The sequence below is a fragment of the Martes martes genome (genome assembly GCF_963455335.1).
Source record: "Martes martes genome assembly, chromosome: 2".
Lineage (NCBI taxonomy): Eukaryota > Metazoa > Chordata > Mammalia > Carnivora > Mustelidae > Martes > Martes martes.
Window position 1 is genome coordinate 192,865,981 of NC_137889.1, and position 144,179 is coordinate 193,010,159.

Genomic DNA, 144,179 nt, shown 5'->3' on the forward strand with positions numbered 1-144,179 from the left:
AATGAAAGAGGAGAGATCACAACCAACACCAAAGAAATACAAACAATTATAAGAACATATTATGAGCACCTCTACACCAACAAATTTGACAATCTGGAAGAAATGGATGCATTCCTAGAGACATATAAACTACCACAACTGAACCAGGAAGAAACAGAAAACCTGAACAGACCCATAACCAGTAAGGAGATTGAAACAGTCATCAAAAATCTCCCAACAAACAAAAGCCTAGGGCCAGACGGCTTCCCAGGGGAATTCTACCAAACATTTAAAGAAGAACTAATTCCTATTCTCCTGAAACTGTTCCAAAAAATAGAAATGGAAGGAAACCTTCCAAACTCATTTTCTGAGGCCAGCATCACCTTGATCCCAAAACCAGATAAGGATCCCACCAAAAAAGAGAATTACAGACCAATATCCTTGATGAACACAGATGTGAAAATTCTCACCAAAATACTAGCCAATAGGATCCAACAGTACATTAAAAGGATTATTCACCACGACCAAGTGGGATTTATTCCTGGGCTGCAAGGTTGGTTCAACATCCGCAAATCCATCAATGTGATACAACACATTAATAAAAGAAAGAACAAGAACCATATGATACTTCCAATAGATGCTGAAAAAGCATTTGGTAAAGTACAGCATCCCTTCCTGATCAAAACTCTTCAAAGTGTAGGGATAGAGAGCACATACCTTAACATTATCAAAGCCATCTATGAAAAACCCACCGCAAATATCATTCTCAATGGAGAAAAACTGAAAGCTTTTCCACTAAGGTCAGGAACACGGCAGGGATGTCCATTATCACCACTGCTGTTCAACATAGTACTAGAAGTCCTAGCCTCAGCAATCAGACAACAAAAAGAAATTAAAGGCATCCAAATCGGCAAAGAAGAAGTCAAACTATCACTCTTTGCAGATGATATGATACTTTATGTGGAAAAGCCAAAAGACTCCACTCCAAAACTGCTAGAACTTGTACAGGAATTTAGTAAAGTGGCAGGATATAAAATCAATGCACAGAAATCAGTTGCATTTCTCTACACCAACAACAAAACAGAAGAAAGAGAAATTAAGGAGTCAATCCCATTTACAATTGCACCCAAAACTATAAGATACCTAGGAATAAACCTAACCAAAGAGGCAAAGAATCTATACTCAGAACACTATAAAGTATAAAGTACTCATGAAAGAAATTGAGGAAGACACAAAGAAATGGAAAAATGTTCCATGCTCCCGGATTGAAAGAACAAATATTGTGAAAATGTCTATGCTACCTAAAGCAATCTACACATTTAATGCAATCCCTATCAAAATCACACCCGTTTTTCTCAAAAAAAATGGAAAAAATAATCAAATAATGGTCAACTAATTTTTGACAAAGCAGGAAAGAATGTCCAATGGAAAAATGACAGAATCTTCAGCAAATGGTATTGGGAAAATTGGACAGCCACATGCAGAAAAATGGACCATTTCCTTATACCACACACAAAAATAGACTCAAAATGGATGAAGGACCTCAATGTGAGAAAGGAATCCATCAACATCCTTGAGGAGAACATAGGCAGCAGCCTCTTTGACCTCAGCCGCAGCAACTTCTTCCTTGGAACATCGCCAAAGGCAATGGAAGCAAGGGCAAAAAATGAACTATTGGGATTTCATCAAGATCAAAAGCTTTTGCACAGCAAAGGAAACAGTGAACAAAACCAAAAGACAACTGACAGAATGGGAGAAGATATTTGCAAATGACATATCAGATAAAGGGCTAGTATCCAAAATCTATAAAGACCTTATCAAACTCAACACCCAAAGAACAAATAATTCAATCAAGAAATGGCCAGAAGACATGATTAGACATTTCTGCAAAGAAGACATCCAGATGGACAACAGACACATGAAAAAGTGCTCCACATCACTCAGCGTCAGGGAAATACAAATCAAAACCACAATGAGATATCACCTCACACCAGTCAGAATGGCTAAAATTAACAAGCCAGGAAATGACAGATGCTGGCGAGGATGCGGAGAAAGGGGAACCCTCCTACACTGTTGGTGGGAATGCAAGCTGGTGCAACCTCTCTGGAAAACAGCATGGAGGTTCCTCAAAAAGTTGAAAATAGAGCTACCCTATGACCCAGCAATTGCACTACTGGGTATTTACCCTAAAGATACAAATGTAGTGATCCGAAGGGGCACGTGCACCTGAATGTTTATATCAGCAATGTCCACAATAGCCAGACTATGGAAAGAACCTAGATGTCCATCACCAGATGAATGGATAAAGAAGAAGTGGTATATATACACAATGGAATTCTATGCAGCCATCAAAAGAAATGAAATCTTGCCATTTGCGACAACGTGGATGGAACTAGAGGGTATCATGCTTAGTGAAATAAGTCAATCGGAGAAAGACAACTACCATATGATCTCCCTGATATGAGGAAGTGGAGATGCAACATGGGGGGATAGGGGGGTAGAAGAAGAATAAATAAAACAAGATGGGATCGGGAGGGAGACAAACCATAAGTGACTCTTAATCTCACAAAACAAACTGAGGGTTGCTGGGGGGAGAGGGGTCAGGAGAGGAGGGTGGGGTTATGGACATTGGGGAGGGTATGTGCTATGGTGAGTGCTGTGAAGTGTGTAAACCTGGCGATTCACAGACCTGTACCCCTGGGGATAAAAATACATTATATGTTTATAAAAAATATAATAATAAATTAAAAAATTTAAAAAAAAAATCCTAGTAGTGAAATTGCTGGGTTGTAAGGTAACTCTATTTTTAACTTTTTGAGGAACTTCCATACTGTTTTCCAGAGTGGATGTACCAGCTTACATTCCCACCAAGAGAGGGTTCCCCTTTCTCTGTATCCTCACGAACATGTCATTTTCTGACTTGTTAATTTTAGCCATTCTGACTGGTGTGAGGTGGTATTTCATTGTGGTTTTGATTTGTATTTCCCTAAGGTTGCATGGTATTGAGCATTTTTTCATGTGTCTCTTGGCCATCTGGATGTCTTCTTTGGAAAAATGTCTGTTCATGTATTCTATCCATTTCTTGACTGGATTTTTTTTTTTTTTTGGATGTTGAGTTTGATGAATTTTTATAGATTTTGGATACTAGCCCTTTATCTGATAAGACATTTGCAAATGTCTTCTCCCATTCTTTCAGTTGTCTTTTGGTCTTATCAACTGTTTCCTTTCCTGTGCAGAAGATTTTTACCTTTATGAAGTCCCAATAGTTCATTTTTGCTTTTGTTTCTCTTGCCTTTCAAGATGTGTCTGGCAAGAAGTTGCTGCAGCTGAGGTTGAAGAGGTTGCTGCCTGTGTTCTCCACTAGGATTTTGATGGATCTCTGTCTCACATTGAGGTGTTTCATCCATTTTGAGTTTATTTTCATGCATGGTGTAAAAAAGTAGTCCAATTTCATTCCTCTGCATGTGGCTGTCCAATTTTCCTCACACCTTTTGTTGAAGAGACTGTCTTTTTCCCATTGAATATTCTTTCCTGCTTTGTCGAAGATTAGTTGATCATTCAGTTAAGGGTCCGTTTCTGGGTTCTCTGCTCTGTTCCATTGATCTATGTGACCGTTTTTGTGCCAGTACCGTACTGTCTTGATGATTACAGCTTTGTAATATACCGTGAAGTCCAGAATTCTGATGTCACAGCTTTGGTTTTCTTTTTCAATATTCCTTTGGTTATTGGGAGTCTTTTTCTGGTTCCATATAAATTTTACAATTACTTGTTCCAGCTCTGTGGAAAATGTTCACGGTATTTTGGTAGGGATTGCAATAAATGTGTAGATTGCTTTGGGTAGCATAGACATTTAACAATACTTTTTCTTCTAATCCATGAGCATGGAATGTTTTTCCCATTTCTTTGTGTCTTCCTCGATTTTTTTCATAAGTGTTCTAGAGTTTTCAGAGTACAGTTCCTCTACCTTTTTGGTGAGGTTTATTCCTAGATATCTTATGGTTTGGGGTGCAGTTGTAAATGGGATCGATTCCTTGATCTGTCTTTCTTCTGCTTCATTGTTAGTATATAGAAATCCAACTGACTTCTGTGCATTGACTTTATATCCTGCAACTTAATGCATACATTTTCTTAATTTCACCAAGGACTGGAACTCTGCTTCCAGGAAAAAAGAAATGAACCATTTATATTCTCAAACACAGCATAAAAATAATAGACTTCCACATCCTCTCCAACCTTGGTAGAATGCTTCTTTCTAATTGCAACTAAACTGATAATATGTAAAATTGTATCTCAGTGTGTTAATTTCCATTTGTTGGATTACTACTGTATATACTCATTGGCAAATCAGGCTTTCCCGTATCTATATTGCCAATTCCTATCTTTTGCCTATTTTTCCATTTAATTCCCTGCCTTTTTCTCATTGCTTTTTAAAGAATTTCATTTTACATTCTAGAAATTGAACCCTTCCTGATCTTACAAAATTCAAATGTTGTCTCTTGAGGAGTCATTCATCACTTTACTTAGTCAATGACATCCTTTATTGAGCAAAAATCTTTCATTGCAATGTAACTATATCTGACCATTTCCCATCTTAGAATTTATGCTTTGAGAGTCTCATTTAAAAGTCTTTCTCCTCCCCTAAATTACAAAATAGCCACTACGTTTTCTCCTATGAGTGATATTTATGCTTTTATAATAGTCTTTCACCCATCTAATCTATTGTTCAATTAGTAAAATGGGGATCAGCTTTATTTTTTTCCACTTGGGAAATCAGAGTTATCTAATACCACATACAAACTGTCCCTTCTCCTTGCTTTCTGATCATTTTTATTTTTCATCATGTTCCCAAGATATAAACAGGTTTCACAGCAGAGGGGAGAGGTAGCAGCTCATGCTGGTAGAAGGTTTTCACCAAGACACTAGCCATGGTTATTGAATCATATATAAAGGAAATTCATTATCCAATGTTTTGCTCTCATTGTTTGGGACCCAACCTTCATTTAAATCAAGAACTACATTTTATTCTGTGGTGTTCGTTTCATAGCTACCTGCTCCATTTCTCAAATTCACTCATCTTTTCAAATATCCTAATGTCTTCTTTGTAACTTTAGAAAACACTGGTCTGCCCAGCCTCTACTTCAGGGCTTCCTAAAACCCTACAGATTTCTTAGCCAGAGCTTACTACTGACGTGCTCTGCCTGTGCAAAATATTGGTCTTCCTCGGCTAAATTGTGAGACTCTTTTTTTTTTTAAGAAGAGCTGCATGAAGTGACAGTCGAAAACATTACACAGCATGCATAATAATAATATGTGGGTAATCAAATCTCATGCTTCAAGAAATAAAGTAATTACTGCAGGATTTAGGAACCAGAGCCTACCTCTTCCATAAATAGCACTGTGCAAATCACTGGCAGCTTTGTGTAAAAATGTGTGTGTGTGTGTGTGTGTGTGTGTGTTTAAATATGAGTGTTAATGTGTGTTTATGTGAAGAAGACAGACAAGTCGTGTATATTAAAGAGGCCTCAGAGTGAGACTTTCCCCCTTCTTCCTCCTAAACTTCTGGTATTAGCCAGTAGAAGAAATCAGAGTCTAGAACACATAGGGTTATATTCCACATGACTGTAATAAACCTCAGATTTTCACTGTTCATCCCTGCTGCATTGCTCACTAGAGAATAATCTCTCCTGAGGCAGTGCCCAGGTATGAAATGCCAACCAGCATTGCTTCTAGAATTCCTCTTGCAAAACAGTTATTTCTCCCTCTTGTGGTTTGGGTACATTTGACAGGTTGGGAGCAAAGCTAACCTTTTCAACTGTATCACCACTGCATAAAATATTGTAAAAAGCAAACAAAAGCCCCTTTGCCAGTATTTTTCCCATAATGCAAACCTACTTCATTTAAGGCTAATTCAGCTATATACAAGAACCACTTCAATGACAAAAGCCCTTTCTGGTAGAGTTATTATTCTGAATTCTAATCCTAACACTGTCAACCTCTTTCATCAACATAGCTTGGCTAGGTATAACCTATCCAAAAACAGATATGAAAAGCTTTGACCTAATTTCAAAGAATTTAATGAAAATCAAATTTATCTAATAAAAGGTTATAGAACAGCTTAAAACAAATTAGTTTGCTTTGGGATTATATGAACTCAGTGTCCATTGATATAAATGTTTCCCACTAGTTTATAAACTCCTTGAAGGAAGGAATATGCTTTTTTCACCTCCATATATTCAGTGCCTGACATGTTACAGAAAAATAATAAACTTTTATTCAATCTGGCTATTAATACTGGTAAGAAGCTCTGATTGGCAGTTTGCTATTTTATTAATGATAAAAATATGGGACTACAAGTTAACCACTATTTTATAAAGACAGTCTATCTGAGAAATAGAGACCACATAAGGGGAGGTTTTTCTTTTTTTTAATTGGAAATTGTGCAATTATACTAATCATCGCACCACCCCAACTTTGGATTTCTCCAATGTGAGAGTGAATGTTGAATAGCACCAGAACATCAAATGGATTTAAGAATAAGGCTATCATAAACATGGCTTAGAATATAGTCCAATATATAGGTGGGCTTATATTCTTGGTAATTCATCTTTAATATAGTTATCAGGATGTGGATAGAAATTGTCAGGTTACAATACAATAAGAAAATAATATGCGATCCTGTGCAGAACTAATTGCACCCAGAAATACTTCACCAGGAATTAAGTCTCTTTTCTACCATCACCAATTATGCTGCTAGACTTTTTAATTGCTATCAAAGAGCCAGAAATACTCAGGGAAATGTGAATGCACATGGCAACCCAGGTGAGACAGAAATTACATGAGAATATGCTAGGATCAATTTCATAAATAATTCAGGAAGGAGGGGCACCTGGGTGGCTCAGTTGTTAAGCGTCTGCCTTCAGCTCAGGTCATGATCCCAGGGCCCTGGGATCAAGCCCCACATCAGGCTCTCTGCTTAGTGGGAAGCCTGCTTCTCCCTCTTCTACTCCCCCTGCTTGTGTTTCCTCTCATGCTGTGTCTCTCTCTGTCAAATAATAAATTAAAAAAAAAAAAAAACTTAAAAAAAAGAAGAAAGAATTCAGGAAGGAATGTGGCATAATATATAGAAAATTCACTCCATTTCATGGAAGACAATCTCATAGATATGAATCCAGGCTAACTTAATTAGCTAGCATTCTCAGATGATGATAGGTGATAGATAGATGATTGATAGATAGATAGACAGAGAGATATAGATAGATAGATAATCATGTTCTTGAAGATATTATATTCTTGAATCTTTTTCCTTATTCCTGTTCTAAAGTTCCAGTTCAGTGAAGATAAGGAGAATAGTATCCATGTGGGAAAAAAAACAATATTAATTTACCAATCTATTTCCAGGCACTAAAAAAGGTCAAAAGCAGTAACCAAATGGCGAGAACATGATTATTTTGGAAGATTTCTTCACAAATTCTCCAAAAAAGGAACACAATAATTGGCATATGGAAGCAGGTCAACAAACATTTATTAAAACATAAGATCGGGGCCTGCTTGGGTGGCTCAGATGGTGGGGCGTCTGCTTTTGGCTTGGGTCATGGCCCCAGGGTCTTGGGATCAAGCCCTACATGGGGCCCCCTGCTTGGCAGGGAAGCAGGCTTCTCCCTCTCCCTCTGCTGTTCCTCCTGCTTGTGCTCTCTCACCCTCTCTGTCAAATAAATAAATAAAATTTTTTAAAAAATAAGCTCAAAGTTGGTGAAAGCTCTTATGTGTTATCGGTGTGTCCTCCCTTTACTTGGGCTTCTAAAACTTACATCTTGTTTGCCAAATAGAAAACAAAGTCAGGCGGGGACATACGTAAGAGGATGGGGATCCCTGTCCCCAAACCATCACTACTTTCTACCCTTTCTACCTTCTCTCAGCAAATTCCATCTTGAAAGAGTTTCCTCCAGGCTCAGACTTTTTGATATTTAGACTTCATCAGGTACATGATGGCATTTACTCTCCTTCAAGTTTTTCTTACCAGTATTTTTAGGGGAAAAGAGTCATCTTTGAGATGACTATTTTAAGACATAGACCATTCAGCCCACATCTTTTTCTCTTTATTCTAGGAACTCAGAACTGAATCTGTAGCCAAGAAAGGAAAGAGAACCTGCCCTGAAGGCCTAACTGAAGACAGGGCTATACAAACATATTCTTATGTTGGTGAATAAGTAAAGCATTCACAACCATTGAGTGGGTGGATCCACTTAAGTTTTCAAACTCGTGCCCTACAAGGGGACAGAGACTGTATTTTCCTCATAAGTGGAACCAGAACACTCCTGACTCAGGAATTTTGTACGGCTTCCTGATGGGACAGGCAGTAGAGCCAACCTTCTTTGGATGCTCAAGACAGTGCAGTGATTTGTGAAACTGCAGGGAGAAATTGGGACAGTTTTTGAAAGTCTGGGATATATGATCTTTATAACTACGGAAAACTGCAAAGTTAGAGTCCATGGCAGGGAGAAGCAAAAGGAAAAAGGAAATTCAAGAGTCAGACTGACTGGGAAAATAATATTATTTAAATTCAAAAGTTTTGGAATATCGGTATTTAGATACAGAAAGTCTTCTAAGGTACTGAAAACGTGTTCCCTTGGGAAACCTGCAATTAACCAAATCAATTACTGAAATATCTCATGTGCCACGAATGGGCAGAGGGATTTTTACCTAGGCACACGAACATAATTTTATGGACGAAGCATTTGTCTAACTAATCCACTAAAGCAAGGCTGTATCACCTAGAGAAGAAAAAAAGAATGGCTAATGACAGAAAATGTAAACTAGCTAAGACAAGGCTTAAAATGGAGTTTGCACATTCTCAAACCAAATACGCCTTTTCTCCCTGCCCTCTTGCCCTTGCAAAAAAATGAACGAATAGAAAAAATAGATTCTTTAAGAAGGCACCCTAGCAGACTTGCTTGTGTGTGCGCAGCCAGAGAGCTACTGGTCGTCAATGTCATTTCAGTCATTCCACCACTACGGGCTTCCTCTACCTCGCACTGATTGGAAGGGTTTTCTAATTTCAGTCACCACTTAGTCTGCTCATTCAAGCATCCTCCTTCCATACGCGAATTCTTCCTTATTACAAGGTCACTTTCACCTTACATTTCTGCCTTCTCTTTGGATGTGAAATATCCAGGTGTTCTGGATTATTAAAACATACACACTGCTTACCCTGCTTGGGAAAGATTATATTCATTTTTCACGGAGTTTTACATCTCATAATAAGCTACTTGTGTGATGATCCATTTTCGTTTTTAATTAGGATGTCCTCTGAATTCCCTTTTTGCTCCTGCAGACAAAAAAAAAAAAGAAATTAATCAAGAAATATCTGTGAGCTCAGAAACAATTAAAATGCAATTCTTGCAGGGATGTTATCAAATCAAAAGAATCTGGAATTAGTTGTTTGGTGTTATCATAATCAAAGCCAAACTTTCCCTCTAAATGTAAAACATGTCTAGATAAGCCTTATTACATAGTTAAAATAGTGTTTTTAAGAAAGAAAATGGATCTCTGAATCTGGTTATGGGTATCTAGTATCAACATAACAGTGTGTCTATTATCAACGAGTGATTATGATAAGTGCTGTCTTGGAAGGGAGCAAATCCTGAAAAGTAATTGGATTTGCTAAATCCAGACTTGCTTTGGCTTTGGTTCTTGTACCTGCAACAAAAGAGGACAGCTGTTCTGGACACCCACCAAGTAAATACTATTAAGCTCATTAACACAAACCTTTTGGCTATGATCAAGTGAAGTATCAGTTTAATCCATAATATGTCTTCTGTCAAGGGACTCACTCGGGCTTGCCCTGCTACTCTGAGAGTTTGTGGGGTGGGATTTGGCAAGCCAACAAAATCTTTTCTGTCTTTATCAGCTATGAGTTTTATTTATGATTGAAGGGAAATAACATGATAATGATAATGATAATAATACCTCGGATGGATAAACACCTCAATCCTAAGGAGCTCAGAAGGCTCTGCTGATATTTATCTAATTAATCCTTACCACATGCTTGTAAATCTGCATGCAGCATTATCCCTGGTTTACAAATAAGGAAAACAGGGTAAAAGTGACTAGCCTGGCCTCACTAAGTGAACTACTTTGGAGAAAATAATATAGCCGGGACTTCTTATCACTCAACACAATCCTGTGATTAAAACAGTGATTGTTAAAATTTTTAGATTTCTGGTAGCAACTATATTTGTAACTGTGAAATATTACTACTTGGTAATTGCATGAGATTGCTCAGGGAGCATTAATCAGTTAGAATCAACTAATAGACAAGATAATGGGGAATGCGGATGTATTATATCCTCAGATGAACTATAAATCCCTTTTTATCCACATAGGTTGCCCATTGTTTCTCAATGAAATTCCAACTGAATTCAAAGGGAAAAAAATGCAGCAATAAGCTAAGAAGGCTTTTGAAGATTATTCTAAAAGATTTGAGAGACGACAAATAAACCAATACAAGTAACCCCAGTGTTTTTCAAATAAAAGTTCACATTATGCCTTTCACTTTTAGGAAAGACCTAATATTAGTACATTTCTCTGACTGAAAGATATCCAAAGAGTATTTTCACTTTTAGAAAAAAAGGTGGAAAGCAAGATAGAATTATTTGTTTTGGAGAACCCCTTTACAGAGGCAGTGCACACTCCCCAAGCTCCTTCCCGGGGAACTACATTCAGGATCTCAACATCCAGCTACCACTACTTTGAACTGTGTCTATAAGCATCTGGTCTTTTCTCTTGTTTTATTCCGTGCATCCACTAGCAAGATGTGTCATAAGGTATCAGAAAAGCCTAAAAGAAGTTTTTATTTTGGGGAGAGGGGTCTGAGAAGGCTCAAAAGAATTGCCATGTAAATTAATGTTAACTCTTTCCTCCTTTTATGCCACATTAACTTACAAAAGGCTTCAAATGAATTCTATGTTCAGATAGCAGGGGAAACCTGTATATTCTATGATCTGTTTTATGTTTATTGTTTAAGACTCAGAAATTTACCACTTTATGTAAAGTAAAATAATGATTTTGTCCTCATTATCGAAACATTATCATAAATAATCTGGCACGTGCTGAGTCTGAGATTTTTTTAAATCTCAACTTAAAGAAAGTGACCGTATAGACTGAGCTCTGAAAATCAGATACAGAGAGATTCAGAGCCTCCATTCTAGGAACCAACCTTTCCTCTTCTTTATAGGGTTAACCGGGATTCAGTAACAGCCACCGGAGCTCATCATCTGGACATTCAACATGATACTGACAGTCCATTAAACAACTGAAATTTGACCAACTGCAAACGATACGAAACCTATGCATATCTTTCTGAAGCTACTTTTCCTCTTTTTGTAGCAATGAGGAGATTTCAGTTTTTACCCTCTTGCAGCCAGCACCCCTATCTAACACTACCATAAATAAGCAGAAAGAACAGAATTGGGTTGAAGTTCAGAAAGAGGATTTTCTTCACAGTCCAGAAGCCATATGGTCTACAATTTAACTTTACTGGAGGCCTCTGTTCCTGAAAGAGGTAGTGAATAAAATACAGTATGAACAGAAAGTAGACATATTTTTGTAACGGAAGATGTCATGTCTACCAAAGGTCTAGTAGCTCTTAGGGGAGTATTTCTTAGTTTTGGTACTCAGAACTCTGGGAGTCCAAACTATCTGTTCCAGGTGTTTTTAAATCACAGAATAAGACCCTTTAAAATATAATTATTAGTTAAATGTTGGTCCTTTTTCAATTCTAATACTACGAAAATATGTATCACTTTTCATATGCAAGGCATTGCATTAGGCACTTACACAATTATGCGATTGTCTCCCCAAACAGGCAACTCCTTTTTAAAAAATACCTTTATTTCAGGGAATCCGGGGATGCTACCTGAGTTTCATTTATGAGCCCTAACAACTATATATGGGAGACAAGTGACATGCAATCTCATAAAGTCATAACTAAGTTCCAGAAAAGGGGTTCAAATAATAGCTTAATTCCTGTCTCCTTTATTCCTTTTAAAATAGAACTTTTGTTCAATAAGTCTGGGGTTAGCCTAACTATAGGGAACAAACTGAGGGTTGCCAGAGGAGAGGTTGGTGGGGGGATGGGGTAAATGGGTGATGGGCATTAAGTAGGGTACTTGATGGAGTGAGCACAGGGTGTTATATGCAATTAATGAATCACTAAATTCTACCCCTGAGACTAATAATACACTATATGTTAACTAATTTGAATTTAAATAAAATCTAAAAAAAATAAATAAATGTGGCATTAGGAGAACAAAGATAATGACATTTATCCCCAGATCCAGCTCCATGGCCATTAGAATACCACTGAAGTTCCTTGTGCTTCCTCCTGTCCCTAGTAAGTATCCAGAAAATGTAACTGCTTCCTACATATGACCTCCAGGGGAGGCTGGCAAATTGGAAAACCAAAAAAAACGGGTCACTACAATACATGAAAAGAGCTACAAGTGAAGGAAGGAAAAAGAAGACCAGAGAAAGCAGTGAGCAATGTTGATATTTTGCTTCATTTTAAACCACCGTTAATGGACATCCCTTTCAGAAAATTGTCTTTGAAAAACCCAAGGCAAAAATGTTTGAAGGGCAGAAAATGGAAGTTCTATATTTAAATTCAACACACAATGTTCAAAGTTTTGTGTACATGCTTATATTATTAATACACAAGCAATACAAGCAATTTCAAATGTAAACTTCAAAACATTTTGCATTCTACTAACGAAATACTTGAAAAACATATGGATTTCACAATCACATTGAACTTAAAAAGATAAATGTGGCATTTAATTAGAAATATGATGATCTGCTTTTATACAATTGTAGAACTACTATATAGAACTACTATAAATATTGCCATTATAATTCACACAGAAATATTAACAACTGAACAAATTCTGTGTTTAAAATCAAATTTATGCTCTAATATCATTGCTATGTCTTGGTCTGTTTTGGGGAGATTCACAGCTGAGATTATAGGATTTTATGTGGTGTTTAAAATCTCTATGAACTAACTAATTGTGCAGCCCTAGAGCATAGTCAACCCTCCATAGCATGTCTAATGTAAACCCCTAAGGTAAAAAAAAGCTTCAATTTTAATAGATACCTAAGTGCTAATCATGAGCCCAACAGAAATATTAGAATTAAAACATTATAAGATTTTTTAATGTGACCTTGATAATGGATTATCAGTCTATGCATTTTTTAAACATCATCTAAACAATATCCTAACAAAATACCACAGACTACACGATTTAAACAACAGAAATTCATTTTCTCATAGTCTGGAGGTCAGATATCCAATTAGAGTACAAACATGATCATTTTCTGGTGAGAACCCTCTTCCTAGCTTCTGGATGTCCACCTTCTCACTGCGTCCTAATACAGTGAGGAGAGAGAGAGAGAAAGAGAGAGAGGAAGCTCTCTGGTATTTCTTCCTATAAGGGCACTAATCCTATCATAAGGGTCCATCTTCATGACTTCATCTAAACCTACTTACCTTCCAAAAGTCCCATCTCCATGTACCACCACACTGAGGATTAGAGCTTTAACATCTGAAATTGAAGGGGACACAATTCAGTCCATAGCTGAGACTTGAATGATAGCAATGAGTGAAGCTCAGGTGGAGCAAAAATATTCCAGGTAGAGGCCATAGTAAGTGCTTGTGCTGTAAAGCCAGAACCAGCTTAGAGCGTCTGAGGAATGAGAAGACCAGAATGGCCAAAACAGAAAGAAACAGTGAGAGACGGGTAGAAATGAGATTGAAAAGACAGACAGGAGCCAGATCATATAAGACATTACTAGAGCAATAAGGAATTTAGAGATTATTCTGAATATAATGTTAAGACATAGAAGGGCTTTGAGAGATACTTACCTGATCTAATTTATGTTTAAAAGAAAATCACTCTGTCTGCTCTGTGGAGACTGGACTGAAGGGACTAAAACAAAAACATCCTGGATTGGAGGCTCTTGAAAAAAGTCTAAATGGGAATTAATGGTTTTAGTGTAAAGAGTGGTGGAAATGTGAAAAGATGGCTGGAAGTCAGCGTGAAGCTTGAAGGTAGAGCCAACAGGACTTGCTGATTAGGTATCTGAAGTAAAATGAAAATAAAAGTTGGGGGGGGGGATGGGGGCACCGGGGTGGCTCAGGCATTGGGCGTCTGCCTTTGGCTCAGGTCATGATCTCAGGGTCCTGGGATCGAGTCCCGCATCGGGGTCCCTGCTCGGTGGGGAGCCTGCTTCTCCCACTCCTACTCCCCCTGCTTGTGTTCCCTCTCTCTCTCTCTCTCTGTCAAATAAATAAATAAAATCTCAAAAAAAAAAGGGGGGGGGGGATGAAAGTCTTCTAAGTTTTGACTTCAAAAACAACGTGAATGGTGGTACCATTTACCAAGATTCAAACAAAGATTAGATATAGAGAACGCCAAAGGAAAAGCTGAGGACGGACATGTACTTTGGAACTCTTGAGCAGAAACACAGTATTTAAAGCTACAGAACTGAATGAGATGACCTAGGAGAGAGTCGGGGAAAAGCCCTATATCTGAATTCTGGCACTGCACATTTTGAGACTGGTGACAGGGGGCGAAGTCACCAAAGAGGCTGAGAAAAGACTGGCAGAACTGTAAAAAGAAAATCTGAAGAGTGTGGTTCCATGCCTTCAATAGAAGAACTGTCTTTGACCATGTCATATTATGCAGAGAGCTCAAGTAGTAGAGGAAAGAGAATAGGTCACTGGACTTGACAAGATGGAGGTCAATAGTTACGTCTGGTTTTAGTGGACATTTTGTGAAGACAAAAGACTAATTGGAATGGGATAGAGAGATGACTAGAAATTGGGAAGTGAAGAAAGCAAGTACAGACAATTCCATCAGGACTTTTGCTTTAAAAGAGATCAGTGACATGTCACAGCCACTGAAGAACACTGGGTCAAGGAAGGATTTCCTTAATGGAGATAACAGCCAGTCTATGTACTGATGAGAATTACTCAGGAAAGGAGAAATTGATTAAGGCAGGAATCATAAAGGGAGAATAATTACCAAAGCAGAGGCCTTAAATAGACAAGGGTGATGAAATCCTGTAAATAAGCAGAGAGGCTGGCCCATCCATTAACAAAGAGAATTCACTGAATCTGATAGGAGGAAACGCAAGGTGGCTTCATAACCAGGTATATTTTGGAAATTTGTTGGAGAAAATATGGGGTAGTTCTGAGTAAAGAGAGAGAGGATTGGAGGTTTGAAGAGAGAACAAGTATGAGGTAATTATTACAGTGAATGAGAAAGTAAATTTTTATTTTATGATACAATAAAAGTGAGTTTCTCTTGGAACCAAATTCTCACCTGCAACATTGTTTGCATGGATAATTATTTCAAATAATGTCATTTATAATAAAGCCTAAAATTTCCAGGAAATATAACCCTAGTATTACTCAAATAAGTGGAGTATTCCCTTATCACAAAACTAATAATACTATGCTAATGAAATTTTGCTAACAAAGGCCAAGTTGCTCATTACATCCTATTAAGAAAGACATTTTTATATCTAATACTCTCTCTTTTTATTGAGGAACTAAAACTAAAACCCTTTTAAGCCATGGTAACTTTTTATTTTGGATGATGATATTTCTGATTTTTCAAGCAAGAGGAAATTCCATAGAAAATAAGGTTGGTAATGAAAGATCTCAAAAAGTTGAAAACAACTTTTCACTGTATCCTAATATGATCACATGAAAGACCTTGTATGGAAAGTGACAGGTGCCACCTTTATCTGAGGACAAGCATTTAAAGATCAGCACAGGGCATCAACCACAAGTTTGAGGATAACCAGGCCACCACCTCGGCTGCACCCAATAAAAATCACTAACCTGGTGCTTTTCCTTTCCCTACAAACAGAAAACACTGGGGATTATCAGAGTAGCACTCCTCTATTGAGTATCTAGAGAATGTGACTCTAATAATACTAGTGATGGTGACAGTAGTAGTAACAGTAATTGTAGTAGCAGAGGTAGCAAAACCACTTACCAAATAATAAATACTTTCTATGTGCCAAACATTGTGTTAGGGACCCTGGATTGGATTATAGGAATACAATAACTTCCAAGGGTCCCATTAATAAATAGCAAGATCTAGATTTGGATACTCATCAACCTCCAAAATATTCTTTGGACTACATAAATAATGGTCTAGAGAAAAGGTTACAATTTCACATATTTAAGAAAGTCACAGAAATAACAGTAAGTGAAACAGACTGCACTTAATTTGTAATGCATGTATTATATGAGTAATGGAAGCTCTGATAAATCAAAGGGGGTGGTTATTATTCAATTCAGCTCACATGTTATCCTTTGAAGATGTGAACCCAATGTGGCCAAACATTCCAGTTTTTCAAGAAAAACAAAAAATTCATAGTATTATGGAATTTGTCTAATGTCTGTAGTATTGGATTAATTTTTTAATGAATACATGATGCCTGTGAGTCAAACAAAACATGTCTGGAACAAGATTCTTCTGAATCAAAAGACTTTGTTCTTCTAACTGTGAGTCTATTCTTGAATAGCTTGGTAGAATTATAAGCCTAAAGGAGGAACCTTGCAAATCTACTTGTATGCACACCAATGGAATAAAAGTAAGAGGGAAAGGGGACTGGCAGGAAGCATCCGTGTTAAACCTGAAGTAAAAGCAAAATCACTGATTAGACCTCAGCAGGTGGCCAACATTATAGTCAACCAGCATCAGCATCGACAAACTTAGCTAAAAAACAGACAATATCAGTTCAGCACTAATGAGACTGCAGCACAGTGAACACTGGAACAGTAACTTTGGGAGTTGGAAGCCTTTTCATATCTATCATTAAAGGATATTGCCCATGAGAAGGGAAAAAGTTTCAAGAGTAGATCAGATCACATGAGGATTTGGCAGCTTTGAATATGGCCCTAGAAATTAGTAGTAGGAACTGACAGCTGGGTTGTTGCCTTTTGAGTTAAAACAATCAGGCTGAGAAGATCCTGGAGCAGCTGCCATTTGGAAACTTCATTAAGCAACCTAACATAGGCAGAAAGCCTGGGCTTTGAAAATACCAGCTGATGATAGCTAACTTAGAGGGTTAGGAACAAATGTGTGTAAAACTCCTTGAGTGGAGCTTGAACAGGTTAGCACTTGGCCAGAATTCAGTAAGTGGTGTAAGACAGGGCACACACGAAAAAGAAAGGAGACCATCCTGAGAAAGAAGAGAGAGAGAAAGTTATTTCTTCTGACTCATAGTTCAAGACCTGAAATGATAAAGTCCTAATTATAACCATTTAAAAAGTCTAAGCATTATTATAAGGGAAAGAAACAAATTAACTGATTAAAATATTAACAGAAGTTAATACAAATTGCCTGTTAACTACCCTCAACTACAAAATGTTGAGCACTTCCAGAAAAAAAAAACAAGAGAAGAGAAGAGATACATTTTAAGTGGGCACGATGGTCAAGAGGCAAGGTTTTCCCTCCAGGAGTAGAAGATCTTAACCATTCTAGTTACACTGTGAAGACCCTAGAATTTGGGCTCAGTAAAGGGATGGAGAGAGGTTGAAAAAAAATGAAAGAAAACTCATGGCCAATTTTTCATATGGATAATATTGTCCAAGGATAGTCCAACTAATGACTTTCAATAGCCATACTTAGTAGATCAAAGAGTATAGGAGTTACCCAGAAACATGTCATTGTTTTTAAGACTCTATGTCCAACAGACATACTGACATATAATGGAGATAGCCCTAGACTAAATATGAGGAGACCTGGTTCTAGCCCTAGTGACCACTCACTGGTCATGTGGCCTCAGGCAACGGGCTTTTTTTCTTAAAAACAGAGTATTCTCAGTATTTATTCTTAAAAACGGAGATAATTATACCTGCTAATCTTTCTCATTCAGTTATTCATGAGGATTTTGTTAAATAATCAATTCAATAATTCAGAAAACATAAAATCCTGTACCACCAGTACAAATTCTAAGTTATGTTCCTTTACAATCAATTTTCTTTGATGCTATCGCGCACACTTCCTACATTCAAGGATTGCTCACTGTCTAGAGAGAAAGCATCTTGAACGGACCGATTCACATTTTTCACTCCAACTATTCACTTCTGAATTCTTCCCGCTAGCAAACAAAGTGTTTTGACTAGTGCTTTTGCTTACTCCGACTTCAGAGAGAAAAAAAAATCCTTTAAGAGTCAACTCAGGTTTGTCTGCCTTTTCAGATAAACCCAGTCCGTAATGATCTCCTTTCATGTGAACTCCAACATCCTTTACTATTGATATCAACTTAGTAATTAATGGTATTCAGGGTTTTTACTATTGTTTTAATGCTGTTGTGCACTTTCATCTCGTATGGAACTAAAATCTTGCCCTGCTTATGTATGATCTCCCCAACTCTACCCACAAACGGAGGCTAGCAGGGACTATGGCTTTGGCATATTAGCATTTCCCTCATCACTGGGTGGTAAAAGACTCTGTTAAACAACTGAATCGATTTTCCTGCTGCTGCTGTGATCACTACACCGCTGTAAATCGGCCCCGCACCGCAAGGCTCCCAGCTTTACAGTCACAACCCACAGCAGCTCAGCTTGGCCTTCTGAGTGCAAAAAAAAAAAAAAAACGGTCACAGTAACATTGTGGCTTATTCCAGGACTCACTTGACTCTTCATGGCCCTACCTGTGTTATAGCCACAGTTCATAAGGTAGGGTTACCTGTGGTCACCGAGCTTGCTTGCACAACTAACGTCCTTACTTTCACCCTCCAGGGAGGAGCTCTCAAGGCGGAAAGTCTGCCCTGAGCAACAAATATTGCCATGAAATTCAACTTTTCTTGCCATCTCTCCCAATATCTGGTTGACACAGATGGTTGTCAAGAAGGAATCACTTATGGGGCGCCTGGGTGGCTCAGCGGGTTAAGCCTCTGCCTTCGGCTCAGGTCATGATCTCAGGGTCCTGGGATCGAGCCCCATATCGGGCTCTCTGCTCGGCAGGGAGCCTGCTTCCCCCTCTCTCTCTGCCTGCCTCTCTGTCTACTTGTGATCTCGCTCTGTCAAATAAATAAATAAAATCTTAAAAAAAGAAGGAATCACTTAGGGCTCCTGGGTGGCTCAGTTGTTGGGCGTCTGCCTTCTGCTCGGGTCATGATCCCAGGGTCCTGGGATCAAGCTCCGCATCCAGCTCCTTGCTCGGCGGGAGGCCTGCTTCTCCCTCTCCCACTCCCCCTGCTTGTGTTCCCTCTCTCGCTGTGCCTCTTCTCTGTCAAATAAATACATAAAATCTTAAAAAAAAAAAAAAAAAGAAGGAATCACTTATTGTCTTCTCTTTTCTGTTCCATGAGTAGGAAAAGTAGAGCAGAGACAAGTGGGAAGCCAAGATATTTAATGAGACTAGGCAGGTAAAGGCTACTAAAGTCCACAGGCTGTGGGCACTTACTTCCTAGCCCTGAGATTTCCAACACCATTACCTACCAGCCACATGGAGCCATTAAGCACTGGGAACTTTAGTGGCTAGTGCAACCAAAAACAACTTTTAATTTTAATTCATTTAAATGTATAAACTGAAGCAGAGTAAAATAGTTTTTCAGAAAGCATGACTTTATTATTTTGCCAGGACTACTTTTCACTCTGTTGAAAATTTAGCATTCAAATTGAGATGTGCAACACATATGGGATCTTAAAATGGTAAGGCGGGGGGCATAAAACGTAAGATAGCACTTAAATAAGTTCCTTATCAGTTACATGTTAACATAATACTTGGACATAGTGGAATACATAAAATATGTAAATAAAATTAATTTCATCTTTTTCTTTTTCATTTTTTCAATGTGGTTACTGGAAAATTTAAAATTTGTGCCTTGCATTACATTTCTATTGGACACAGCTGCTCTAGCCCATCACCTAGTATGTTATAAAGTGTTAACAGCTAAGAATGTTATGTACATTATTTCATTTCTTGTTCACCACAGATTCTTGAGGTATCATCCCTATTTTATAGATGAGGAAACTGAAGTATAGCAAGATTGAATGGCTTGTCCAATATCTGGTAAGTGATAGAGCTGAGAATTCATACTCAGATCGGACTCCCACCACAGCCCGCACTGAATTGATTGGGATACTTACCTTCCTTGAATTACAAAAATATTGATTAAATATGGTCATAAGTTGATTTTTTGAATACAATCTCAATCATCTAGCCAACTACAAGTATTGAAAAAACTCAGGGAGAAGATGAGCAAAATCCAGTCTCATTTGTTTCCAAAACAGAATCCAAACTGGGCCAGCCAAGTAGTGTAATAGCAAAATGGTGAGAAATGACTGTTAGGGTCACAGAGGAACCAACACTCAAATCAGGCTTAGGTTTAAATATTCCCTGGGGTACCTGGGTGGCTCAGTCAGTTAAAAATCTGCCTTTGGCTCAGGTCATGATCCCAGGGTCGTGGGATCAAGCCCTGTGTCAGGCTCCTTATTCCATGGGGAGCCTGCTTCTCCTTCTCCCTCTGCCTGCCGCTCCCCCTGCTTGTGTACTCTCTCTCTCTCTCTCCCTCTCTGGCAAACAAACAAACAAATAAATAAATATTTCCCAAAGTACTATGTCACGAACAAGTACCGAAACAATGACTACAAATTATTCATTTCTCACAGTCCCTTCATTTCTTTCCTGAAGGAATTCTTCCAAGCAATTCAAAGTCTCGGCCAATTGGCCTTTATCAAAATAATCGAGAGAGCACAGGGACACTTTTTGAAGGTGAAGAATTGCTCCACAGGAGGCTAATTATTTGAAACTTGAATTTACACTCACTGCACATTAATTTCTGCACCTTATCAGACTCTCAAATTGCCTTTAGAGAATAATCGTGACAGTGACATCCAACCAGATTCTCTGATGCTACTTTAGAGACCCATTAGCATCGTGAAGGGGAATATGATTCTGTCACCCATTTTGTGAATCTAAATATTTTCTACAACTATTAAAAGGTAAGCGTAAGACTCACAAATGAGATTGGCTGTATAATTCATCATGTTACTGGTGGTACTGATTCTCTAGGTTTATTTCCTGGGTCAATAACATGCTATATTAGTATGATAGTGTCTGACACTCTATACCTGGGCTCTATGAATTATTGGTCAGACTAATAAGCTCAAAGAAACCCCATCTGAACTTTTTTCCCCAACTACACACACACACACACACACACACACACACACACACACACACTCATTTTCTGTGTATCTTTGCATATATATGTGTTTTTGCTTGTATAGGTTGCACTTTGCGTTAGGACAAAAATACTTTTATGGAATGAATGAGATGCACTGTTTGAAATCAGGTTACATGTCACTGTATAGAGTGACAGCAGGTGAGACTAGAATCTTCTTGTCTGTGAGAGCTCTATCCAGATTGTAGGACAGAAGGAGCTGCTCTCTTTCGAGTAGATAGAAATCAATTCTCCTCTTGAAATCGGAAGTATACCTACCCAGATACCTGGTCTGTGTCCCTTTCCAAACCGGCCCTGCAGCTAATGAGCGGTCAGTTAAAGTGTAAGTCAAACATATAGTTAAGGTGTGTTCTCTCACAAGAGTTATTTGCATTTTTATAAGAAACTCTTAAAGTCTGAAAAGATTTATGCCACTCAGGAATAAATATGTTACAGTGTAAGTTTCACAGGCAGGTATTGTGGAGAAAATAAAAAAAAAAACAGTCCACTTCCTCCGGTGTTGTCATTTTGCCTGCAACCTACTCACTACACCAGTCTCGGTCTTACAAGTACTTCTTAGCCGGAAATTCACATCTAAGTTTAACCCTTCAACCAGCCTTCCCTCCCATTCTCCTTCTTCCGCTCCTTCAACAGATATTTATGGAGAATGCCAAATATTTATTACCTATACCAGGCCCATGTAAATATGGATCTTTTAGATATGGGTTTAGATGGGGTATATAAGCATAAGGAATAGTCAGTCAGTCGGCAAACGTTAAGCCCTTTAGAAATAATGGCAGAGATAGAAAACTGGATGCCCGAACAAGTCCTGTTGCAGCAGGGACATAACAGTAGAATCTTTCAGCTCTCTTTGAAGCCGCTGCTGCTTGTTTTGCTCCTATAGCTTTCTCCAGCTGCTGTCACATCTGTCTGAGATCACAGCAAGCTCGGCTGCTTTCATACCCTGGTATCTGCTATGTTAACTCCTGCTGGAACCTGGCACCTCCACTCTTCTATCAGCCCAGATCATCATCATCACCACCCAGGCTGACCTCAGTCCCAGCCAGCGGCTCTCATGTAGACTCCCTGTTAGAGGCACACCTCGGGCAGCAGACAGTCACAAACTACTCCCCACGGCTCTGGGAAGAGCTGACGAGCTGCTAAGCGCAGTCATGTTTTATCAAAGCCTTTGATCTCTGGTTTGATCTTTGCCAAGATCTGTGACACAAACAGATCTCTACTCACATAGCAACTGGTGCTTACTAACTCAGTTCCCCCTTTTTATTTTGAGCACCCTACTGCCTATATATTAATGTTGTCTAACAGGATCCAGGGGTTAAAGGAAGTAAGGTAAAAATAGGCACTCTGTAATAAAGAACATTTCTCCATTCACCGTATTGGCTCATTTCAGAGCCCCACGCTTGTGCAAGGCTTTTATTTGTACTTGCCTGGAGGGCATCAGAAGGTCATTTTCTGTCTGTTCTTTTTTGGCTAGAAATAGGTAAGATCTAAGAGGAGCCATGAGGTAAAATCTTTCTAACTAATTTTCTGCACATTAATTCTAATAGATAAATGTTTAACATGTTAAACATGTACATGAGTAACTGAATTACACTTCAGCAAGAAATGGCAAAAAAATAGTCCTGTTTTTCTTGTATTTTCAACAGCTCTTAAAAAAAAAAAAAAAAGGCGTGATTTGGGGCTCCTGGGTGGCTCAGTGGGTTAAAGCCTCTGCCTTCGGCTCAGGTCATGATCTCAGGGTCCTGGGATCAAGCCCCGCATCTGGCTCTCTGCTCAGCGGGGAGCCTGCTTCCTCCTCTCTCTCTCTGCCTGCCTCTCTGCCTACTTGTGATCTCTGTCTGTCAAATAAATAAATAAAATCTTTTAAAAAATAAATAAATGAGGCGTGATTAAAGGAAAATTTGAACTAATCGTGGACAAAAGAATTCTGAAAACCTAGGAAAAGTGAAAGAAGTCAGGCATATCGAATGGGATGACAAAAAGGAAATCATTTAGAGCTTGAACACCTGACCGGGCAAGGACTGTGAACTCGATTCTGTAGGGAACAGGAAGCCCCTGTGGGATTTAAGAGTAAGAATGAAAATGCCAGAACCTCAGAAAGAATCATTGGAACAGCGGCAGCCGTCAGAAACAGTACAGATGCACCGCTTACAAGTGAAGTGTTTCTGGGAAGAAAGTCATTCAGGTAAAGACTAGGGCAGCAGTGGAGGGAGAGAGAAAAAAGCTACAAATAAAAAGTGAAGCGGCGAGATTTGGCAATCGATGCAACAAGTAAAGGGCAAAGATATATAAAGCTATCGCTGAGCTTTGGGGTTTGGATGTCAGAAAGACGAAAACTCGAAGCTGCTGCCGCCTGTGAAATACTATTCAAGAGATAATTACAGTGGGAAGGACGAGAACAAGGGAAAAAAAAAATAACATCTTATCCGGGTTCCTTCCAGACATCACCAGATTGACCATCACCAGGACTTAATAGGCACATCAAAAACAGACCAGAGAGCATTCTGAATTCAAGAAATGCAGTTTCAAATACATGAGAAAAAATGCGACCAAACCATGATCAGAACAAAAACAAGCACATTGCACTATGAGCCCGGGCAGGAGATCATAAGTTAAAGATTTAGCCACCGATTGACTCAGCGTATCTGTTTTTTTTATTTTGCAGTAAAATATGAGCCATAAAGAAGAATTAGGAAGAGGAGGAACATGGCGTTAAAGACAGGTCTGGTCTAAAAATTAGGCAACTTGGGATTTAATGTCTACCTGTGGATCCCCTCGACAATACCTCACCTGGTTTTCTTTCTGCTTCTGCATCAGTTACCACTCAGTCTTTATTCCTGGCTCTTCTCTCTGCCCCAAATCTGAATTTTGGAGGGGCCCAGAACCTAGCTTGCAGTTCTCTTTTCTATCTGCTCTCCTTCCCTAAGAGACTCTACCTTGTTCCAGGGCTTCCAATACCCTCAGTATATAGACGATTCCCAAATTTCTCACTATAGTCCTGACCTCCTCGTTCAGCTCCAGACATATAATCTAACGGCACAACAGCCCACTGAAAATCCCTATGGAGATATCTCACAGGCATCATTTTCAATTTCTTTCCCAATCCTTCTGTTCTTTCCCCAGTGTACCCATCTCAGCATCCCAGCGTCCCCAGCAGCCTAGATAATCAAGCAAAAAACAGAGACAACCTCATCCCTCTCTTTGCCTCACCTTTATATTCAAAATAAATCACAACCACGCTCTTCTCTCAAACCCACATCTTCCACTCTTAGCATCACCATTCACTTGACCATAGAGTTGAGTGTCAACACAGGGGTGAGAGGCACCAGCCCCCACCCCCACAGCTGAAAATCCATGTATAACTTTCAACTCCACCCCAAAATGTAACTACTAATAGCCTACTACTGACTGGAAGCCTTACTGAGAACATAAACAGTTGACCGACACATATTTAGTTTGTTATTGTACTCTTACAGTAAACTAAGCCAGAATAAAGAAAATGTTAAGAAAATCATAAGAAAAAATACATTTGCAGTATTGTAGTGTATTTATTAAAAAAAAAAAATCTGTCCATAAATAGATTCACGGGGTTCAAACCCATGTTGTTCACAGGTCAATTGTGATAACCTACTAGGTGATCCTCCCTCTGCCAGGATGGTATTTCAGAAATATATGTCAGATCTTACTCTCACACCATGTGTATGCGTACATAGACTTGCTCTGTATAACATGCAATAAATATAAGTATAAATATAAATATATTCCCACAGTAAAAAACAAACCAGTCACCAAAACCTGAAAGCCTCAGGGATCTGGCCCTTCCCACCACTCCTACTTCACCTGGTTACCCACTACCCTCCAGAGACACAGGCTTTATCTCTGTCCTGCTTGGTGAACTTCAGTCTTTACACTTGCTGTTCCTCTGCTTAAACAGTGTTCTCTCTTATGTCTCTTTGTAAGCCTGGCTTCTCCTTTTCATTCAGATCTCAATTTGTCACCTCTTCAAGTAGAATTCCTTGAACACCAACTCTCAAGGGGCCAGTCCCCAACCACAGTCACGCTGTCAGATTCTACTGTTTCCTCATCTTCTTGGCTCTCATGACTCTGAAATCTTGTTCTCTTTTTTTCCCCTCTCTCAGCTCTTAAATGTGCACCCGTGAGAAGACGGTTCTTTTTGTGCTTCGTGTGTTCACCACACCACTCCCAGCTCCTAAAAAAGTGCTGAGAACATAGTAGATACCCTATAAATACTTGTTACTTAATCAGTCTGGGCCTGTTTCTTCATTTGTAATATAAAAGGGCTTTAATGGATGACCTTCAAATTTCTTTCCAGCGCCATCATTTATTTTAAATTAAAAGGAGTATGTAATAGGAAAAGGTTAGTAGACGGACTCCCAGATTAATACAATGTAGATATTTAATAGGTGTTTGCTAAACAAATAAAATTATTCCCAAGCTGTTCCTTTATATGTATGCAAAGATAAAATTGCCAGAGACTCTGACATACTGCTTCTCTGTGTGCAAAGGGACAGTTTGATTTGCTTCCCATTAATCTAACCTCTTCTAATTCTCCTGAGTAAATGCCACCGTGGGCAAAATCTCACAAACACCAGACGATGAATGCTGACCCCCAGCTGGTATGCAACAGCGCTGCTATGTTCCTATTCTGATTGGTCCTTAACCATCCCAGATGCCTACTGAATATATTGACTCTTCTCCAATCCAAGGCTTTATGTAAGCATGTAAATGCCCAGCACTTTCAAATAAGGGTCTTGGTTAAGGACTTCCAGTTAATATTTTAGACAACAATGAACACTAAGCCGATTTGCTATTCTAAACCAAGGACCAGAAAGAGTGCATGCAGAATGTTGGTCGTATTTGTTTATAGCATACTCAACAGTAGAATCAACAAAGAGCCTTCTCAAAAGTTTTTGTGTGATTCCTCATAGATTGTTTTGAAGTTTGTGTGTTTTATTCTTCTTTTTGTTTTGTTTTGCATTTTTCTGAATTGAATTTTGATGAGTCTTTTTTTTCTCCTAGAAATACTCTTCCCAGTTATTACACATTCAGTGGTGTAACGTGTATTTGTCAGAGCCGCAGTTGAGAAGCACTTGAGAAAGTGATTTAAAGATGTTATTGCTGCCATTTGTTTATGGGTTTCCTGAGGAAAGCCTGTGTGTCATATGGATTTCTGCCATATCAAGAATTACTTTGTCTTTAAAAAGTTCAGATGCTGTAGCTGCATAATGGACCATTTTTTGTGATCTGTTCTCAGTCTCCTTGAAAGATATTGGAAATAAATAAAATCTAATTAGAACCAAAAAACAGAGCAATACTTAGGCTCAGCTTTTTCAGTACAGCGATGAATCAGCTTTATAATTATTTTAAAGTGTCAGAACAATTTGTCTTCATTTTATTACAATAACTTCACAATTAGTGCTCATTGGCCACTCTTCACCTCTTTAAAATTTCATCATAAGTAAAAATGCTGTTTCATAATGAAATTTCTACTTAAATATCTGGATTTATTAAAGTTAAATAGAAAATGGATATTTAAAATAATAGAAGCTGTTCAATTTTTTTTAAGGAAGCTTAACATTTTTAAGTTTTCAATATTCTCTTTCTTTTCAACCCTGAAAAATACTGAAAATATTTTCAAAATCACTTATAGTTCATAGTTTTGGTTTTTTTTTTTTAATGTTATTTCCTGGTGAACACAAATGACACAATAAAGAGTAAACCATAATACAACAACAGGTTGTGAGTTTTTTGGGAAAAGAACTTGTGGTCTGTATTCCCCAGAGTACAGGGTAACTTGCATAGGACAGGCACTCAATTTAATGAAAGTATGAATTTCACAATACTCTTTATTTTTGCTTGGGCAAGCAAAAATCAATGAGACTGTTTTGATTAGCTTTTTCCAGCCATGACCATTCAAAAGACATTGGCCAGACAAATCTACTACCCTTATGGGTATTCATATTCATGTCTCTGGAAATGTTTCTGTTTATAGGCAGCAACAACTTCAGAAACATCAGAAACAAATCATGGTGAGGCCAAAAACTCAGAGGCAGATGAGATTCATTGATTCACAGTTTGATCTAAAAAAAAAAAACTTTCCTTAGTTTAGAAAAGTAACCTATCAGGGGCGCCTGGGTAGCTCAGACAGTTAAGCAACCACCTTCGCACAGGTCATGATGTCCAGGTCCTGGGATCAAGCCCTGTATCCAGCTTCAGCAGGAAGTCTGCTTCTCTCTCTCTCTCTTTCTCTCTCTCTTTCTCTCAAATAAATAAAAACCTAAAAAAAAAATTAAAAAGTAACCTATCAGGAACCCCTGAATTGGCCAGTTTCTCCAGGATCTTCTGTAGTTTAAGTTAGCATCAAAAACTAGACTTCTCAGATCTCTTCAGACAAATATTGACGCCCTGCCCAATAATAGACCCAACAGCTCCTCTATCATGAAACATCAACAAAAGCTATTCAAAGTGCTCATTTTCAGCTTCGAATTAAAAAAAAAAAAAAAAAAAAACACATATCTCTGATGAGAATGAAGTGGTGTTTGTTTTGGTTTGGTTTTTTACTAGTTTTGTTATTGCCTCCTCATATAAAGTCTGTTTTGAGCAAATGAAGAAGTACTCTGTCATCCTTGAACCATTTTTACTAAGCTCACCGATCAAGCAGGCATCTCTAAAGCACATAAAAAGAAATCTTTGGTCTCATATTTTTTTTTGGTCTCATATTTTAATGTTATTAAGGTGATAACAATAGGAGATATTAATTGTCCCCAACAAGAAGCGCTCTGGAATACTCTTTGTTCAATTTCAAGCACCTCATTACTAGATATTTGCAGACTTCTATAAATAGCAGTCAGAAGGGCTGAAGGCTAACGTGATTTATGCACATGAAAAGGTCAAAAGAACATCAGGGAAGGCATACAATTAATCCTCATTAATCTGGCCACAGATTATTCAAAATCAGGGCCTTGTGGAAGTCAGGTAAAACCTGGATTTTTACATAGTCGAGGCATGAATGGTTTTACATTAAATGATGATCAAGGGTTACTGAGTATGCTTAAGATGGATAATTTTTAAAAGGCGAGAAAGTCTATTCTGGATAATTTGGGGACAGAATAATAAATTAGTTGTGTCTTGGAACATTTATTCCTCAATTTTGCACACACAAAAACAAAACAAACAAACAAACAAATAAACCCAAGAACCTATATTGTAATCACTTTACTCAGGGATGATCTGATGTCTGAAAAACTGATTAATGCTAAGCACATTTAAAATTGGCCAATGCAAAAAACATAACACTAAGGTTTATGCTTACAACAAGAAGATTTTCAAAATAATTGAAATAGATCATACACACATACATAACAGGTTAATATCCAAAATACATAAAGAATTCACACAACTCAATAGCAAAACAAACAAACCAACCACAAATAATCTAATTTTAAAAAGGGCAAAGGACCTGAATAGACATTTCTCCAAAGACATGCAAATAGTCAATAGGACTATGAAAAGGTGCTCAAAGTCACTAATCATGAGAGAAATGCAAATCACAACCACAGTGAGATATCATCTCTCATCTGTTAGGATAACTTTAAAAAACAAAGGTTAGCAAATGTTACAAGGATATGGAGAAAAGGAAACTTTGTATACTATTGGTGGGAATGTAAATCAATGGAGCTACTATAAAAAACAGTATGGAAGTTCCTTAAAAACTTAAAAATAGAATTCCCAATCTGGTCCAGCAATTCTACTTCTGAGTATATATCCTGAATTGAAATCAGAATCTCAAATAAATATCTGCACTTCCATGTTCATTGAAGCATTATCCACAATAGTGAAGATGTAGAAACAACCTAATGGTCCGTGAACAGACACAAGAAGAAAGAAAGTGCTATACACATAAAATGAAACACCATTCAGTCTTAAAAAAAGAAGGAAATCCTGCCACTGGCAACAACAGGCATGGACATTGTGCAACAGCAAAGTAAGCCAGACACAGAAGACAAATACTGCATGAATTTACTTACACGTAGAATCTCAAATAGTCAAACACATAGAAGCAGAAAGTAGAACGGTGGTTGCCAGTGTCTGGGAGGAGGGGGAAGTAGGGAGATGTTGATCCAAGTATATAAATTTCCAGGTATGCAAAATAAATAAGTTTTGGAGTTCTACTGGACAACATAGAGCATATTATTAATAATATTGTATTACAGAATTTAAAATTTGCTAAGAGGGTAGATAGATCTTATGTTCAGTCCTCTTACCACCAAAGAAAACAAAAAAACCAAGGGGTATGGGAGGAAACATTGGACGTGACAGATAAGTTTATGACCTTGATAGTGATGAGGGTTTCATAGGTGTAGACTTATCTCCAAACATATCAAGTTGTGTACACTCAATATCTACAACCTTTTGTATGTCAATCATATTTCAATACAGTGCTTACAAATAAAATAAATAAAATAAGAAGAAGAAATTGGAGTCATAATCAGATGCCTGCTTGGTGAAAATATGGTTAGAATAAAGGCAAGGCTGTGTTTCCTTAAAGTAGGATAATTTGACCCAAATTGTAGAGAAAGGTTACAATTAGTTCCATCCATTAGGCATTGATTCTTGTTAACATTAGTAAGGGCATTTTCTTGCCTTGGCCCTAGATATTAAGATGCATAGTTTACTTGCAGATCATATCATCACATATTCAAATCACACACCCAGCAACGGTATGTTTTAGGCAATAAAGTTCTCCATCTTTAAGCATGATCAATGATTTCAGTGGCATAATATATTGTTTTCTACCATGTAGCTATAAACAGGTTTAAATAAGACTTTAAAATAGTGATTACTTAAGTTTTAAGAAGGAAGAATAAAAACGGATGTATTTTGGTTTTCATGATGCAATATCTTTGTAGCTTGGTACTGAGTAATTAAATAATTTATTCTTTCGATTCTACTACATGCTAAGCACTGTGCTAGGCACTGGGGATTTTATGGTAAACATGCAGAGGTAGACTTTGCCTTCATAGAGCATTCTGCACTTAATAGTGGGGTAACATAGACTGCTTTTTTAAAAACAGTCTCTCTCTGAGTTTCTTCCAATTAGTGAATTTCTCTGAAAATCTGGTATAGCTCATGTGGTTAGTTACACATGCAAGTCTCATAAAGTCAGTGAGAACTCCCAAGAAAATGGAAATTATATAATGTGATTCAGTATGTGGGTACTTAAAGAACATGTAAATTAATTGTCTACTTGATTATTTTCCTGCTATATGGGAGAATAATTGCCCACTGATTGCATATTGCCAATAGCGGAAAGTTATTTGAAATGGATATTTGTTGTTTTCACCATGCCTTTGAGCCCAAATATTGATGAGACTACTGCTTTGAAATTATAATAAAAGTCAATAGGAAAATAAAAATTTATATTTAATTTCTACTTCACAAATCTCTCAAATACATACCTAATACAAACACACATTGCAAACGTAGTCTTAATGATTAAAAAAAGAAAAAAGAAAGAAAGGGTAGCAAAAAATTAATTTAAAAAGCAAAAAACAAAATAATGGAAGAATCAAGAAAAGGCTAACTTGGTTATAAGTCACCAGGACAAGAAGACCTGATCTCAATTCACTTTCACCAACATTTACTGGGTTCCCCTAGGTGCACGGCAGTGCTCGTTTGGAAGAAAATACCAAGATAAGTGAGAAATAGCTGTGCTCCCCAGGGTTGCACAATTTTGTGGGGATTTATTTTCTTCTCGTTCTAATTTCTCTAACTTGGGATGCATAAAGGGTATGATTCTAAATGAATATCCGGCCCTCCCCGCATATTACTGGATTGTTTGAGAGTTAATGAGAGGTTTAAGAGGAGAAATTAAAACACTCACAAGAGTCCTCCTTTGGTCAGACCCCCTTGCACAGTGATTGAGCTTTTCTGTTGCATTTTCATGGCAATATCTCTCTGGGTTGTTTGTGAGTTTGTCTCATCAGTAAGAAGAATCTCATTGTGCCACCCACCAAGCACGCACTTGCTAATCACTGTTAATTGCCTACAATTGAGATCAGCAGACTGTTCACTGAGTACAGTGATGGGCACTTAACTTATTGGCACAGAGGTTTCCTGTGTGCCCATTTCCACTAATGGATCGTTTGTCCTCAAAATTGGAAGTCCCAGCATCAATCACATAAACCAGACTCAGTAGGCAGAAGTGCTTACCTTCCTCTTCACCTCCAGGAGGAGGGCAATACAGAGAGGTGCTTACCTCTGGCCAGAAGGTACACAGCTTTTGTGGAGAGCCAAATCCGTTTGCTCCACTGGTAGAGCTCAAAAGAAGGAACTCCTAGAGAGGCAAAATATTCTGAAACAGAGATGATGATGATGATAAGAGGCAGAATCTTTCACTGTCATCTCTGTTTTCAGACTCCCTGTCAACGTGCCACAGCACTACACAAAAAGTTAAAGAATGCCTCCAGAGATTGTAGAAGTGGTGGTCTTCTTCCTAACTTCCTCAAAAGCTGCTTCCTTTTAAGGGGCTACTATCACTGTACATAGGGAGACAAAGGCATAGTGATCAGAGATTAACCTCTGACAGCATATGGATCTGATGCGCAAGGAATTAGGAAACAATGCTTTCCATCACCAATCATTGTGCCTATACGTCTTCCTCCGGAAGTCAGAAGGGATACAATTAAACCTATGTTTGATGTGATTTACATTTCCTTATAGTTGTAGCATATATGTCTTAATACTGAGGACTAATGTTCCTTAAAGAGGGGCATCTCCCTGGAGTTTATTAGATCTCCAGCATACAGTAAACAGTATAACCTTATCCCCTACATTCCTTCACCTCCCATGATCACTATTTATTGTTAAAGCTTCTCATTTTAGGATATTAAAGAAAAAATTGCTCTGACATTTGTTAAAATGGAAAGGAAGATTTTCTTCAACACTATTGTGATAGATCTCAAGATTCTTAGAGTTGAGGAGACACATCAGGCTTAATTCTGAATACACCAAAACAGCTGGAGATTCACAGCCAATGGGGGTGTCAGTGGATAGAAAATTACTAAGAGGAGACATGGAGAGTGGGTAGATTCTTACTAAACTGACCTAATGGGATAATTGATGAAGGCAGGCCAGGGTAACCAGGAATCAAGGGAGGGCAGGTTCTCACTAAACTGACTTAATGGGATTCATCCTAAAAGTGGACTCAGCAGACTGAAGGGAGAGCCCAAGGATGGAGCCCAGTCGAAAGCAGGAAGGAAGGAAGGAGGGAGGGTTGGAAGGAAGGAAGGAATTCTCACAGGAACCTGCCAAATGTTTGGTCAAGGAGAAAACCTTTGTCAAGTGGAGGTAGTGACCCTAATAATAGGCTACCCTCTGTTTAGAGGTTACAAGGGTTAAAAACAGATTTCTTAAAATAAGTATTTTATTGGAGTTTCCCAAATCAATAAGCCAGCTAGGAAAAAAAGAAGCCCCACTCAAACTGATTTGAGTTTTGGTTTACAAAAGATAATTTAGATTTATAGGTTATATATTTTTAATAATGCTTCTCCCTTCCATCCCCAATTCACCTCCTTTGACCTCCACCGGTATTTCTCTCTCCTTTCAAGTCTTCCAACTATCCCCTGTTCCTCCTTGTCACTTCCTTGATTTTCACCATCTTTATTTCACCTCCTAAACTCCTCCATCTGTGCCTACCTTACCTCAAGCATTTAGGTTTGATTTTATATCAACTTACAAAAATTCCTGGATTCACTCTAGTTATTATATTATGAGCCTGATTATCATTGTCCCTTCTGAATTTTATTCCTTTGTCCTTATGTGAGCGAATAAGGAAATTTTCTAAACCTTCCATCTATATATTTTCATCAAGATAAAGCCCACCAATATCATCATTAGGATGTGATTCTTCCATATCCTTGATTGAAAACAGCTGTGAGCTTTGAAACCATGGTACTCTCGCATGGTCGTGGAGGCTATGGAAAAGAAAAAGAACTCCTTTATAAAGTGAGGATGTAGGGTCTAGGACCTACGAAATGCTTGTAGAGAGCAGGCCTTATGAGGGTTTTTGCATTGTTCTCTCAGGCCTCAGATTTATAAAATACCAATTTGTGTCATGTAATTTTTGATAATCAATTAATGCCTTTTTTTAATGTTTTCATTTCTTTCATCTCCACAGCCACAATATCCCATCTGATTCTTTTCCACACTCTAAGCACCTGAACTTGAGTAATAAACGTACCAAAATGGTATTGTAGTATACATCTTTTGTAATATGAACCATTGACGTTCTCTCCCTGGGAATTATCCACTCATACCCTTTGTGAACTTTTATCTTCGGTTACCTGACAGTTTCTTCTTGATTTGCAGGTTCTTTATACTGTAAGCTATTAATCCTTTTTCATTCACATACTTTAAAAATATATTCTCCAGTTGTTTCTTCATGTTTATATTCAATACCTATTGTTAAACAGAAGAAATCTTTAATGTTACTGTAATCAAATCTATTACTCTTCCTCTATTTGTGATTAATCCATTTGTTTCTTATTTTAAAAAAAATCTCTCCCACCAAAAAATAAATAAAGAATAATAATTTAAAATTTAAAAATCTCTCCCAGACTCAAGGTCATAATGATATTCTGAACTTTGTTCTATTAGTTGTATAACATTTCCTCTTATGTATAGGTTTTTAATCAACTTTGACATTAATTTTTTATAGATGCAAGGACAAAGTCTATTTCCTAATAGCATTTGTTAAATAATCATTTTTCTATTTAGTTATGAATCCACCTCTACTGTATATGTAAATATACATATATAAATATTTGATATATATGTGTACACACACACAAACGCACACATACAAAATCTACCTATCTGGTAAAATAATATCTTATTATTTGGTCAGGTAAGTCCCCTCTCTTTACTTTTGTGGGTATGAAGGGTATTGCCTATTGACTGATATTTAGTTCTCCATAAATTTTAGTATTACTTTGTTCAATTCTCAAAAATATCACATTGGAATTTCTAATAGAGTTTCAATATGCTTATAGATGAGTTAGGGAAGAATTAACGTCTTTACAATGTCAAGCTTTCTCATTCACATTTCTCATTCTATTCTCTTCAAGTAGCAGAAATAGGAGTCAATACCCCATGTGCACCCCAAAAAATCTTGGATAATGACAAAATAGTCTAGTTGGCTTTTATGTAAATATTAGATACTTGAACAAAGACTTGTTTGGAGGAAATTAGGATTTATTTCAGTTAGTTTTTCATTTATAAGGCAAAAAGTACTGACTAGTTCAGTCCTAGTCAAAGTAGTTTGTCGTGACCTGTTTCCAATACACTTGGAGACAAGGAAGCTGCACCATAAAGTTCTTACTTCATCAATCAATATAACTATTGGAGATGATTTCTGGATTCCCTTTTAACTCTAAATGTGACAATTTCATAGTCTGTAAAGTTTTCTAATTTTGTAAAAGTTCTAAATGTCAGAAGTTTTACTATAATTTACAGTCTTCCTTATCGCATAAAAGTTATTTCTATTATTTTTTTCAAATTTCTTAAAAGTGCTTTGATTCTTTATGGGTTATTTTAACAATTTTGTTTCCTCTAAGCACATTATTTCTGTGCCTCAATGGTACAGAGAAGTCAATTGAAAAGAACAGTAGTATTAGTTGATTACTTGTAGAACCCAGAAAGTCAGCACAGTTTTATTTTACTTAAGCACATTTTTCTAGTAAGTGTTTTATGGGGACATACTTTATAGGGAAAAGAAGTTAGTCTTTAAGATACCTTCTTCGTCTATAGGCTTCTGAATTTTTTCCTTCCTCTTAGACAATCTGAGTAGTTGATATTTTTCTTCTTAATCTAAACCTCTTTGTTTAGATGCCTATGTCATTATTGTCTTCCACTGGGGAGAACTGGAGTCAACATGTGATAGCACAATGTTTACCACCAAAGTGATGGGGGGAAGGGATAAAACAGTTAACCATGTGTGTCTCAGAATTATGGCAAGAGAAAACAAAGTGTGGCATACTTGTTTAATACTCCTTTGTACTCCAACCAACTCTCCAGCCAACTCTGATTGCCCTGCAAATTTACCTGTGGAACTTCTTCAAACTATAGAAATAATTTTGTAGAAATATATAGAATAATTCTGATTATACAATAGGGCTGGAGTAGAACACAGATGTGTATAATACCCCTTTAAAACTCCACAGGTGATAGCAACATGAAACTGTAATCGTGGTTTGTGAAGAGAACTTATGTGCCTAATTATATAACTAATTCTTAAACTACTAACACCCTATCAAGGTGTCCAACATATTACTGAATTCCCTCAGTGACAGTGAACATACTTTCTAAAGCAACCTTACCCAACTTTAGAGAGCAAGAAATTCCTCCAAAAAATAATGACTTTGAGAAACTGGTTCCATGTCTTTTTAATGAAGATATTTAAAACAAATCTGATTCACTTCACCCAAGATGGCCTTTCAAATGTTTCAAGTAGATTCACTTCTGAAACACCCTTTTCCAGGCTCAACACCATCTTCTCAACCTTTTCCTATATGGTAACATTCCCAATTCATTTCACCAGCTCTGTTCTCGCTATCTGAACACATTATGGTTTGTTTGTATCTGCTCTTTTTAAAAATTAACATGTAATGTATTATTCGTTTCAGCAGTACAGGCCTGTGATTCATCAGTCTTACACAATACCCAGATCTCAAGGCACCCTTAGAACAGATGAAATCCTTCATAAGAAAGCTCAGAACCTGGGAGATCAAAACTAGTTTTCTCTCAATCTAGATGTTATGCTGCAATGAATGTATTTTAGTATTTATTTGTGCTGCTCTTTGTGGCATCCATATCACACAAACAGCGCATGTTTAACCTAAGTAACCTAAAATTCCTAAATGGACAAACCGCTTTCCATATATTCATACTTGCTGCCAACTTTTGGCCCTAAGAAAAGGATGTTCTATTTATTACTAAAAATAGCTCTCATATTAGGGTAGATCTACTGTTACTACACCACCACTTTGGACTTGGTTTCTGTCATCATTTGTAGTCACTGTTCCTTTCTGCTTCTGTGCCGGCTCTGTATTCACTCACATCACTCATCAAAGTGCTCAAGAGGAGCAAAACTCAGATGGAGCTCAGGGCACTGACAACAGGGATTGTCCTCCAGACAGTGACATGCGTTAATTGGTTGAACAGCGCTGATTATTTCCTTTGAGTTATATTTCTTCCAATAACAGTTAATCTCTTTAGTTGTACAAGGTTCCAGTCCATATTTCTAAACTATTTCCAAATCAGCATAGTAAGAACTTTCCAAACATTCTGGGCCAAATATTCTAAGCTTACCATATTATCCTGATAACTCTTCCCATGAAAAAAGTAAAGGAGGGCCTAACTTGGGCCCACTAATCTTTTGATGGTTTTTAGCAAATGCCGTTTTCCACTCACAGTGCACCAAATTATCCCTTTAATAATCTCTCCCAGAGTCATACCCAAATTTGATGATAAAAACCTACCCCTGGGGGCGCCCGGGTGGCTCAGTGGGTTAAGCCTCTGCCTTCGGCTCAGGTCGTGATCTCAGGGTCCTGGGATCGAGCCCCACATCAGGCTCTCTGCTCAGTGGGGAGCCTGCTTTCCCCCCCTCTCTCTGCCTGCCTCTCTGCCTACTTATGATCTTTCTCTCTGTCAAATAAATAAACAAAATCTTTAAAAAAAAAAAAAAAAAAAACCTACCCCTGTCAACATCAGGCATATATACATAGGCTCTCCCCATGTTCCTTAGTTTCTCCTCATTATGTTTTCTTGTAATTTTCCATGTATCTGTGACTGAAGGCAAGAGTTGTATCCAAGGGACAGTGCCTGACATATGAAGTACTTGTTGAATGAGGAAGTGGGGAAAAAAAAAAAAAACCCTCACTCATTTATAGCAATTAAAATTGGAGGCATTGACAAGATTTTAGATAACCGGTGTGGTGGAAAGACTAATCTAACGTAGTACCCATGATTTCTACCTTCTGGTATTTACACCTTAACGTAAGTAGAATCTGTGATTATGTCTAACCAAGTGAATACAGCAAAGGCAATGGGGTATATTTGTTTACAAGCACACAACTATATTACATAATATTGTAATGCCCATCTTGTGAGGAGACTCCCCCCTTCCTTAATGGTTTTAAGGAAGTAAGAAATCATGCAGGGTAGACCTACGTGGCAAGAAACTGAGGGCAGCTCCTTATCAACAGTCAACAAGAAACTGAGGCCCTCAAGCCAATAACCACAAAAAATTGAACACTGCCAATATCATGTGAGCTTGGAAGCAAATCCTTCCCCAGTCAAACCTCAAATGAGGTCTCACCAGTTGACCCCTTGACTTAAGTTTTAGAAGGGACTCCGATAAGCTGTGTTTTGACTTTTAAGTCACAGAAACTATACATCCAAATCATCCAGGAAGCTTTGTAATTATATACGTGTACCAACCCCAACCTTCAGAGTACTTTGAAAAAAGTCCCCAGGGGATTCTGATGTTTACCACTTGTGGAAAACTCCTGACCTAAAACTAACAGCCAATTTTATTATAAAAATTAAAAATGAAATTATGTACGAGTAGTACCTTTCTTATTATCACAGTGCTAATGACTACCAGTCAGGACTTACTTTTCTGCTTTCACACTAATACCTTTATACATACCCTGTGTACTGACTACTCTGTTCACAAACACATGAAGAATCTCACACCTTTAAATTAAAAAAAAAAAAAAGTGGGGGAATGCTTTGTCACACCTTCTCTGTATTTCTATTCTGTTCACTCTTTTCAAAGTTCTAGCCCTGTAACTGCCTTTTTACCACTCACTCCCATGTTCTATGACTTTTGATCTTAGTAAATCCATTCACTAAGATACCCATACCCTCTTGGGATCCACAAGATAGCATACTCACCTTGTTCTTTTTCTTCTATTATGGCAGCACAGCCCTAAGTGATAATAAAGAAAGAACGGATGCAAAGATAAAGAACGAAGATTACTGCCCTAGACCTCCCTTGGTTTTGGCTGGTTTATGCAACAGAATACCACTGAAGGGGGCAAAACTACCATCAGTCCCAGGGTTTACTTAATAGTTGACTTTACTACCCAGTCCCCTTTCCTTCTAGTAATTAGAGAAAACTTTGTTTTACATTCGGAGACTCAGCAAAGAGGAAGTGGGCCAGAAGCTATTTCTTAAGAAACTATAAATACTATAGAAACAAAACTTTGGAAGACGTGAGCTAGGGACAAGTATCTGGGAAGTCTCTTTCGCAACAAGCCAGGCTTCTTATTTTCCTATCTTGAAGCATCTCTGTGGTTTGAGGCCTGTAGCAGGGAGAGGTGAAGAATAGTTCGGACATACCTGGCAGCCTACAGAACCCATGTAAAGACAGTATTCCTGTTGATACAACATCTTTCTTTGGCTAAAAAGGTAATTTCTTATTTAAGTGGTAAGTTGTAGAAATTGTTGATTTTGGTTTGGTAATATTACATTAATTAGAAAGGAGGGAGTCAATCAAATCTAAGATGGTAACCAGACCCTCTTCGAGCCAGGCAGGAACCAAGAGCGAAAGCATCACCTGATGATTAAGGGGCTCTGAACGAATATAAAGGGCAGAAAAGATTCTTGTTCTAGTACTGTCTAAGCAGAGTATTCAAGGTATGCTTTATTCTTAACCAACTGTGCATTCAGTCTTTCCTTTTCCCTGAAGACTGCAAGTTGTATTGAAGTATGTCTATCAGTATTCCACTAACAGACACAGGTCTCCACATTTTTGCTATTTTGTTCACATTTATCATAAGAATCTTGGTCTCCTAGGCCCATCTGCGACCTCTTGGTCTTGATTCCAGAACCACCGTTCTTATCAGAGATTATAGATTTTGAGTGCATCTAGGTCATCCTGCTTATCATATAATATCCTTGCCTCTGGCCTGCACCTGCCTTTCTTGTAAAATGATCTTTTCTTTACCTTCCTTAGGTCCCTTTTACGTGGCCCCATTTTTAAACAATTCATGCCATGCATGTTAACTCCAACTTACCAACGCAACTCATACCCTTCAGTGAGCACTCTGTAAAAGCCTCTTTCTTATCCTGAAGCAAGAGGTTCAGAAGTTACACTGACCAAAGTTGCTGGTCCATCGGTGTCTGTAGCTGCAGTGATGTATTCTTCACCGAATCTATCTGATATCTGTTTTTTCAGCTATTCTGAAAGAGAGAAGCTCTTCTATCAACAAACAGGGCAGGCTGTGTCCTCCTGGCTATCCCCAGACTGAACTATATTTCCACTAATTAAATTGTGCTCCTTCATTTGGAGAACCAGAGCTTGAACTTGAGAGGGTTCCTTCTAAACTTATAATCACTCTTTCCCTATAAATCCACTCAGAGCTGACCTCAAAACTATAATTTCCCTCTCAGGTCTCTGAATTCTTTCTTCCCTGAATCCATTTTGGTTTCTCTCTTTGTCCCAAGGTTTATATGTACCACAAAGTTTGTCTCTAAAAGGATCCCTCCAGGAATGCCTGGGTGGCTCAGTGGGTTAAGCAGCTGCCTTTGGCTCAGGTCATGATTCCAGGGTTCTGGGATCAAGTCCCACATAGGGGCTCCTTTCTCAGTTGGGAGCCTGCTTCTCTCTCTGTCTGCCACTCCCCCTGCTTGTATGTTCACACTTGTGCGCGCGCTCTCTCTCTCTGACAAATAAATGATCTTAAAAATAAATTTTAAAATTTTAAAAATTAAGTAAAAGGATCCCTCCAATGTAACATCAACTTTTTCAAGATATTTCTGATTTTTCCTTCATATCATCACTTGGAAAGATTTCCAACTCCCCTCTGTCTTTCCATTTTTGCTGGGAAAAGAGAACTGCTTTCTACCACTAGCAGCTTAAAAAATAATAATTTCTTTTTTAAACCGCCATGTACAACAATTTACAACATACTTTTAGAACAGCATAACAGAGTAAATATATTTTCTTTCAGATTAAATAATTAAAATAATCTTCTTCCAATAAATGAAAAGTAAGTAATATACAATTTCCATTTCAAATTAGGTCATTTAACAAGTCAAAGCCTGCTAATCCAAGACCATGGTTACTGTAAAGAATAAACTACTTACTGAAAAAAAAAAGAATAAACTACTTACTGATGAAGCCAGCACAATAGTGGTGAGCACTGCCCACTGACCCAGCATCTGTTGAAAAAAACAGGCACACAGGAGAATGAGAGGGAACAGAAGAGTTTGCATCCCCTGATTCTCCTTCTCTACCCTTCAGGGGATCCCAGGAGGCACATCATTGATAGCATTTCCATCAAGTTGAGATTCTCCTATTCGTGAATGTGGCGTACAGGGGAAAAGTTAGAGAGCTGCACCTAACAGCAAAACAAATCCAATTATGTTCCAGTGATTTTTAATGCCTTTCCAAGATTGAAGTGGCTCACTAAACCTCAGACTGTAAAGATCCAGGAAGCATGTTTATTTATTTATACCATGCCTCCCTCCAAATAGGATTTGAGGCAGCTCAGTGAGCATGTTAATAATGCTTATTCTCAAGACCCCATTTACCGTGTTGTGCTGAAGTAGATACCATTACCTCTGTTTGCTCTTAGAAAATCTGACTTTGGGGAGGTGTTTTTTTGTAGAACTTTCTGAAATTCAGAAGGGACCTTGAGGACTGATTTCCTCTACTCTTGCCGGATTGTGAGCCTGGGAAGGAAAGAACCCAAACACTGGGGGTAGCGCCTCAGGAGGCAAGGCAAAAATGAACATAGAGGGATTGAGGATCCCCAGGTAAGTACTGATACAAAGAGGTCAGGGCCCACGGGAGGCCCCCACCTGCAAATGGAACTTTGAGAATTTCTGAATGTGTTCCTGCCCCCAGAGAATGATGCTTGTTATGGTTACTGAAAATCTTCTTCTTATTAATCCAGTGATGAGGGCCCTGTACAGTTTGAAAGGCTCTGCTGTCTAGAAATGAATATTTCTCACGTTTCTGGATAGGAAAACCAGTCAAGAGAGAAAAAAGCATTGACTGAGAGCTCAGTGGGTTATCTGGTACTGTGCTTGGCCTCTTTCACATGAAGTTCCAATTGATCCCCGCGAGATGATCTGCTGACTGGAGCCACTGCTACTCTTCTGTTGTGGAGTTGCAGAGACGGGGAGCTACTTTGTCAGAGAGGCGGCCAATAAGTGACGATGCTAGACGTCAGGCTTCAATCTATTTGCAACCTGTAGGTGCCTTACCTTTGTGCTAAACGGATTGATATCCAATACAGCGCTTAGCATGCAGTAGGCACAAGAATTACATTGGCTCGCAAGAATGACACAAAATTATAAAAACAACTCATTCCATCAATATTGACTGAGTGCCTACTACGTGCCAGATACAATGAGTCAATGTAGAATAAATTCAACACTAGAATTGCAATTGAAATGTAAATCAGCTTTAATCTATGAAAATGAAATTAGGCCAGCAGGGAGGCCATAAATGAGCCTATTATAAGACATCCCATAAGAGGAAGAGCAGCCAGGAAAAATGAGGTGAAGGGATGATGAGATAATGTAATTTTTAAATTGGCTTCTGTTCTCCTGAAATACTTTTAAGATTTTACTACAAAATTACACAGTCATCAGGAATATGCCATTTTTAAAAGACTTTCTCACTTGGGTCAGTGCATAAATAATAATACATGTTTAAAAATGCATGACTATTCATTAAACCATTGACCACTTCCAGCCTATTGAGTACATAAGTATTTTAAAAATTACTTTAATACATATTTACCCAATAGACCAGAAAAGTTCCTTTGGTACATCATGTGCATTTTAAAAGCTGCCTGCATAAGGAGTTATCAGATCTAAACCAGAGTCTGCTGCCAGCTACATAATATGCATTTTAAAGAACAACCTAATTATGTGCTTACCCGAGAGAACAAAGTTAATACTGAGGGTCAATAATTATTACCTTCCTTTACTACCTTTTATTCTTTCCTGTCAAATAAAATAGAGAAAAAGAAGTTTATATCTACCCTCTTGTCCATTTTATCTTGACAACTGTCTCAATGCCTCTCTCACCCCCACCTTCAAAAAAACAGAGAGAAGAGAACAGAAGGAAAGAAGGGAGAAGAAAAGGTTTTGTTTGCTGTTTTGTTTTTGTTTTTTGTTTTTTTTTAAGAGAAAGATGTGTAATTAAAAGTAAGTGCCTGGTTGATAGTGAATACAGAAAATCAAAAATCCATCTTTTAATGTGTATTATTTTCTCCATTTCTGTAATAATAGGTTAAACTATTAACCAAAATTTTCTAGACTCCCCTGCTTTCTTTTACAGAAACACAATTGCCTTCCCCCTGCCTCTTTGGTAAGACACAGTGATATAGATTTCTTTCTCAACTTGCACAAAAATATAAAGGTCCTCTGTTATTCAGTTATGGAATCTAAAATTTCTCAGCAGAAAATCTATTCCTGTTCACAAAAAATATAGAATTAAAGGCATATTTTCGACAAATATACTAATTCCCTAGTTTCTCTGCTCACTATTCCTTATTGTACCACACTTATTAGTGACATCACCAGTGAGAGGTGCTGATGGACAAGATAGCAACCTTCACACCCTCTTTCTAGAAATGACTTTCCCCCTGAATTTCTAGGAATGTATAATCATCCACTTAGCTTTAAAGAACACACCCAGTATGGAAACACTACTTCATATTTAGGTATTGGATGTCAACTGATTATAGAACAGTGGGTCATATGTCTGTAAGTACAGATGGTTTCTATATATTTCTAGTCCTAAGAGTTATTCTCTACCACTCAGTGGTATTTTATTTTTAAAAATCTGTTTTGAACAGAGGTTTACTTCCCCTCTTTACTACTACTCCCTCATTGCTAAATCAATTACATTCTATCTACTAAAATTAATTTGTTGAAATTGTTCACAAATTCTCTTTGAGTTTAAGAATTGTCTATCTTCTATTCTAGATGTACTTATTTCAATCTAGAGAGATGAATTCAGGTTTGCTAAAGATGGATAAAAAGACTAAAGTCAAAGTTATTTTTTTGTCCCAATAATTCATTATTTATTTTTCTTTCTTTTCATTTTTTAATCATTAATTCATACCTGAAGAATACCTCAGAGATTTAAAAGCTGGTGAGAGTTACTTAAATATGCTTGGTAATTTTATAGAGGAGGGGAGAACTCTTAGAAGCAGCTAAATGGACTATAACTAAAGCCGTTTATTTCATATAAGCACAGTAATTAAAATATAATTACTATTTAAAGAAACAACTCTAATACCAAAAATATATATCTAAACTCCCAGACAACTGTATTAATGAACTGATTCAACTTCATAGAACTATGTTTCTTACTCTTCCATTGACAAGAATAACAAATATAATTGGAAACATTTTGTAAATATAAAGTCATTACTGAATTGTGGGTACGGATATAGACGTATAGCAAAAAAACTAAATAAAATTCAGAGTCTAAAGCAACACCATCAATGTTCTGATATAACCACATCTTGTTACTTAGATTGGTTTTTTTCAGACACATCACTCTCTATGAGCAGTAAACTCTACTCAAGGGTCAGGTTCATTTTCTCATTTTATAACAGCTGTAAAAGACAGACTGAAAATTAGAAAAAAACTGGAAGGAGACTTTAAAGCCTCTAGGCTGTTCGATGTGTGTATTATTTGTATAAGCCTCTGAGAAATACATCATTACTTGTTTGTTTGAGAGCATGCTCTCCTTTTATTCTAGTAATTTTTTAGGTAAATTTTGCATTTTTATCAAATCAATTTTGGCCATAACTGGATTCACTTTGACAAAACAAAACACACCTGAGTCCAATGGAGTGAATTTTCTCTGTCACCTTCTGGGTTGAATTGTGGTATTGGGGAAATCAGTTTTAATTCACTTTACACAATCTTTTTCCATGTTCTTTCTCCTGCAGTTTTCTTCCCAAAGTTGCACTTTCTGCTGCACAACTTCAACTTTCCCTCAGGCATGATATGGTGCTCTCTCTTTGAAGAACTAGAAAAGCATGACTGAAAAAAGCAACTAGACTTACTTTAAAAGGTAAGGCTCCACCAAACCAGTGAGCAAGTGAGTGAGTGGATAAGGGAGAAAGACAGGAAAGAGAAAAAACATGGATGCTCAAGAGAGTCTTTAAGAGTTTCCCTTTTTATTTCAACTTGGATTGCCACATTTAGAAAATAAAAATATAAGACTACCAATTAAATTTGAATTTCAGATAAATAATGGAGATTTTTGTGTATGTCCCATGCAGTATTCAGATATACTTTATACACACACATATGAAAATTGTTTTTTGTTTACCTAAAATTCAAATTTAAGTGGGTTTTCTGTATTTTATCTGGCAATCCAATCTCCAAGGCTCTCCCAAGCATAATATTCAACTGATTTTCATTTTCATTTACAAAAATTTGTATTTCATTTACAAAAAGTGTGTCTTGGGGATGAACTCATGCTAAATACTCCCTTTAACTTGGCTCAAATTTTTTTCCTTCAACTGGAAAAAGATTTTGAAACAATAAAGACAATCTAAAGATGCAAAATTAATATCAGATGCAGAAAGAGAATCACAATGAGTGCCACTGGAGGGGTTAATGTTCAAAACATTTAGGTATCCAAGTTCTATCTCCTTTTCTAGTATATTGGCCCAAAAGAAAAGTCTTTGGGCCTTACTTTTTCCTTCTTTTCTTGTGGGTGACTTTTATCTTTTCCAGAATCCTATTTTGATTTACCTACGGTATTCTTTAGTATATCCCTCTGTATAGATTTTTTAGTGGTTGCTCTGTGCATTTTATTATATTATATAAGCATAACATCATTACTTACAGGTACCAACATTTTACCAGTGCCAGCTTACCTCCCATTAAGCCCCTTTACTCTCTCCCGTTTATAATAAAATTGGCTTAAATAGTGCTTCTACATATTTGCAGAATCATATGAGATGCATGATTTTTGCTTCAATTGTCAAACAAAATTTAGAAAACTCAAGAAAGCAAGCTGACTACATTTACCCAAATTTTTGCTCTTTTCATTATTCTGTCTTCCTTCCTAATGTTCCAAGATTCCATTTTCTTATAATTTCCTTTCCTTCCAAACTTTCCTTAGCCATTCTTTCAGGGTAGGTAAGGGTAGAACAAAAAATTCTTTTTGTTTCCCTTTATCTGAGAATATTTTCATTTCCCCTTCATTCCTGAGGATACTGTCAATGAACATAGAATCCTGGGTTAACAGTACTTTGCTTGCAGCATTTGAAATACGTATGTGCTACTTCCTTCTCTTTCTTAAGAGAAATCTACTGTCATTCAAATTCTTTTTCCCTTGTAAGTATGATAACATCATTTCTCTCTCACTATCTTCAAGATATTTTCTTTGTCTTTAGCTTTCAGGACTTTATGATGTATCTTGCCTATATTTCTTTGGATTTATCCTGTCTGAGATTTGCTCAGCTTCTTAAATCTGTAAGTTTATTGCCAAATATGAAAAATTCTTAGCCATTATTTCTTCAAATAACTTTTAAGCCCCATACTCATTATCTTCTCCCTTTAGGACTCCAAGGACACAAATGTTAAATCTTTATAGTTATAGCTCCCCACATCCCTGAGGTTCTGTGCATTTTTTTCCGAACTTTCTGATGCTCAGAATGGGTCATTCTATTGTTCTGTCTTCAAGTTTATTGATTCTCATTACCAGCTCACAGGAGTGAAAGACCCAGGCCCCTTCAACCTCATCTAAGACCACTCTGGAGGGAACCAGGGGCACCAATTACAATCCAGCAAGAACAGAAGTCTAGGCTCTCCACTTGTCCTTTGCTCAGTAGCCAAGTGGGACCACAGATTTTTTAAGTGGGGTTTGCTAAAGTAGAGAAATTATTATCTAAAAGTCTTCTTTCTTGCTAGGATGACCTCTTTTTGTACTTTGGCAAGAAATCACAGGCTTTGTGGGGAATTTTTTTGTCTGCTTTCATTGACATTTCTGGGTTGTGGGCTTCCCCAACTCCAAGTTTAGAGTCTATGAGGTAAAAAGAAAACCTAGAAGAGTCACCATTCTATTGTCCCTTAGATCGTGAGATCCTAGCCAGTCTGCCCTCTCTGCACCATTCATAGTTTCCTTATTAGAGAGTGAGACAGAGAGGGACAAAGAGAGAGAAATTATTATATCCAGGATTCTTAACTGCATTTAGTAGGAACAATAGAGAAAAGTGTACCCAGTTCCATCTAGTACCCAAACCAAAAGCTGGCAAAACATTATTAAAGGATGTTTTACTTCTCCTTAGTTCTTCCCTTTCTGTAGTCTAGATGGCAGCTTTTCCAAACTTTAGCATTCTCATTAAGCCCTTTAGGTTACCCAAGAGCTCATTATTTTCTCAGAGTGGATTTTGTCTATTTCAGTAAGAAAATTAAGAGAATGAGACATGAACCCATTCAGTTCCTCATCCTCCACCTACAAATTATCTATATTTACACCTATTCTTATGCACTTCCCTTCAGCCTTAGAAGCATCTCTCTTTCTATGTGTCATTTGGATTTTATCCTAACCCACCTCTTTTGATGTTGTATCAAATGTTCCTCCCTTCCCTAAACTCTCAAACTTTGACTTTCATCAACTTCTATCCTCTTTCTATGTACACACTCATCTCACATTCAGACCTACATCTCCACTAGCTGCATCTTCATTAATCACCATCTTTTCACAGCCAAGAGTAGGCAACAGTGTTGACTTCCTATCTTCTTCCTATCACTCCTCATTAAGCACTGAACCAGGGAAATAGAGGAGAGCCCACACACCCTTCATATGCTGAAACAACACTCCTAAATTTCACCATAATGTTCCAACATAAGCACCAAATTACTAGATTTTAATTGTCAGACACAAGACAAAACTTCAAAAACACATGAAATTTACTATATAAAATTATAATATTTATGTTATATTCTATATAACATCATATATCCTGTATTCTATATAACATCTCTTCATCACCATCTAATGGAAAGATCTACAATTATTACATCTAACTTTCCTGAGCTTCATCTTACAAATTCCTTTTTCATACATGTCTATGCTTCAACTCATTTCCACCCTCATCACCCCATTGAAGATACTCTCAGTTAAGACCATCAATCTCTTCTAATTCTTATATGAAAGGAAGCTTCCAGCCCTTATTTTATTGGCTCTGATATGATTGAACACTGTATTTCCCGATTCATGAAATCCTCTTCTCCACTGGTATATTATAAAGACACCTCTTCCTCTTCATCCTCCTATCTATTCAACACTTCTTTATAGTCATGAATGCCCCTTAAATACGTGTGCTCCTTCATACTCTCTATATTTTCCTGGACAAGCCTTAAATACTGTGGTTTCAATTATCACTTACACGCTGATGACTTCCAAATTTTTATCTCAAATCCAAAGCTCGCTCTTAAGTTCCTTCTTGATATGTCCACCCAGGTATCTCCCAAAATCAAATAAATTAAAAAGTGAATTCATCCTCTTTAAACTTAAATCCACTTTTCCTCTTTTACTTAATCTTTCAGAAATAACATTTATTTAGTCACAAAAGTCAGGAACACCTAACAGAGTGCCATAACAAATGAAGGACCTCTTGCTTGTAATGATGTTTGTGTTATTATAATTTGTGGGCTAATTTTTATTTCTCATGTGATATAGTAAGTTTATCATTAATTTCCTAGAAATAGCATCCAATAAAGGTTTGGTGAATTAATAATGAAAAATTTAATTTACCTAGAAAAACACTGATGACCAGGTGTTATCAGTTGGGATTACATAGATCATGCCTCCACAGGAATTTATATCTGTGTTCACTGGTTCACCATTCAAAACTGCCTGACACATAATAGGCGCTCAATAAATATTTGTTGAATGAAAGAATAAAAATGTGTTTTGATAGAGACTGTACTTTCCACATCTTTCATAAGTCTGTGACTATAAGTGTGTCCTAATCACAGTGTGCTTTAGTTATCTATTTCTAGATAATAAATTAACCCAAAAATGTAGTGGCTCAAAACAACATTTATTACCTCACAGATCCTGTGATTCAAGAATCTGGGTGACAGCTGAGTTGTCTGGCTCTGAGTTTTTCCACGAGGCTGCAGCCATCTCAAACCTCAACTGAGAAGAGCCTCTTCCTCACTCTCTCACATGGTTGTTAGTAAGATTTGTTTCTTTCATCTTGTTTGACTGAGACCTTATTTTTTTTAAGACTTTATTTATTTATTTATTTGACACACAGAGGGAGAGAGAGAGAGAGAGAGAGAGAGAGAGGCAGCAGAGGGAGGGGGAGAAGCAGGCTCTCTACTGAGTAGGGGAGCCAATATGGGGCTCAATCCCAGGACCCTGGGATCATGACCCGAGGTGAAGGCAGACACTTAATCAACTGAGCCACTCAGGTGTCCCAAGACCTAATTTTTAAGTGAGCTCCTGGCCAAAGACCTCCATCATTATTATTTTGCACATGGTCAACATGGCAATTTGCTTCATCAAACCAAGTGAGAGAGCAAGAAAGTGCCAGCAAGATTAAAGTCACAACCTGTTGTAATCTAATCACATGTATGACAGGCATCACTTTTGTCACATTCTATTCATTAGAAGCAAATCATGAGGGACCAACCACATACTCAAAGGGAGGGGTTTCATGAAGGCATGACCCCTAGGGAGATAGAGTGGGAGAGTGTTCATTGAGAGCAATGTCACGAGCTGCCTACCACATCATACATAAATACTTTTCTAGGAAATGGGAAATTACTGTGAACAGAAACACCAGGGCTTATGGCCACAACTAGAACTACACTTACATAACTATCTCAGGCACATGAAGAAACAGACACCCCTTTCCACCATTAGTAAATAAATATAATTTTTCCCTAGAGACAAAGAAGAAACCTTCCTTCTCTCTTCTCAACACTTAAGAATGTCTTTAAGAATAAGATTAGTTTAAGTTACAAGTATATTTTTAAACCCTGCAGTCCACATCCAGACTTTACCCTTCCTTCTCTGCACAGATCAACCACCTATATAAAATGGCAATGAGATGTAAGACTCCCTTATCAATTTGGTCAGTCCGACTTGAGCTGAACTCAAAGTTGAGGACCAAAGGTAGAAACAAAGCAGTATCTGTCTGGCAACAACTTCTCCCAGACAAAGGACCTACTGACTAACTCACAGGTAAATTCCCATCAATAGTTTCAAATTCCACATAACCTCAAATCTATTCATTTCTGTGTTGGTTAATATCCACAGTAGACGAAGAAGGATTTAGAAATGATTAGATGAATGGTGGTTGCTTGTAGGAGTCAGTTCTATTATTTGTCTGGTGGAAGTTGAACAACACATTAAGTTTGGAAGTTAACAGAATTATCTGTGAGAATTTAGAGTGTTCAGGGGATTCTTTTGGACATGGATGGTTAAAACTGCCTGGTTAAAAATCTCATAGGCTTCCTTGAATAGCTTCTAAAGCAAAAGCAGTTTTTCTGTAACTTAGATATTAGCACCTAGGGGCGCTTGAGTGGCTCAGAGGGTTAAGCCTCTGCCTTCGGCTCAGGTCATGATCTCAGGGTCCTGGGATCGAGCCCCGCATCAGGCTCTCTGCTCAGCAGGGAGCCTGCTTCCCTTCCTCTCTCTGCCTGCCTCTCTGCCTCCTTGTGATCTCTCTCTCTATCAAATAAATAAATAAAATCTTTAAAAAAAGAAAAAAATTATTAGCACCTACTACTGTCTATTCATTTCCCATTCATACTCTAAAATCAAACCTTGCGAGAAATTGAGAACAAAGATTTTGAGTTTTTATTGGAAGACAATGAATTTGAGATGACTGATTGTGAGTTAATTGCCTCTGAGCATTTCTGGAATTGCTGCTTGTGCATTTTCTTACTGCTGACAGGATCCTTAATACTGACAGTGGGAACTGTTTCAAGTAAGATCAGGCAATTTAGTTTTGCATCCTTTTTTCTAGACTTGTATGTGTGGCAGTAATTGTCTTTTGCACAGTTGTTGGGGTAAAATTTATATATTAATGGCCTTGGATTTGGGGACACACAGAGGTGGGAGAAATTCAGAACGAAAGAGCAGCTCAGAGCTTTTTATGTCCAAAACACCTTGAAGTAAATGAGGAAAGAGAAGTACATGGCTCAGACTCCAAACGAGGGAAGGAGGGTGAGCACATTAAGATTCAAAGGCTATAACTTGACAACAACCTAGTATGGCAGCCTTATAATGTGAAGGACTCTGATCTGTGATTGTAATCCTCCCTCTACCTCCATTCCTGCTGTGTGATCTTGGGGCTAGGCTTTGTAATCTACAAAATAAAAGTACTGAAGTGCTTGATCTGTAAGAACCATTCAAGCTGTAAATTTCTCTACTGTGACCTGATGGAGGAAACTCAATCAATTTCTGGCCTACAACCTCCCTATCAGTTTATATTTCTTTCCTCTTGGCACATTTCCTCCAGCATTCTCTCCAGCCTCCAGATCTTATCCTGGGTGAATATTTTTACTCTTCAGCAGTCAAACCGTCTGGAAATTAATGCTGCATAGTTGACTAGTAATAAAGATGTTCGTTGATAATGGCTGAATGAATGACCCACAAGTAATAGCATTTTAAACCTAAATGGACTCTCGAAGACTAACACATCATGAACCAAAAGACTGAAATTATAATGATGAACTGAGAGGAAGTAGAGTTAATTCTTTGAGCTTAAGCAATCATCTACCTTGATTACTCATAAAGCTGTCCTGGCCGATTCGACTACAGTGAGTAGTTCAAGGTAGAAGAGTTGAAAGAATACCATATCAGCACAGACTTTGAAAACAGACAGACTTGGAGTTAAGTCCCTGCTCTGTAATTTGCTATTTTTTTTTTTTTACTTTGAGCAATTTATTCATCTGTCTGATCTTAAGTTTTCTCCTGTAAAATAGGATTAATAGAATCCATGTCCCTGAATTATTTTAAAGAATAAAAAAGATAATATATCTGGGACACGGTACCCATGTAACAACTCCTAACTATCATTATTATTACTGCTTCTCTGGGAACCTAATGATAAACCTGATTTTAAAAATCAAATGATGTTATTTTTACTCTCAAGTGGAGACTACAAAAAGCTTTCCTCTTTTATAAAATGAATATACAATGTAATATCTCTGTCTATAAAAGCGTGACACTGGCTCAGCATAAGAAAAAGTTTGATTATTTTACAGTTACTTGTAAATAATTAATTGAATACTGCTTTACCTCATGAAATCAAGCCTTTTTTTCAATGGATAACCTGAAGTCCCTCATTAATGATGGATATTTTCCCGAAATTTTCAAAATCCTTTGTCGTGCTTAGATAATGTTTAAATGATGGAAATCAACTGAATTGAAATGGAAAAGGACTGACCCCATGCTATGGATCAAATAGGTACAAATGAGAAACTAATCCAAAACGGAAGCTCCCTGGATCTGCATACTTCATTAGCCCTTGGGCTGACTACTCAATATTGTTATCGTAGCATTACTTCACTACTTAAATCCCTTCATGTTTTATTCAGGTCTAAAGCTTTTGCCTTTAAAACCAACTATTGAGGAATTATGGCACAAGAGGCTGAGAGACAGATTCCTCCACCAACAGGGCCTAAGGGGAAGGCTCACACAGACAGGCCTGCGCGTTCAAAGGAAGCTCACCCTCTGGCCTACCCCAGCTTTTTACCTACAGGGTCCAGAGGGTTCCCGCAAGCGCTAACAGTAAGCCTAACACCCTTCGTCCTTCACACCCTCACTGCCTAGCATCAGGTGAAAAACACCCAAACTTCACATCTACAGGTAAGACTGCCATATTTTTGTCCTGCCTCAACACCGATGCTCCAATCTAGCCTTGGGTCCATCAGGACTAATTTCAAAATGACTTTTATTAATATTTATGTCTTCTTCACAGGAAACCAAGTTCTCTCTGCTCACTTGTCTTCCCTGTACTTTCTTCTTATTTTCCCTGAGAAAAAGGAAATAATCAGATGAGTTTCACAAGTTTTACTACTCTACCCACCTAACTCTCTCTTCCTTGTCTCTCAGCACTATGAGCTAATTGCCCCTGTCCCTGGCTAAGTTTAATTCCTCTATTTTGCAATGAACATCATCAGATCTTGCCTGCTTGAGAATATTGGTCTGCCTGGTTTCTTCTCTCTCTTGCGTTATGAAGGTTTCTGGTGCTTCTCTTCTATCACCACACAGACATGGTATTATTTCTTCCATTAAAACAAAAATTGCCCCTAGATTTCACCTCCCCTGCCAACTATAGACCACATTTTCTCCTTTCCATTACAGTAAACACCAATACAGAAGTCCCTGTGCCTACCTGTGTTCTGTTCCTCTCTCCATATTTTTATTCTAATAAAGTTTTTGACTCCACGATTCCATGGAAATTCCTCTTACTCTTACTCATGTTGTCAGCGTGATTTTATCATTACTAAATCCAAGAGTCAATTTTCAATCCTCACCGTATTTAAGCAATCAGCAGCTTTTAACATATTCGATCATTTGTCGTGGTTTTGAAAACTCCACAGTTCCCTGACTTGCCCTCACTCACCAGGTACCTCCTTCAGTCTCTGTGCTAGTTTCTCCTCAGCTCACCAACTTCTTAATAATGGAGTAACCCAGCACTTGGTCCCTGAACCTTACCTATTTTTTTCTCTACCCCCACTCCTTGGTAATTCCATCCAAGCTTTTGAATACTGCCTTGATGCTGATGACTCCGAATTTAATCTCCAGCCAGCGGCACCTCACCTCTCCACTTCAAACGGCTACTCAGTGCTTCTGCATGCATGTCTAATAAGCATTTCCAGCATAAAAGACCACAACTGAATTCCCTAACTGGTTCGTCTCCCCGGAACTTCTACAACAAGATTTCTTAATGAAGTTGCTCAGGCCAAACCTTGGAGTCACTCTTGACTCTTCTTTCTCATACACATACCACTTACATTTTACCCCACCCAACACCAAATCCTATCAACTGTGTCTTCAATATATATCCAGTGTACTACCACTTTTCACTACCTCTGCTGCTATTAATCTGGCCCAAACCACCATTACATCTTGCCTACATTCTTGTAAGGGCATCCTAACTGGACTCCCTGGTTCTTTCTATGAATTCTCAAGACGGTGGCCACAGGGATTCCAGGAAAACATGTATAAGTTGAACAGATGATTTCACTCTTCTGTTCAAAAGTCTCTGATATCTCACAGGAATTAAGAACCCATGTTTCCACAATAGTATCCATGGCCCTACTGGGTCTTCTCCCTGCTCATTCTCATCTCCTATAATCTCTCACTCTCCCATGCTTCTCACTCCTGGGAACCTAGCTCCCCCTCAGACTGGCCAGGTGTGCCTTCACATCAGACTGTTTGTACTTGCTAATGTCATGCCCTGGAATGCTCTTCCCCCAGATATCCATAGGACTCCTTATGTGTAGTCTTTGTTCAGGTGTCGTCTTCTCAGAAAGATTTCCCCTGAGCACCATATTTAAAAATATAAGCCCCAACTTCCACTGTTTTGTTTTATCCTTTTGCACCTTCACCATACCACATACTACTATTTTACTTACATTCTTTATTAACTGTCCATCTCAATTAGGATGGAAGCTTCTTAAGAACAAGAATTTGTAATTTCACTTTATTCTGTTATCTGAGGTGCCTAAAGCAAAGCAATTGTTAAAAAATGAAAAATTTTTAGATGTTCAGGAAGTAGATAGCACAGTGTACTACAGTGCTGTTAATATTATAAAAACAAGCATTGTGTAGTGCTTGTTATATCTCAAGCACTGTATTAAGGGCTTTATGTATGTCTGTCTATTCATATAATTAATTCATTTCATCTCTACAATGAATCTACAAGTAGGTAATACTTTTGTCTGTATTTTAGAGATGAAGAAATTATGGCCCAAAGAGGTTAAGAAACCCTCTCAAGTTTTTACCGAAAGTGTGTGGGAAATCAGAATTTGAACCTGAAATTTATACTTAACTTCTCTAGGTTCTGTTTCCTTTATTAAAATCAGGAAAATAAGATCTTCCTTGTGAGAATTATAGATAATATATACAGAATATAAAGACAATAGCACAGTGTCTAACTCTGGCAAGTCAGTACATGGAAGCAATAATTATGCTGCCACTGTTCATACAGAGTAAATTTTAGTACAAGGAATCTGAAAATATCTTTCTAAATGAAAAAGTGCTATGTTATTCAATCTCCCAATTTGTGTTTTGATTGGCAGCACCATCCTTAAGACAATCCTTCCAAATCACACAAATGAAAATTAGTCTTTTCTATCTATGGAAAAAATAAATTGGGGTTTCATTTTTGTTTTTGTTTTCTTAGCTTACCAGCTGTATTATGCAAGCCTGTATCAATGTACACACAGTCTAACAATGCAAGCATATTTGTTTTTCAAGTCAAAGGGGGAAGACTTTATAAGCCGCTCACTATTCATTTTATTTGTCTTAGACTCTAATCTGCTCTTTATTTAAGCTTACAGAGCTCCAGTATGAAGAAATCTTTAAACCCCAGGCCTACTGATTAGCACGAGCTCTGTTCTAGTACCACAGAGGAGCCACAAATAAGGCTTCATACAGGGGCTCTGAAATGAAGTGGGTAGATTGATGTCCCCATTTGTGTTTCAGTGCCCCCAAAATACCTTCACAGCATGCGCAACAGTATGGGGGCTCTACTGAATTTGTATTCTGGAAAACAAACTAAAAGGTCAACATGAATGTATATTTATAATGGAATTGGTGTTTGTTAATCAATGAGGGGAAATGTTTCTTCTTTTGTAGCAACTTCTCAAACTTTTTCTGGGGAAAGCCTGCAGTTAGCCTTAGAAAGCTCTTACAAATTACACATCAATATTTTCTAAGATACTTGGGACAAAGGGTTGTTAAACTAATAGTCTATTGACTTTAAAATTTCAATACCAAGACTAAGATGTAATATTAAAGCAGTATGTGTTTTATGTTCTTTAAAGGGAGAAAATATACTAAGGTAGAATTGGAATAAAAAAAATTCAAAAAGCAGAATACTTATTTTGAAACTATAATATAGCATAAATTCCTTAGATTAGCAAATATTCTTTAGTTGGAAACTATGGGCAAAGTATGTCAATTTCACAGGCAACAATAACTGTCAACCATCCTTTATCAAAATAGAGATCATACCTTCATACAAGTCTTCTAGTAAGAATGGGTAAAGCAGGGGTGCTAGGGTGGCTCAGTCAGTCAGCTCCCTTTGGCTCAGGTCATGGTCTCAGGGTCCTGGGATGGAGCCCCACATTGGGCTCCCAGCTTAGCAGGGAGCCTGCTTCTCTCCCTTGACTACTCCCCCTTGTACTCTCTTGCTCTCTCTGTCGAATCAAATAAAGTCTTAAAAAAAAAGAATGGGTAAAGTGGTATTCCACTCCTAACTCCCAATTTTATAGACTTATATTGATTAGTCATTTTATCCCAGGTTAATTAGTTCTGAAAGCGTTTGTTTGCATGACTCAGAGAGATATCTAGAAAAAATAATTAATAATGAAAGTATCACTTTGGTAATATAAAGTGAGAGTTTCTCACTATACCTCCCTTTGGTTTATCAGATCAAGTTGTCTGATAAGACCATTTTTCCCAAATCCATATTCTTCATATTGGGTGACTTCTGTTGCAGAACACAGCACCAGCACCAGACGGAGTGCTGGGCATGCTGGACCACCAGTTTTCCACCTCTGTTCCCTCTATCGTTTGCCGCAGTCATTACATCATCTGTTTCTCAGCCAATGCACTCTCACAAACCTTTACAATTTCCCCTTTGGACATTACCCTGCATACTTGTAGTTCTAAGTCCTATGAACATAGGAGAGAATCCCTTGTGATCATCTGTCACGTAACCCAAGCCACACTCCCACTTCGAGAAACATCTGGTCACCTTCGTGATTTATGGCTTCTTGTAAAGCTTAATCAGGAAGTCAGCACTTCCTCACCGGACCTCAGCCCCCTGCTCATTTATTTATTCCTTCACAGGCTGTACTTAGCACCCTCTACTTTACACATGATGCTCAATAAATATGAATCAGATCAAATTGAGATTTATCCTTTTCTTTATTATTGTTCCAGTAACTTTGTATTGTAAGAGAACTTCTGAGTGGTAAAGGTGTTCAGTTTCAGACATGAGCAGCTTGGAAATTAGTTGACAGAGTAATGGAGCGGCAAATTTGGGTTAGTGGAGAAAAACTAGAGTAGGTGAATAGGAAGTAAGCATTAAAAGGATAGGAAAAATACCCAGACAAGACAAAGCTGATACTGAAGTAAGTCTGAGAGAAGCTTTATAACTCATGCGAGTATAATAATAAGAAATTTAAAAGTTTAGCTTGCAAATGTTATGTGTAAATGTGTACTGTGGTGATGAAGGCTGAGGAACAGGGTGACGTGATACTGTGAAGAGACTATGAGTAACAGAGAACTTGGAAAGCGGGACTGTTATGAGGTTTTAGTTGCAGTGAACACGTGTTATCCGTGTTATGAGGGAGACATAAGGTTTTAAAAGTTTCTTCCCAATAAGAGGTTTTTGTTTATTAACAAAGTATGATTGTTTTGTTATTCCAAATAAGGAGTTAACTTTTATAGCATGGAAGCTAATATAATTATTTGATAATGTATCAATATATGTTGACTGCCTTTACCCTATAAGGTTTATCAACTTACTTTTGGGGGAAATGGAAGAACTTGTCATCCCATCTCTTAGATTAATAAATAATACCAAAAAAAATGTGCAAACAAAATTTAAATGAAAGATAGTTGATTTGTGTACATTATTATAATAATTTATTAGCTGTGTACCTTTGGGAGATTCATGGCACCTCTCTGGGGCTCAATTTTGTCATCTGTAAAATGGGGATAAATCCCTATGCTACAGGGTTCCTTTGGAAATTAAATGGTGTGACGCATGTAAGGTAACAGCTACGTACGTTGAACTTTTCATGACAATAACAATGATGGTGACAATATCATATTCTGAGTATCAGAGGGGCGACATCAGCATCAAGGCAACAGGAATCATTCCTGTTTGAGGCACAACTAATCCAAGATTTATAACTGAAAAAAGAAAAGTGCCTCTACACAGCATACCAGGATACCCCCAAGATCCATTCAACTGTGTGCCAAAAGTGGATGGACTGGACTGCAGAGAAACAGCAGAGCGAGGGAGGTGGTGCCAGAGGTGGAGATGGCAGAGGAGGTTGCAGCCCAACTGGCAGCAAGTAAGCATGACCTTTCTGGCAAAGAAGGCAGTGAGTGGGGATCTGCTCTGCAGCTGGAGAGACCAGTTGCTGTCTCTAAGAAGATGCTAACGAGATGGGGGGAGGGAGGAAAAAGGAAAATAGGCAAAGAAAACTGAAAGAAAAAAAAAAAGTCTCCCCCCTTCTGGAGGCAAGGGCTGCCCCTAGATCTCTGGGAACTCCCCCACTTCAGGATACCCATAGCAGACAATGGGCACACCTAAAGCCGTAAGTACTAAGTACATGACTCCTTGCGCACCTTCCTTTCAACTGCGCCACCACCATTTGCCCCTTTGTGGTGTGTGTGTCTGTGTGTGCACGCACGTGTGAGTGTGCTTGTATGTGTTTTAATGCGTGCCTTCCAACCTTAGCAGAGTCACACCTTCAAAGAAACCAAAAACGTGTGCTGTATCGCCACCTTCTGGAAAACACAAGTAAGGCTTTTAATTACCAACCTGGTAAACAGATTCTGAATCGAAGTAAAGAAAAATCTTGCCTAAATGATAAAGGTGTTTGTTACTTCAGATTCAGTGGCAGAGGCACTTTTCATCAACATCATTCAAAATGACAGAATACTGTATCACAAAACTAAAATGATAATTGTCCCGTAACGGAATCCAAAGACCTGGACTATGACGATCTAACTGATAAAGAATTGAAAATGGCTGTTATGAAGAAATTTAGGGAGCACAGGGAAACTCAGAAAAGCAATACAATGCTCATAGGTATAAAATTAGTGAACAGGAAAAGTACTTTACCAGATTTAAATTCTGAAAAAGAACCAAACAAATATTGGAGTAGAAGAACTCAATAAATGAGAGGAAGAATGCACTAGATGCACTGGAAATAGCGAAGATAACATGGAAGAGAGGATTAGTCAGCTTGAAGGTAGAAACAGAGAAATAATTCAGGTGGGAGAGGAGAATCAAGATTTTTAGGAAGTGAAATCCTACAAGAAATATCTGACTTCATTTAGAAAACCAACATAAGAATAATGGGTATTCCAGAAGAAGAAGCAAGGGAGAAGGGAAGAGTTACTTTAAAAAGAATAGGTAAGAACTTTTCAAACCTGGGGAAAGAACTAGATTACAAGTCCACAAAACTAATAGAATATCTTATTACCCCAACACAAAAAGACCTTCTCTAAGACACATTATATTAAAAGTGTCAGAAGTCAACAATAAAGAAAAAAATTTAAAGGCAGCCAAGGGGATTAAAAAAAGAAAGAAAGAAAAAAAGAAAAGAAAGTAACCTACAAAGGAACCATTATTAAACGTCTTAATGGCAATTTCTCACTAGAAACTCGACAAGAGAGAGTAGAATGACATACTCAAAATATTTAAAGATAAAAACTGCCAGTCAAGAATACTTTATTGAGGGGGCACCTGGGTGGCTTAGTCATTAAGCGTCTTCCCTCAGCTCAGGTCAGGATCCCAGGGTCCTGGGGTCAAGCCCTGCGTCTAGCTCCCTGCTCAGCAGGAAGCCTGCTTCTCCCCGTCCCACTCCCCTTGCTTGTGTTCCCTCTCTCACTATCTCTCTCTCTGTCAAATAAATAAATAAAATCTTAAAAAAAAAAGAACACTCTATTGAGCATAATTATTCAGATATGAAGGGTAAATAAAGGCTTTCTCAGACAGAAGCTGACGGAGTTCACCACCAACAGAACTGCCTTATAAGAAATGTTGAAAGGAATTCTTCATGCTGAATGAAACAAAAAAAAAAAAAAGTACACAAAATTCTGACTAATGTGATAGTCAAAATTAGAATACTGTAAATGTTTTAGAATAGTATATTAAACTCTTACCTACAGCATAAAGTTTAAAGGAAAAGAGCATTAAAAATAACTATATCTACTACAATTTGCTAACATAATCACAGCGTAAAGAGAATTTGCAACATCAAAAATATAAAAGTGGAATATATATATATGTGTATATATATATACATACGCGCACACACACAAAAGGGTGGAAGTAAAAGGATGAAAACTTTATAGGCAAATGAAGACAACTTACTATCATCAGAAAAATAACTGCTTTATCTATGAGATGTTTTATGTAAACCCCATGGTAACCACAAATCAAAAATCTAGAGCAGACACAAAAAACATAAAAAGATAGGGGAGGCTGAACAAATCGCCACTGACAACCATCAGCTTAAAAAGGCAGACAGAAACAGAAGAAAAAGGAAACAATGGAGAGATGAAATAACCAGAAAGCAAAGATAAAATGGCCATAATAAAACATTACATATCTATACCCACTCTGACTGTAAATGGATTTTATTCACCAATCAAAAGGTGGAGTGGCTAGATGGATTTAAAAAATAAAAACAAAAACAAACAAGCAAACAAACAAAAAAATACCTAACTAGATGCTGCTGCCAACAGGACGCTCATTTCAACTCTAAATACACACAAGGTTCAAGATTCCAAGTATTCCAAGCAAACAAAAATGAAAAGTGGGTGGACTTAGACATACTTATATCAGAGAAAACAGACTTCAAGCCAGAAAGGGTAATAAGACACAGAGAAGGTCATTATATAAGGATAAGGGGTCACTACATCAAGAAGATACGGCAATCCTAAATATATGCACTCCCAACACTCAAGCATCAAAATATATTAAGCAATTAATAAAAGATCTTAGCAGAGAAATAGACAATAATACAATTGTAAGGAACTTCAATACCCCACTAACAGCAATGGATAGATTGTCCAGACAGAAAATCAAAAAGAAAACAATGGAACTGAACCACACTTTGGAACAAATGGACTTAATGGACATATGGAGGACATTCCATCAGCAGAATACATCAGCAGAATACATATTCTTCTCAAATGCACATGGAACATTCTCCAGGACAGATCATATGATAGGGAAAAAAAAACTTAGCAAATTTAAGAAGATTGAAATCATATCAACTATCTTCTCTGACCACAATGGCATGAAACTAGAAATTAACAAGAGGAAAGTGAAAAGATCTACAAATAATAAATGCAAATACTAAAACTAAACAACACTCTTCTAAGCAACTACTGGGTCAAAGGTAAATAAAAAAGAAAATAGAAGATTTTCTCAAAACAAAAATGGGAAGACAACATATCAGGTATTGTGCATACAGCAAAAGCAATCCATGGAGGGAACTTTTTAAAAATAAATGCATAGATTAAGAAGTTAGAATTCAAATTTAAAACCTAACTTTACATTTCAAGGAACTAGAAAAGAGCAAAGTAAGCCCATAGTTAGCAGAAGAAAGGAAATAATAAGAATCAGAGTGGAAATAAATGAAACAGAGACCAGATACTCTAGAAAGGATTATCAAAACTAAGTTGTTCTTTGAAAACGTAAGCAAAATTGACAGACCTTTAGCTAGACTAAGAAAAAAAAGACAGAAAACTCTAATAAATACAATTAGAAAAAAAGGGGATATATTACAACTGATACTATAAGAAATAACATAATATCATGAGACTACTATAAATAATTATATGACAACAAATTACATTATCTCAAAGAAATGGATACATTTCTAGAAAAACACAAACTATCAAGACTGAATCAGGAAAAAATGAAAATCTGGACAGACCAATAATTTGTAAAGACATTGAATTAGTATTCAAAAATGTCCCAACACAGAAGTCTCCACAGCCATATGGCTTCCCTGGAGAATTCTGCCGAACAGTTAAAGAGGAATTAATACCACCTCAAACTATTCCAAAATATTGAGAAGAAGGGAACACTTTCAAACTCATTCTGTGAGGCCAGCATTACTTTGATACGAAAACCAGATAAGTCTACCACAAGGGAAAAAAAAAAAGAAAAGAAAAAAACTATAGACCAATATCCCTGATGAATATAGATGCAAAAAAATCTCAACAAACCGACTCAACAGCACATTATAAGAATTATACATCTTGACCTAGCAGGATTTATCCCTGGGGTTCAAGTCTAATTCAACATTTGCAAATCAATGTATATAGTACATCACACCAATAAAATGAAAAATAAAAATCATACAATCATCTGAATATATGCAGAAAAAGAGTTTGACAAAATAAAACAGCCTTGCATGATTAAAAAACCTTTAACAGATTGGGTATAGAAGAACATATCTCAACTTAATAAAGGCCATATATGATAAAGCCACTGTTAACATTATACTCAAGGGAGAAAAATTTAAAAGTGTTTCCTCTAAGATTAGGAACAAGACAAGGGTGTCCACCCTCGCTACTCCTGTTCAGTACAGTACTGGAAGTCCATGCTGGAAATTAGGCAAGATGAAGAAATGAAAGGCATCCTAAATAGAAAGGAAGAAGTAAAATTGTCATCATTTGGTTATGATACAATCCTATATATTGTAGGAATTCACAGTGCCTGGACAGATAAAATCTGACTTGTGTATGCCTCCCTGGATGATACTAACTGAAGAGCAAAGGAGTGCCTGGAACGCTGGGCCTCCGTTGGTTTCCGGGCTAAAAGAGGCCGGATTCTTACTGAGGCTCAAGACTTATCTAAGGAGAAAATGCCTTAATTTAAAGAAAAGCAGACACCTGTAGTGGTCAAGTACTTCACAAACTCCTTCCCTCCTTGCCTTGCACACACATCTCAAGGACTGCTTGCCCTTATCACAGACTGCACCATATATTATCGTTCTGATCATTAAGGTTGCACTTCCCTTCTTGTTTTGTGCTTGTGCTTGGTCTATTAATAAGACCCCAATAAAAGCAGAGACAAAGCTTGGCTTGAAGCCTTTCTCCATTGAAGCATCTGGTCCCCAGGCCTCTCCTTTCTCCTACTAAGGTGTCTGGAGTAATCTTTCATCTGCCACATCAGGGTTTCCTGGCCAAACCCGACAATATATAGAAAATCCTGTGTATTTATAATTTACAAATAAAATATAAAGAAAGAATCACCAAAGAAACTGTTGACTTAATCAATGATTTCAGTTAAATGGCAGAATATAAAATCCACATATAGAAATGAATTGCATTCTTTTACGCTAATGATATAGGATCTGGAAAAAAAAAAATCCCATTACAATAGTATCAAAAACAATAGAATACTTAGGAATAGATTTAACCAAGAAAATGAAAGATCTGTACAATGAAAACTACAAAACTTGGCAAAAAAAAAATTGAAGAAGACACAAATGGAAAAACATCCTGTGCTCATGGGTCATAAAAATAGATATTGTTAAAATGTCCAGACTATCTAAAGCCACCCACAGCTTCAATGCAATCCCATCAAACAATACTACAAAGCCACAGTGATAAAAAACAGTATGGTAGAAACACAAAAATAAACACATCATTCAATGAAACAAAATAGAGAGGCTAGAATTAAACCCCAGCTTAAATGGTCTATTAATACTGGATACCCAATGGAGAAAAGATAGTTTCATCAACAAATGGCACTGAGAAAACTGGAGAAACACACACAGAACAATGATACTGGATCCCTACCTCATACCAATCACAAAAATTAATTCAAAATGGATCAAAGACTTAAACATAACCCCTAATACCAAAAAGCTCCTAAAAGAAAGCCTAGGGGAAAAGCTCTTCAATATTGGTCTCGGTAATAATTTTTTGGGCATGACACCAAACCACGAACCACAAAAGAAAAAATCAACAATTGTGACTACATCAAATTCAAAGCTTCTCCACAGCAAAAGAAAAAAGTAACTAAATGAAAAGAGAACCTAAAGAAAAGGAGAAAAGTTTTGTAAACTATATATCAGATAAGGGATTAACATCCAAAATATATTGAGAACTCAGTCAACTTAGTAACAAAAAAGATCTAATTTTAAAATGGACAGAAGAACTAAATAAACATTTCTCCAAAGAGGAATCAAAATGGGCAACGGACACATGAAAAGATACTCAGCATCACTAGTCATCATGGAAATGCAAATTAAAACCACACCTATTAGAATAGCTATCATCAAGAGATAACAGGTGCTAGTGAGGCTACAGTGAAAAGGGACCCCTTGTACACTGTTGGTGAAAATGTAAACTTGTCCAACCATTACAGAAAACAATATAGAGAAAATTTTCTCAGAAAACGAAAAACAGATCTACCATACAATCCAACAATTCTACTTCTGAGATACCCAAAGAAAATGAAAACAAGATTTCAATGAGATCCATGCACTTCCATATCTATCTCATCACTATTTATAAAAATCAAGGTATGGAAACAACCCAAAACCCCATCAACAGATTTTTTTAAAAAGATGTGGTACATATACACTATGAAATACTATTCAGCCATGAAAAAGGAGACTATCTCCCTATTTGTGACCACATGGATGGACCTTGAGCACATTATGCTAAGTGATATAAGTCAAAGACAAGAACTGCATGATATCACTCATATTTGGAATCTTAAAAAGCTAAGCCCTGTAAAAAAAAACTAAGAGTAAAATGGTGGTTACCAGGGATTAAGGGGGTGTGAGGAGGAATAAGATTGATGATGTTTAAGGGTGTAAGTTCTAAGTGAGTAGTAACTAAGCCATAGAGATCTAATGCATAATATAATGAATATAGAAAATAATATTGGGCTATAATTATGTAATGTGATAAATATTGCTACATCAGCAATCATATTTCAATACATAAGTTTGTCAAAGTAACACATTGTACACCTTAGGTTTTTTTTTAAGATTTTATTTATTTATTTGACAGAGAGATTGAGAGAGAAAACAAGCAAGGGGAGCTGCAGAGAGAGGGAGAAGCCGGGTCCTCACTGAGCAGGAAGGTTGATACAAGATTCAAACCCTGGGATCATGACCTGAGCCAACCAAAGGCAGATGCTTAACCGACTGAGTCATCCAAGCACCCCCACAATGTACACCTTAAACTGACAGAATATTACATGTCAAATTGACTCAGTAAATAAATTCAGATTATAAGCAAATAAAAAAAGTTTTAAAGATTTAACACATATTTTAAGAATTAAAATATCTAAGTATACAGACCCAAAAAGGAATGTTTATTTATTTATTTATTTATAAATTATACACTTGTAATACTAATATGTCATGAATATTATATAACAGGTACAAAAATAGAAAATTTTAATGGATAAAATTAAAAAATAAGTTACAAAATAAAAGGAGTATCTGAAATTTAAGCCTATTTAACCCCCAGCCCACAGACTTTGTCTTCTAGGCTACACATAGGGAAAGTTCATAAGGGGACGCAGTGCAGGGCTTGGCATGTTGGCATTCCAGTAGTACACGACTCTAAGGTATTACTTCCCTACATTTTAGACTTTTGCCAACTTACGTGAGTGTGGAAGAGCAGAAATAGAGATCCTAAAGCTTCTAAATGAGACTTGGAAAGAGAAAAAGAAATCCTCCTACAGAAGCACTGACCCTAAAGTTTGCAATACGATCTCACACACATGGTCAAACACACACACATGCACACATGCATGCATACACATACACACATGCACATGGCTAAGCCCTGGCCAGTCCTCATGACCTCAGGTCTTAGAACCCAATTCCCAACCTCCAAAGGAGACTGGAAAGTGGTTAGCAGAGCAGGTGTTAAGAATGTGCACAGTTGGGACGCCTGGGTGGCTCAATGGGTTAAGCCGCTGCCTTCGGCTCAGGTCATGATCCCAACGTCCTGAGATTGAGTCCCACATTGGGCTCCTTGCTTGGCGGGGAGCCTGCTTCTCCCTCTGCCTCTGCCTGCCACTCTGCCTGTGCTCGCTCTCTCTCTCTCTGACAAATAAATAAATAAAATCTTAAAAAAAAAAAAAAGAATGTGCACAGTCTCTCTATATATAAAATAAATAAATCTTTTTTTACAAGAAAATGGGGGTGCGGGGAGTGCACCAGGGTGGCTCAGTTGGTTGAGCAACAAACTCTTGGTTTCGGCTCAGCTCATGATCTCAGGGTCATGAGATCGAGCCCAGCGTGGGGCTCTGCATTCAGTGGGAGTCTGCTTGAGATTCTCTTGCTCTTGCTCTCCTTCTGCCTCTCCCCACTCATGTTTGCTCTCTCTCTCTCACAGAAAAATAAATAAATCTTTAAAAAAAAAAAAAAAAGAATGTTTGCAATACTAGTGGCATGTACACAAGGAAATTACAAAGATAGGAGTGGCCAAGAGAGTGAGTGTGTGTACACAGTCGGCACTACTGCCACATAGGGCTCTGCAGAGTCTATAATGACATAAACAAATTTGACTTAAAGAAAGGAATCTCTTTTCATTCAAACAAAGGTGTTAAATGAGTAAGTGGGGGTCCCAACCCTGAGGACAGATCCAGAAATGGGGCACAACACAAGAAGGAAGGAGCAGGAAACAAAAGAGGCAGGCAAATCAGACACCAGCTCCCAACAGACCAGCAGGACAATCGAAGGCAGGAGAGAAAAAGTGGTATCAACATCAGGATCGTGTTTACTATTTACCAAGGGTTTGTTGGCCAGTTCTCAAAGACACTGATTGCCTTATACCCAATCCAGTCCTTCTGCCTGGCTCATGGCCATGCCATGAGAAATCAGTAAGCATCAGAAGGGCACATCTTCCAAACTTGCATGTCCTAAGTAATCTTCAGGCAGGACCAGAGAACACTGGAGACAGACAGGCCCTGAAAGACACTGGAGCCCAAAAGAAAGCTCTCTTCTGTTTATCATCTCCATTTTCCAAGTCAGCAGGCAATGAACAATTTCCAAAACCATGAAGCCACTCACCTAGGAGCTTGGCCAGGTACCCAAAAGTGAGCTCATGACATGCAATTAATCATGCACGGTTTTACAGAGTTGAATACGGTACTATGAACTGCCAATTAGGTATTTAATACCATAACATATTAATGGAATGGTCCCAAAGAAGCCAACATTTTTGTTAAAATACAATGCAAAACACGGTCTCTAAATTCTGCTTGTGGGGCAAAACATTTTCCAGGGGTGTCATGGTAAGAAAAACTTAAATTAAAGGCCTTTGTTACTAAGCAAATTGGTTAACATCAATATATCTCATGCCAAGTGGAAAATAATGTTTCCTGTTTAGGAGATCTGGATCAACCATAAATAACACAAGAAGCTTCTAGAACGCCTCCAAGTCATAATGAACCTAAAGTAGAAACACAAGATTATGAATAATAAATAAGCTTACCAGGGCAGATGTGATACGCATCAGAGCAACACCCCCCCCCCCCGCATCAAAATAATGATGAAGCACCACCTACGTGGGCAGGGTGCTTCAGCAGCTGTCAGAGCAGCATGGTGTATAGATATAAGCCACGGAGTAATTGTGTTTCAGTACAGGCACCAGGCACACTATGCACCTAGGAATTGTGGCAGGCACCTCAGATCGCTTCTTTAATGACTATTCAAATGAAGACAAGATGATTAATGATGTACTTTCTTGGTTTTTTTCAGTACCAAATATGAAGCCAATCCAACATAAATTCCCCTACCTTGCAGACTGAGCAACAATCTCTCATCATAACACACTCCCATAAATCACACAGGATCGCATGGTAGGAAGAGCATAGCTCTGCCTTTAATTCTGTTTCTTGTGTGTTCATGTGAACGTGCACTCACACACGCAAACAAGGAAAAGAGAGAAAGAGAAATGGGGCTGCCGTTGACCTTGCAAAGTCCCTCCAACTAAAAGTGACTAGTGTTCAGTGTCTTTGTTTTCCTTCAAACATAAATACAGTATTTCTAGGCTGGCATGATGCCTACCACAGGGTATTCTTTCCACAAATATTTGCCTAAGAAAAAGACAGAGAATAAAGGGATAAGCAAGGGGAAAGTAAAGAAGAAGGAAAGGGTGGGGAAAAGGAAGGGAAAAAATGACCGGAAAGGTTTTCCAATCATCCTGACCAGCAGAAAGGCCAGCTCTGTGTGCATTTCACATGGAGTAGAGCTCAGAGTGTTGGTGAAAAAACTGTAGCTATTACTACACAGTTCCCTCATGAATTACATGAACTATGTGAAGATCCAAAAGGTCGCCTAACTGGTCAGTTGCCAAGCTAGAACTAAATTCCAAGTATCCTAGCTCCTAAATGCTTTGAGATACTTAGGTGAAAGTTTATGTATAACACACTATCTAACCCTTTCCAAGGGCCTCCCACCAATCTGATCTGTCATCAGAGGACAAGACATCAAATATCAGTTCTAACTGTTTCCATGAGGCAGTTACATTGAGGTGGTTTCAAAGGTTTAAGAAAAAAAAAAACAACAACTGAACTATTTCTGTCTCTTCGATTGATTTCCACCGTTTTTTTCTCCCGTAATTTAGGAAACTTTCTGAATTCACAGACTTCAGTTCTCTCGGGTGGGAAACAGTTCTGTACCTTCGTTAGGTACTTCACGACTCTGCCTTGCCACACTTTCAGCTTCAGTGTTTACAGCTAACCATAGTGTTCTCCCCCAACAGCAAGTTTTTGTAATGTGTCAAACCATTAGGGTGACTGCTATGGGTTACAGAGTGGTGAACTAAAGTGGATATAGAAAAAAAAATTAGTGTCACAAGTCATTTGCATCCATTATTTTAATGGATTTTAAAACAATGACATTATTTTTTATCAAAGCATATTGAAAATGTGTGCAGTTTAGAAGCCATTTGATTTTCACATACTCTATATTTTAACATTTAACAATGTGACAGTCTAAAAATGGCACATTGTCACAGTTGAAAATTACTTCAGAAATCCTGAGGTACCGAATTAAGTATGGGGTAGGCCACATACAATTATCTTTGGAATTGTAGAGCATTATTGGTTCTCAAGGACTTTGATGACAATATCATGATCATATGACCCAGGTAACTGTACTTTTTTCATGTTACTTTTCTTAAAGTGTAAATTTCTCAGTCCAAAAGCCTACAATTGAGGCTAGATTGATTAATGACACTGAAATCCTAGATTCTAATTCTCTAGTGTTTAGCCAACCTACAGTTTTCAAGTTTTTTATTTTCATATGTCTGTTTATCCCCTCAGAGCGAGACTTGCAAAAAATACTATGCTCTATATGAATCAAGAAATTTCTCCAGGGTCACTGAAAAGGGGAGGAAATAAGTTCTTCTAGAAAGCAAGATCCAAGTGATGAAAAGAAACTCAATAAAGAAAAGATTAAAACAGAGAATGATAGAAATTAAAGAATAAAAATGATGAAAGTGAAAGACTTAATTTGAAAATGGTAAATTAAAATAAGTAAACATTAGTATGTTTTGTATAAAGAAATGAATTAGAAAATACAGAATAGAAATGAAAATATGGAGGGGATCATGAGAACAAACCACTGCTGAGCTACCAATTGTATCACTCCTGTGAATCACACTGAAAACTTCCCATCTCACCCTATGCATTACATTTTCAGTGGATCTGTCCATCAATGCCTTGAAGCCCCTGACACCAGGCTCAGTGCACAAATTTGAGGAACCAGGACATCTGCTCTTTGACAAACTAATGACCAGCTGATCCTGCCTTGCTTATAAGTGACTGTATTTCTAAGCCAAAACCCTAGTATAACCCCCCCCAGGCATTTATATTCACCATACCTTCATCCTAATTCTGAGAGGCACTTATCTTCTATAACAGTATTTCACTACTTTTCTCCAATCCCATCTACTGTGTACCCCAGAACTTGCATTCTGTGATTAACAAACTTTCCAAAATCTCTCACTTCTTTAATAAATTTTCCTTTTATTAGATGGTTGTAACTGAAATATTTGCCTACCATTTGAGGCAGACATTACTAATGTTCATCAACATGTCTTATTTTCTTCTCTTCCCTGAATGTTTATGTACGGGTATCCCCTTGAAGTTAGCTCTAACCATGTAATTTTCATGTCCCAGTGAAATGTGAGAGGAAGGGACATTGTATTACTTTGGAGAATATAAAAGCCAGTACATAACTCTCTATATTTTCTCCCTTTAGGGTGGTATTTGTGGAAGTTTATTTTGCTGTGCAGGTGATATAATATGAAAAAATGCAGGAATACTGAGCCACCCCATGGAAGACAGAGGTCCTAAAGAGTCACTCAACCTGATAGCGAATTTTCTGTGCTAAACTTCTATTATGTAAACCCTAAGACATAGATGCTGTGTGTTTCAGCAGCATAACTTCGCTTATCCTAACTAATACACTTCTGAATAACAACATCTCCTATTGAGCTCTCTCATGAGCAGTGTGTTCATTTATGCATTCATATATGCCTCAGAATCTAGATCCCAAATCTATCATCTCCTCTTTCCTCCTTATAGACCATTATTCATTTGAGAATCACACCATTTGATGATACATGGCCTGTATTCTACTGGATGCTTTCAGAGTTCGTGTGTCTTATCAATTCACCAACCTATCCAACTGGTTATTTCACAGTCCCCCTTCAGTGATCTCAACACCATTTTGGCCCCACATTCTATAAGTGTACATGGATATTTTTAATACTTGGATGGTGTCTCCTCTAAAATAATGGATTCACTCATCTCACTTTCTAAACATATCCTCTTATCCTCCAAGTTAATTCATTTAAGCATTTCCTATGACATCAATTCCTCAACTTCATAAGGAGCCCTCGGATACTGACCCTTCTACTTTATCTCCTTTTATCATACTATTGACCCTATGGGGTTTTTTTCTTAAGTAATTATAATCTTTATGATTTTGCACATATTCTCAGAGTCCTTTCTTCATTTTCTTTTCCTTCTCTACACCCCCCCAAATAAAACACTTTACTTTGAATTAACAAAAATGTCTGTTTCCTCTGTACCTTCACCTTACAAAATATCTATAACTAGACAGACTGCTTCAACTATAAATTTGTGCTCATGAACATCAGATGGATTCTTCTATACTCCCCGGAAATATTATTAGTTCTTTTGAAATCACTCTCTCATTCTTCACAAAAGTTCACCATTCTCCTGAAATCTCAATTTGACTCATTCTTGCTTTTTATCACAGAAATGATAAGAAGGGAACTCCATTATATTCCCAACCAAAAAGCCTACAAAGGTATAGCATTCATAACCAGTCATCCTTTTCTTTGTCATTCACTCCATTGCTTTTCTCCACTCCTCTCTGTATCTCCAAATTCTTCCTTTTCTAACTCCTCATTAGCATTTAACTATGATCACAATTTCTTTCTATTTTATAATTATCTAACCACTAAAATTATCTCTTATGATTCTACCTAAAGTACTTTCATCCATGTCTTGAGTGCTGCTAAATGCAACAAACTTCATCATTTAACAGTACTTTTGTACAGGTGGCTACTTTCCGTCTTAGCTTCAATTACTCCACTTTCTTGCTTTTCCTTAGTATTTCTGCCTGTGTAATCTCAGCCCAATTCACAGAATCTTCTTCTACTTCCAGTTCTTTAATTGTCAGTATACATTTACCTTTCATTCTAAGTGCACAATCTCTTAATCTATACACTCATAATCTCTACTATCTACATAAATTATATTAATGGTTAACAAATACTTACCTAGAGAACAGACCTCACTTCTAAGGTCCCTCTAACTTCTTACTACACATCTCCATGTAGGTGTCTCATAGGAATGTCATATACAATCTAAATAGACTAAACTTTTGCAACAAACCAAAATGATCCAAGAAACAAGAAATAGAGTACATAAGGCACAAGGAATTTCCAGATTGATGTTAAGGAAGTGCATAGGATGCATCTGTGTAAGAAACATAGAGGTCAGCCTTCCCAACTGAAATGGGAAGACAGAGGCAGAAGGAGATACCTCCAAGATGAAAATGAAACTGGTAAAATATTAACTGTGTTTAAAGAACTTTAGAAGAGTTCTCCATAAATTAAGTGGAGATTAATTATCAAAGGCTACATAGGAAATGAGACAAATTCCAACATTAGTCAGTCAATAACTCCAGGAAAAACAAAAAATTAACAAGAAACATACCCATAGAACACTTTTTGAGTCATCTGTGAAAAACAATTATAAAAATGTACATATTGAATATTTATATAATCAAATATTATAACATAAGTATATTGAAAAAATATAAATAGGAGGCTAATAAATAACATGTAAAACTGAATAACCAAGAAATATCAATAAAGGGGTTCCTGGGCGGCTCAGTCAGTTAAGTGTCTGACTCTTGGTTTACGCTCAGGTCATGATCTCAGGGTCATGATCTCAAGGGTCATAAGATCAGGCCCCACATTGGGCACTGTGCTCAGCAGGAAGTCAGCTTGAAGATTCCACCCCCCCACCGCCCCTCACTTCTCTCATGAATAAATACATCTTTTAAAGAATAGAAATATCAATACAAATAGATAATCAATCAACAAAAAATGTGAACACAGTTATGCAAGGTAGTAGAAACCAGGACTGCAGAGAATATGGCAGATGACTATTATTAAATATTAGCCTACTGGTTTTACTTGTTAAATAATGTACATGTACTATTTTGATAAAAGTTTTTAAATAGTAATAAAATTTTTAAAATATATGTCTTACTTGTGTCTAGATGGAGTCGGTGTGAGGTACAAATCATTGCTTAGGTAGGAAAAAATAAGAGTAAAGAAGTTGATAAGTAGGTATAACACATTAGTGAATGTAAAGTGAGAAGATATTTGGTTGGTTAGTTGGATAGTTTGGAAAGCTAGAAAACAAGCTTTATTTACAGTAAGTAATCTAAAACCATTATAGAAAGACTTCAGTAAAATATATGAAAAGTAGCTAAAAGGACATTTAGAGCAAATGTCAATAATGTGATGAAACCCCTATGATGGTAACTGAAACTTAGTTTCTGACTGTTTGGGAATGGACAAATTATCATTGCAATATAAAATGCAGAATGCCCAGTTACATTTTAATTTCAGATAAGAAACAGACTTTTATATCTGGGTGCCTCAAACATTGCATGAACTTTTCTAGCCAATCAGACAAGAAAAAGATATAAGAAGCATCTATATTGGTAAAGAAATTATATTGTCACTATTTTCAGATGACATGATATTATGCATAGGAAGCCCTAAAGATTCTACAAAAAAACGACTAGAAGTGATTAACAAATTCAGGAAAATGGCAGGATATTTTGTGGCAGGATAAAATTAACACCCAGAAATCATTAGTATTTCTATACATTAACAAAGAAGTCACAGAAAGTGAAATTTAAAAAAAACACCATTTACAATTACACCAAAAAGAATATAAAATCTGGGAATAAACTTAACCAAAGAGGCTAAACACCTATACTCTGAACTAGAAAACACTGATGAAAGAAATTGAAGATGACACAGACAAATGGAAAGATATTCCATGCTTAGAGATTGGAAGAATTAATATTGTCAAAATACCCATATTACCAAATGCAATCTACAGATTCAATGAAATCACTATCAAAATACCATTTTCACAAAACTAGAACAAATAATACTAAAATTTGTATGGAACCACAAAAGACCCCAAAGCAATTCTGAGAAAAAAGAAAAAACAGGTATCGCAATTCCAGATTTTAAGATCTACTACAGGGGCGCCTGGGTGGCTCAGTGGATTAAAGCCTCTGTCTTCAGCTCGGGTCATGATCCCAGGGTCCTGGGATCGAGCCCCGCATCGGGCTTTCTGCTCAGCGGGGAGCCTGCTTCCCTCCCTCTCTCTGCCTGCCTCTCTGCCTGCCTCTCTGCCTACTTGTGATCTCTCTCTGTCAAATAAATAAATAAAATTTAAAAAAAAAAAATCCACTACAAAGTTGTAGTAATCAAAACAATATGGTACTGGCACAAAAACAGACACACAGATCAATGGATTAGGGTAGGGACCCCAGAAATAAACCCACATTTGTATGGTGAGTTAATCTATGACAAAGGTGCCAATAATATACGATGGGGAAAAGATAGTTTTTCATTAAATGGTCCTGTGAAAACTGGACGACTACCTGTAAAAGAATAAAATTGAAATGCTTTTTGACATCATACACAAAAATAAATTTAAAATGTGGGCACCTGGGTGGCTTAGTAAGTTAAGCATCTATCTTCTGCTCAGGCCATGATCCAAGGGTCCTGGGATCGAGACCCACATAGCAGGGAGGTGCTCAGTGGGGACCCGGCTTCTCCCTCTCCCCATGCTGCTCTCCCTGCTTGTGCTCTCTCTCTCTAAATAAATAAATTTTAAATAAATAAATTTAAAATGGATTAAAGACCTAAACATGAGACATGAATCCACAAAAGTTCTAGAAGAGAACACAGACAGCAATCTCTGACATCAGCCATAGCAACTTTTTTTAGATGTATCTTCTAAGGTAAGGAAACAAAAGCAAAAATAAACTATTGGGACTACAGTAAAATAAAAACTTTTGCATAGCAAAGGAAACATCAACAAAACAAAAAGACAACCTACTGACTGGGAGAAGATATTTGCAAATGATATATCCAATAAGGAGTTAACTACCAAAACACATAACACATACAACTCAAAAACAAAAACAAAAACAAAATCTGATTAAAAAGTGGGCAAAGGACCTGAATAGACATTTTTCAAAGAAGATATACAGATAGACAACAGACACATAAATAGATGTTCAACATCACTCATCATCAGGGAAATATGAATCAAAACTACAATGAGATATCACCTCACACCTGTTAGAATGGCTAAAATCAAGAAGACAAGAAATAACAAGTGCTGGCTAGGATATAGAGAAAAAAGAAACATCATGCACTGTTGGTGGCAAGGTAAGTTAGTATAGCCACTGTGGAAAACAGTATGAAGAGTTCTAAAAAAATAAATAAATAAAAGAAATACCATACGATCCACTATTGGGTATTTATCCAAGGTAAACAAAAACACTAAATCAAAAAGATATATGTGTTTACTAAAGCATTATTTATAATAGCCAAGCTAGGGAAGCAACCTAAGTGTCCATCAAAAAATAAATGGATAAGGAAAATGTGGCATATATACACAAAGGAATATTATACAGTCATAAGAAAGGATGATATCTTGCCTTTTCAGACAACATGGATTGGACCTAAAGGGTCTTATGCTAAGTAAAATAAGTCAGACTGAGAGAGCCAAATACCACATGATTCCACTCATAAATGGAATCTAAAAAAATCTAAACATGGGGTGCCTGGCTGGCTTTAATTGGTAGAGCACATGACTCTTGATCTCAGGGTTGTAAGTTCAAGCCCTACCTTGGATGTTGAGATTACTTAAAAAATAAAATTAAAAAAATATTTTTTTAAAATGAATAAACAAATGAAAAGTAGAATGAAAGGTATAAATACAGACAATGGATGGTTGCCAGAGAGAAGGGCAGAGGGGGATGGGCAAAACAGGTGAAGGGAAAAGGGAGATACAGGCTTCCAGTTATGGAATGAATAAGTCATAGGAATAAAAAACACGGCGTAACGAATACAGTCAACGATATTGTAATAACAATGTGATGGGACAGATGGCAGCCATACTTGCCGTGAACATAGCATAATATATAAACTTGTCAAATCACTAAGTGACACCTGATAGTAATATAACACTGTGCCTTACCTATACTCAAAAATGAATAATCTTAAAATGCCCCCAAAAAGTATGTGTTGTTTATCTAAAATTAAAATTTAACTGAGAATCCTATATTTTTATTTGCTAAATGTAGCGACACAGGTATAAACCAATTGTTAAAGACCTGAAAAATAAATACAAATCAAATATTCTGGTCAAAAGTAAGAAATTATAATAAAGTTTTTTAAATTCATTTAAGAACTGGAAAATGAAGAGCAGGGAAACATTTTAAAGGAATATCCCTGACGGAAAAGTCCCCCTTCCTCTTGGCGAACACCAAAAAAGTGTTTGGTTTTATATAGGAAAGTTAGCTTCCCAATGAACATCATCCTGAGACCATCCTCCTGCCCCATAGTCAAAGGAAACAACCCTCCCGCTAATAAACACATCTGAGTTTCTAGCAAAGAGCATTTTAAAACAGGGAGTAATTCACAAGTTCCAAGCAAATTAAAGTCTGAAGCAGGCTGGCAATCTATGGTCCACTGGCCTGTTTTTATAAATAAGCTTTTATTAGAACACAGCCATTGCCCCTTCATTATACACTGCCTACGGCTGTTTCTACACTACAAGACTTGAGAAGTTGTCACAAAGCTAAAAAAATTTTCTACTTGATCCTTTATAATAAGATAAAAATTTTCCCACTGTTACTCTAAAGGCTACCTTCACCAGCAGAACCAGGAAACAAGAAGCTCTAAACAGGCCTAAAACGAACTTCCTTTCAATATCCAAAATTTCAGTTGAGTTCTTATCGTATTAAAAAGACATCAGAGGGGAGACCTGGGTGGCTCAGTGGGTTAAAGCCTCTGCCTTCGGCTCAGGTCATGATCCCAGGGTCCTGGGATGGAGCCCCACATCGGGCTCTCTGCCCAACAGGGAGCCTGCTTCCTTTCCTCTCTCTCTGTCTGCCTCTCTGCCTACTTGTGATCTCTGTCTGTCAAATAAATAAATAAATAAATAAATAAATATTTTTTTAAAAAAAAAGAGAATGAGTTAAATGGTGGTTATTAAAAACAGTTGCAGATCGAAGACAGTTTATCTCTGGTCATCTTTCTTCAAGTGATATTTTCTCTTATTTTTAATATCTACTATTTTCATTATTTGATTTTATTAAAATGTAATCTACTAGATTATATGCTTTTTTTTCAATTCTTCAATTGCTCTTTCTTGGCAAAGAACCTGCTCTTCAGTTCATAGTCAAGACACTTTTACTTGGCAGCAATGGCTGACACAAAAATGTAGGTAGTTTGGTCTTGGAATGAAAATGACAGATAAGATTTAGAGAAATTAACTTTATATATAAAGTCAACATATTTCAATAATAGCAAGAGTTATGTCAGAATTATTTTATATTTTCATCTTGAACTGTTGTCAAATTGAGTTTTTATGAAAGCATAACCATGGTACCAAAAATTATAATGCTGTGGGGCATCTGGGTGGCTCAATCTTTAAGCGCCTGCCTTCCACTCAGGTCATGATCCCAGAGTCCTGGGATCCAGCCTCCTGTCTGGAGCTCTGCTCAGCAGGGAGTCTGCTTCTCCTTATCCTTCTGCCCCTCCCCCCAATCTTGCTCACACTCTATCACTCTCAAATAAGTAAAATCTTTAAAAAAATTATAAAGATGTTTATAGGATGAAATTTTCTCATTTGCTCAAAAAAAAAAAAAATTCTTTAAAAAGAATTTAAAGGAGTCTGTCCACTGAAATGTCACAGGGAAAAATACATTTCCTATTAAGTTTCACAGATGTAGACAGATGCATCTTTAAAAATTCCTATACAATAAAAAATAGGTTTCATTTCTTCTGCATATTTACTATGAACTTACTCCCTCATTAAAATATGAAATACAACAAAGGAGAGAACCTGTAAGGTTTTAATGAACTTCTTTAAGTTAAATAGTGTAATCACTTAGAATAATTTTATGGAAGCAAAAGATCATTTTTGAAAGAAAAATGGCTTTGCCTTTTCTCCTTATAAGATAAACATAATTATCAAAAAGTACATCAATATTAAAAGCTTAAGTGTTTTACATAAGTGTTTTTTTAAATGCCACCCTTTGCATTTGTTTGAAAAGCTTTCTTGAGATATAATTAACAAACATATAATTTGCCCATTTAAAGTGTACAATTCAATATTTTTTTACCATAGTATTCACAGGCTTATGCAACCATCATCACAATCTAATTTTAGGTCATTTTGTCTTCTCAAAAAAACAAAAAACAAAACAAACAAAAAAGCCCATACCCTTATTCATCTCCGCCCCACTCCTCTCCCAGCCTTAGGCAACCACTTATCTATTTCCCAAGCTCTACAGATTTGCCTATTGTGGACATTTTATATAAATAGGATCATACAACATGAGGTCTTTTGTGATTGACTTTTTTCACTTAGCATGTTTTCAAGTTTTATTTATTTTGCAGCATGTATCAGTACCTCATATACATTCATATACATTCTTTTTATCACTGAATAATATTCCATTGTATGGTTATACACATTTTATTTCTCCATTCATCAGTGAACGCACTGTATACATGTATACAACGCATGTATACATTCATATACATTCTTTTTATCACTGAATAATATTCCATTGTATGGTTATACACATTTTATTTCTCCATTCATCAGTGAACGCACAGCTTATTTCTACTTTTTGGCTACTATGAGTAATTTTGTTCTGAACTTTCGTATGCAAGATTTTTGTGTAGATATATACTTTCATTTATCTTTGGTAGATACTTAAAAGTAGATCTGCTGGGTCATATGGGAACTCTGTCCTTAATTTGAGGAAATGCCAAAATGTTCTCCAAAAAGTTATACCATTTTCACATTCTCACCAGCAACATAAAAGAGTTCCAGTTTCTCCACGTTCTCATTAATATTTGCAACTGTCTGACCTTTTTTTATTATATCCATCTGTTGAACATGATGATATATTATCTCATTGGAGCTTTGATTTGCAGTTCTCTAATGACTAATGCGTTGAGCATCATTTCCAGTGCTTACTGGCCATTAATCCTCTTTGAAGAAATGACTACTCAGATCCTATGTTCTTTTTCTAAATTGATTTATTGGGTATTTTATTATTGAATTATAATATAAATAGATGATACATTAAATACAAGTGCCTTATCAGATATATGACTTGCAAAAATCTTCTCTCATTCTGTGGATTGTCTTTTCACTTTCTTGATGATGTTGTTTTCAGCACAAAAGTTCTAAATTTTGATAGAGTGAATTTATCTGTTTTTTCTTCTGTAGCTTACACTCTTGGTATTCTACTTAAAGAAAACATTGTCCAAATCAAGATCATGAAGATTTTGTCTTCTAAGAGTTTTATAGCTTTACTTCTTACATTTAGGTTTATAATCCATTTTGTGTTATTTTCATATACAGTATGAGGTAGGGATCTAACTTCATTCTTCTGCTCGCGGATATTCAGTTTCCCAGCACTAGTCACTGAAATATTATTCTTTCCTTGAATGAGTTGTCTTTGTACCCCTGTCAAAAATCAAGTGATTTTAAGTGTGAGTTTCTTTCTGGACTCTTAATTCTATCTCATTGATCTATATGTCTATCCATATACCAGTACCACACTATCTTGATTACTATAGGTTTGTGGTAAGTTTTAAAATCAACAACCATGAATACTCCCATACTCCTTTTCAAAATTGTTTTTGACTGTTGAGGTTCTCTCACATTTGCAAAAGGATATTAGGATCAGGTGGGAGTAGAGCTTTTTCCCTTTGAGCAGTGGTAGAAGAGGAGAGATCTAATTCTCTCCACGCCCCAACACGGTACTGTGAGGGATGAGAAATGGCAACCTGTCTCTCCAGAAATGAAACTTTAACCCTAGATGGGGAGCGGGAGGGAGAAGGAGCCAGGCTTCTTGAGTATATACACCTGGAATACAGCTTCCCTAGCACAGAATAGGGACGCTGATAGGGGCAGTGTAAGGAAGCAAATCATGACTCTAATGTCACTACTCTTTCTGTTATTACAGAGATTTAGTAGATTTTCTTGAATTAATTTTTTTCCATTCTTTGTATTCTTTAGATCAGTTTTAAAATCTTAATTTTTTTTATCATTTTTATCAGTGAATTGTTTGTTAAGGAGAGAGTCTACCAAGCTCCAAACTCTGCTACTCTAACTTTTTTGTGTGTTTTTTTTTAAATTCAATTAGCCAACATATTGAACATCATTAGTTTTGATATAATGTTCAATGACTCATTAGTTGCATATAACACCTAGTGCTCATCACATCATATGCCCTCCTTAATGCCCATCACCCAGATACCCTTCCCCCACCCACCTCCTTTCCTACAACCCTGTTTGTTTCCAGGAGTCAAGAGTCTCATGGTTTGTCTCCCTCTCTGATTTCTTCCCATTCAGTTTTCCATCCCTTCCGCTACTGTCCTCTACACTATTACTTATATTCCACATATGAGTGAAACCGTATGTTGGTGGAATGCAAGCTGGTGCAACCACTTTGGAAAACAGTGTGGAGGTTCCTCAAGAAGTTAAAAATAGAGTTATCCTACAACCCAGCAATACATTATTGAGTATTTACCCCAAATATACAGATGTAGTGAAAAGAAGGGACAGGTGTACCCCAATGTTCATAGCAGCAATGCCTACAAAAGCCAAACTGTGGAAGGAGCCAAGATGTCCTTCAACAGACGAATGAATTTTTTTAAAAAAATGTGTTTCATATATATAATGGAACATTTCTCAGCCATCAGAAAGAATGAATACCGACCATTGACATCGACATGAATAGAACCGGAGAGTATTATGCTAAGTGAAATAAGCAATCAGACAAATTCTTCCATTCTAAAAGTCCCTGCCACCTTTGCATAAACTTTTAAAAATCTACTTGATTATAACACTGCTTTGAGCTGAGGAATAGCAGATATTATTTCCATTTTTCAAATAAGGTAAAACAGGCTAAATGTAGAAATGGAAATTGTACACCAAGAAATAGAACAAATGTCTCACAACCTATTGGTTTCATCAGTTCAGGCTGCCTCTGTGGTAGAGAAAATCTAGAGAAAAGTTCAATGAATTTAATTTACTTGGCAAAATACATGTGATTCTGTGATCCTGTGTTTTTATTTTGCCATGAAAATGTTGAAGAACTTGGCAAAATAGCCAGAACTAGCCAGGTAGCAATTTTGTCAAATATTAATAAGGTGTAACACTTTACATGTTTAGAAAGACTCCTGCTTAGTAGAAAACATGTCAGAAACAGACACATCAGTGGTAATCAAATAAATTGAAAATGTAGGCAAGTTTTCTAATCTTTTTTTCTGTTGGTTACATGTTAAACAATTTGAAGAAAGCCATGACAGAAAATTACAGATGCATATAGACAGCTAAACTCAAAGGGCAGCCTACTACTTGGAGAAAAATTATGGGGTCAATCCAAGACAAAATTGTGATGTAGCCAACTTTTTCTTCCTTAGTGCCCTTTTTCCTCTGCTCTGATAACAATTTCATTTTCTCTAGCTGCAAGTATTTTATGAGTTTGTATTCTTCTCCAATTATCTCAAAACTTGCATCATGGCCATTTGATCTTAACATGTCACCCATTTAAGTCATTTGCATCCTTACTTAAGCTTGAATTAAAGACTATAGTTTCATCTGGGTAATTCTGGACATCCTCAAGGGAGTAAGAGAGAGATTTTGGAATGCACTAAAGCTGTCTTCTTTTACAGCTGAAACCACTCACATGTGGGTGGTTTTCACTCTACTTACGCATAAGGATTGCTCTACAAGAAAGACACCATTTCTGCTTGTATAAAAGAATTATTCCCCTGAATTTACAGCTTCAATCCCCCTATCAGTCATTGTGACAGCACTTCACAGCAATACAAGAAGAGAGATTGAAGACAAAGACAACTGGTCTGCCTACCAGTCAGATGTGATTACAGCTCTGTACATCAATGTTTAGAGTACAAGACAGTGTGTATCATCTTTATCACAATGTAAGATCAGATAAACTATTTGCTGTTCTTCACTATCTGGGGAAAGCCCAGAAGAGAACACATAGTGCCAGTCATATTATGTGTCACCTTTCTTCCACTGAAAAGTAAAATTGGAAGACAGAAATAAAAATGGACCAATTCAGTACTGGTATTTTGCACTTCATTCTGCAATTAAACATCAGAGACCTACAAGGTTCTATTTTAGTTCTTTGAATACAAAATTATCTAAGAATATGGGGGAAAGGACACTTACATTGCCTCTAAATTTGTTTCCATCTCTGGTCAAGTTCAGTATCAGATAGGAAATATTGAAATGCATTAGGAAGTTGTCTTCACTTAGCATTTTATTGTTCTCTTTCTGAAAGATTCAACCCAAACAGGATCCTGTTTGAAATCTACCTGGCCTAATTATGGAAGAATCCCACAAAGAAGAATATAAAGCTAATGGAGGATAGAAATGGAGTCCATAATGTCCTTTGAGTTGGTCCTATTACCCATCCACCCAGGAGGCTACCATAACCATGTTACAAACAGAAGTGTTATAAGAAAGCCTGGAGGTCTTTTACCACTTAGTCATTTTATCTTCAAATTTCTAATGATGTAATTTCAACGTCAATGCAGGATAATTCGTTGACCATACATTACATACCTCTCTGGCTTTTAGAAGTAATAATATTGAAGGAAGAATGTGATTTTTAAATGTTTTAATAATTTTAAGTGAATTAAATTTTTAGTCTAGATTTATAACTGATAATTAGTACCACATTCCGCGTATTTGCTCAAGCTCAAAACCTAGGAGTCATCTTGTTTGTCCTCATACCTATGCACCCCACATCTAATCCAGCAGTAAGTCCTGACAGTTCTGCCTTTAAAGATATCCTAAATCCAGCACGTCTCCCCACACAGCCACCTGCACAACCAGGCTATTCTAGGAACCTCCTGTTGCTTCTCCTCGCTTCTGCTTTTGTTCTACTTTAGGCAATTTTCTGCACAGTAGCCAAAGTAAACATTTTAAAATAAAAATCAGATAATTGGGGCGCCTGCGTGGCTCCGTGGGTTAAGCCTCTGCCTTCAGCTCAGGTCATGATCCCGGGGTCTTGAGACTGAGCCCAGCATTAGGCTGTCTGCTCAGCAGGGAGCCTGCTCCCCCCACCCCCGCCTGCCTCTCTGCCTACTTGTGATCTCTCTCGATGTCAAATAAGTAAATAAAATCTTTTTTTAAAAAAATCAGATAATTTCACACCATTGCTCAAAACCTGCCAATGTCTTTCCTGTTTTTGACTTATACAGAGGAAAATTCAAACTCCTAATCATGGCCTAAAGGCCTATATACTCCAACCTCTACCACTTCTATTCAAGCCACACTAGCTTCTTGCATTAACAAAATGGGATTTGTATTTTACAGGCTAAATACCACAGTGATCTTGTGTGAGGTCTTATGCATTATAGAATTCTTCTGTATGATATTCCCTTTGAAAAACAATATCAAGTAACACCTCTTCAGGAATGAGTAGTGCATAAAAGAGTGGTAAGTTTTCTTATTGGGTGATAGAAATATTAATGAGAATCTCCTACACATAAATAAAATCACCAAATAGGAAAAATATTATAAAATAACATTGAATGAACAATTCTTCATACCCACTGGTATCCAATTAGATCACAGAAGTTGTTTTTTCAGAATCATCATTAACTTACATCTGATCAGTTGGCTACCATAATCTAATTTAAGCAAAAATGGTTTGTTTTTCTAGAAAAGCCATACATATCTGACAATCATATGGTTAAACCTTTGCTTAATAAGCAATAAAATGTTGAACAGAAAATATTTGCTATATTTACAGATGACATGGTATTATATAGAGAAAACCCTAAAGATGTCAACCAAAAAATTGTTGGAACTAATCAAAGAATTCAGTAAAGTTGTAAAATACAAAAGCAATTGCAGAAATCTGTTGCATTTCTCTACACTAACAATCCAGAAAGAGAAATTAAGAAAACAATCAAACCCATTTATGACTGTATGAAAAAGAATTAAAATACCTAGGAATAAATTTAACCAAGGAGGTGAAATTCCTCTATACTCTGAAAACTATAAGACATTGATGAAAGAAATTTAAAAAGACACACCAAAAAATCGCAAGATAGTTTGTGCTCATGGATTGAAAGAATAGTGTTAAAATATCCATACTACCCAAAGCAACCTACTACCTAATGCAATCCCTATCAAAATTCCAATGGCATTTTTCATATACATAGAACAAGCAATCCTAAAACTTGCATGGACCCAAAAAAGACCCCAAATAGCTAATGCAATCTTGAGAATGAGGAATAAAGCTGAAGCATCACACTCCCTGATTTCAAACTATATTACAAAGCTATCCTAGAGAGCCCAGAAATAAAACCACACATGTATGGTCAATTAATTTATGACAAAGGAGGCAAGAATATACAATGGGGAATGATCAGTCTCTATAATAAATAATATCGGGACAATTGGACAGCCACATGTGAAAGAATTAAATTGGGCTTAATGAAATTAACTCAATGAAATTGAGTTAAAAATTAACTTAAAATGAATTAAAGACTTGAATGTAAGATGTGAAACCATAAAACTCCTAAAAGAAAACATAGGCAGTAAACTCCATAACATTAGTCTTGACAGTGAGTTTTTGGAACTGACACCAAAAGTAAAAATAAATAAGTGGGACTAGGGGCCCCTGGATGGCTCAGTGGGTTAAAGCCTCTGCCTTCGGCTCAGGTCATGATCCCAGGGTGCTGGGATCAAGCCCTGCATCAGGCTCTCTGCTCAGCAGGAAGCCTGCTTCCTCCTCTCTCTCTCTCTGCCTGCCTCTCTGACTACTTGTGATCTCTGTCTGTCAAATAAATAAATAAAATCTTAAAAAAAAAAAAAAAAAGGAAAAGAAAAAGTGGGACTATGTCAAACTAAAAAAAAAAAAATCTTCACAGGAAAGGAAACAATTAACAAAATGAGAAGTCAACCTACTGAATAAGAGAAAATATTTGCAAATCATATATCTGAGAAGGGGTGAATATCCAAAATATATAAAGAACTTCTATAACTCAATAGCAATAAAACCCCAAATAATCCCATTTTAAAAATGGGCAGAGAATTTTCCTGAACAGACATTTTTCCTAAAAAGACATACAGATAATCAACAGCTTTCTCAAAAAAACTGAAAATAGAACTACCAAATGATCTAGCAATCCCAATTCTGAGTGATTATCTGAAGAAAATGAAACACTACCTTGAAAAGATACATGCACCCTTATGTCCACTGCAGCATTATTTACAGTAGCCAAGACATGGAAACAACCTAAGTGTCCACTGACAGATAAAAAAAGAAAATGTGATATACATACAATAGAATACTATTCAGCCACAGAAAAGAATGGAATCTTGCCATTTGTGACAACATGGATACACAATGAGGGCATTATGCTAAGTGAAATAAGTCAGAGAAAGCACATACCATATGATCTTACTTATATGTGGAATCTAAAACAAAAACAAAAACAAACAAGCAAAAAAAAAAAAAACAAGCTGATAGATTCAGAGAATTTGGAAGTTGCTAAGAGATAGATCTTAAAAGTTCTCATCACAAGAAAAAAATTCTGTAACCATGTATGGTGATAAATATTAACTAGACTTATTTGTGGTAATCATTTTGCATTATATACAAATATTGAATCATTATGGCTTTTGTTTGTTTGTTTTTAGATTTTTATTTATTTGTTTGACAGACAGAGATCACAAGTAGGCAGAGAGGCAGGCAGAGAGAGGGGGAAGCAGGCTCCCCGCTGAGCAGAGAGCCCGATGCAGGGCTCGATCCCAGGACCCTGAGATCATGACCTGACCCGAAGGCAGAGGCTTAACCCACTGAGCCACCCAGGTGCCCCATGTCTGTTTGTTTTTGAAGCAGAGAAAATTTTCTTATCATAAGGGACACCTCATGAGAATTATCAGAAGGAAATCTAATCAGAGGGGAGCATTCCCAAATCTGCCTCCCTAAAGGTGGAAAGAACAAGTTTTTATACTCACAGAGCTTGAGATTGCATACAAATTGGTGAAAAGGGGAGGGAACTATGACTATTCATGAGTTCACAAGGGAAGATAGAGAATGCACATTGAGCAAAGATATATATGGGACACCTGGGTGGCTCAGTGGGTTAAGCCTCTGCCTTTGGCTCAGGTCATGATCACAGGGTCCTGGGATTGAGTCCCACATCGGGCTCCCTGCTCCACGGGGAGTCTGCTTCTCTCTCCTCTCTCTGTTTGCCTCTCTGCCTATTTGTGTGTGCTCTCTCTCACTCTCTCTCTCTCTCTGATAAATAAATAAATAAAATCTTTTTTAAAAAAAAGGATATATATAACATACACCCTATGTTCACTTTGGTTTGGAGACTTAACATCAGAACAAAGCAAAATTCAGGTTATCTTATGACAAGGAGAAGAGGCTATGGGCATAAACTAGATGGGGTCTCGGGCTCCTATCTTGGGTTAGCAGAATGCAGGGCCTTGCTTATTTATATGGTGGAACACGTCAGTTGACCTTGGGTACAGGCTTTTGCAGACAGCTAGTGTGTTTGTTAGCAGTGTCAAGGAGGTGACTGTGGCCTTGCTTGGAAAACCAGTGGCACACTCCCTATAAATGGTGTGAGCGAGTGCTGGGTGGGGATGCCATCTTCCATTTGAGGGAAGTGCCACAAAAAATTTCTCTAGGATCCCCACCTGAATCTCATACTGAAAACGAGAAAATGCACTTCACTTCCAGCAGGGGAAGGGACAGTAACTAATTTGGAAATAGACCCAAGGCAATCTGTTCTTCTTAATGAGGCCTGCCCACAAGAGAAACTATTTTTACCAAACTCTCAAATGATTATGTTGCATACCTGAAACTAACGTAATGTTGTATATCAATTATACCTCAATTTTAAAAAATTTTTTCTTTTAAATTTTTTTAAAATTTTTCTTCTAAATTTTTCTTCAAAATCCTTTTTCTTTTAAAAAGAAAAAAACTAATACTAGTATTAAAATCCCTTAAAAAAGAAAATGTGAACATTCACCTTACTCTTATGTCAGAGAAAGAAATTAGGCCTTATAAATATATTTTTATCACACATCATCAATTGGGGTAGATACTCTGAAGTACAATAGGATTTTCATATATAGGGAAAAGATTCCCTTATGAGTATTAAATAGAAGTTGCTTAAAGTCTACTTCATATTACTTCAGATACAATGTTTAGCACATAGTCTACGCCTTACGCATGCGCAGTTTTTAATCTGTGGACTTTACTACCGTAACAGTATACCCACTCTGTGCATATTTATAAAATGTTACCTAATTATTATAGTTCTATTCCCCACTCTGACTAATGTTTTAAGAGTAAAATGGTTACAACTCAAAAGTTAAACTTAAAAAAAAAAAACTTAAATACATAATATTTCTTAGAGAGAACAATAATCCTCGAGCTGATAGGAATTGGGGAGATTTAGTGATACTCAGTCCAGCTTAAAATAAAGTTGCTGTCCTGTCCTTTCCTACGGCTTATGTCTCTGACAGCAAACATAATTAAAGCTATAGAGAGAGAAATCACCAGTTGTTCTGAATCAGTGAAATGTGACAACCAAGAAAATAATGCTGAAGCTTTTTTTTTTTAAATCCCAAGTACTGATTCCACCCACAGTCCCCTCTTCTTCTGTGTCATTCTTAACAGCAGATATAAATACAGAACAAACATGAATCAATAGAAAAGACTGGCGAGAGAGAGAACAATTTAGGGAATTTTTTGATGTACTGTGGCTCACACACATGCAATCATCCAACAAACGCGGCATCCTCCTCAGCTCTGATCTGTTGGCACCTGCTCCCTCTTTTAGCCGGCCCCACGATTTCTCTATCTCACTTGCCTCCCATAAACCGAATGTCAGCTCAGGTGCCAGAAAAAGTAGGGTTAATACTTCAACATCGGTTTCCTAGTAAAGTCATAGAAATCTTTTGTCAGTTGCTGACTCCTTGGCCTTGCTAGTAAAAAGTAGATACAAGGAGGAAGACTGGCACAATGAAAAGAGGTTATTTTAAATTTCTGTCATCATGATTAAATATGATTTTCTCCAAAATGCCCTACAGGCTCATTTTGAACCAAATCTTCTCCCGCAGGCATGTTTCTGATTCATTGGCATTACCCTCCTGTGCGCCAGGGATATGCCATCTTTAAAGGAATTAAAAAGAGTTATCACCATGAATGCAGACCACGCTCTACTCAACTTACATATAAATGTATATTTGAAACCACTATGAAGAGTGTGGTTTTCCTGAAACTGGTTTGAGCGATGCGTGACGTTTTGGCAGCGTCTTAGAAGCTACGCGGAAGCCATCGGCATGATTCTGCCACTGGCTCTTAAACTCAGAAGAGGGCAATTGGATAGCACTCATTTTGGAAATCCTGGCAGGTCTACTGAGTTTGCTCACAACTGTACACCTCTTACAAGTCTCAGGCCAGTGAGTTCAACTATTATTAAAAGCCCTAAATATAGTTAATCCACAACATCATGCCACCTCATTACCTTTTGCACTAATCATTCTTCACATACTACAGAAAGCCTAAAAACTCCATGATATTGCCATTACACTTAAGAACTGAAATTATGGGGGAGGAGTCAAGATGGCGGAGAAGTAGCAGGCTGAGACGACATCGGGTAGCAGGAGATCAGCTAGATAGCTTATCTAACCATTGTGAACACCTATAAATCCAACGGGAAATCGAAGAGAAGAAGAGCAACAATCCCAGAAACAGAAAATTGATCACTTTCTGAAAGGTAGGACCTGTGGAGAAGTGAATCCAAAGCGACGGGAAGATAGACCCCGGGGGGAGGGGCCGGCACCCGGCAAGCGGCAGAGCGACGGAGCACAAAATCGGGACTTTTAAAAGTCGGCTCCACTGGGAGACATCGCTCCAGAGGCTAAACTGGGGGGAAACCCAGGCGGGGTCAGCATAACCCCAGGACCCGCGGGGTCACAGAAGGACTGGGGATGTCTGAGTGCCGCAGAGCTCGCAGGTATTAGAGCGGGGAAGCCGGCTATAGCGACAAAGCCGAGGAGTGAGTTCTAAGCCCGGGGTTACCTTGTGCCGGTCGCAGGCTGGGTGGGCTCGGAGCACGGCCGGAGGCCACGGAGACAAAAGCGACCCGGCGCTTTTCTCCAGCTCCAACAATTGACTGCTTTCCTCGAGGCGCGACCGCAAGCCAGGGAGGCGGGGCTATTGGGCGCTTTGCTCTGAGAGTGCACTGAGGAGCGGAACCCCAAGCTCTCGGCTCCTCCGGGCCGAGAGATTGGGAGGCCGCCATCTTCATTCCAGTCCTCCGGACTCTACGGAAAGCGCTCAGGGAACAAAAGCTCCCGAAAGCGAACCCGAGCGGATTACTTAGCCTGGCCCCTGGCAAGGGCGGTGCAATTCCGCCTGCGGCAAAGACACTTGAGAATCACTACAACAGGCCCCTCCCCCAGAAGATCAACAAGAAACCATCCAAAACCAACTTCAGTCACCAAGAACAGCAGAATTCCACAGCAGGAGAAAGCAAATCCTACCTGGACAAAATGACAAGGCGGAAAAACTCACCTCAAAAAAAAGAACAAGAGGCCGTACCGAAGGCTGGAGACCTAATCAATACAGACATAGGTAGCATGACAGATCTAGAGTTCAGAATGACAATTCTCAAGGTTCTAGCCGGGCTCGAAAAAGGCATAGAAGATATTAGAGAAACCCTCTCCGGAGAGATAAAAGCCCTTTCTGGAGAAATAAAAGAACTAAAATCTAACCAAGTTGAAATCAAAAAAGCTATTCATGAGGTGCAATCAAAAATGGAAGCTCTCACTGCCAAGATAAATGAGGCAGAAGAAAGAATTAGTGACATAGAAGACCAAATGACAGAGAATAAAGAAGCTGAGCAAAAGAGAGACAAACAACTACTGGAACACGAGGAGAGGATTCGAGAGATAAGTGACACCATAAGACGACACAACATTAGAATAATTGGGATTCCAGAAGAAGAAGAAAGAGAGAGGGGAGCAGAAGGTATATTGGAGACAATTATTGGAGAGAATTTCCCTAATATGGCAAAGGGAACAAACATCAAAATCCAGGAGATGCTAAGAACGCCCCTCAAAATCAATAAAAATAGGTCCACACCTCGTCACCTGATAGTAAAATTTACAAGTCTTAGCGACAAAGAGAAAATCCTGAAAGCAGCCCGGGAAAAGAAGTCTGTAACATACAAGGGTAAAAACATTAGATTGGCAGCGGACCTATCCACAGAGACCTGGCAGGCCAGAAAGAACTGGCATGATATATTCAGAGCACTAAACGAGAAAAACATGCAGCCAAGAATACTATATCCGGCTAGGCTATCATTGAAAATAGAAGGAGAGATAAAGAGCTTCCAGGACAAACAAAAGCTGAAAGAATTTGCAAACACCAAACCAGCTCTACAGGAAATATTGAAAGGGGTCCTCTAAGCAAAGAGAGACCCTAAAAGTAGTAGATCAGAAAGAAACAGAAACAATATACAGTAACAATCATCTTACAGGCAATACAATGGCACTAAATTCATATCTCTCAATAGTTACCCTGAATGTTAATGGGCTAAATGCCCCAATCAAAAGACACAGGGTATCAGAATGGATAAAAAAACAAAACCCATCCATATGCTGCCTACAAGAAACTCATTTTAGACCCGAAGACACCTCCAGATTTAAAGTGAGGGGGTGGAAAACAATGTACCATGCTAATGGACATCAGAAGAAAGCTGGGGTGGCAATCCTTATATCAGATCAATTAGATTTTAAGCCAAAGACTATAATAAGAGATGAGGAAGGACACTATATCATGCTCAAAGGGTCTGTCCAACAAGAAGATCTAACAATCTTAAATATCTATGCCCCTAACATGGGAGCAGCCAACTATATAAACCAATTAATAACAAAATCAAAGAAATACATCAACAGTAATACAATAATAGCAGGGGACTTTAACACTCCCCTCACTGAAATGGACAGATCATCTAAGCAAAAGATCAACAAGGAAATAAAGGCCTTAAATGACACACTGGACCAGATGGACATCACAGATATATTCAGAACATTCCATCCCAAAGCAACAGAATATACATTCTTCTCTAGTGCACATGGAACATTCTCCAGAATAGACCACATCCTGGGTCATAAATCAGGTCTCAATCGGTACCAAAAGATCGAGATCATTCCCTGCATATTTTCAGACCACAATGCTCTGAAGCTCGAACTCAATCACAAGAGGAAATTTGGAAAGAACGCAAATACATGGAGACTAAACAGCATCCTTCTAAAAAATGAATGGGTCAACCAGGAAATTAAAGAAGAATTGAAAAAATTCATGGAAACAAATGATAATGAAAACACAACAGTTCAAAATCTGTGGGACACAACAAAGGCAGTCCTGAGAGGAAAATATATAGCAGTGCAAGCCTTTCTCAAGAAACAAGAAAGGTCTCAAATACACAACCTAACCCTACACCTAAAGGAGCTGGAGAGAGAACAACAAAGAAAGCCTAAACCCAGCAGGAGAAGAGAAATCATAAAGACCAGAGCAGAAATCAATGAAATAGAAACTAAAAAAACAATAGAACAAATCAACAAAACTAGGAGCTGGTTCTTTGAAAGAATTAATAAGATTGACAAACCCCTGGCCAGACTTATCAAAAAGAAAAGAGAAAGGATGCAAATAAATAAAATCATGAATGAAAGAGGAGAGATCACAACCAACACCAAAGAAATACAAACAATTATAAGAACATACTACGAGCAACTCTATGGCAACAAATTTGACAACCTGGAAGAAATGGATACATTTCTAGAGATGTATAAACTACCACAACTGAACCAGGAAGAAATAGATAACCTGAACAGACCCATAACCAGTAAGGAGATTGAAACAGTCATCAAAAATCTCCAAACAAACAAAAGTCCAGGACCAGACGGCTTCCCAGGGGAATTCTACCAAACATTTAAAGAAGAATTAATTCCTATTCTCCTGAAACTGTTCCAAAAAATAGAAATGGAAGGAAAACTTCCAAACTCATTCTATGAGGCCAGCATCACCTTGATCCCAAAACCAGACAAGGATCCCACCAAAAAAGAGAATTACAGACCAATATCCTTGATGAACACAGATGCGAAAATTCTCACCAAAATACTGGCCAATAGGATCCAACAGTACATTAAAAGGATTATTCACCACGACCAAGTGGGATTTATTCCAGGGCTGCAAGGTTGGTTCAACATCCGCAAATCCATCAATGTGATACAATACATTAATAAAAGAAAGAGTAAGAACCATATGATACTCTCAATAGATGCTGAAAAAGCATTTGACAAAGTGCAGCATCCCTTCCTGATTAAAACTCTTCAAAGTGTAGGGATAGAAGGCACATACCTCAATATTATCAAAGCCATCTATGAAAAACCCACCGCAAATATCATTCTCAATGGAGAAAAACTGAAAGCTTTTCCGCTAAGGTCAGGAACACGGCAGGGATGTCCGTTATCACCACTGCTGTTCAACATAGTACTAGAAGTCCTAGCCTCAGCAATCAGACAACAAAAAGAAATTAAAGGCATCCAAATCGGCAAAGAAGAAGTCAAACTATCACTCTTTGCAGATGATATGATACTATATGTGGAAAACCCAAAAGGCTCCACTCCAAAACTGCTAGAACTTATACAGGAATTCAGTAAAGTGTCAGGATATAAAGTCAATGCACAGAAATCAGTCGCATTTCTTTACACTAACAACAAGACAGAAGAAAGAGAAATTGAGGAGTCAGTCCCATTTACAATCGTACCCAAAACCATAAGATACCTAGGAATAAATCTAACCAAAGAGGCAAAGAATCTATACTCAGAAAACTATAAAGTACTCATGAAAGAAATTGAGGAAGACACAAAGAAATGGAAAAATATTCCATGCTCATGGATTGGAAGAACAAATATTGTGAAAATGTCTATTTTACCTAAAGCAATCTACACATTTAATGCAATCCCTATCAAAATCCCATCCATTTTTTTTAAAGAAATAGAACAAATAATCCTAAAATTTATATGGAACCAGAAAAGACCTCGAATAGCCAAAGGAATATTTCAAAAGAAAGCCAAAGTCGGTGGCATCACAATTCCAGACTTCAAGCTCTATTACAAAGCTGTCATCATCAAGACAGTATGGTACTGGCACAAAAACAGACATATAGACCAATGGAACAGAATAGAGAGCCCAGAAATAGACCCTCAACTCTATGGTCAACTAATCTTCGACAAAGCAGGAAAGAATATCCAATGGAAAAAAGACAGCCTCTTCAACAAATGGTGCTGGGAAAATTGGACAGCCACATGCAGGAAAATGAAATTGGACTATTTCCTTACACCACACACGAAAATAGACTCAAAGTGGATGAAGGACCTCAATGTGAGAAAGGAATCTATCAAAATCCTTGAGGACAATGCAGGCAGCAACCTCTTTGACCTCCACCGCAGCAACTTCTTCCTAGGAACATCGCCAAAGGCAACAGAAGCAAGGGCAAAAATGAACTATTGGGATTTCATCAAGATCAAAAGCTTTTGCACAGCAAAGGAAACAGTTAACAAAACCAAAAGACAACTGACAGAATGGGAGAAGATATTTGCAAACGACATATCAGATAAAGGGCTCGTATCCAAAATCTATAAAGAGCTTATCAAACTCAATACCCAAAGAACAAATAATCCAGTCAAGAAATGGGCAGAGGACATGAACAGACATTTCTGCAAGGAAGACATCCAGATGGCCAACAGACACATGAAAAAATGCTCCACATCACTCGGCATCAGGGAAATACAAATCAAAACCACAATGAGATACCACCTCACACCAGTCAGAATGGCTAAAATTAACAAGTCAAGAAATGACAGATGCTGGCGAGGATGCGGAGAGAGGGGAACCCTCCTACACTGTTGGTGGGAATGCAAGCTGGTGCAACCACTCTGGAAAACAGTGTGGAGGTTCCTCAAAAAACTGAAAATAGAGCTACCCTACGACCCAGCAATTGCACTCCTGGGTATATATCCTAAAGATACAAACGTGGTGCTCCGAAGGGGCACGTGCACCCGAATGTTTATAGCAGCAATGTCCACAATAGCCAAACTGTGGAAAGCGCCTAGATGTCCATCAACAGATGAATGGATAAAGAAGATGTGGTATATATACACAATGGAATACTATGCAGCCATCAAAAGACATGAAATCTTGCCATTTGCGACGACGTGGATGGAACTAGAGGGTATCATGCTTAGCGAAATAAGTCAATCGGAGAAATATAACTATCATATGATCTCTTTGATATGAGGAAGTGGAGATGCAAGGTGGGGGGGTTTGGGGGGAGGTAGGAAAAGAAAAAATGAAAAGATGGGATTGGGAGGGAGACAAACCATAAAAGACTCAATCTCAAGAAACAGACTGAGGGTTGCGGGGGGGAAGGGGGATGGGAGAGGGTGGTGGGGAAATGGACATTGGGGAGGGTATGTGCTATGATGAGTGCTGTGAAATGTGTAAACCAGACGATTCACAGACCTGTACCCCTGGGGATAAAAATACATTATATGTTTATTAAAATAAAAAAATTAAAAAAAAAAAAAAAAAAAAGAACTGAAATTATGTCAATTATTTTTATGTTCATATCTTAATAATATGCAAGGTTACAGACATTTTTCCCTATTAGCAGGTGATATAAATCCAAAAGTCCAAGAATGATTTATTTTATTCCCTTTGATTTGTTTTGTTATATGTGTGTCTGTGGTGGATAAAAGAAGTGAGGATTGGATTTCTGGACTTGGGCCTCTCACTTCCTCACCATGTAACCCCACATAAGTCACCTTAGTTTCATTTCTTCATCTGTAAGATGGAAATAACAATACACATCCTATCACACAGCATATAAAATCAAGCTGGATAGATGTAAGGGTTTTGCTCTGCGTTAAAATGTGAATAAACTTATGTTTATAACATATGCATTTTTACTGAAAACATATATATTAGTAAAAGGAGTGTTTTGTCAAGAAAGCTGGCTGGCAACCAAAGACTCAGGCTGCAAATTGCCAATTCCAAGTGGTTTGGCAGAAAATCCAGACAGAAATCACATACCTCCTTATGATGATTAATTTTATGTGTCAGTCTGTCTGGGCCCTGGTGCCTAGATATCCGGTCAAACATTTTTTCTGGATGTTTCTGTGGAGGTGTTTTTTGGACGAGGTTAATATTTGTGTCAGTGGACTTGGAGTAAATCAGATTGCCCTGCACAGTGTGGGTGGGCCTCATCCAATCAAATGAAGTACAGAATAGAACAAAGACTGATCTCCGAACCCGAAGGAACTCTGCCAGCAGAGGTCCCGCAGACTTCAACTGCGACCTTCTTGCCTGGGTGTCGTGCCTGTTAGACCCCCACCCTGCAGATTTTGGCCCCGCCAGCCTCTAACATCGTGTGAGCCAATTCCTTAAAATAAAGTCCTCCCTCTCTCTCTCTCTCTCTCAATCTCTCTCTACACACAGACACCTTCAGTTCTGTTTTGCTTCTCTGGAGAATCCTGACTAGTAGATCCTCTAAAATCTCTGTGGAATGATTGACTATCCTTGGACAAAGGAATATAGGAAAAGTGAAGTGTGTCACTTCTACAGTGAGGTATTTAATGACCTGGTGTCCTCTTCTCCTCCTGTGGCACATCTGGAAGCCACACGTGGGGATGGCTGCATGTGGTCCCCGAGATGGATGAGGCCTGAAGATGGGCCCAGGAAGGAAGGTCTGCATTGGATTTTGTGTGCATGAGAAAAGCATACTGTCAGGCAACTGAGATTTAGGGATTATCTGCTACAGCAGCTGGAACTAGTTACCCTGACTGATTCAGGTATATTTTATTGTGTATAAACCTAACAAAAAAGGAAAAAAAAAAATCTCTTTTTTTTTTTTTTTTTTTGAGTGCAAAAGGGAAAAGCAGCTCCTGACACCTGGAAACTATCCTGAACACTTTCTCACAGGACACCGACAGCAGAGAAAGCACTCTCTGACCATGTTATCAAGACAGAAACAAGACTGGAGTGAGTACGTCACAGGAATCAAAGGCACAGCATACAGAATATAGTTAATGGTACTAAAATAGTGTTGTTCAGTGACAGATGGTGGCTACACTTGCGGTGAGCATAGCATAACCTGCAGAGACACTGAATCACTATGCTGTAGACCTAAAACTAAAGTAACATTATATCAACTATACTCAAATGGAAAAAAAAAAGACAGAAATAAGACCACTCTATAATCATGTCTGAACACAGAGAAAAATGTAAACATTGTCCAAACAAGAAAAACAATTCAACATCTCCTCATCTTGAGTAATATGAATGAATGCTACCTGGTTTTGCTTCCCTCTAGTCTCCCCTCCCCCTAAGTAAGATACACTAAATACCCAATCAGAATTAGCCCTGCTTTCTGACAACACCCAATCCAGAACAAGCCTCAGAACAAAAATTTAAGATTCCTGACATTTTCCCCCCAAATCACATAAGCATCATTGAAATCCTATTTTAAAAATCCTGTCCAACACTCTCACTGAGATGCCCTGCGATTTCCCATGACCAATTGTGTGGTCTCCCTCAATGGCTCATTACAATAAGTATGAATCCAAATTGTCTAACTACAGGTGTGTTCTTCATGGTCTTTAGCTGGAGAGCACCAATGTGGGCAATAATTGTACCCTCAAGAAATACAGAAATTGAACAAAATTATTTCTAAGACTATTTATTTGATTCTAACTGCCTGTGGTCATGCTGATTTTCAGAGTGGGTAGATGAAAACAACTTGAGACTATAATCAGTAACAATGTTGCATTTGGGTTAAATTGTTATTTTTTTAAAAAAACTTGTTTTCTTCTGAATTTTTAGCTTGGATCATGTCCAGATACTTATTAAATGCTTGTTACTTTATATTTGATCTTCATTTATTGAAAAGTCTTCAATGGAATACATAGAGAATTAATATTTATATTTTGACAAACCAATTTTTAACTTTATTTTTCTTTAATAAGACTTAGAGAATATTACTCTCCAAAAACTCTAAATTGTCAAACTTGGAATTAAAACTATGGGATAAAGTTAAAAAGACTTGAAAGATAATTAATTTGGGATGCAGGTTAAGTATGTGTTAACATTTATTTCAAAACCATCATTCCTGAATTTCTTGAGTTTTTGTAGGCAAATTTATTTTCCACATCAGGAAACTTTATGTGTGTGTGTGTGCGTGCGTGTGTGTGTGTGTGTAAAACAGTGTTTCACTCCTCTTCTAAAAATACTGAAACTCTTAAAATCTATATTCTTAAACTCTGCTGTGAATAGAAACTACCAGACAAACTTTTTAATCACTGGCTTCAGAACAACCAGAAAGCCTTTTGACTAAGGCAAAATTAGATCTGTATCTCACACCATGCACTAAGATGAACTTCAAAAAGATCATATATTTAAAGTAAAAAAAAATAATAATAATTAAAATTTTATGGGGCACCTGGTTGGCTCAGTTGGTAGAGTGTGCAACTCTTGATCTCGGGATCATGAGTTTGAGCCTCATGTTGGGTTTACAAATTACTTAAAAATAATATCTCTTTTAAAAATAATTAAAATTTTGTGTGAATTAGAAGAAGATATAAATGAATACCTTTTCAACCTGAGATCAGGGAAATCTTCCTAACTGTCTCAATACCCAATAACAATTCAAGAAAGAAGAATGAATAATTAACTAATAATTTAAAAGTATTCTGCAGGGGTGGCTCAGTCGGTTTCTTTGGATCAGATCATATTCCCAGGGTCCTGGGATCAAGCTCCACATTAGGCTCCCTGCTCAGTGGGGAGTCTGCTTCTCCCTCTGCCCTTCATCCCAGCTTATGCTCTCTCTCTCTTAAATAAATAAATAAATCTTTAAAAAAATAAAAATAAGGGGCACTTGGGTGGCTCAGTCATTCGGCCTCTGCCTTCAGCTTGGGTCATGATTCTGGGGTCCTGGGATTGAGCCCCACATTGGGCTCCCTGCTCAGCAGGAAGCCTGCTTCTCCCTCTCCCACACCCCCTGCTTGTATTCCCTCTCTCATTGTTTCTCTCTCTCTCTCTCTCTGTCAAATAAATAAACAAAATCTTTTAAATAAATAGATAAGTAATTAAATAAATAAAAATAAAAAATAAAAGTATCTGTAGACCAGAGTACAGTGTTTCTTAAAATGTACATAAAAACTTGGAGAAATTATTTATAACCGATGAGGGGGTGGGACGGAAGTCCAGCATAAATGATATAATAAGAGATCCCCAAAACCTCAGACAAAAAGAGCAACAATCCAGTAGAAGAGTGATGAAAGAGTATGGATAGGTAGTTCACAGAACAAGAACACAGAAATGGCCCTTAAAGAAAAAAAATGGCCAACCTCACTTAATAAGAGAAATTCTAAATACCTCTATAGTGAGGAAACATTGCTCACCTATCAGACTGGCAAAATCTAAAAGTTTGACAATAAATCTGCTAGGGGAAATGTTAGGAATAGGAATGTTTATCAATTTCAAATGGAAATGCAACCTGCAACAGCCATTAAGATAACAGCTTGGCAATAATATAGAAAAAATATAGAATTAATAAGTGATTATAGCAAGGTTTCAGGATAGAAAGTTAAAAAATCAGTCAATCAACTCTGAACAAGTTGAATTTGATATTACAAACACATTACCATTTACATTACATTAGCACCTCCAAAAACCAAAATACTTGAGTATAAATCTAACAAAATACATGCAAGATCTATATTAGAAAAACTGCAAAGCTCTGATGAGTGAAATCAAAGAAAAACTAAATAAATGGAGACTATGTTCATGAAGAGAAAGACTCAAATATTGTCAAAATGTCAGTTCTTCCCAACTTGATCTACAGACTTAGTACAATCTTAATCAATACCCCAGTTATTTTGTGAATATCAACAAACTGATTCTAAAGTTTAAGTGGAGAGGCAAAAGATTCAAAACAGCCAACACAATATTAAAGGCAAAGAACAAGGTATAAAGATTGACACTATGAGACTTCATGATACTATAAAACTATGTAGTATTAGTGAATGTGTGAATTAGTGAAGATCAATGGAACAGAATAAAGAGCTGAGAAATAGACCCACATAAATATAATAAAGTGATCTTTGACAAAAGAGCAAAGGCAACACAATGAAGAAAAGAATGTCTTTTAAATAAATGGTGCTGAAATAAATGAACATCCAAACCAAAAAAAAACAATTAAATTAAAAAATAAATAAATAAATGAAGCTACGCACAGACTCCCCCCCCCCCCCAGTAAGAAATTAACTCAAAAAAGATCATGGAGCTAAATGTAAACTGCAAACCTATAAAATTCCCAAAAGACCACACAGGAGAAAATCTAGATGACCTTGGGTTTGGAAATCACTTTTTTTTTCCTTTTTTTATTTTTATTTGCATTTATTCTATTCAGAACATACACCTGGGCCATAAGTTTTTGTTTCTTCCGTTTCTTCTGGAATATCTTTTTCTTCTGTGCAACCTCCTCTTCTGGTTTAGGAACAATCTGCTCTTTTTCAGTAAGGATCATCTCAGTGTGGCAGGGAGAGCTCATGTATGGGTCAATGCAACCATAAGCCCTAAATTCTATTCCACATCTTGGGGGTTTTGTTCCCCTGGATGTGCTCAATGACTAGAAAATCAACATCCAAATCCTCAGGTTCAGCATTACTCTCTGCATTTTTAAGCATATGTAGTAAAAATTCAGCACTCTTCTTGGGCCACTGACCCTGTGTCCAGCCCACTGTTTGGCTGGGCACACCTACCAACTCCACCATTATAGTGACAGAATGGCACATACTGCTTCTGCAAAGTGACATCTTTCAGATCCTGGGTGGCTTTTCAGATATACATACCCTTGATGGCCTGGGCAGTTTCAAGTGTTTTTCTTAAAGTAAACACAAACATTTGAACCTCTTGAGTTGCATGATTTCGTAGAGTTTTCTGGGTCAAGCAAATAGCGAACCATTTTCAGAGGTGCCCTCAGGCCACTTAGGGGTGGAAATTACTTTTTAAATACAACAGCAAAGGCATGATCCATGAAAGAAGTAAATGATAAGCAAGACTGCACTAAAATTAAAGCTTTCTGCCTGCAAAATATACTATCAAGAGAATGAAAAGACAAGCTACAGATTGTGCAAAAAGTACATAATAAAGACTAATACCCAAAATATACAAAGAACATTTAAAACTCAATATGAAACAACCCAATTAAAAAGTGGGCCAAAAACTTTAACTGGCACCTCACCAAGTAAGATACACAGATGGCAAATGAGCACATGAAAACGAGCTTCATATCATGTATCATCAGGGAAATGCAAACCAAAACAATTAGATACCACTACACACTTATTAGAAGGATCAAAATCCAAAACTGACAACACCAAATGTTGACAAGGATGAGGAGCCACAGAAACTCTCATTCTTTGCTGGTGGGAATGCAAAGTGGTACTACCACTTTGGAAGACACTTTGGCAGTTTCTTACAAAAGTTAATACTCTTACCATACTATTCAGCAATCTCACTCTTTAATATTTACTCAAAGGAGTTGAAAAAAAAAGTATGTTTACACAAAAAATCTACATTAAAAAAAAGTTTGTAATGGCTTTATTAATAATTGCCAAAACTCTGAAGCAATCAAGACACTCTTCAGTAGGTAAATAGATGAACTGTGATACATCCAGAGAGTGAATTACTGTTCAGCACTAAAAAAAATGAAAAAACATGGAAGACATTTAAATGTATATTACTGGGTAAAAGAAGCTCATCTGAAAAGGTTACATACTATATGATTCCAATCACATATGACGTATCACATAAGACATTCTGGAAAAAGGCAAAACTATGGAGACAATGAAAAGACCAGCATTTGCAGGGATTTGGGGGGCATGGGATGAACAGACAGAGCACAGAAGATTATTAGGGCAGGGAAAATGCCCTGTATACTATAATGATGGATACAGGTCATTATACATTTGGCCAAACCCACAGAATGCACAATGCCATTTAGACTGTACCTTAATATAAAGTAGGGACTTTGCATCATACAATGATGTGTCAATGTAGGTTCATCACTGGCAACAAATGCACCACTCTGTTGGGGGATTCTGATAATAGGAGAGGTTGTAGATATGTGGGGGCAGGGAGTATATGGGAAATCTCTGTACCTTCTCTTTTCTTTGCAAGATATTTAGTTAGTTAGTTAGTTAGCTATTTTAGAGAAAGAGGGTGTGTGGGAGTGGGGGGTGAGGGCAGAGGGAGAGAGAGAATCTCAATCTCAAGCAGACTCCCTACACGGGACTCAATTTCACGACCCTCAGTCTCAAAACCCTGAGATCATGACCTGAGCCGAAATCAAGAATCCCACACTGACCCAACTGAGCCAGGCATGTGCCCTTGGACCTTCTGCTCAATACTGTTGTGAACATAAAACTATTCTAAATATTAAAGTCTGTTAAAATAGTTACCAAAAAACATGATTTTGCCCTTTGATGTTTCCACCTCTAAGAATTTATCCCAACTATACACTGGGAAAGTATGAAATTATTTATAAACATTATTTATTGTGAACTTATTTATAAAATCAATTACTAGAAACAACCAAAATATCATCAACAATTTCACTAAAGTAGCAGGATACAAAATCAACATACAGAAATCAATTATTCTTTTACACTAATGATAAAGAATCTGAAAATAAATAAAACCATCCCATTCACAATAACATCAAAAAATAAATAAACTACTTAGGAATAAACTGAACACAAGGAAGTAAAGATCTCTACAATAAAAACTACAGAATTTAGCCAGAAAGATGGAAGGATACCCTGTGTGCTTGGATCAGAATAATTAATATCGTTAAGATGGCCATACTGCCCAAAGCCTTGTACACATTCAACACAATCCCAATCAAAATACCAATAACATTCTTCATAGAATTAGAAGAAAGAACACCAAAACTTATGTGGAACCACAAAGGGCCCAGAAGTGGCAAAATAATCTTGAAAAAAAAAAAGAACAAAGCCAGAGGTACCATGCTTCTGGATTTCAAACTATACTGCAAAGCCATGCCAATAAAAACAGCACTGACACAAAAACAGACATGCCAACCAGTGGAAAAGAATAGAAAGCCCTGAATCAAATTCCAGTATATACAATCAACTAATATTTGCCAAGGAAGCCAAAACAGCCAACAAGGAAGACTGGCTCTCCAATAATTCGTGCTGGGCAAATTAGAGAAACACGCGCAGACCAATGAAATTGGATCCCTCTCTCGCATCACTCACAAAAATTAACTCGAAATGGAGTTCCATCCGTAGCAGAGAGCGGACCCCAAACAGCCCTGGGCAGCCACGCCACCTGCGCACGCTGGGTTACCAGCAACCCCCCCGCCCCCCCACCGGAGGAGCCCAGCCGCTGCAGGCGCCCAGGCACCATCGCCACTGCCCTACGCGCAAAGGCTGAGACCCAGCAGCCACCCACCATCCCTGCCCTCAGCGCTGCCTACACCAAGCCCCACACCATGGGCAGCGGCCCTGCGGCCTCGCATGGGGGACACCTGCCAGCAGGGACAAAAAGGTCATCACAAGGGAAGGCTTTGGGACCAGAAGGGTAGAACTATCTGCATTATCTATGCCTCATGGGGCTTTTATTACGTTTACCTAAAGACGTCTCTTTTTGGTAATGACAAACGTGTTTGTTTTCTTTTTAAAGCCTCATTTTTCTCAATACATCTGTAAAGATTTTTAAATTGTTCCATATCTGGTCAAGTTGAGATTTTTAAGAACCTCATTTTCAATGTGTATAACAGAACGCAGCTTGATATTTTAAAAAAAAAATTTAAAAAGTCAACGAATGGCAAGCACCTGTTAGTAAAGGTCTTAAATAATTTTCAAAAAAGGTAACTCAAAATAGATCAAAGCCTTAAACATAGACCTGATACCATAAAACTGGAAGGAGAAAATGTAGGGAAAAAGCTCTTTGATACTGGTCTTGACAATGATTTTTTAGACATGAAACCAGAAGGACAAACAACAGAAGCAAACAAATGGGACTACATCAAACTCAAACACTTTTGTACAATTAACACTTAACAAAATTAAAAGACAACCTATAGAATGGGAGAAAGTTTTTGCAAACCATATATTGGATAAGGGGTTAATATCCAAAATATATAAAGAAATCGGTCAACTTAATAACAAAAAATATTGATTAAAAAATGGGGCAGAATAACTAAATAGAGATTTTTCCAAAGAGGACATCCAAATGGCCAGACACACGAAAAGATGCTCACAACTAATCATCAGGGAAATACAAATCAGAACCATAAAGAGATGTGGTTAGAATGTTAGCCTCACACCTGTTAGGATGACTATCATCAAGAAGATATAACAGGTGCTGGTGAGGATGTAGTGAAAAGGGACCCCTAATACACAGTTGGCGGTAATGTAAATTGGTCTAATAACTATGGGAAACAATATTGAGATTCCTCAGAAAATTTAAAATAGATCTCACATACAGTTGAGCAATTTCACTCCTCTGTGTGTGTGTGTGTGTGTGTGTGTGTGTGTGTAGGTATTTCACCTCTGGGTATATATATGCATGTTTCATATATTTACATATTTCTAGTTACATAAACTCAAAACTGATCTTTAGTGTTTGGAGTGATGGTTGATAGGAGGACTGAAGACACATAAGAAATAAATGCAATGTTTGGTCTCTGGATCTTAATTTTAACAAACCAGCAAAAAAGACATTTTATAGACAAAGAAAAATTTATATATGAGCTATTAAATGAATTATTAATTTTGTTAGATGTAATGTCATGGGTTATGTAAGAAGTTGACTTTTTTTTTTAAGATTTTATTTATTTATTTGACAGACAGAGATCACAAGTAGGCAGAGAGAGAGGGAGAAGCAGGCTCCCTGCTGAGCAGAGAGCCCTATGCGGGGCTCGATCCCAGGACCCTAGGATCATGACCTGAGCTGAAGTTAGAGGCTTTAACCCACTAAGCCACCCAGGTGCCCTGAAGTTGACCTTTTTGGGGAATTCATATTGTTGCATGTTCTGATAAAATGATGTAATACTGAGTATTTATTTTAAAATGCTTTTGCTTTTGAAAACATGTGTTTTAAATTTTTTCAACAAAATAAAAGGAGATATAGATAAAGCTGTGTTGGCAAAATATTGGTCATTCTAACTCTTAATGGCAAATGTGAAAGTTTATTATAATATTCTACTTTAGTGTATGTTTGAAATGTTTCCTAATTTAAAAAATTCTAAAAAATTAATTGAACATAATGTGGGATACTCACAAATAAACTTAATCGAAAGAACAAAAGAGAAGGGGGAAGAGGAAGAGAGGGAGGGAGGGAGGAAGGGAGGGGAAGGGAAGGGCTGGGGGTTGGGGGGGAGGAATCTCCTACAGGGAGTTTGAGATTCCGGTGCAATAGTCAGAAGTCAGGCAGAGTTGTTTGCATTTTTAGTGACCACTTCCAGGTGCTTCTGATGCAGGAGGTCCCTGGACATCATATTTTTGAGAAACACTAGCCAAGGCTTAAGTGTAATGTGGATTGACTGAATTATCCATGGTATGATAGAAAGAGAGCAGGCTTTAGAAATAAGAGGCTTCAGTTCAAATCTATGCTCAGTCACTTACTGGCCTTAAACATTGGTCAAGGTGCTTCATCTTTACCCCTAAAATAGAGATAACAATACATATGCCAGATTACTATGAGATAAATGAGATAAATATATAGAGCTTCTAGAACTTAATAGTTAGAGGTTTAAATGAGATAAATATGTAGACTTCTAGAACCTCATAGTCATCCAAAAATGAGAGTTAATTAAATCCTTTAGAATCTCTCCATTAATGGGTAGAAGCACACACTAATACATTCCCCAGGACCCAGGTGCAAAATTAAATCAATTTGTAAACTGAGGGATAACAGTTGCCCATAACAGGGAAATTCTTTATTTAGAGAGATACATAAACAAAATAAATTAGGGAAACAAAATACTTCTCTATTATCATCAAATTCCAAATTAAAACTTTTGATATTGCTGTTGTTTTATTCTGGTTACATTCTTTTAAGCTTAGAATTCCATATGACCAAATAAATTACAACTCGAGACTTTCCTTTGTAAACCTATTCTATATAATACAGTTAATGTTCAGGAGGTTTGCATAAAACTAAGTCATGCCTGATGCAATGAGGGGTGTGTGTGTGTGTGTGTGTGTGTGTATGTGTGTGTGTGATCTACTCAGTGTACTTGAAGTGGACACCAGTTTAATTCACCAGTTCAAATACTGGTCTGATATCCCTTCCCAGACAAACACTGTACTCACAATGGAATCTTGAGAGACATTAGTAAGGCCAGAATGGTCTCAATTCTGCAGAGTATGGAGACAAGGATGATCCAAAGGCAATGGCCGGGGATAAAGCAAAGCCAATGTAGTCCATGAAACTGGCTCATCCATCTCTAGAAGTCAGGCAAAGTAGAATTCTTGTCCAAGGCCAGGAACATAAAACAGAACAAATGGCTTCAACTGAAAGAGTCCCAGAGTCTGGAGTTGAACACATGCATAAAACCTGTGATTCTGGTTCTGATTAGGGAAGAATCCTTCAAAGGTATGGCCAAACTGGCTCTAAAAAACCAAGAAACAGAAAAATGCATTTTTAGTTCAACAGAATATTCAGTATTCAAATTAACTAGTTCTTTATCCAAGATCAGAATTAAGTCTATATCTGAATATTCAGTTTGTTGTTGTTATTGTTGTTGTTTAATGAATTCCTGCTAGTTCCATTGCACAGTTTTAGTGACTGAGGCTACCCAAAAGAGTCCAAGGATAACCTCCACCTAAGAGAAACTGCAGTTTCATCCAGGAGATGACCAATCAATAAAATCAATAATTAGGGTATGCATATGAGGCAACTATGAGATTATCACTCCACAAGTCAGGTGTAAGGAACATCATAGCTTTTCACTTTTTCTAAATTACATAAATCTATTCTAAGTCCACATCTGCCGATATGACAAGAAATGATAATATTAATCATGGAAGGAGAAACCACCCCTTCAGATAGTCACAAAAAATTGAGAGTCTTATGCGAGCGGAAATATTCAAGAGAGGGTCCTCGGGTCTTCAGTCCGTGCTGGTCACTGTACACTGAACAATCGTGAAGAGGCCTTAACGCATGTGGCTCCACTGGTTCTGGGCAAAATGTGGCCAAGGAGACTATCCCTCGGTGTGCAACATTAACATTCTCTCCTGAGGTCCAGCCTGTGCCCCAGGGAGCCCCAGAGGAGGAAAAAACTGTCCTCACTATTAATGGAGCATGGAAGATTCCTTGTAACTAGCTAACTTCACCCATCTCTGTCTCTGATATTTGGACGTGGTTTTCCTCTGACACAATCCTGCTGCAGAGCTTCTGTGCTTTCTGAAAACCTAGATGAAGGGGCGCCTGGGTGGCTTGGTCGTTAGGCGTCTGCCTTCAGCTCAGGTCATGATCCCAGGGTCCCGGGATCAGGCTCCCCGCTCAGTGGGAGGCCTGCTTCTCCCTCTCCCACTCCCCCGCTTATGTTCCCTCTCTTGCTGTCTCTCTCTCTCTGTCAAATAAATAAATAAATAAATAAATATAAATAAATAAATAAAATCTTTAAAAAAAAAAAAGAAAAAAAGGGGCACCTGGGTGGCTCAGTGGGTTAAAGCCTCTGCCTTCGGCTCAGGTCATGATCTCAAGGTCCTGGGATCGAGCCCCGCGTCGGGCTCTCTGCTCCGCGGGGAGCCTGCTTCCCTTCCTATCTCTCTGCCTGCCTCTCTGCCTACTTGTGATCTCTGTCAAATAAATAAAAAAATAAAAATCTTGGGGCACCTGGGTGGCTCAGTGGATTAAAGCCTCTGCCTTCGGCTCAGGTCATGGTCCCAGGGTCCTGGGATCGAGCCCCACATCAGGCTTCCTGCTCAGTGGGGAGCCTGCCACTTCTCTCCCTCTCTGCCTGCCTCTCTGCCTCCTTGTAATCTGTCTGTCAAACAAATAAATAAAATTTTAAAAAAAATTTAAAAAAAAAATAAAAATCTTTAAAAAAAAAGAAAAAAAGGAAAAAAATATCCTATCTTCTGGGGACCTGACACACTTTCCTTCCAAAGCTAAAATACCATTACTATTAAAATTTTTTCTTCCAAACCTAAAATACCAATGCTAGTCGGAGAACCCTAAGAAAGTAGAACTTAAAAGACGACGTCCTTGGGATACAGAAGGGAAAAATATCTACAGCAACAAGCAAGAAGCCCAAATCAATACTCTGATAGACTTAATTTATCTAAGTGACATAGGACTAAGGGCTTTGGAGAAAGCGGCGCTGTGTAAGTGGCAAGAACACTCAGTATGGAATTACCATATACATATTTGAACCTCCGCTCTATTATGTGCCAATTTTGTGACCTGAAGCAAGTCACTCATTCTTTCCTGCCCTTGGGCCTCTCTACCGTAAAGCAGGAATGATGACACTTATTTTCACCAAATTATGGAGCAGTTCTGAGGATCTGCTCAGAGAAGATACGTGAAGACAGTTTGTTAATTGGAAAGCAGCTAAACAAATGTAGGTGTTTGGATACTATAGACATAAAATGAGGTAAGAAATCAGTGTGTGCTAGACCTGCCACCGAAAACTTCATGGTGGAAACAGAGCTAGTTCAACGGTTTTGGAGAGATGGAATTTAGACAGAAAGAAAAGAGAGTATTGGGGGAAGAAACACAAGGGCAAGAGTAGAGGGCGGGCCAGCTGCCAACCTATTAAGGGCCTCTGTACTGACTACCACTAACTGGCCAGAGTACAAGGGCTTCGTATAGGGTCAAGAATTAGGCAAGAAAAGATTCTTTTCTTAGGCAGGAAAATCTCTGCAGTTGTGAGCCATGAGCCTCCAGGGAACTAGGGGATCTGAGCAGCCCAGTGTTGCACCAACTCAGGGCCATTTCTAGTGAGAGGCATCATTGGCCTTAGAACTCTGGTATCTGAATGCTAGAAGATGTTCTGTTTTCAGTTCTGTGTGAGTGTGTGTGTGTGTGTGTGCACATGCACGTGTTTTAAGGCACTGACTCAGTATCAACAATCAGTAACAAGGAATCCTTTTTTCTCCACTAAAAAAAGATAGGAAAAAAGAAATTCTACATTACCAAAAAATAAAATAAGCACTCCTTTAAATTTTGTTACTGACATATACTTAATCCATATTAAAAAGTAATAGAAATGGGGGGTGCCTGGGTGGCTCAGTGGGTTAAGCCTCTGCCTTCGGCTCAGGTCATGATCTCGGGGTCCTGGGATCGAGCCCCGCATCAGGCTCTCTGCTTGGCAGGGAGCCTGCTTCTCTCTTTCTCTGCCTACTTGTGATCTGTCTGTCAAATAAATAAATAAAATCTTTTCAAAAAAAAAAAGTAATAGAAATGATATCAATAATATAAAAACAGAAGAAAATATTTTGAAGGGTACAGTTCAAGATGGAAGCATAGGGGAACCCTGAACCTCTTTCCATGGACATAACAAATCTATAGCTATATATGCAACAATTCCATCTGAAAAAAAAATTTTTTTAACTAGCTGAACATGTCTTCACAACAAAAAATTAAAGGGCCACATCTAGACGGGTAGAAGACAGAGACCTTCTCACCAAAAACCTGACCCCCAGCACAGCAACTCACAACTGGAAGAACTCAGGAAGAATCTCACAAATGTGGAGCTTCTCCTTAGAGAGAAGGGGGTTTGTGCCCCACATAAGGCACCTCAACCCTGCACCAAAGAAATGAGCCACCACAACATCTGGCTTTGACAACCAATGGGCTTACGTCCAGAAAAAAACACAGGGCTATAGGATATAGAGATTTTGCTCATAGAGGGCTCAAGCACTGACTCATTCACTCAAGGACAGGCCACCAAAGCAACATACTGAAAAATGCCTAGACCATATGTAAAGGAGATTGCTCTAACAGTGCTGAGAGTGGACATCCCTGTCTTGTTCCTGACCATAGAATTCTTCCCTATGGAGGATGATATCACCTGTGGGTTTTTCATGGATGGCCTTTATTAAGATGAGGCATATTCCCTCTAAGCCTAATTCATTCATGATTTTTATGAGTGGATATTGGACTTTGTCAAATGCTTTTTCTGTGCCTATTCAAATGAATATGGTTCTTATCCTTTCTTTTATTAATGTGGTGTATCACATTAATTGGTTTGCAAATATTGAACCACCTTTGTAACCCAGGAATAAATCCCATATGATCGTGGTGAATTATGTTAATGTGTTGTTGGATTATGTTTGCTAGTATTTTGCATCTACATTCATCAGGGATGTTGGCCTGCATTCTTTTTTAGTGAAGTCTTTATCTGGTTTTGGTATCAGGTTAATGCTGGCCTCATAGAATGAATTTGGAAGTTAGAATGAATTTGGAAGTTTTTCTTCCATTTTTTTTTCTTTTTTTCTCTGTCTCTCCCTCTCCATCTGTGTCTGTCTCTGTCTTTCTGTCCTCCCCCACCCCAACCCTCTCTGTCCTCCCCCTACCCTACCCTTCTAGCCATAGTACTTAGGTAGGAAAGAGAAAAGGCATCCAAATTAGAAAGAAAGAATTAAAACTCACTATTTGCAGATGATATAATTTTATATGTAGAAAACCCTAAAGACCCCACAAAAAAAAATAAATAAATAAAAACTATTAGTATTGAAACTCAGTGAAGTTGTAGGATACAAAATTAATATACAGAAATCAGTTGTATTTCTACACACCAATAGCAAAGTAGCAGAAAGTGAAATTAAGAAAACAATCCCATTTAAAATTGGGTCACAAGAATGAATTTCAAGGAATAAATTTAACCAAGAAGGTAAAAATGCCTATACTCTGAAAACTATAAGACACTGATAAAAATTGAAGAAGCTTCAAATAAGTAGAAAGATATACCACATTCATGGATTGGAAGAATCAGCATTATTAGAATGTCTATACACAGGGGCACCTGGGAGGCTCAGTGGGTTAAGCCTCTGCCTTCAGCTCAGGTCATGATCTCAGGGTCCTAGGATCAAGCCCTGCATCAGCCTCTCAGCTCAGCGGGGAGCCTGCTTCCCCCCTCTCTCTGCCTGCCTCTCTGCCTGCTTGTGATCTCTGTCAAATAAATAAATAAAATCTTAAAAAAAAAAGAAAGAAAGAAAGAAAGAAACCCATGAATATATGGTCAATTAATTTGTGTCAAAAGAGACAAGAATATACAGTTGGGTAAAGAACAGTCTCTTCAATAAATGGTGTTGGGAAAACTGGACAGCCTCATGCAATAAAAGGAAACTGGACCAGTATCTTACCCCATAGACAAAATTTAACTAAAAATGTATTAAAGACCTTAATGTAAGTTCAGAAACTATAAAACTTCTTCAAGAAAACATGGAAAGGAATTTGTCTGATATCAGTTTTGGTGAATATTATTTGGCTCTGACTCCAAAGATATTGGCAACAAAAGCAAAAAACAGATAGGACTACATCAAACTAAGAAGCTTCTGCACAGTGAAGAAATTCTGTTAACAAAACAAAAAGGCAACCTACTGAATGGAAGAATATATTTGCAAATCATATCTGATAAGGGATTAATATCTAAAATATTCAAGTCAATAACAAAAAAAAAATGCAACTTAGAAATGGACAGAAGAGACACCTGGGTGGCTCATTCGGGTAAGCATCTGCCTTCAGCTCAGGTCATGATCTCAGAGTCCTGGGATCAAGTCCCGCATCAGGCTCCCAGGGAGCCTGCTTCTCCCTCTGCCCCGCCTCCTGCTCGTGCTCTCTCTCTCCAAAATAAAATAAAATAAAATAAAAATGGGTAGAGGATCTGAACATTTTTCCAAAGATAGCACATAGGTGACCAACAGACACATGAAAAGATACTCAACATCAGTAAACATCAGGGAAATGCAAATTAAAACCACAATGAGTTAACACCTCACACCTGTCAGAATAGCTATTATCAAAAAGACAAGAAATGGCAAGTGTTGGCAAGGATGTAGAGAAAAGGGAACTTTTATGGACTGCTGGTAGGAATGTAATTTAGTACATCCACTATGGAAAACATTACGGAGGTTCCTCAAAAAACTACAAATATAACTACCATATAATCCAGCGATTCCACTTCTGGGTATTTACTTGTAGAAAAAAAAAATGAAAACATAAATGTACCCCTATGTTCATTGCAGTGTTACTTACAATAGCCAAGGTATAGAAATGACCTAAGTGTCCATCAGTAGTTGAACAGATAAAGAAGATGTGGTATAAATATCCAACGGAATACTACCCAGCCATAAAAGAATGAAATCTTGTCACTGGCGACCACATGAAACTTGAGGGCATTATGCTAAATGAAATAAGTCAGAGAGAGACAAATACCATATGATTCCACTTATATGTGGAATCTAAAAAACAAACCAAACAAAATAAAACTCACAGACGCAGAGGACAAATTGGTGATTGCCAAAGGGATGGGTGTTCTGGGACAGGCAAAAGAGGAGAGGGGGTAAAGAGGTACAAACTTCCAGTCATAAATAAGTCATGGTATGATGACCATTTTATGGTGTATACAAATATCAAATCACTAGGTTTATACCCAAAAATAATATATCAATTATACACCAATTTTAAAAATTGGTAGTACTAGTGTAAGAGTAAGTGCAGGGAGAAAATGTGTGATCTGGTTCCTTCCCTCAGGATTGTCATAATCAGAGGTGGGGTTGGCCTCAACTTTTGTCTGATTGCCACAGGAAAGTTAAAGGCATGAATGGGTTTTGTTCTTACTTTTACAACCTCTTCTCTGACCTGCTGTTTATTTGTTTTACAGGGAAGCATCAACAGGTTACACATCAAGTTAAGACTACTGTTTGTTCAATTTTAATAAAAATAAATGTCATCTAGCAGTCTGACTCTCTTTGCCAGGACTAATAAAACCCAGAAATTTACTTTCATCAGAAAAGTGCTACTCAAATCTCCTTCATGTCGGCTCCTTGTTAGGCATCTATCTTGATGCATCTCCCACATATCCCACTGCTCCGTAAACCTAAGGTGATGACTAGTGGTCACATAAGCACTGAGAGGGAGAGGGAATGTCATTGGGTAAAGGTCCCACTAAAATTTCAGAGAAGAAACTATTGTCGAAGTCACTGTTTCGACATTCGTGAAGATATCCGTAGTCGATAGAATTTGAACAACAGATTTGTTCTAAGGCATATCTGTATTATTCTCTGTAAGGTTGCCTTATTTGAGATGGTTTAATAAGTGAAAAAGTAAGCCAACAGGCTAAGTTAAGGAGAAAGCTCTGAATTGTAGGCTTAGAACATTGGAACATCATCGGTGATTAGCTAAAATATCCCACAGACATTTACCTATCATTGTTTTTCACTATGTTTTTCATGTGTTTTTCACCTTATGTACTTAAGGTCTTATTTTAGTCTCTGACATACATCAAAATTACTACACATCAAATGTTACACTACTGTATTATATGAGCCTCAATGCATGGATGTTCCCACAGGTGTTATCTATTATAAGTCCCTTCTAAAAATGATCCTTCCTGAGTCTGGGGAGAAAAAAAAAAATGAGTTTAAGCAAACTTGCTCCATGGGGTAAGCAAATCAGCAAATGACTTCAGGTCTATTGAGATTCTTAACAGGAAAGCCAAAAAAAGCAGGCATTAATAAATGATTTAGGGGGCACCTGGGTGATTCAGTTGGGTGACTCTTGATCTCAGCTCAGGTCTTGATCTCGGGGTCATGAATTCAAGGGAGCCCATGCTGGATGTGACGCAGGGAGGAAGAAAGAAAAAGGAAAGAAAGAAAGAAAGAAAGAAAGAAAGAAAGAAAGAAAGAAAGAAAGAAAGAAAGGGAGGGAGGGAGGGAGGGAGGGAGGGGGAAAGGGGGGGAGGAAGGAAGGAAGGAGGAAAGAGAAAAGAGAGAGAGAAAGAGAGAAAGAAAAGAAATAAGGAACATTAGACTTAAGATACAGAAACTGCACTGGCAAGTTTATCACAGATTGTCTCTTAGAGGTAATCATTATGCAGGTAAGGAAATGAGACCAAATGAAATTAAGTTATTTGTTTTGGGCCATTTGCCTATCTAATTGCTACATCAGCACAAGAACACAGCTCTTCGGAATCCCTATCACACTAAAACCATCTACCTATGAATCAGGCAAGCAGTGGTCATAACCCTGTGGCTATACCCCAGGATAGAAACGGTTCATCCTCCCAGCCCCTCCCAATGGGAAAGACCTAACTGAGTCTCTAAATTTAAGCAGGTAAAATATTTTAGATGGTTGGTTATACAGCACCAGTTCTAGAAAATGATATATTTTACCAGGATACAGAAAACGACAATTATAAATAAGATGCTTCTCCTGCCAATACAATACTGCTGCCACAATATAAATCAAAATACGTTGAGATTTTTAAGGTCCCTGATTTTTTTAATATATTTTTTAAATATTTTATTTATTTATTTGACAGAGAGAGATCACAAGTAGGCAGAGAGGCAGGCAGAGAGAGGGGGGAAACAGGCTCCCCACTGAGCAGAGAGCCTGACATGGGGCTCGAGCCCAGGACCCTAAGATCATGACCTGGGCTGAAGGCAGAGGCTTAACCCACTGTGCCCCAGGTCCCTGATAATTTAAAATTACCTGATTACGAGACAGGTAATAAAATATAATCTCTACACAGTACTTCACAATTTCTAAGTTATTTCATATGCATTGTCTTATGAAGCCATCCAATGCGGGATTTAATTCCTACTCATCCTTCAGTTATTAGCTGAGACGCTCCTTCATCTGGGAAGCTGTCCCCAACCTCTGCAGACCGCATCAGGTGTGCTTCTCCAGCCATCCACTTCCTGGTCTCCTATGTCATCTCTCCATTCAAGTTCTCTGGACACGGAAACTGTTTCTGTCTCGTTCACCACCGTACACTCAAAACCTAGTAGAATCCCTGGCACATACTAAATATTAAATGACTGTTTGCTGATAAAGAAATAAGCGAGCAAAAGAAATATCTAACAACTTGGGAGTAAAGAAAACAAAAGAAGTTTGAAATGTCAAGAGTTCACTATAGAAGACAGCTGTAGACGCTGAGAGTCAGGTCCTCTAAGCAGGTCTTTCCTCCATCCCTGCACAAACAAATTTTCTAAAACCTCCAGACATTATCATAATGGCCTCAGCAGCTGCGGCTCGAATAGAGCAATGAGGATGAAGCAGGAATACTGATGTCTTTAGTGCATGTATGTATGTGTGTGTATATATATATATATTTTATTTTTTTCCATCTACAAAATGTTTTTAAGTCAGAAACTGCCTGAAAGCTTCCTTTCTAGCAAATGGTACTACAGCTATTCAATAGGAACAATTTGCTTTGGGTACATTTTGTACCATAGTTGTACCCATTAGCTCCCTTTTATCAAACATACAGAACACACTGGAAGAAAGATGGTAGGGATTATCTCCTCCCTATGACTTTGTAAACCTCACATAAGGGCTCGAAGGTCTGGGAAGTGACAGATAGGGGATTTTATCTTCAACAAAATAATCACAAATGTAGTTAAGCCAACTACACTCTGGGGGCCCATACTGATTTGTAATGGGAAGTAAAAGTCACATGGCCCTGGTCAGAATGTGGCTTTTTCATTCCCAGGATAGCTGATCAATAAAATAATTTTGGCACCACTTAGGCTAGAATAAAATGGCTAACAGAAATGTAGACTATAACTAACAACCAAATTTCTACATCAAATAAATGATACTCTTTCCTCACTTTCTTTCCTCCTCTATTCCGTCCCTCTCCCTTTTAAGCCCTCCCAGGAATCATTTGTCATCCCTGCAAACTCAAATGGCCGACTTTAAAAATACATGTTTATAAAATACTCATACTACGTTCTGCCTCTTAGACTCCCTTGAAATAAAGCAGCCATAATCTCTGTGACAGTTGCCACCATTAATGCCGATCATAAAAGCTGGTAAAGAGGCAGAAATGCTGATTTACCATTCATTGCTATGCTCATATATCCTCTTTCTAATAAAAATCAGTGGAATTATTACTTTCTGAGAGCTTAGCACTTCAACATTTGTATTTCGAACCTCCTCTACTGTAAGATTTCCACGTTTCCCGTGCTAGTTTTTTCTTTCCGAGGAGCTGCCAGTGTAAATGTGCCACACTTGGGCTCTACAGCCTACTGAGCTGAAAGACCGTATGTCCCACATCCACAGTGGAAAATTTGGTGGTTAGGGAGCAATGAAGCGAGCTATAACTCAGACTTAAAGATAAATGCTGTTTGAGACTCCAGTTCTGTTTATAGATATAATTTGAAAAGCTTAGATATCTTTCTTGTAAGAGTTTTTACTCCCAAGATTTGGGTAAAAAGAGTGGTGCTACAATGTTTGATATGAATAATAACTTATTCTTAATTTCTCCTTTATTTAAGTTTTATCTAACACATTAAAGTAAATGAAGTCAAACAGCACTAAAAGCATATAGCAATAAGGTGTACCAAAAGCTGAAATCAGTGGCATATGTATCTGCGTAACATGTAGGGCTCCAAAAACACATGATATAAATTTGATTTAGCTTAATGCTTTATGCAGTACTTTAATTTAACTCAGAATTATATTGTAGAGACACTGAGAGTTTTTAAATGAGCTTTGACCTAACCATATTAGCAATTGTAAAACTGTATCCCCTCCAGAAAACCAGAATCATTCAATGGGAAATGATCACTTCCACCCCACCCTACGACACCACCCCCACATATGCATTGAATCATGCCTACACACTCTTCCCTTAAAGAAACCAAAAGACAAAGGTCCAAGATGGAACATCGTTTCATGTTATTTCAATACACTCATATCTCCATCCAAAATACAAAGTCATAATGTCAATTCCTCAACTTGTTTACTTCGTTTATTCTTTCCTTTAGCAAATGTATATTGAGTACTTACTAGGTAGAACTCAATCTGCTTGACGTCAAAGATACAATGAAGAACAAAACAGATGCAATGTATTTTATCTTTTAAGAGTAGAACTTTAGGGAAGATATAAACTAAAAAGCAAAGTTACTTGAGATTGTCTTCAGGGTCACAAAAGTATAGTATTATGTGATAAAGCACATTGTGATATTCAGAGGTACCTCATCTCACATTATATTAACATCGTGTGTGCCATTTGTCTCCCCAGTAAAGTTAACACCACTGCCCCTTCCTAGTGACTGAAATGTGATGAAGCTATTCTACTAAAGTTTTTACTCAGTTCCGTCTGAAATACTCTTGAAGGGAGTTACAAAATTTAAACAGTTTTCAAAGTAGACTCAGAAGACAAGATTGTGAGCTTTTTGGAGGGAATGGGATTGAGTGACAGGCACGTAGCTGATAATCTGAATGCAGGGATGGATGGGTGGATGGATGGAGAAGAAACTCGTAAAAGGAAGTGTCCTTAATTTCAACACAAGCAACAAATAATAACTAAGTGTCCACTGGGATACAGACATAGATTTAGAGCTCAAAACATATAATAATATTAGTAATAATTAATTTTACTGAGTATTTATTAAGTGCCAAACACTGTACTAAGAATTGTTATATATATTTCCTTGACTGATGTTCACAACGACCTCATGTAGCACTTACTGTTATTCTCATGTTGCAGATGAAAAGTTGTAAAGATTTTTTTTTTAATTTCCTTGTCTGAGGTCACAGAGTTGACAAGAGATTAATGTCGAGACATTCACTCCATTCTTCTACATCTTATTTTGATAGATGTGCTATGTATATAGATCAGCTTCCAATCTATTGAGGGGGAAGGTTCCAGATAAATATGCTAATAAAATGTAAGCTAAATGCCATGAAACACTATAAATGAAGAAATTTTATGTTGTCTCAAAGAAGTAAATATCACACCTACCTGATGCTATAAAAATCTGTGACCCAAGGACTCAGTGACCACATTCAGCAACACTATTCCAGGTCCTACCAAAGCATCTTCTGTAAAACAACTTACTCTACTATTTCAACTGAAATACACTATTTCTCTTTCTTCATTTAAAATTTAGCTGATCTTCCCTTTATCTGTTTATGGAATGTTTTGCACATATCTTCTATTATTATCATTTGTTCACAGATCTACTTCCCCCAATAGATAAAGTTCCCGGCAGGTAAAGATACACTGCAGACTTTCTCCCTCAGTAACAGTCTGCAGCAAATACCCGATACATGCACATTCAATAAACAGTAAGGTGCCTTAGGAGCCAGACAGATGTAACACAATAGCACGGCCTCAATTTAAATGCAATAATTGTAACTCAACTCTACATTGAAAGACTTCTTGAGGCACAAAGACTTTTGAGATGACACGCATTCAGGCATTATTTTAGTACAGTTTCAAAGAGACCACTACTGTACTATAATGAATGGGAGACTAGAACACTTAAAACTAATATTTTCTCAAACATGATGCATATATCTACAAGGAGGCAGATTAAAAACGGCAAATACGTGCTACATGTGCTATGATATTCCTCTTCTACCCGAGACGAGACACTGCTCATCAATCGTGACATTCATTTCTTCTGAGCTCGGGCTGATCCTTGGCATCCTTTTCAGTGTGACATTCGAGCAGTCCACGCCAATCGACGGGCACTTCATTATCACTTAACACTCACTTGTCACGCTTGACCCGGATCAAGTCACATAACTTTTCTATCTGTAACATTTTAGCACTTAGGACTTCTCCTTCCAATGAGGAAAGAAAGCACTTGGGTATCTCAGGGAAATCTTAGAAAACCAGGGCTCCAGATTTTATTTGAGCCAGCTGGGTCCCAAGGGCCAGTCTATAGACATTGCTGATCTGCAATTGATTTTTCACCACTTCACAGGGCAAAGAGTAGAAGAGAAAAACAGTGTACATACTAATCTGGCTAGCTGCATTAGAATCACCTGGGGAGCTTTTTAAATATATAGATCAGAGTCTCAAGTCAACATCTCTAGGGATCACGTCCAGAAACTATATATGTATATTATGAAGTGCAGTCAGAGTTAGGTACCGTTGAATATTCGTGTCTGTAGGCCTATTTTCAATTGCGTATTTTTGAAACAAAAGACAGTTTTCTAAAACAATGTCATTTTTATCATTCTTAAATTTTATCTTTCATTTGTGAAATAATGGATAGTGAGGGTACTTTGGATTACTTTTTTTAATGCCATCCTAAGCAAAACAGAGTTGGAACTGCTATATAAGTCCCTTTTTTCTAAAATGTTGCTGATCTTTTAAAGCCAACGCTCTGAAAAACCAAGATTCTAGCCATCTCCACTTCTCAAATTAGTAAGTTTTCACCTTCAGAGTAAAACAGTAGATGGAACAAGCTTGCCAGAAATCTGTTTTCATTCAAAACTGAAGAACTTCCTGGGAGATAACAGCACAATAGAAAAAAAAAATGTCAAGAGGACAAGCCGAGCTCGACAGCAGATACTTCTTCCAGGAAATGGGAGCACGAGGGTTCTGGTGTGTGTCACAGGCCTGGCCCAGCCCGGCTTCAGGCACGGTCTTTAGGTCTAGGTGTTGCGCAATACAGGTGAGAAGTAAAGGGGCAGGTCATATCTGAAGAAACAGGAAGAGCCAGTTTCTTATTAAAACCTCTGTGGGACGCCTGGGTGGCTCAGTTGGTTAAGCGGCTGCCTTCAGCTCCGGCCGTGATCCTGGAGTCCCAGGATCGAGTCCCACATCGGGCTCCCAGCCCCGTGGGGAGTCTGTGCTTCTCCCTCTGACCTTCTCCCCTCTCATACTCTCTCTCTCTCTCAAATAAATAAATAAAATCTTAAAAAAAAAAAAAAACCTCTGTAAGAGGGGTGCCTGGATGGCTCTATTGGTAGGGCATGAGACTCTTAATTTTGGCTCAGCTCCTCACCTTGGGTTGTGAGATGCAGCCACACATCGGGCACCACGTTCAGGGGGAGTCTCCTCGGGATTCTTCACCCGCCCCTGCTCCCCACTCACACGCCCTTTCTCTCAAATAAATAAAGCTTTAAAATAAAAAAAAGAAAGAAAGACAAGACAAGACTGGACTTACTTAAAAACAAAACAAAGAAACCTCTGTAAGATACTGACATTTGGAAATGCCTTTTAACAGTGTAGCGTGTAAAGTGGCAGAGGCATTCCGCCAGCCTTCCACAGGCCCCTGGGTAAACTTCCCTATACCTGTGGCGGTGGCAGCTTGTCGAGAGACAAAAAGGGGTTGCCGTGAGCAGGGAGAAACCGCAGTGCTTCCCCAAATAGGGCAGCAGAGCCCAGATCAGCGATCAGCAGTGTCTGAGAAACAGCAGTGTTGAGGGGAGACAGCGGTGACCAGCAGCAGCGGTGATGCCTAGCGGACACTGTGAAGCCCAGCAGCTGTGTCCCCTGTGGGGTAGCGCTCAGGGAACAACACATGGTTTTCTATGAGCATTTATGAGAGATCTCCTAAAAACACTTGGATAAAGGGGGAGAGGTCCTTGGAGGGGGCTCAGGACGGACGTTAGTAGTCTATGGCAAGAGCCCAAGAAATCTTGATACGTAATCTGTTACCCCATTTCAAATCCCAGTGCCGTGCAGCCCACGGAGCAATAGCCTCTGGGAAATGAGAATGTGAGACACATTAGCAGATTCCACAGGAACATTCCCTCACAGTCCTCCGGGTTCTGAGTCTCCCTGTTGGTCACATACACACAGGGTCTAATGAGTCCAGGGAAATTAAAAATGACCCTAGTAAAGAGAACATCAAAACTAATTCAAACCATGACCCAAATGACCCCAGGGAAAGTATTTTTCACAACTACTAAATTTTTATACCAGAAATAAATGGTGGTGGCTTCCTTTCCCACAGTAATTCTCTGTCCACATATGTGTGTAATCCCAATTAGTCTACCGGAAAAAAAGAGCTCACAGTGTAATCAAATCCATGGGCTGATAACACCTCCCTCCCTGGCTGTAGCAAGTGGTACAAGAACCAAATTAGCATTCTTTCCTAGCTTTTTTTCAAACAGGAGCTAAGAAAGAGAGCTCTTTTTATTGTTTTGTTTTTTTCTGATGGAGCTCATATGCCACCAGAAAAAAAAAAAAAAATTCATCTTCAGTAGGAACAAATGAGGTTGATACAGGAAGAAGCAAAGAGGGGAAAAGGGAGAGGAAGTGTACAAGGGTGTTCAAGGCCCTAGTTTCCATCTCTGAGGTCCTTAGAACTACCATGATTCTGATAGCAATCAATCTGGCTAAAGATTCCCCGAGTAAGTTCCCTAGTTTAAGTTGAGCTTCTGTCACTTGCACCAAAAAAAAAAAAAAAAAAAAAAATGGCTGAAGTACTAGTAAATATGTTTTCATCTGCAAGTAAAGAAAATTTACTAATAGTATCTTAAACTTTGAGAATATTTGTTGGGGTTACCTGGGTGGCTCAGTCAGTTAAGCATCCCAACTCTTTTTTTTTTTTTTTTTTTTTTAATTTGACAGACAGAGATCACAAGTAGGCAGAGAGGCAGGTGGGGGGGGCGGGGGAGAGCAGGCTCCCCACTGAGCAGAGAGCCCGATGCGGGGCTCGATCCCAGGATCCTGGGATCATGACCTGAGCTGAAGGCAGAGGCTTAACCCACTGAGCCACCCAGGCGCCCCTCAAGCATCCCAACTCTTGATTTCAGTTCAGGTCATGATCTCAGGGTCAAAGGATCCAGCTCCATGTCGGGCTTTGTACTGAGCATGGAGCCTACTTAAGATTCTCTCTCCCTCTCCCTCTGCCCCTTCTTGGAGAAGAGGAAGAAGGAGAAGGAGGAGGAGGAGAAGGAAAAGGAGGAGGAGAAGATTTGTGGTTAACAGAGGCACCTTAGCTGGCTTAGTTGGTGGAGTATGCAACGCTTGATCTCGGGATTGTGAGTTTAAGCCCCATACTAGGTGTAGAGATTACTTAAAAATAAAATCTTTTTTAAAAAAAAGAATATTTATTGTTAACAAGTCTAGAGGTGATTCCATTTTCAAAAATGCCATCTTCTCCTACTCTTTTCTCTTTCCTACTCCAAGTCCAGGATTTCTGCCTCAAGTTTGTATCCTCATGGTTACAAGATGGCTGCCAAACCACTAGGCATCATGTCATCACAGCACCCAAAGCAGGAAAAAAGAGAAGCATACAAATGAGAAATTTTACTTAAAAGGGAAAAATATTTCCCAGAAAATCCCCAGCAAATTTCTTCTTACCTTCATTGGCTGGAGTGCAAGAGTCATAACTGGCTTATGCCTCCAGATTTATACCAATGACTGGGTACCTTGCTAGTAGCATTCTGTTGGCAAGAAAGAAAGGGAAACTGATGTTGGAGGAATCACCCAACAGTACATATCCCAAATATATGAGAATTTGAGGTTCAGGAGTATAATTGTGGTCATATTTCAATCTAGATTCTTTTTTTTTTTAAGACTTTATTTATTTTTTTGACAGATTGAGATCACAAGTAGGTAGAGAGGCAGGCAGAGAGAGAGAGGAGGAAGCAGGCTCCCTGCTGAGCAGAGATCCCGACGTGGGGCTCAATCCCAGGACCCTGGAATCATGACCTGAGCCGAAGGCAGAGGCTTTAACCCTCTGAGCCACCTAGGCACCCTCAATCTGGATTCTTAAATGATGGTGGTGGTGATGATCATGATGATGATGATGATAATGATGGTGGTAATGATAATATTCCTAACTCTGGACCAGGACTTATTCTAATAAATTTACTTAATTATTAAAAACAACTCACTGTAACCTTATAACATCCAATGAGATAGATATTATTACTATTACCATCATATAAGGTATGAGGAAAGAAGTATCTTGAAACTAAGTGATTCATGCAAACTCACTTGACTGTATGGTATGGTGTTGAGATTTGAACTCAGGAAGTCAAGTCCTGGAAATGAAGTTCTGTTACAGTATATTATACCAATCTCCGAAATTAAGTGTAGTAACAGTGAAGAGAAAAATATGAAATTTTGTGCACTGGAAAAGTACTAACATTAAAGTATGATTTCTCCCTAGGCTGACCTTGAAATTATAGATACTGTATTTCCAAAAAGAATATATTAATTCAAAATGTAGATCATTTTCACTAACCTCCTTTTTGGTCCTTTCTATGCACACAAATAACAGGGTATAGGATCAGAAAATCCTTTGTACGGGGAAATACAGAACAATTCAATTAATAATTTCAATTTCATTTGGCATTAAAGGTGTTTTAAAAATAGATATCTTTATCTCAATGAAAGCAAGACCATTAAATGAAAAGAAGTCCCTCTGAAGATTGAAAACTCAATGACACTAAATTAGTCAATGGATTTAAAATTACAAAGACTTAAAACTCAGGGAAGATTTTATTGGGTCTTTTATCCAATGACTTTGTATAGTGGGCCTTGAGCAAAAGACAAAATTCATTCTAAAGAGGCATGAGAAACTAAAACAAAAAAAAAAAAAAATGAAGAAGAAAAGAAAGAAAAAGTGCTCTTAACAACTGTAAAAAGACAGATGACATTGAACAGTGTAATATCATTTTCCAAGCAGAGTGCATTAAAAACAGAGGGGAACAAAATAAATTTAGATTAAGCCAATCTAAAAGTGAGGTAAACAGAATTTATTAGAATTTAGAATCTTACTTTCTGTTCTTGTTCTTAATGATTTCGACTGTTAGTCATACAGGCAAACTTTTTAAAAACGAGCATAATTCTTGTCTCAACAGTTTCCCTTTAATTAACTCTCTGGTATAATGTCAGCCAATTGTTTTCAAAGGGTGATTAACTTCTGCTCCACTGTGTGAACAGTGACCAAGCTGTGTCTCTACAGCAGCTGCCATTTCATACCTGAAGAGGCAAAGGAGGTGACTGCCTGCTGGATTGGTATAATAACTGGGGAACACAAAAATGAAAATGACCTTGAAATCTTCAGTAGACAATAACTTAATAACTTCCACTTAGCCACATAGATTACTTTTTTCCCTTCCATCTGATAGAAAATTATAAGAGAACAAGACTATCGATATAATCTGATACATTAAATAAAATAAATCAGAAACCTAATGTTCAACAACCAAGGTTGCTCAAGCCACTCTTACTACATACAATACAATACACTCATACTACATACATACATTCCATTATTAGAGACTTAGGTGGAGAAAAGAAGTTTGCTTCAAGTATTCATTCATTCATTCATATTAAGCACCCTCCTTTGTCCAAGCACTGAATGAGAACCGAGAACCAAGAACCAGGGGTAGAAGGAAGACAGACCCTGACCTTGACATCAAGTTAGTAGCCATACAATCCAGAAATCAAAAAAAAAAAAAAAACAGAAAACCACCCATCCCTTAAAACAGATACAAAATTTTACCCTAAATTCAAGAATCTGTGCATCCTATTGACTATGCACATGATTTTTTCTTAGTTTAACTAGGGTATAAATAAAAGACATTTTCATACTCCTATGAAAGTTCAAAAAAAAATTAATCACTGAAATCATCTTGTAACATTCTCAGCAAAAACCCCCCAAAAGATCCCTTTACTGATTTTTCTGTTACCTTGATTCTATTCAACACCAAGATAAATGCAAATATTTAATCTATCAATCAATCACCAGGATGTCAGTGTAACAGTCCACCTATTATCTAGTATTTTCCAAGTATATAGAGATACCCAAATACTTGGCATCAGTTCACTGAAGTATTTGAGCAACTCACCGATTCTTAATTGTCATTGCAAAATTTCAGTTTAAAGTAGAAAACTAAATATCAAGAAATTTTTTTGACTCAAATCCCTCATGCTTTAACTTGATCGCCTTCTTTTTGTTGTGATGCAAAGAGAATATGTTTATAATTTTCTATATCCTGGTCTCGAGAAAGACAGTGGTTCTACTGATTGACATTTATAATGTTTTGAAATTTATGACAGATGGTAAACCTACCACATTATTGAGGTTAACATACATATTTATCCAACAACTTTCAGAACCTATATGGACTATGATACTATGTTTCCTAAGGCAAATAATCTTCAAGGAAAGAAATGAAGAAGAATTGATAGAGGAGAAAATCAGTATCCCAGTCAGAGTTAATATATGCAAAGGCACTGTGGCAAGAGAATGCATGCTGTAAGGTAGCAGTTCTCACAGTGTGGTATGGAACCCCTATGAAAATGAAGCATTTTCATAATAGTATGTTATTTGCATGTTTCACTACAATTCTCTCACGGATGTGCTATGAAACTTTCCAGCAGCAACATGACATGTGATTTTGCGACAGATTAAATGTAGGAACAGATAAGCAATTCCAGCTGTCTTTTATTAAGCCAGATTTATTAAAGACATTTACAGAAATGTAAAGCAAAGCTACTCCTCTTACTTGTTCTTTTACTTGGAAAAATATAGTTAATTCTTATTTTAAAAGTGATGTGGAATAGCCAATTACCATTTTTAATGGATTAATAAACACTTTGTAATTTTTTTGTTTTCATTTCAAATTATGATAAAATCAATAAATGTAATACACAAAGAAAAGCACACTGCCATCCTCAAGGCAGTTTAAGATAGTATAGGAAAGGGGTCCAGACATAAAAAAATTTGAAATCTCCTGAGATGAAGAAATTAAGAAAAAAAAGACTGTCTTGCTGAACAGAGCGAGAAGGTCCCTCAACAAAGAGACCTGCTCCTCTTGTTCTGCCCCCTCCTGCCAGTATCCCTTCTATTTCCTCTCAATTTAGTGAAAAAAACTCATCACAAATACATAGATACACACAAACACTTACATGCACGTATGTATGGATGGCTATGTGCATGCTGAAATATGGAAGATGAACAGTAGTTCTTTTGTCCCCGGAATCAGGGCTGGCCACATCCTTTGCAGGGCCCCATACAAAGTAAACATGTGGAGCCCCTATTCAGAAAGCAAGAAAGTGCTGCCGTTAAGGTATGAAAATACAATGTTGTTTCATTCTTCAGTGATCTCTCTCTCTCTCCTCCGGTATTTATTATTTGCTATTTAATGCGATTCTAAGAAAATTAAAAATTATAACTGTTAACATGACTTTTGCTGTGCATTTTTCTATTGCGCAGTGGCAGTTTTAAATGTGAACACAAGGGGCGCCTGGGTGGCTCAGTGGGTTAAAGCCTCTGCCTTCGGCTCAGGTCATGATCCCAGGGTCTTGGGATTGAGCCCCGCATCAGGCTCTCTGCTCAGCAGGGAGCCTGCTTCACCCCCCCCTCTGCCTGCCTCTCTGTCTACTTGTGATCTATCTATCTCTCTCTCTCTCTCTCCCCCTCTCCGTGTCAAATAAATAAATAAATAAATCTTTTAAAATAATAATAATAATAATAAATAAATAAATGTGAACACAAGAGCATTCACCTCATACGCAAAGTCACCAAATTACACAATGTATTTCATAGCTCATACATGCATAAGCCATTCCACCGGAACAGTGGAAATAATGCCACTATTTTTATTTCAATTCTTGATACACACTCTACCAACATGCCCACTCTATTTATTGGTGAATAAGGAAGGACTGGAAATAAAAGAAACTGTGGGTACCCTCTTGCCTTTTCTTCTGTGGCATCATTTTGAGTGCAAGTAGTTGGCTAATGCAGGGAAGTGCCATGAACCAGAAATGATAGGGTTGCTTGGTCATCTGTGTTTCTAGAACCTCCATTGGCTTTTTTCTGCATTTGAAGCAAATTCTGGTTCAGACAGAAAGTGTGGTGTCCTCACTCAGTGTGGTAGTTAAATAATTCCCCCCAAAGATATTCATCTCCTAATTCCCAAAACCTGAGAGTACGTTACCTTCCATGATAGGAAGGACTTTGTAGATGGGATTCAGTTAAGGATGTTGGGACCAAGGATTTTTCTGGATTATCCAGGAGGGCCTAACATAATGCTTCAATTGGAAGGCAGGAGGATGGCAGAGTCCGAGGAGGCACCATAACAAAAGAGGCAGAGAAAGAAATTGGAAAATGCTCTACTGCTGCTTTTAAAGTCGACAGAGGATGCAGCCATGAGGCAAAGAATGCAGGGAGTCTCTAGAAGCTAGAGAAGGCAAGAGAAGAGATTCTCCCCTACAGCTTCCAGAAAGAAGGCAGTCTTTGATTGCAGCCACCTAACACACATATCAGGCTTCTAACCTCACGTTTAAGAAAATAAATTCACACTGCTTAAGCCACTAAGTTCATGGTAGTCTGTTACAGCAGCGAAAGGAAATTAATAGCCTAACTCACCGAGGTGCTCGCTTTGAGTCTTTTTCAGAATCCCACCCAGGATTCTATGCTCACGGGGCATCGCAAAGGCAACACGCAAAAGGGGCTGTGAGGGACGACAAGCACGCACACCCTGCTCGTTTGTGCACGTGCTCCATGGCCCCACCGACTTCACGTACACGACACGAGTCCAAAGATAAAATTAGGAGTTTCAGAGACAACAGAAAATTAAACCAAGCATGGGCCCTCCAAGTACAGGCTTCTGTGCAAATGCACAGGTTGCTCGCCTGTGAAGCCGGTGTGGCCAGAGGGCATGGTCTCCAAAAGTAAAGCAAATGGGTGGAAACTGAGAAGAATCTAGTACCAACTGCGGTACTCGCCAGTCCGCAAATCTGTTGTGTTTTTTTTTTATTTGAATTTTAGATTCTTTTTAGAATAAAATAGGTTCTTCACCGTTTACAAGTTTATTTCTGAGTTGTAAAAATTCTCTCTCCATGTTTCTCTCTTTTTACCATGTTTTTCCCCTGCACACCCCTGCCCATTCAGTCTTGGCCGCCACAATCAGACAGACACAAAGCATGAGAACTCGGTTCCTAAATCTGTAGTGGAAAACTTTAGCCACAGACAGTGACTGATCAGGACTGTCGAATCAAATCTGGTTTTTGCAACACAGGTTCCCAAACCCTGTCCCCTTATTCTTCTAAACACACACATACACGCACAGAATGTCCAGGTATAAAGTCCAGAAATAGGTACTTTTTTAAAGCCCTATGACGATCACTGCTGTTCAGAACCGCTGAGAAACGCCATTCACTTAATGTTTCAGGGAACAAAGAATGAGAAGTAGAAAAGAGAACAAGATCGGAAGCCCTAGAAGCATTTTCAACAACCACCCAAATAGGTAGTAAAGCCAACAGAAGCCACGTACAAGTCGGCGTGCTGAGGGCTTGATATTCCTTTCCTCAAAAGAAAGGGAATGTTCACGGGGGAGGAAGTGAAGGTGGTTTTTAAAAAATTAACTAAATCTGAGGGAAAGAGAAAATTATCTTTGAAGACTCAGAGAGTGAGCCAAGGCCTGACCCTGATTTAGTTGAAGCACCAAAAGAAAAGTTTCAGAAAACTTTAAGGAGCCTTCAAAAGAATGCAATAAAAGTGGCTGGCAAGGCTGTCTCCGGAAAATAAAACAACAAAATGGGAGGACAGGTGAATGAAGAAACACAAAGACAACGAAGTAAAATTTAAAGGAACATAAAACCAAAGGATATTTCAAGAAAACCAAAATTATAGTTGCCAAACCAAAAACTCTGAATGATACTTTTTAAAGAGCATAACTGAGCATGAAGAAACAAAATGAAAATGATGTGAGAAAACATTGCAGGTGGAGACAGAATTACAATCAACCTGACAATTACGGGTCTTATCAAGAAGCAGGATTATTCATAATCAAAGTAACAACCAACACAGTGAAAAAATAAGGTAAACCAAGAAAAATTATAAAAAGAGATGATTTTTTTAAGTGATTCTGGCAAACTTTTTAAATGGAATACAATCAAGGAAAACTCTCTCACGTCGTGTCAGAGAAAACTAAACAGATTAACCAATAAGGAATAAAAACCAGGTGGACTCTGACATCTCTTAAATTACATAACTGAAAAATAATAAAGCAATATACCTAAGATCTTCAGAGAAAAAAATCTATGACCTAATAATTAGGCCCAGCCAAACGTGATTCATTCACGAAAACAACAGAAAGATTCCGAGAGATACAGGAGCTCCAAAATATAACCTCTCTGTGCCCTTCTCGAAAATTTCTTGAAGACACCGAAATTAAGAGTTCGAGAATAGGAAAGTTAGGATATAAAGACAAAGAGTGCCCTTTGAAAATAGTTTAATAAAGTTAAATTTAAATAACTGTTGTTAAGTTGCAATAAAAGGTTGAGGACCAATGTCAAAGTAATCATTGAATGGAGACATAAAAGGCAGCCTGTATTCAGGTAACGGCCAAGATTCAGATCGTATTAACATAGATGAGGACTAGAGCTTTGTTACTACACAAGATAACACTCAGGGAAACAGCCACGACTTGTAAGACTAACAAAAAAAAAGATGAAGGACTTAAGATAAAATATTCCAGTGTGGTACAAAAAGCGTGTATTTCTCTGTTACTACACAAAGATTCGCAAATTGAGTTGAGACGTAATCCAAATATAAGCTGCTTCCAAGAGACACACCTAAAATAAAACGGCACCGTTGTTTTTAAAAGATAGGCAAAGATTTATCAAATGGAGAAGAAACTGCCCGTAACCACAAATTTAATAGGATTAAGAACTGACTTACCTGCATTAACATGACTTTACTATTCTGGTAAAGTCTTGTGGAGGAAAACCAAGTTTCAAATAACATTACTGTTTGTCTCCAGAACTCTTCAAAATCCACTTATCCAAACAATAGACTGATCCACTCGCCTCCTCCTTGGGCATTAGGGTAAACAGCTCCCTTCCCAGAAAGAGATTTCTTAGATAAGAATACTTTGTTATGAAACAACTGTTCACTCCTCAAGACTTCCTTTAAAACTTTCATCGTGCTGTGTCCACCAATCCTAAATCATCTCAAACACTGCACAATTCCACTCAGATCCCTCCTTGAAGACCCACCTTAAACCAAACCACAAAATTCCTTAAATATCTACCCATGGGTGGTTTCCCTTCTCACTACAATGAGTAAGAAACTCATCTTCGCTTGAACAATGTGTCATTCAAATGTTTTTTTTTTTTTTTCCCGAGTTGGCGGTCAAGAAAGTGACTTCAAAAAAGTTAGCACCAGCTATCAGATGAACTAATTGATAAATAAAAAAGAAGCTGGATGGGGGCACGTAGGTGGCTCAGTTGGTTAAGCGTCTGCCTCTGATCCCAAGGTCCTGGCCCGGAGCCCTGTGCCCCGCCCCCTCCCTGCTCAGCAGAAAGTCTGCTTCTCCCTCTTGCACGGCCCCTCCCCGACCCTTGCTCACGCTCTTTCTTCCTCTCTCTCAAATAAAATCTTTTTTTAAAAAAATGACTCTGGATGTTATTTTGTGTTGATGAAAAGATACAGTCCACACCAAAGATTTTTTACATCCTAGACCTTTAAGTGCTAAATAACATATTGTCAAATATAAATAAAATGCAAACTGTTAAAAGAAACTGACAGAAACAAAACTGTAGAACTTAACTTTTGACAGATCAAGTAATCAAAAATGAAAAAATGACAGACAACTGCAAAAAGGAAAGTCAAAATGGTAATAATTTCAGACAAAAATCTATTTTTAGGCAAAACCTAGTAAACTCTGAAGTACCATTTCTTACTGAGCATTAGAATAATTCAACTAATAATTTTAGTTATTATTTAATCTGGAGCTATAATTTATTATTTAATTTAATCTGTAACTATAAAGGAAACCGTAGCCTACAAAAGAAACTATCCTTCCAGATGTATTTGGAGCAAAGACTTTTTTTTAATGCTATTACATCCCTCCGTAATAGAGAAATCTCAAATTCCTAAAGCAAATACATTCAAACCATAGTCTGGCCAAAGTGCCACAGAGCAAGAAACTAATAATTTATTTTAACTAATCTAAATGAAAATGTAAAATATAACCTGCATAGCTATACTCACTTATTGACCACAAAACACTTGTCACAAATATCAGTCATTAGTATTCTACTGAGCACTTTGGGAAAGGCATTCCATTAAACTAGGAAGCCAAACAAGGATGCCTATAATCATCACATTTAACAATATTCTAGATCTGTGGCTCATAAAATGAAAAAAAAAGAAACACATCAGGTCACGCACTAGAATATTCTTGTTAAACATGCATATAAAAATGACTGGGAAAAAAATACACCAAAAGGATAATAATAGTTATCTCTGTGTGATCAAGTGACAGCTGATCTTACTTTCTCCTTTGCATTTTCTCCAATATTCTCTACATTAAGCATGGATTATTTTATAATAAAAAGTATTATTTTACTAAAACAGCATATTGCGACTTTATTCAAATATAGACAGGAAGATTTCCCCAAACAAATCATGAAAACTAAAAATAGAGCCTATAAAATACTGACAAAACCAATGTTAATGAAGCTTTCACCTGAAACCCATTCAACTGGCCTCTTATTCCAAGCTCATTTTGTGTGTAAAAGTGAGGACAATAAACTATAGGAAACAAAAGTTAATGACAAAGAGAGAAAAACAGTCTGATGCAAATAATGGAGAATCAATCCAAGTAGAAAAAGAAAACAAGGGGTGCCTGGGTGGCTCAGTCGTTAAGCTTCTGCCTTCAGCTCAGGTCATGATCTCAGAGTCCTGGGATGGAGCCCCGTGTGGGGCTCCCTGCTCAGTGGGGGGCCTGCTTCCCCCTCTCCCTCTCATGCTTTTCCCTCTCCCTCTCATGCTCTCCTTCTCTGTCAAATAAATGAATATCTTTAAAATATCTTTTAAAAAAAAGAAAGAAAGAAAAAAAGAAAAGAAAAAGCAAAGTCCACTTAAAAGGGCTATATTTTCTCAAAGAACAAACCTACATTAGTCAAATGATGTGAAATTTCCCAAAAAAAGGAAAAAACATAAAGATATAATATCTGAAAATACAAAACCGAAACATACCCCAAATTATGTTTCTGTGTAGTATGTTTCTATCCTCATCCTAGCCTCTTCATTTTTGCATTTTTATTTCCATTGCCAAGTGGATCTTTGTTGGCACTGCAACTGTAGAAATATGCACTGACCCCTTTTCCATCAGTCTCAAGGTAAATTCCAGCAGACAATCCCCTTTCCAGGTGTGATAGGACTCCTTGTTCTCAGCAGGGCATCTTCCCATCGATCCATGGTGAGAGTCAGGGCAGCGGCTCTCCGGTGACTCGTGTACTCCCTGGTGTCGGGGGCCCTCCGCAGGGGCCCCTAGTCTTGCATATGGGGCAATAGGCCCTGCTGGTTAAACATTTAAATGTGTTAAAGTCCAGGACAATACTGTAGTCCACCCAGCCAAGGTGGTTTGACCTGTTACCAGTGTAATTTGCTGCTTTCAAAGTTCATTTTCCTTTCTACCAACCTTGCCATGTGTGGGCTACAGGGGAGATAGGAGTTCCATCTCATGTCACATTTTCTTGCCCCGTCTTGCATATCGTGACCTTTGTTTGAAATGTGACCCCTGGTCACTTTACTGTACAAGGGTAGCCACACACGGTACTCAGTTTTTCTAATACCCTAATGGTGGCAACCTGGTTTGCCCAAAGACAAGGGAAAGCTGGGGTTAGGCCAGATGTGATGTTAAGACACACGAAGTGGGAGGCGGCTAATATAAAGTTCGCCAACCCCTCACCAGTTGGGAACTCTGACGGGTGGCCACAGACTCTTTGCAGTCACCCGAGGTGTGTTTTAGGGTTCACAGGACACATTGTTGCTTTATTAACAAAGTCACCATACCTCCAGAGCGATTCAGCATTCACGGCAATATGCCATTCTCCTTGGGCACCGCAGTGGCCACTCTTTCTACGCACTCAATGTGCTGTATGTACTGAAGGGCCAGTAGACCGGGCTCACACCGGGGCGAGGGCGACAGCTTCCCGCGTGACAGAGGCCAGGCAGTTCCTTATGAGCTACAACATGAAGAACAAGGAGGCACCTCAGGCTCTTGGGAATGAAACCAAATGTCTTCCCATATACATTTAGACCCCACAAGGGCTTGTTTATAATCATCCACCCCTCGTCTTCCCATTGTCTGAGCCACAGGATTCATCCCTTTAGAACAGCCCAACTGGCACTTGGAAGGGTTAAGAGCCAGGGCTCATGAGTGATCACCCGCCAGACCACTCTGCCCTCTAGCCACTGTGTGAGAAGCTCTGACTGCAGGAGCACTGTGTACCCTGCTAGGAGCTTTGCTTTACAAGGGTATCTAGGCTTTCTTCCACCTTCCAGATCCGGGACCAACACCCCAGGGATGTTCTCTCCTTTTGTTGTCTGTCTCCTTTTTGTTTGTTGTCTGTCTGTTCTCTCCTTTTGTTGGCTGCTGCATACCTTCCAGAGTCCCAGTCACATCTCACTCAAATGGGAGCTCTGCTTGGGAGATGCCCAGAACTTTCATCGGGCTCACTCGTGGTTTGCTTTCTCAAAGACGGCTTGCTGCTCTGATCCCCAGTCCCACGTGTCCTTTCTTTACTAGCTGACGATAAAGGATGGGGGCACTGTGCCAGGTGGGGAATAAAAGTCTTTCCAAACCCCCAAATTTCTACAAAAACTGGTACCCCTTTCACATACTTAGGGACCGGAGAGGTTTGTGCCTTATCAATTACAGATTTTGAAACATCAGTCTTACTAGACCAGACAACACCCAAACCTTACTGTGGTGCCTGGGCCTTCGATTTTCTGTGGGTTCATTGCTCGTCCTTTCCCTCACAGATGTTCCAGCAAAGACTGCCGGTTATCCTGCATCAGAAGCAAATCCTTACATGTTCATGTTATATCATCAGTGTAGTGGGCCCGTTTTACTGATGTGGGAAGGAAAACGGAGACAGGTCCCCAGCTATCACCCCAGACACGGTGGGGCTATGCAAATAGCCTTGGGGAAGCACTTGAAAGGTTTACTATTGTCCCTTCCCTATGAAGACAAATTGGTCTCAGGCATCAGAAATCTGTCAGTCTTTTCCAGGAATTCTTAAAGATAACGCACTTTTGCAGGAACACCTTTTCATCAAAGCATCAGAGTAAAACAATAACTGTCTGCAAATGACAACGCACTTAAAAATGGCTTTGGTTAAAGATCTGAAGAGGCTCATTAGAATGCAATGGATAAGGGAACTTCTACAGCAGTCTGTATTTTAAAGATTTTTTTTTAATTTTTTTTTATTTGACAAACAGAGATCGCAAATAGGCAGAGAGTCAGGCAGAGAGAGAGAGGAGGAAGCAGGCTCCCTGCTGAGCAGAGAGCCTGATGCAGGGCTCAATCCCAGAATCCTGGGATTATGACCTGAGCTGGAGGCAGAGGCTTTAACCCGCTGAGCCACCCAGGCGCCCCGCAGTCTGTATTTTAAAAAGCCTTCTCCCTTTATTTATTTCCCTTCGGTCTCTGTGGGCAATGTTTTGGTTATCTCCTGGGATGTTTACATTTCAAAGACCTAACATTGCCAACTTCAAGGGACAGAGAATGCAAATTTTCTCTTTGGAGTTTTGGCCTAATCGCTATTGAAAACTTTCCTTTGTAATAGAGGTCGGAAGGCACGGAGTATTTTGTCTATTTCCTTCCTTAATTACCACATCTTCCTCTTCATTTTCAGCAGTTTCTCAAAGAATCCATGCCTCTAAAGGGTCCTAATCAGGCTTTGTTGCAAGTGCCCGGATCTTATTATTCGGAGGCACTATAGGCCGTCCTAAGCTTTGCAAAACAGCGTGGTAAGGCCTCTAACATTCTGTTCACCCACCGGGTCCACCAGCCCCAAAGCTAGCTGAGTAGTGGACACACCCACATCCCTCTTTGACTTCAGCTCTCCTTCTGACTTTCGACCCAAGCTTCCGCCCCTAGCTGGACACGGGTGGCCAGCAGAACCGCCCAGAGTAGAGGCCAGCCCATTGCAGCACACATCTGTTTCCTTTCTGTGCCCCACTGTGTTCTGTGCATTTCCTCCAGTAAGCACATTAAGACTGGCTGGCGTTTTCAGGGCATTCCCAAACTCACCAGGGGATCACGAGCATCTAACACAACGGCCCTCCCCTCCCCACAGAGAGGTTGCTGGCCATCTTGAAATTTCCCTTTTGGATGTCTCAACCCCCTGGCCCATTTCTAGGTTTCCTGGCTGGCTGGCCTTTCGTTGGTTTGTAACCTTCTCAGGAGCTTTCTGGGTGTAATGTGAAATTGGGCTCTGTATTTGGAGGGCGTGAGGAGAAGACAGGGTTAGGCCACTCCAGGTTGGTATGTGGCTGTTTTAACAATCCAATGGAACTTATATTTGAGGCTTGTCTTGTGTGGCAGCAAGATCCCTCACCCCTGTCAAACCTTAAAAGTTCTTAAAGAGGCCTCGCTTAACGGGATTCACCACATGTACCACGCAGGGGTTCTCAGTACAACATCATTACCTCAAGCAGATGTCCTTGGAGCAGCTTCTGGCCGTGGCAAAAGCATGCAGAACCAACATTCCAAGAACAGAGGAGAGGGAGAGCCTTTGATTCCCCAGGTCCAGCTCACAGGTCAACCAGTGGTTATGGCTCTACAACAATCTTCCCCAACATACTTCCATATTCTAAGTTAGGTACTAGATCAACTACATGAAAATTACAAGAAATAGCTGAAAAACAATTTTTCAAACCTTAGCACTGAGCTTCCTAAAATGTATAAAATGTATGCACGTTAAAGGAGGAAGAAAGAAATTCCATCATTGTCCCTCCATCAGCCCTACTCCCATGCAGAAATGGAGGCAAGTATTTGGATAACTCTTAGAGAACTTGAATTTCTCTAAGAGAACTCTGAATTTCAAGAAGATACGATGGTTTAACGTTAGACACACCTCTGAGAAATGTTAGGGCAAAAACCACTGTAATAACCCAGGTATGAGATGCCCCCGGGAATTAGATACTCTTATTTTACACAGAGAAATTTTATTTTAATAATTTCATTCAACTGCTCTACCTCCATATTTATTCATCAGTTGGTCTTGACCTGTCCTGTCCTCCTGTTTACCTACTCCAGTTCATCCAAATTTAATTCAGTGCTCTGCCTCTTCTCCATCCAAGTTTTTGCCCCAAGCCATTTCATTTGAACAATAAATGTCTTTTATCCTTCATGCCAATTCCTGGCTGCCATTTTGCCTGCCCATCCAATAAAGCTTGAACTTGTTTCTTATCACCGCAAAGCTAAAGGATATCATTTACATTCATTCAGTTGTTCTCCCCAGGCTTCTGATACAAACGACTTTTCTGTTGAAGAATATAAATGTTTTCCCCACACACAAGATATGAAAATGGGGGGCGCCTGGGTGGCTCAGTGAGTTAAAGCCTCTGCCTTTGGCTCAGGTCATGATCTCAGGGTCTTGGGATCGAGCCCTGCATCGGGCTCTCTGCGCAGCAGGGAGCCTGCTCCCCTTCCTCTCTCTCTGCCTGCCTCTCTCCTTACCTGTGATCTCTATCTGTCAAATAAATAAATTTTTTAAAAAATGTTAAAAAAAAAAGATATGAAAATGGTTCTGGATCTGTGCTGACTTCAAGATCTACCTCTCCATTGGATTATAATTTGAGTAAGAGTAGACCCCATGTTAAAGAAAAAAACTTCAAGAGTGCCTTATCGTATTCTCTTTTCCACACTTCAATTTCTCAAATAACCTTGTCCCTAAGTTTGAAGGGTAACACTAGGAAGAGTAATAATAAGTGCCCCCAATTTCAAAGATAAGTAACGGGGCTGTGTAAAATAGACCCTTTTATCCTTGTGGTTTTATTTTGTCCAGTGTCATGTCAAGAAAGAATCAGAAAGGAATTCATTCTGACAAAATTTTACTTTAACCAGTTTGCATTAAGGAAGTAAATTAAAGAATCGGTGAGAGCTGCAGCTCCATTAAAACCATAAATATAAATTAGGGATATATGTGCCCAAAACAGATTGAGAAGGCACACAGTTTGCTTATGGAATTTTGGTGCAATTTTTTTGTTGGGGGGGGGGTGTTGTTTGGGGGGTTTTTGTTGTTCTTTTTAGCCATGAAGATCTTATAATCTGGATTTCAGTTGCCAAACCAGTGGTATGACTCCAAAACAGACCTGCCAGAAACCCTTCATAACTGAATTCTGGCATCACACAGGCTGTCAAATAAACAATTGCAGCTTCAGAAACTTCTGTTTTTCCACAAACCTATGAACTGTGCCATTCTCCAGTATGAGCTCAAAAGCCATGAATTTGATCCATTAGCCATTTCAGAAACACAAACACCACACTTCACAGAAAAGGAGCATATGCCAGAACAGGTAAACATTTAACACTGTAACAGAACAGCCCAACACACTCCCTTTTGTCAAAGGTTCAAAACAATTTAGAGGCATTCCATATGGAGGAAATCAAAAGGATTTTTAAAAATCACTTTAACCACATTTGCATTTACAGTGGGAGGTATAGGGATACGTTTATTGAAAAGCAAAAATATTTCAAATATTAAAATTTAAAATAAAGAAGATTTTAAAATACTTTAATCTCTAAGGAGATAGAGCAAACTGTAAAATAAAATGTGAGAATAAAGGAGCGCCAGAAGCCACATGAATTGGCAGAATAATGAGGTGTGGGCAGCATGGAGTAAAATGCCACAGGGGCACAAGTTTCTCTTAGGAAAGGCTATACACAGCTCTCCACCAAAAACCTGGCTTGAATTAATGCTAATTCTGAGTTAGCTGGAGAACTAACAGTTGAATCCCTACCCAGAGGAAAACAGGAGGACGACAGAAAAAGGAAAGAGGTGGTGTGTGTCTCAGGGCAGCAGTTTCAGCTTCTGGCTGGGAGTCGAAGGCTGCCCGGCTGCCTCTACCAGACTTGCCCTCCTCAGTAATCACTTAAAACAATCTACCTATACATCTACCTATCCCTCCTACTGTTCATTTCTCTTGAGAACCCCGACTGAGACAGAGGGCATGATTTTCTTCAAAATCCTACAGGACTGCAATACAGTCTCCACACAGCATCTCCTTCTGCCCTCCAGGATCCTCGGACTGGCAAGTTACAAGGTCAAGTAAAAGACATTCTGGGAGAACTGATTACATTATAGTCTACAGCTGCTGAAGAACTGTTTCTTTCTTTGGACCACACTCAAAACTGGCAACCTAATGGGATTATTGGATCATAGCAGAGGAGCAAATAAGGATGTGTTGCCTCTAAAAATCTATAAAGCCTCTCAAGATTTGTGGTTGTAGGTGCATGCACGTGCGTATGTATGTGTAGGTTAGAATTTATAAGGTACGTGGACTTGTTTTTTTTTTTCTTTAAATGGAGATACTTTGACATCCCCCATACCATTGGGTTCTCAAAAAACTTCAGCAAAGTGGCAGATCCCTAAACTTACATGGAGTTTACATCCCATCCTGTGGTACACATAAGTCTTAGAAAGGCAAGGCATGTAGGTCAATACTAATCAAAGTGTGGTCTGGATTGTAAAATGTTACTGATCCTCAATGAGTACAGAAATTGAAAGTACTTAGAAATATGTATCAAAAAAAAAAAAAAAGAAAGGTTCCTAGTAATTTGCCAGAATCTGTTTTTTAAAATGCGATTTTTATAGTCCTGCCTTTTTATTTTTTTAGTAGTAATTCATTTCGTGGTAATTTATTTTTATTGTATTTTACAAAAGTATTGGTCTGAGTAGATTAGAAATTTTTTAAAATGGTCCACCATCAAAAAAAAAAAACCCCACAAAAACAAAAAACGTTCCATCATCTTTGATTGTTTAAGAAACACTGAATACCTGTTATCTTCTGCTCATCAGATTCTATCAGCTTGATATCATCCATGTGGCGGACCCATATGACAGCGTATGGAGTGACACAGTCATCCAATGTGTTGTGGAACAGATTGTGAAAGAGAGTCCGAGAGATGACCCAGCCTCAAAGTAAGACGTGTACTCCTGTTCTTGTCAGGTTAAGAGCAAACTGCTTCTGGTGCTCCCCGTTTTGGGATAAAAAGAAAAAGAACTCACCAGAATTATAGCTGCCTATCAGGGACTAGGTTGATTCTAGCAAATAAACTAATTGGAATTGCTACTTGTTGAAAATAACCCGCTTTCCTTCTCTGAGGCCACCACCCCATATCCATTCCGTCTTTGGTGGTAGCACAAAATTTCTGTGATTCTTTCCCCGAGAGACACCGCACTGATTTTTGATTTACCACTTTGAAAAGGAGGAGCAGTTTGAATAGTTTTCACTTGGCTTCAACACCAAAATAGCCCTTAATCCTTTCATCACCTGATCCTCAATAAGACCCACTCTGATCTGAGGCCCACAGTGTTTTCTAGATCTCCAGGGATTATCCTTATTTGAAAGTCACTGATCGATAATCCTTAAAAGAACTAGTTTTTTTTTTTTTTTTCTTTTCCCCGTGTTCAAGTGTCAAATGGCAAATCCTTTGGGAAGGACTAGGGAAAAGAGCTAGTGGACCCACTTACAAAAGTGTTGCAGGTATTTTAACCACGTATCAAGCCACTGTGGGCATGAGAAAGCTCTCTGACCGAGATTCGGATAAAGGGTCTCGATGCCTCAACTCAAGTCAGTTTCCATTCACCAGATCTTAAGGGTTTGTTTTATTTCTTTATTTATAAAGGTAAAAAAAAAAAAAAATAGCCAGCTTGACCACTTGATTCAATGTAGAAACAATCATCAGTTTTTCCCCCACAAAATCCCAGCAGTGAAACCATTCTAATAATTATCCTTACTCTATTCCCTATTGAACTGGCTGAATTGTGTCCCCCCAGTCCAAATTCCAGTGTTAAAGCCCTAGCCCCCAGAACTTCAGCATGTGACTGTATTTGGAGATAGGGCCTGTAAGAAGGGATTTGGTCAAAATGTGGCCATTCGGGTGGGCCCTGATCAAACCTGACTGGTGTCCTTATAAGAGGAGGAAATTTGGATACACAGAGAGATGCCAGGGATACACATTCACAATTTGGCACCCAATCCAACGTGTGGGCTTTTCCCCCACGCTACTGAGCAATTCTCCGACATAGATCGGTGTCCCACAATTCAACTCAGTTCTGACACTACACACCCACATCAGATTCCACAGGTTCAGAGCTCAGTCCTACAAGACTGTACCACCCCCCACACACACTTAAATATCAATTGCAAGTACAGGATGTCACCTGTGCTTCTGAGTGACCTACTCTAAATCAGAGATTCCAGGACGACCCGCTTGGGTTTGATTCATTGGCTACCGCTGCTCACAGAACTCAGAGAAACTTTACCGACTGGATTACCAGTTTACTATAAAAAGCTATAATTCAGGAACAACCAGATGGAAGAGATGCAGAGTGCAAGGTATGTGGGAAGGAACACACGGCTTCCATGCTCTCTGAGCATCTCATCTCCCAAGCTCCCACACGTACCGCAACCTGGAAGTTCTCCAAACCCCATCCTTCTGGGTTCTTGTGAAGAATCATAACATAGACATAATTGATAACTCTGGCCATTGGCAGCTGATGCAAGCTCCAACTCCTCCCCCCACAGGTCTGAGAGGTGGGAATGAAAGTCCCAACCCTCCAACCACAGGGCAGTAAGTAACCCCCTCCATCCCACCTCCCCACCCCCCCACCCCACCCCCCCACCCCCCCCAACCCCCACCCCCCCCACCCCCCGCCTTTAAGTGCTTTCCAAAAGTCACCTCATTAACATAAACTCAGGTGTGGTTGAAAGAGGCTTGTTATGATAAGATACTTTGATCACAATTACTTAGAAAATTCCAAGGGTTTTAGAAGCTTTAGGCCAGAAACAGAAATGAAGACTAAGCATGTATGTCTTATACAGCAACATTATCACACACATGCACAGAGAAAAGGCTGTGTGAAGACAGAGCAAGAAGACATTCACCTGCGAGCCAAGGAAAGAGGCTTCAGGAGAAACTAAACGAGCTGACATCTTGATCTTAGACTTCAAATCTAAGTGAGGAGGAAAAAAAAAAAAGCTGTGAGGAAAAAAAAATGTGTTGTGTAAGCCACCTAGTTTGAGGTATTTTGTTATGACAACGCTAGCAGACTAGTATATCCACTAATGCACTTTTTAAAGAATGCCGTATCTCCCTTTACCAATGTATTTCTTAGTGACTTTATGAAGGGAACTTCCTCTGAGCCCTTTCAGAAGACCCAGGAGGAAGAGGTGAGTAACATATAATAAAATATATTTTAATATTCTCATCACCCTAAATCTTTGTATTCTTTCTTCCACACATTTGCCAAGTCAACTTTATTGGGTGTTGACTGAGTTCAGAGTTTGGTCAATCAACCAAGTAAAAGATAAGGGTTAACTTGTCCAAGGCTAATTTTCTGCAGCCAGGTGGCCTCCTATAAATTTCCATAGGAATTATCTATGGTGGAGCAGGGAAAGCTAGCACTTCAGGTAAAATACTAAGTTCCCACTTAAAATACTAAGTGCCCACCCCATCAGAGTACTGCCATTCTGAGGCTTAGATGCCAGCCCCGAGATCACACCAAGGGAGGCGCTAGTGACCCTCTACACCTGCGTGCTGAGGTAGTAGATGATGGCCATTCCAACTTGTTAGGACAATTCCCATCCCTGAGCAGGCTCCCTAAATTCAGAATCTTTTGTAAGTCTACCCATATCCTTAAATGTAGCCCAACATAAAGATATATCCCCCCTCTCCAGTCTAGAATACTTAGAACCCATTCTTTCCCATGTTTTCCAGAGGTCTGCTGATATTTAACAAGTCTTTTTATTTTAAGCTTTTTCTAATGGATCAGACTTTGTACATGCTCCTGGGATATGCTGAGATTGACTTATGTCAAGGATTAAAGAATGGTAGGGGTGCAGCATGAGGAAAGCTGACATGTCCTTTCAAAGTAAAGGCCTCCAGAGAGGTCATGCCAAGTTGTCCAATGAACACAGGACCGTCCACATAGGCAGGAGGGAGGGGCTGCCTCTGACGGTAAGGGAGGTTCACAGGAGTTTGGTTGCTCAGGCTATCCAGATTCATTTTAGTCCACTCAAATGTTCCCATTTCAATTCTTAGTGTCTCCATCTTTCCCAATCAGTGTCCAAACATTGACACTCCCCCTCCAAAAAAAAAAAAAAAAAAAAAAAACCCTGGTAAAGCTGTGAATTCAACTTATGTTATGATTTAGCAACCCATCTGATCAGATCACAGTTATATCAGCTGTAACTTTAAGAGAGAAAAAAAAATTTTAGAAGGTTCCTCATCACAGCCATGGCACCCCATAGTCTTTGCGGTCTTCGTTTCTATTAGATGAGTCTCTCATAAAAGTCCCTCAGTCTTCTAACGCCTGCATCCCATAGACATTTTATCCCTGGGACCCCATGTGATCATTTAAGGACCTCTTGCACAGTATGCCGCTGACTACAAGGATCCAGTTTTCTGATAGTAACAGAAATATAACTGCCTTCAAATCCAACCAAGTCATATAGCCAATCCAAATTCCCATCCGTCAGAATTTAGTCCAAGAAACAGACTCAGTATTTTTAACAGCCTGGAGTTTAATATAGGGAATCACATGTTTACAAAGTTCTAACAAAAGCTGGTGTATCAGAAGTCAGGGTGATACCACTAGGGATTTTGAAGACAAGAACACAGTGCATAAGTTCCACCCAGGGATCAAGAAATTGCCACCACCAGCTCCACAAATCTCTCTTGACACCCACAGAACTACTGAGCACACGGACTGCAGCACTCAGCCAGGTCCTCTAGCCGCCCTCTGACGCATCTCCAGGACCTTGCTTGCCGGCTGAAGCAGCAGCAGGATTAGGACCTCTGCCTGGCTCCCACCTTCCAAATCTCTCTTAAAGACATACTACTGCCAGAACATAATTTCCTTGCAGAATTCCTGCTGCAATGGATTCCTGGAAATATATTTTTAACTTTCCAACCAGTTGTAGTACAGGAGGACACGTCAAAGAGTGAGCAGGTAAGATGTGTCCGTTGACGAAATCCAACAAAAGTTCGGCCACTTAGTTCCCCTGGACATCGAGACTCTCTCTTCAACCCAGAAGGATCCCTCCCTTCTTCTCAGCCTCGGCTTATCTGGAGCTATCCTCCCAAGAACAGTTGTCTCAGATCAGAGTTAAGGGGTCACTGGTTTTTTAGTGTTTCTCCTGTTTTCAAACATCTCTTTCCTAGTCAATTTACAATAGTCTCCTTTGAAAGAAACAACTATCGTCAACCCTTCAGTGGCTCAAAAAGTTGCTTTGTTTTTACAAGCTAGCTTGCAAGCCTGAACTTGAAAACTAGTGCGTATTCTGTGTATTACATGAAGAACATTAGGAAGAGGCTGCATTAGTGTCTTAAGTCTTCCACAACAAAGTATCACAAAATGTATATCTTAAAACAACAGAAATTTATTCCCGCACAGCTCTGAAAGCTAGAAGTCCAAAATCTAAGTGTCATGCTAACCTCTCAGACACTGGGTAGAATCATCCTTTTGCTAGTTTGTGGTGGTGGCTATCAATCTTTGGCATTCCTGGGCTCACAGAGTCATCACTCCATTATTTTTTTTAAGATTTTATTTATTTATTTGACAGAGATCACAAGTAGGCAGAGGGGCAGGCAGAGAGAGAGAGAGAGTGGAGAAGCAGGCTCCCCGCTGAGCAGAGAGCCCGATGCGGGGCTCAATCCCAGGACCCTGGGATCATGACCCAAGCCGAAGGTAGAGGCTTTAACCCACTGAGCCACCCAGGCGCCCCTCATCACTCCATTCTTGACCTCTGTCATCATACAGCATTCTTTGCCTCTTCTTCTAAGGGCTCACCCTAACTCAGCATGAGCTCATCTTAAATTGATTACATCTGCAAAACCCTATTTTCAAAATAGGTCACAGTTACAGGTGCCAGGAGTTAGTATATAAACATCGTTTAGACAGGCACAATTCAACCCGTAACGGAGGCAAAATGTAAGTCTCACACAAAGGGTCAGTATAATCGGCAGCATGAACTTTCCCCTAGAACTGCAGGCAAAATGGCAGCTGAAGGTATGCCGTGGCCCTCAGTGCGGTCATGGGCTGGGTGACTTGCATTCCTACAGGCAAGTTTACAAATTGAAAACACAGGTGTTAAAGATCATAAACTTATAAAGTGATTTAAAGATAGATTATTCTTGAGGAAAAAAGAAATCCCTCATCTAGATGATATAACACTTTACAGAGCAGTGATTTTAATCCAAGATAAATATGAAATTGTTCTTAAAAAGGGACTGATGAATTATGTGACTATGGACATCCCAAAATATCAGATATCAATTATTATGTATTTCATATAGTCCTTTTTTAAATTTCCATGCTTCCAAACCCAACCTCCATTTGACATACTAACAAAGGTGAAAGTTTGTGATTCATATAATCACTTAACAAATATTTACTGAACATCCACTATGGGCCAGGTGTTGGATGCTGGGGTTTCAAGGTTAATTAAAGCATGGTCTCTGCTCCCAAGATACCTCTTGGCAGTCTAGTAGGAAGAATATGTGAATCAACACACAATTCTTGTGCCATCTTCTAAGTGCTACAGAGATATTAAGTACTGGGTATTACGGGATCAAGAGAATAGCTAAATAACCCATCCTGGGGGTGGGGTTTTCAAGAAAATCTTCATACCCAGAGAAAACAATATTAGAACTGAATTATAAAAAGTGCCAAAGAGTGGGCAGAGGCGGTTTAGGCAAAGGAAACAGTACATGTGCATACGAAAGTGTGAGAGACAGCAGAGCACAATCTGGGAACTGTAAGAAGCTCAGAATGACTGCGTCTAAATGAGAAGTGAGGATTGCAGGGGAAGGAGGGAAGGCAGACGGTAGTTATAGATGGTAGAGACTCCACCTGCCTGGATCCCTGAGCCACTGTGTGAGGCAGAGCATTGCCCCCCATACTCCTGCACCATAGGGAACACAGAGAATGAATAAGACTTAAAACATTTGCTTTGTAGGGATGCCTGGGTGGCTCAGTCGGTTAAGCAGCAGGCTTCGGCTTGGCGTAGGATCCCAGGGTCCTGGGATTGAGTCCTGCATTGGGCTCCTTGCTCAGTGGGGAGCCTTCTTCTCTCTGCCTCTGCCTACTTGTGCTCTCTCTCTCTGTCCAATAAATAAATAAAATCTTAAAATAAAAAAAGAAACATTTGCCATGAAAAGCCACTGACATTTTCAGTTTATTTGCTACCACAGCATAACCTAGCTTTAACCTTACAAACACAAGGTACAAAACTGCAAGAACATTTAATTAGGACAAACTGTTGAACAAGACTTGTATTTTAGGAGTGCCTGGGTGGCTCAGTCAGTTAAGCATCTGACTCTTGGTTTCAGTTCAGGTCATGATCTCGGGGTTGTAGGATCAACTCCCCCCCCCCCACACACACACACCCTCTCTCTCTCTCTCACTCTCGCTCTCACTCACTAAAATAAATAAATACATCTTTAAAACAGAAAAACAAGACTTGTATTTTAGAAAGCTCACATTGGCTATGAGGCTGAATGTAGCCCAGTAGTGCCAAGAATGGATACAGGGAAACAAATGAAAGGCTATACTAATAATTCAGAGTTAATTGGTGTTGTCTCCCTTGTTAACCAAACTTACCTCCTTCCAACTAAACTTTACAGTACCAAGCACTGGGTCATCCTGGGCCACACTGTGGCACGTGAGGCTTCTTAGGCCCAGCCCTCTTCCAGAATCACGGCACGTAGAAATTTACTGCCAAACTCCTGTACTCACGCAAAAAGCCTACAGCCAGCAAAAGAACTTGGATCTCTAGTCAGGATAAGAAATTCTGGGCGAGAAAGTACATATAACGACTTGTCCTAAATTACCCCGAAAACTTCTTTTGTGCAGCACTTACTCCTAACATGTAGCATTCTGAAATTCAGAACAGAAGGGTCAGAGGGCA

At 38.3% G+C, this 144,179-nt stretch overlaps 1 pseudogene across 1 annotated transcript; it reads right to left on the reverse strand.

Annotated features, from left to right (window-relative positions):
- Window positions 1-18,511: 18,511 nt before the first annotated feature.
- On the reverse strand, window positions 18,512-99,277 carry LOC308338371 (large ribosomal subunit protein uL22-like; annotated as a pseudogene). Its single transcript has 4 exons — window positions 98,730-99,277; window positions 24,186-24,308; window positions 18,747-18,883; window positions 18,512-18,630 (listed from the first exon to the last, which is right to left on the reverse strand). The product of its transcript is annotated as a large ribosomal subunit protein uL22-like (transcript).
- Window positions 99,278-144,179: the final 44,902 nt, after the last annotated feature.